At 43.5% G+C, this 144179-nt stretch overlaps 1 protein-coding gene across 1 annotated transcript; it reads left to right on the forward strand.

The window, feature by feature from the left end:
* The first annotated feature begins 60378 nt into the window (after positions 1-60378).
* Positions 60379-120479, forward strand: smad6b (SMAD family member 6b). The gene is made up of 4 exons (XM_052040525.1): positions 60379-61555; positions 64056-64112; positions 65175-65243; positions 119620-120479. The coding sequence occupies exons 1-4, from the start codon at positions 61138-61140 to the stop codon at positions 120156-120158; spliced, it is 1083 nt and encodes a 360-aa protein (XP_051896485.1). The 5' UTR covers positions 60379-61137; the 3' UTR covers positions 120159-120479.
* The last annotated feature ends 23700 nt before the right edge of the window (positions 120480-144179 follow it).

A 144179-nucleotide genomic window follows, 5' to 3' on the forward strand; every position in this document is an offset into this window, starting at 1 on the left:
ACAAAGAAGAGATAATGGTATTTTGGAGAAAGATAGGATATTTACAAGTCAGGACCCAAAAGAAACCTTATAGAGCCAGCTACATTCGGCCTTGGTGGTACAGCTCACAGGTTTGGATGATGTTGCCAAAGAAACTTTGGTGATTAACAGTAGTTTCTTTTGTAAATGACGCAGACTGCAGTCACAGTGCATTGGTGCTGGAGAGAGAGAATATTCAGGGTGATAGACTGAATGTCATTCAAGCAAACTATTTTGTCCTGGATGGTGTCCAGCTTCTAAATCTTGTTGGAAGTGTACATATCCAGGCAAATGGAGAGTATTCTAACATGTTCCTGATGTGCGTCTAGGTGGAAAGGCTTAGAAAGTTACAAGATGAGTCAATTGCTGCAGGATACCCAGCCTCTGAGTTACTCTCATGGCCACAGTATTACTTATGCACCAGTCCTGTTAAATTTCTGGTTAACAATGGGTCTCAGAGTATTGATGGTGGGAAACTCATTGAATATCAAGAGCAGGTGATTAGATTCTAGCTTGTTGGAAATGGTCATTGTCTGGCATGTGATGCAATTGAAATTTCCCTGTCTTCCACAGTCTCAGGCACTAGGAAGACATTTGAACCACTCCACAGTCAGACTGGTCAGAACTGGCAAACTTGGCCAATCCAGTAGTGGAAGCTGGTCAATAAATTAACAACACAGCAACATTGCCTTTACCAAATGAGTTATGGGGGTGGGGGGGGGGAGGTGGGAGGGTTATAAGAGCATATTAAATTGCAAGCATTGAGAAGTCCATCACCAGAAACCTACCCTAACTCTGACCAGAACCTTATAAAATCCCCCCAATATTTTGTGTTGCCTCTTTAAAACAATATACTGCTCAACTTCAGCCTGGGTAACTTTCTTTATGAAAATGCTTATCCTGCTGAACATTTAAAATAAAACTTAAGTGTGTTTTATTTGAAACAAGGTCATGAGAGAAAGCAGGTCTGACGTATGATTTGGGCTTGTTGGGAGAACATAACGTGAAGCTGTGGAGCCAGTTCATGCATCGATGGAGAGAGTAGCTGAGACCAGCTGAAGCAAGGGTCCATATGTTGTTTATCAACTCCTTCATGGTTCTGCATATTTTGTTTTTGTATACTTCATATTTTCAATCTTCACACAATATAATCTTACAGTTCTTTGAGAAATCTCACAGAAATAGTTAATTATCTTTGTTGTCAAAAAATAGAATTTGGATTCACACAGCACGCAGACATAATGTAGCATACATGCTTCGCATGAGCACAGTCAAATATATTAGTGGTAAGCCACAGAGCAAGATACTGGAGCAAATAAACCAGAGGTGGATCAAAAAGGTAGATTTTAATGAGTGCTTTAAAGGAGAGAGAGGTAGGAAGGCGGAGAGACTAAGGGAGGAAATTCCACAGCTTAGAGCCCTGACAGCTCAAGGCACGCTCGGTAAAGGTGAAGTGATTAAACCCAGGGTTAATCAAGAGGCCAGGATTGGAGAAGCACAAATGTCTGAGACTTTTAAAGATTACAGACATGGGAGGGGTGAGAAGAGGATTTTAAAACAAGAATGAGAAAATTACAATTAAGGTAAGATTTCTTTATTAGTCACATGTACATCGAAACACACAGTGAAATGCACCTATGCATAGAATGTTCCTGGGGCAGCCCACAAGTGTCGCCATTGTTACGAACCAGCAACAGAAGAAATACACCAAGTCATGTATCAGTGTTAAAAAATGACTTTATTGATAACTACTTATGATAATAAGAAAAATAAAAGTAAAAATGTTGGAGTGTTAGAAGTAAAAATGTTAAATCTTAAACATTAACCCCAAAACTAAACTCAGTGTGTGTGTGGCAAACTCCCAAACTCCAAGTCCAGGAATAATTCTCTTCAAAGTTCAGTTCAGCAAGCCGTAAGGTGAAACATGAGCAAAGCCTTCTTCAACGACCACCATTGACTGAAGATAAGACGTAGATGTAGAGAGAGAAAATAGAGATTATGAAATCCAAATGTTCCACGATGGAACCCATACTACTCAGTATGATTTGTCTACTCAGCAGTGACCACTCCACCGCATCTGCCTCACCTCGAAAGGCTCTCGGATCGTGGCCATCCACACAAACACCTGTTTCCCTCCACAGGTTAACGACAAAGTGGACTCCACTGCATACTCCAATAATCCATAGGTGGATTTTAGTGACAGACACAGTTACTTTTTTTCATCCATCAATAGAGACTAGCAGGCTGATGTCTCCCTCTCTCTCTTCTCTCCTCCCACTGACTCCGACTGACTGCTTCAAAAACGTCATTTCGTCCTTTATGTTCTGTTGTCGTCAGCATGCCACACACACACACACACACACACACACACACACACACACACACACACACACACACACACACACACACACACACACCACACACACACACACACACAATGCTCTATCTCAGAGGGACATTCACCAATAGTAACCTAGTTCGTAACACCATGCTTCCGGCGCCAACATAGCATGCCCACAACTTCCTAACCCGTACGTCTTTGGAATGTGGGAGGAAACCGGAGCACCCGGAGGAAACCCACACAGACACGGGGAGAACGTACAAACTCCTTACAGACAGAGGCCGGAATTGAACCCGGGTCACTGGCGCTGTAATAGCGTTACGCTAACCGCTATGTTAAGGTCTTGCTTAACTAGAAACCAGTGTAGACCAGCAAACACAAGGGTAATGGTTGGGGGGGGGGGGGGGGCTGGAATGGGTGATGGGTGTGAGTTTAGAAGATAGGGAGTAAGGTTTTTAAATATCCACGTTTACAGGGAATGGAATAAGGTAGGCTGGTAAGGGGCTTTGGATTCAGATGTGCTGCAAGAAGGGATCAGTTAAAGGCAGAGTAGCACAGTAGTTAACTCATTGGATTGGTAACCAGAGACTTGGATTATTGATATGGATACAACATGGTAGCTGGGGAATTTAAATTTAGGTAAAGTAATTCAATAAATCTAGAATAAAAAGCCATCATCAATAATGACAACTATGACCCCAGGCCCATAAGTGTGGCTGCCTCTGAAATAGCTGTCCAGGTTACAATTAGAGATGGACAATAAAATGCTGGTCTTGCCAATGATGTCCACATCCAATGAATAAAAAGCATCCTTACAGAGCAATGGTTAAACATGCAACTTCTCCAGTGACTTATTAATGCCAGTTTGGTGCAGAGCAGCTGTTTTCACAAGGGGATATGATCTGTATCCTCAGGCTTTTGAGGCTAATGAAGCATTTTGAACAAAGAACATAACAGTCACTGTCCTTTAATGTGATGCAATTTGCCTGAGAGATATACTAGGATGCTATGTAAATGCATATTTTTCTTTTGACGTATTGGTTCATGTTCAGAATTTTAGAGATCGTCCCTCAATGTTGTTTTTTTTTGTTCAGTGGTCTCCATCTACTGTTGACTTTACTCTGGCAAAAAAAATCCCTGTTCCTGCAAACATTCCCCTCAGGCATCTGTCATCCAAAAACATCATGAAATTTCCAATGCAAATGAAGCTGAGGTTGCTTATAGCCACTGCTAAAGCTTTTGATTTTAAACTGTGTAGTCTTGATATGTTAGTGTCTGCAGAGCATAACTTTGTGAACAGGGATTTATGGACTGCGAATTGACCTCATCTGTAGTATTCTGTTAAAAGTTTCACATGCTATGAGTCTACCCTGGTTCAATTTTGATCTGGTGGTTCAAAGTCAAAGTTGAGTTTATTGTCATTTACACATGTATGCACTAATACATGTGACTTGATACTAATCAAGTTCCATTAGTCCCACTCCAAAGATGACATGATCATGACTGATGCTCCAATGCATTGCTGAGGGAGTGCTGTACTGTTAGAGGGCCCGGCTTTCAGAAAATAAAACGAGGCTCTGCCTGCTATCTCAATTAGAAATAAAAGATCCCACAGCAATACTTATGAGAATAAAGGAAAGTTTCTCCTTGATGGTCTGATCAGTAATTCTCCTTCAATCAACATCAAAAAATATCAGAAGTTTTTGCTACATTGCTTCAGAATCCAATACGAGCCCAACAGGATCTGACCTTAGTATTGAGTTTGGGATGGGTCAGGTGTGGATTCTGATATTAAAAAAAAATTGGGGTCAGATCACGTCAGGCTATGCCATGCCAGTTAGGTTCATTAAGTTATCTAAGTCATGATGATTTGTTTAACCCCGAAGCAAGTCTACGAGCTCGCTCTCAGAGTGGAGCAGCCTGGACAAGAGTCCAAATAAAGACTTACAGCCATTCTACAAACAAAACTTTGAATTATCAACAGAACAAGGTTAGTTGAAATGGAACAAGGAGTTGTCATCCCGAAAATCCACAAATGATAGATCCTGAAAAAAAAACACATGCACGGCATACTGGCATCATCAGCATGAAACTAAACCAATTGCCATTGTGTAATGGCCAAATACTGATAAGAATTTGGAAGTAGTTCCATGTGCACAATTTGCCAGCCATGCAGACCAAATCACCCAAAACACAAGTATGATCATGAAAATGGTCAACTCAACCATTCCAATGAATCCAAGTAAAATTTTGATGACGATTTTCTCAGCCTCTTCAATGCACACTCAAAGTGGATTGAAGCCAAATATGTAGGTACACGCATGACATCAAGCCATCTCATTGAAGAGTTCTTGCACATCTCTGCAATACACAGAATACTAGAAGAACTAGAGTTCAACAATGGATCACAATTTGCATTACAATTATTTCGGTGATTCAAGCACCGTAGCAACTTCAAACATTCACCGACTCTTCTGAAATATCCTGCCTTCAATGGAGCAGCAGAGGTGTACGGTATTAAGAGAAGCCTTGAAGAAGCAAGCATTCCAAGGGCCCCTCTAGTTTTTGCAATAAATTAACATCTTCTTGTTCAATACTACAAAGTGCCACCCTCTACCACTGATTTCATCACAACAGATCTATTAATGTAAAATAACCTTCGCACATGAATGAGTTTGGTACAGCCCACCTTCAATGAGAGAGTACAGAGACAGCAATTAAATTGAAAGGTGATGGAAAAAAAACAAGAAAAGCGATTTTGGCAAATTGAGAGAGTCAGAGTCACAAAACTGGTGAGCATATACGAGACTCAGAAATGGGAAACATCGTCTCAACGTCCATTCTGTCAATCGTCTTTGAAGCCTTGTTTGTTTCAATAGACTAACGTCTCCATCTTCTAAACTCCAATGAATGTAGGCCCAATCTGCTCAACCTTTCTTCTTATGTCAACACCTTCATCCTGGGAATTAATCCAATGACCCTCTTCTGCGCTGCCACCGATACGAATACATCCTTCTTTAAAAATGGAAACTAAAATTGTACAACTGTTCCGTACAAAACTTACCAACATCCTGTAACATTGTCACAAAGCTCCCTCACTTTATACAACATACCCTTGCATTAAAGGCCAATATTCCATTAGCTTTCTAACTAATTGCTCCATCTGAATACTAACTTCTTGTGCTTGATGTACTAGATTCCTTTACATCACATTTTGCAGTCTCACTCTTTTCAGATAATAATTTGTCTTTCATTCTTCCTTCCAAAATGGATAACTTCACTTCTCCAGCATTATACTCCATTTGCCAGCATCTAGCATGTTTCATCTTCTCCCGACTCTCTCCTCTTAATTTGATTTATTAGCAACTATTTAAATTTATGTCCCTTTATTTTTAGTCACTTCCTCCTCCCATCCCACTACTGCCTCCCACACCATCCAAGGTGGAAGCCTCTTCTTTAAGTCTATCGTATTGGATCTTCTAAGCAAGATCCGTGAGGAAGGTAAGCCCAGACATCATTTCAGAAGCAGGGTCTGGCGAAGAATTGTGTCCCTGGTAGTCAAGCCTGTTGTGTGGCATATGAGAAACAGCTGGAATGGCAACCCCAGTCTGACTTGCCTCCACATCTCTCAAACTCGGCCTCAGCAGCCTTCTCCATAATAAACTCCAGACACTCTAGCCACTGATTTTGCTTTGTGTTTTTTTCCTCTGCTGTTCAGGATACATACTACTCTGCTCATCTCTCCACAGTTTGGGTAATAATCCCCATCACACCCAAAGCTGTTCTTGTGCATCAGTTGGGCAACTGATTCAACAAATTGTACTTGTTCAGTTGGTAATAAAACTATACACGGTATACAGCAATGGATGCATTTGGATCTGCAGAGGTGTTTAGTGTTAAATAGGCCATTAAGCTCATCATGCAATAATTTAGTATATTGGTGGTATGTGCTAATTCAGTCCTTGTTTAATGGGACATGGCTTGGAATTGGCAAAGAGATAATTATGCGGTTGGCTCTTAATTGCCCTGTGAAACATCCTAGCAAACCACCCAGATTAAGGGTAATTAGGGATTGGAAATAAGTGCTGGTCTTGTCAGTGGCACCCAGATCCTAAAAAATCAATAAAATAATGAATTAATGAATGTTTGAGACATTGGGATTTTCCCATAACTTAACAGAATGTACAAATTCCATCATTTTCATTGGCATATGTAGGCTGTCAATGAACTGCAAGTCATATTCTGTGAAGTAGAAGCTAATGGAAAAATTGGCACACCTCTGGATTAGGGTTGCCAACTCTCCAGGATTATCCTGGAGTTTCCAAGTATTCAAGATTAAACTCTTGAACATTGCCAGAAGCAAAAACTGGACAGAAAAATCACAGGGGCATTAGACAAAAACTGTGTTGTTTTCATTTTCTTTGGAAACTTTCACTTTTTTTGGTTATAATGTTGCTGGAGATGGGCAACTCATTAACAGTCAAGGCGAATCCAATTGGGTGGTAAAGCCTGCCTGCATTCCGGTTGGCTTTGGGAAGATGACTGGACCAATGGTAGGAAGGTGGGAGGATTCAAGATGGGAGGTCATGTGATGGATGTTCCCTGGTATATGATCAACAATGTTGGCAACCCCTTATCATGGGGATCCCTTCTGACACAGTGGGACAAAATTTGACTTGGGCAGCATCACAAACCAGGTGAAGTCAGATATTTTGCTAAATATACACATCCTTGGGTATTCAGCACCATTGAGTTCAAGGCATAGTAGACAATGGAATTCCCCTACCCTCCTCCAATAACGGCACCCAAAAGGAATGCAATCAACGTAAAACCACAGGAATATACATCCAGATTGTCGATAAATGCTGAAACAAACATGCCTAAAAACTGGAGAGCATCCATTTTTTTTGTTTTTTTAAACATGGCTACATTTAATGCTAATGCCAATTGGGTCCCCTGCAAATGAAAATCACAAAATTGGCCTAAATCCAGTTTGAAATAGTGTTTGGGTGGTTTTGCTCAGAAACAAACACTAAAGTGGGACTTCATCCAATTTTGCACATCTCCGAAAATTTACTGCACAGCAGTCAGAGAGGATGTGATTTCTTAAAGGCACAGTCCTCATGAAAGCCAAATAGTAATGATACACTTTATAGGTGCCATGGTGGAGAAAGACACTGCACTGGAAGGAGAGGCAGCTTCCATATTCAATCAGGAGAGAGGTCCTGTGCTTCAGGGAAGCAGGAGACCAGCCAGGCTTACCAAAAGAAGAGGCTGGCAGGAGGTGACTACAGCCATCTTCTGCCACATGATGAAACGATGCCAAAAGAAATCTTATGTCCCCTGAAGAATTGTCAAAGCAAGTTCCTGTCCCACCATTTATATGTGGAGTGCAGATCCCCACAGGAGAGTGTATTTAATGTGGTTTAGATTCATTAAGTGGGGTGCCCACTCATCAGGAAATGCAGAGATGTTGAAGCAAGCCATTAAAGTAAATCAAGCAGGTATTTATTCAACTGTGTATCGTAATCAGTGCAGGTAAACTGGCATAGCATGACGTGAGGAGATTTTATGGGTTATTGGTGCACAGCATTGGTGTTAAGGGTTATAACTGTAGAGAAACGCACAGTATCCATTAAGGTATTTTATTTTGCCAGCTTCTTGTGAAATTTGTTATCTTAAAGAACATTTGCCCTAGTGGCGTCATCAAGAACAAGGGGACATAGTTTAAGAATAAAAGGTCACCCATTTCAGACAAAAATAGGAAGGAATTTTCTCAGAAGGGTCAAGAACCTTTGAAATTCAGGGAGTTCCACATGTTCTCCGAGGCCAATACCAGTCTTCTCCTCTCATCTGGGAGACGAGATTGTGGGAGTTGTGTAGGGTTGTATCTTCATCTTTCTCCTGCACACTACTCTTCAGACTTTGTCTCATGACCCACACGTTCCAAGTCTCCCTGCTGCTCTCTGACACTGGTTGCCACCTTCGCTTTACCAGGTTGGGCAGCTCACAGCTGGTGATAATAAAGTTTCCACACCTACATCATGTGTATTGCTGGTTACCCCCAAACTGAACACAGGCAACAGAATCCATCTTCAAGAGACATAGAACATAGAACAGTACAGCACAATACAGGCCCTTCGGCCCACAAAGTTGTGCCGACCTTTAAACCTTGCCTAAGACTATCTAACCCCTTCCACCCACATATCCCTCTATTTTAAATTCCTCCATATGCCTATCTAGTAATCTCTTGAATTTGACCAATGTACCTGCCTCCACCACCGCCCCAGGCAGCGCATTCCATGCCCCAACCACTCTCTGGGTAAAAAACCTTCCTCTGATATCTCCCTTGAACTACCCACCCATTACTTTAAAGCCATGCCTTCTTGTATTGAGTATTGGTGCCCTGGGAAAGAGGCACTGGTGGTCTACTCTATCTATTCCTCTTAATATTTTGTACACCTCTATCATGTCTCCCCTCATCCTCCTTCTCTCCAAAGAGTTAAGCCCTAGCTCCCTTAGTCTCTTCTCACCAATGGCATTTTTCAATACTGTCCTGCTGCTTGTAGAGCTCTCATTGTAGCTGTACTCAGATGCTATAATCAGAGTACATGGGTGTGAGGAGCCAGGGTAGTGGAGGGTAGGCCTTGTCCTGCACAATTCATTCCTCTGGACTGTGCTGAATACTGAATGTGTTTTGCAATGTAGACTTTCTGAACATTAAGGAGTCAAGGGTACCTGCCAAAAATAAGGCATTCACCATCAGGAAATACTTCTTTTGATCCATAAAACACCTGCACATCAAAGAAGTCCAAACCATTCCTTTTTATATAATGCTCCAGGTCATTGAGGGAAGACCTTATGAGCACATGGGTAGTGTCAATGGCTGCAGTGGCAGACCATCAATTCTTGCAAATCCCCGTGCCTAAGACTACCCGTAGCTCACTGAAATTAAAGCAGATGAAATCATTTCTTCAAGCATGCAGTACCTGGGTGACCTCTCCAATGCTGCAGTGCAGAGCAAATTGGGAGATACAGCAGAGAGCTGCTATGGCTGCTTCGAAAGACACCGGGTCAAAGAAGCCAAGAATCAGGGTGACTTTTATGCTGACAGAGACAGAACTCTAGGCATGAAAACAAGCAAAAATTCATCCAGCAGAATGTAGATGGTACACACTGCAGCCAGCATTCACCGGTGGTGGAGGGAATGAATGTTTAGAGTGGTGGATGGGGTGCTAATCAAGCAATTGCTTTGTTCTGGATGATGTCAAGTTGCTTGAGCATTATTGGACCTGCACTCAGCCAACCAAGTGGAAAGTATTCCATCATTCTCTCAATTTGTGCCTTGTAGGTACCGAAAAGGCTTTGATATCTCAGGAGGTAAGTCACTTGCAGCAGGATAACTAGCCTCTGAACTGCTCTTGTAGTCACAATGTAAATGTGATCAATCCAAATGAGTTTCTGGTCAATGATGACAACCCAGGATGTTGTTTGTAGGGGCCTTTGAGATTGTAATGCCATTGAATATCAAAGGTAGATAGATTAATTTTGAACTATACAACCCCACAATCTCTCCAATATCCCATTTTCTCATCTCTGATTTGCTTGGTGGTCCCAGTACATAAACGTTTGCATGCATTCTGAACAGTGTCCCTTTGTGGCACATATCATGATGTTTCCATTATTTCAATTCCCTTTCTTCCACCTTCCCTTTGAGAATTAAAGTAGTTATAGAAGGGTGAGAAGGGACAAGAGCATTTTTTTATTCATCCAGATGGTGGTAGGGGCCTTGACATTACTACCTCAACACATTTAAACAGTATTTGGATGTATAACTGATCCAAGGTTTGGATGAAACTAGGACCTGCAGGACTACAGACCCAGTATTGGAAGGTGAGATTAAGGTGGATAGTTGTTTTTTGACCAGCATGGACAAGATGGGCTGAATGACTTCCTTCTGTATCATATATTTTCTGTGGTTCTATTCTATAATTAGCCTGAACTAGATTCAAATGTGTCCTGAATCTTCTGTGCATTAATATTCCTCCAGGAATGCAGCCTTACTTGGAATACGGCATCAATCTGTAGTTCAGAAGAAAATTTGCAAGTCGATGCTTCATATTAGAGACTGATGTGCCTCGAAGGGCTTGTTTCTCTTCTGGTATGTACCAGTATCCACACCCGTGGCATTGCAAAGTACTCATACTAAAAATATTCTTCCAATCAGCTCATCTTTTCTCAATGAAGTAGACCATTAGTATAGTCAGCTCTAATAATTAGAACTTCAGTTGTTGACCATAATGCGAAACCATGTCCTTGGTTTTCAGTATCTCCACAGAATAGGTCTTCAGGTTCAGCTTGCTTTTAGTTAATAGCATTTATTTACATTTACTACAGTACTAAGCTGCAAGAATGATGGAGTAAGATTTGAAACTGAGTTATAAGGCATAAGGCCTCCTCACAGAGCATGGTTTACATCAATACCTCCTTGGCCAATAGTTCTTAGACCTACCTAACCCAGCAGTTGGGCAGTTGTGAAATTTGTTCCTTTTAAAACATGTTCAGTCACTGGATGCAACCATCACTGGCAAAGCAAGATTTTGTTTTGCTTTCCTAATTACCCATGAGAAGATGACGGTAAGCCACTTTCTTGAACTTCCACAGGTTGTGTGATAAAGGTGCTCCCACAATGTTGTTGGGGAGGGAGTTCCAGGATTTAGACTCAGCAACACAGAAGGAATGATAGTGTATATCCAAATCAGGGTGGTGTGTGACTTAGAGGGAAGATAGAGGCGATGGTGATGTTCCCAAGGGCCCTGGTCCTTTCAGGGTGTTTGCAATGTGGTGTCAAAGCAAGCTTATTGATTTGCTACTGTGCATTTTGAAAATGTTACACATTTCAATCAGGGTGCAGCAGTGGTAGAGGTAGGGAATGCAGGCAGGAAAGTAGAGATTTCATACGAAAACAAAATACTAGAAATCTAAAATTCATCAAAGGTCCAATGAAAGAGCAACAACTTGAAACATTAACTCCCTTTCTCTCCCCACAGATGCTCCCTGACTGACCATTTCCAGTATTTTTGGTTTAGAACAAAGTTATTTCTCAATCCTTCACGCCACTTATCTCTCTGCATTGCAACAGTGGCCAGTCCTCATTGGCCATGAGGTGCTTTGGAAAATCCGAGGAGTCCAGAATCCCATCCTCAGTCACACGTGTTAAATATTTGACAGGGTGATGTCCAGAGGTGGAGTAGTATACATGGACTCCACCACATCAAATGCTTAACACAAGTGGCCAAGGATGAATTTCCATCCCAGTTCTTCCTTTCCTTCAGCTGCTGACAGTTCTACATTTCCGGCAATTGTGTCTTTATTTGATCTGCATCTGTTATTTGGGCATTTCATTCACAAATTGCCAGATAGTTGCGTCATTTGAGAGTTGCTAAGCAACACGAGCCGCAGTGGAGTGTCAGCGGCGGTGGTCACACTCCAAGATAATGTCTTCCACCCAGACAACACTTCACACGATGGCATCAAACATAATATTCGACGACTGCATTTGTGCAATATATTTTAGTGACAGCACTTCATAGCCAATGATGCTCTTTAAGAGAATTGTAATACAGGAAACATAGCAGCAGAGCACAATCTCATAGACATAAATATGGTAATAACTGGATAATCTAATTTTAGTGACATTTTGAGGGATAAATACTACTCAACACATTAAGAAAAGCTCTCCAGCTTTTCTTGAATAGCTCCAGTGAATCTTTTACCCCACCCAAGAAGGCTAGCAAGGCAAAACATCTCATGCAAAAAAACAAAACCTCTGACAGAGTAATCAAAATAAAGGTTTGTATTTCCACAGTCCCTGCCAATGAAATATGTTTTTCCAAGATCAGCCATTGTTGAACCAGATTGGTGTCAGCCTAGATCTTGTTACTTGACATAAACCCACCACTCAGACCAGAATGCTACCAGCTGATCTATTAACCAACAGCTGTGAATAGATCAGAATCAGATTTATTATCACTGACATACAACGTGAAATTTGCTGTTTTGTGGCAGCAGTACAGTGCAAAGACATAAAAGTCTATAAATTACAAAAATAAATAATTAGTGAAAAAAAAGGAACAATGAGGTAGTGTTCACGGACTGTTCAGAACTCTGATGGCGGAGGAGAAGAAATTGTTCCTGAATCATTGAGTGTGGTTCTTCAAGCTCCTGTACTTCCACCCTGATGGTAGTAATGAGAAGAGGGCACGTCCTGGATGGTGAGGGTCCTTAATGATGGATGCCTCCTTCTTGAGGCACCGCCTCTTGTAGATGCCCTCAATGGTGGGGAGGGTTGTTCCCGTGAAGATAACTGGACTCCACTAATATAATTAAGTTCAAGACCCAGAGACAATTTTGCAAAGAAAGGGAGAAGGCGCCAAATCAGTATAGATTTAACAGCTTAGTGCGGAGGATGGTGACTGGAAAGAATGGACCACCCAAGAATATAATGAAGGCAGAAAATGTGGTAAGTAGAAGAGAATTATGGAACTAATGTAAGATTGGGTAATTAAGAGGGATTACTTTTGGGAGGATACACATTCAGATGAGGCATGTCTTATCCATTATCCAATCCTCTTTTCGGGATAGAAATTCATCCTCTGTCATTGGTACTAATCACACTCTATACTACTTTCAACATGCTTACACTGCCTCCAGACGTTATTCTACCAAAGTCTTTTCCTTGGCTTTGATTCCAAGTGAACTGGACACCTCCCAAAAAAGTTGTAGTAAATTGTGAGGAAATTTTGCATGTCTACAGTGCCTTTCACAAGCAATAGTATATTTGAAGTGCAGTCAGTCCTGTAAAATAAAAAATGTGGCAGCCAATCTGCACACAGCAAGATCTTATGAACAGCAATTTAACAATGAAAATCAAAAAACTGCAGTTGCTGAAAATCTGAAATAAAAATCAAAAGTGCTGGATTAGGTAGCTTCAATGGAAAGAGAAACAGAGTTAATACTTCAGTTCAAAGACCCTTCATCAGAACTTGACAATGGCCAATTTGTTTTTAGTGACATTGACTGTGAGTAAAATATTGACCACGACACTGTGCAGAACTCCCTTGCTCTCCAAAACGATTCCTTGTAACTTTTTTGTTCATCTGAGATGGGAAACATCTCGTCTGAAAGGCAGTCATTATCTATGAGAAACTTATATAAGAGTTCTTCCAAATGCATTTTCCAATATTAATCCTCAACAGTGGAAAAAAATATTATAACACTGTTACTTATGGGCGCCTGCTGTGCATAAATTGGCATCCTCGTTTCTACATCACAACAGAGTACACTTCTTTTTTAAAAAAATCACATGCTGTTAACAGCTTTGGAATGTCCTGTGCACAGAAGTATTGTGGAAATAAATGTTTCAGAAGATATCACTGCCAAGTCTGACTCCATCCTCACCTGACACTTCCACACAAGGAAGGTTAAATATTTACTTTGAACAGCTTTTGACCAATAGAAAAATGAAAATAGAGAGACCTGTAATTAATGGATAGGATATCAAACATCACCCGTCATAGACTACAGTTCAATCTAATTTACCTCCTAGTCCCTCCTTCCACCTACACATCTAACAGGAGGATAGTGAAGGGTGGCAATGTTAACAGATTTTGCCTTCCCTTGCAAGTGTACTGAGACTAATTCTGGTATTGTAACTATAGTTATCTAATTGAGCGGTATCGCGATGCTGAATCCACCCAGGAGGCACAATCTTCACCGTTACCCAAAAATCCAAGGAAAATATCAGGAGGAGCATCAACCACTGTAAATAGCCTTTTCCAGCCTCACAAAACTCTGACTTTGTCAACTGCAATGTATTATGAAGAATCCTTCACAAATTATGCTGCCCTTGGAAATTCGTCTCCATCCAGATCTGCTACACAATGATGTGCAAGTCATGATCCTAACCAACAAATCTCACTGCAGACTGGGATCAAATAAGGCTGCTTCATCGTTCCAACTCTCTTTTCTGTCTTCTTCACTGCAAAACTACACCTCCTCACCAAAACTGCACCTCCCACATGAACGGAGCTAATCTAAAGGGCAAACAGAAAATTATTCAGCCATTACCTCTACTCCTGAGTCAAGATCCATGAACCAATCATCAAATCACAATATGCCGACTTCTGAATAAACAGACACTCATAGACTGAATTCCAAATCATCACATCTACTGAAGTGTACAAAAGAATGGGCCGTACACTAAGCATCCAGAAGACAAAAGTCCTCACCGTTCTAGCCAACAATTGCCAACGTCAAGTGAAGTCAAATTTGTTGTCAAATGCACAAGTACGGTGAGGTACAGAGAACACGCAGAATATAAATTATACATATCCAAGACAATGAAGAGAGAGAAAAAAAAGACTGTGCAAAAATGAGACTGCAAACAAAAAGATACAGTCAGAGACACGCCCATGGTAGTGCAAAAGGTGGTCCATTGTGTTCCATTGCTGAGGTGGGGTTAGGGTTAATGCAGGTCAGTTCAAGAACCTGATGTTTGCAGGAAAGCAGCTGTTCCTGAACCTGGTGGTGTGGGACTTCAGGCTTCTGTACCTCCTGCCTGACAGTAGCAGCAAGAAGAGGGCATGACCTGGATGGTGGGGATCCATGATGATAGATGCCACCTTCTTGAGACAGCACCTCCTATAGATGCTGTCAATGGTGGAGAGGGATGTGTCCACTACTCTCTGAAGCCTTTTGCATTCCTGTGCATTGGAATTGTGCCCAGGATATGACACAACCAGTACATTTGTAGAAGTTTGTTAGAGTATTTGACGACAAGCCAAATCTCCTTGACTATGGTCCATGACAAGATCATGGACAACATACATTATTTTCTATACCTAGACAGCCAATTCTCAGCGTGATTTGACATTGATAATGAAATTAACCTCCACCTCCAGTACAACAGCATAGTCTTCATCAATCAGGGAAACAGGAAACCAGATCAAGTTTAAAAACCTGCTATTAGCTTATGGCCTACCAGGCAGTGATGTTTTCTGAACTCCTACTGTGCTTTTAGGAGATATCAAGATCCTTCAGCTGGCATGTCAAAACACTGAAGAAATACCAACAACCTTGTCCTGATAAAACCCTTCAAATCAATTGGAACAATAAATGAACCAACATCAGCATTTGCTCCCAAGCTATCATCCCCAAACCGAGGCTCTGATCATGCTAAACCAGCTCTGGTGGGTATGTCCCATCATCTGCATCCCCAACAACCAGACTCTGGAATCGGGTATCTTATTCAGAGCTCCATCACATGAAGAGTTTTCCAGGAGGTCAGAGAAAATGCTCCAAGGCCGATCGCAAAATCTCCTTTAAAAAGAAGTAACATTCCCATCCCTGTCCCGGGCCCATGAGGCTCCAAATTTAAAAAAGAATTCAGGAAGGCATTAGGAATTTCCTGACTCTGCAACAAGAGTGTGGAAGCTATTCACAAACAGCAGAACCACACAACATCCCAAATAACCCACTCACTCATCATCATGCACCATCAGGCCCACCTTCCCTACCTGTAGTAGAGTCTGCACTCCCTCAATCTCCCAACTCATAATCCACTGAATGCTGAGTGGAAGCAAGTCATCCTTAACCTAAGGGACTGCTTAAGAAGTTGGCTATTGGATTCAACATGGACCTAAAACTAATCTTTTCACCTTCTTCAGCCTAGTCACACATCACCGTTAACAACTTGGGCAACCTTTAATGTGATTTTTTTTTGCCAGACACTCAGCTTAGTTCTGTAGGGTAATAGCTGGTGAAAGAGTTAAGCTGCTCATGTGCTTTTAATGAGGGCAACTCCAGCTCCCTTGCAAGCATCTGATTGTCATTAAGTTCAGTGGCACAGCTATGTCATTAGACCCTAAATGCAGCAAACATTCCTTTCCGTAAAGCCTGACTTTCACCAGGAACGATAATGGTACTTTATTGAAAGAGATATGGTACCTTACCCTTAAAGTGATAAACAGCTTTCCACAATTTTGAATAAATACTTCTGTATTTGAGTAGATGCTTGGGAAAGGTTTTCTGCACATTTGAAATGGCAGTGTTTCAAGTTTGGATTGTGGGAAAGGCGATTAAGTCTTTCTTCATTTGCTGTGACCTTTTTCCTTATCACAATGGCAGAATCTTGGATCATTATTTCCATGCATGCAGGAGCTACATTTTAGGAATAAGAATAAAGGAAAATGGTGCCTTGCAATCCAAAATTCCAAACCAATCAATTGTCAGTAAATAATCGCCTAATGCAAAGCATGATATAGTTCGCAAACAAATGTAGTTTGAAGCCTTCGCAGTAATAGGATAGTGTGGAGCAGATGGGTGAACGTTTACAGACCTTGTGACTCTAGCAGCTGGGAGGTAATGAGGTGTTCAGCTGACCTATTTAAACAACCAATTAGCAGATGCAGCATTTGCCAAAGCAGCCATTAATCAGATGCGTGCCTGCTCTGCATGGCTACAACCTGAGATAAAATTTATAATTGGCCTCAGCGTCCTTGAGCTCAGGAGGTGAAACATTGGTCAATGTTCTGGCTGTTGATCAATAACCAGTGGCTCCAGTGGGAAGTGTGTGTGCTTGTGTATTTTCTGTGACCGTTTGTGCTTGTGTGTGTATGCATGTGCTTGTGCTTCTGCAAATGTGAGTGATGTCTAATTGTGTTTTTCTCATGCATTAGTCTAATTATTTTATATGTATTTGTGTGAGGTGTGTGTATGTTATTTTGTGTGTGACTTGTTTCTGTGTGTGACTGGTATGTTTGTATGTGTGGTTTGTGTTTGTGTTCGTGTGTGTGTGGTATTGGAATTGATTAGTTGGTTTATTATTGTCACTTGTACCGAGGTACAGTGAAAAACTTGTCTTGCATACCGATCGTACAGGTCAATTCATTACGCAGTGCAGTTACATTGGGTTAGTACAGAGTGCATTGAGGTAGTACAGAGTGCATTGAGGTAGTACAGGTAAAAACAATAACAGTACAGAGTAAAGTGTCACAGCTACAAAGAAAGTGCAGTGCAATAAGGTGCAAGGTCACAACAAGGTAGATCATGAAGTCAGGGTCCATCTCATCGTATAAGGGAACCTTTCAATAGTCTTATCACAGTGGGGTAGAATGTATTTGTGCAGGTGCTGCATTTCTGTGTACTTTGTGTGTATGCAGTATGTGCATGTGTGGTATTTGTGTGTGTGTGTGTGTGTGTGTGTTGCATGTTTCTGCACAACATGGGCCTGGTGCTGAGCTGAAGACAACCGACTTTGCCTGTGACTTAAATGTAGAGTCAAGTTACCCACAACCATTTTCAGAGCTGGCTGAGGGAAGGCACTGGAGGTGCTGTAGTGGAGTGAAAAAGTCAATAAACTCCTGAGAAAAGCCATCAGCTTCAAAAGGAGAGCGAGAAAACTGTCAGAGACAGCAAAAAGAGAGGAAAAGAAAACACAAAGCTAGAAGGGAACTTTTTAGTAACCAAAACAAATACATGCACCAAAAAAACTGTCATATGCAGGAGTACAGCAGGTGCATGGGAACACTGAAAGTCGCACATAATCTTGACTTGGAAATATATCACCATTCCTTCATCATCTCTATGTATACACATTGGAACTCTCTCGCCAACAGCATTACAGAAGTACCTTTCACTAGAAGGACTGCAGCAATTCTAGAAAACAGCTCACCACCACCTCTTGAAGAGCAATTAGAGATGGACTATAAACCCTGACCTTTCAAACAACACTCACATCCTAAACATAAATATAAAAAAGAGCCAGGTCTTCTTGAGATTACAGTATTTCTCAAATCTCAGCTGAATTAGGAAATAGTTTGGGGCTTTATCCTTGTAACCACCTACAGGTTGGACCCTCTGCCAGTTGGAGTCTTGTTTTCCACTTCATAATCCTCACTTCAGGTAGATCCTTCCCATGACACCAGACCTCCCAGAACCAGACAGGTTCCAATATTTACATTTAACTATTCTCATTTAATGTTTTTGTTCCATCCCGGCTCCACTCTTCCCTACAATTCCCACAACCTCGTTTCCAAACCCTACACTGCTCAAATTTGACCTTGTGTTTGCTTCCCTTATTCTCTACACCTGCTTTTGTCATCTAGGCCCCAACCTCTGAGAATCTCTCCTCAAATCCTTTGAGGATCAGAGTGGATCTCATGGACAGGATGAAGTTAAGGAGGCAAGCCAGGAAATGGTGTGGGTTCTAGAGAAAGATACAAGTTGAGAGAGGGTTGGATGAAGCAGAGAACACAAGGGAAGGGTGGCCTAATGGGATGGCAAAGGAGGGAAGGAGCAAAGGCAAGCCACCATTCAATTGGATGGCCCCAAACCTTTGTGATCAATGTATCCATCTGTTTTTGGAAATGAGGCTCGAGGAGGCAGGGAAAAGCTGTTATTTTTCAAGATGTTTTGGGATGGAGAAGTTGTGGGTTTGTGTAGGTCTATCATGAGCAGTTTTAGCAAAGGCAAGCAATAGGTCCACAGATGGTCCAGCTATGTCTGCCAATGGAAGGTTAAACTGACTAACCACCAACAACACTCAAATTTAATCCCTCAAATTTAAGAGATGAGGAGCACAACAGGGCTGAGGGAATGATAGTTTTAATGGGCCCAGGGGTGTTGAAGGTAGGGGAACAGATATAATTTAATAATTCAATGGCTACAGTAATATAATGACAAGTTGTGGGTCTGCTCAGGAACTGTATATTTGTAGGTACTGTGTTAAGTGCCTTCACTGAAAGATTTCCCAGAGTGAGATCAGAAAGAAGGGGGAAAGAAATATACAAAGAGACTAATGTAAGGAAATAAGCAGAGATTGTCTTCACAGTGATGGCCTTTTTTCTTTAACCGTCCCTCGGTGTCAAGCATGACTTGTTTCCACTCCAGTTCTCTGGATACTGAGGTGGCTGATGAGGACACAGATTCTGCCACAGACTTGGCAGGGGGTGCTTGACATTTAGTATGGGAACGTCAAAAGTTGTACTAAAATTTTTGTTTGATGACAGAATTTTTTTGCGGAAGTACCAAGAATGGTTGATGACGGCACGAGGCTTGGTGTGATCCACATAGATTTTAGCAAAGAATAGTCTGAGGTAATGCATTTGGGAGGTGCAACAAGGGATTGCAGATGCTGGAATCTCGAGCAACAAACAATCCTGATGCAGGGGTTCAACCTAAAACATCGACAATCCCTTTCCTCCCACAGCTGGTGCTCAACCCACTGAGTTTCTCCAGCAGATTGTTCGCTGCTGTCTATAGATTCTGCAGTAAAAGACCTTACTGCAATTGTACACACGTCAATTGAACACTAACATTCAGATGTAAAAGCCAATTAGGAAGGCAAATGATATCTTGACATTCATTACCAGAGGATTTGAGTACAAGGGTAAAGATGCCTTGCTGCAATTATATAGGATGTTGGTGAATCCATATCTAGAGCACTGTACAATTTTGATCTTCTTGCTTAAGGTATACTTGCCACAGAGGGAATGCAAAGAATATTCACCAGACTTGTTCCTGGGAAGGCAAACTTGCCCTCTGAGGAGAGATTGAGCAGAGTTTAGAAAAATAAAAGATGATCTCATTGAAGCTTGCAAAATTCTTACAGGGTTCAACAGGCTGAATGCAAGAAGGATGCTTCCCTGGCTGATGGGTCTGGAGCTGGAGCTCAGTCCCAGAATAAGGTGTAGGACTGAAATGAGGAATAAAAGAATCAAGGGTAGTAAATCTTTGGAATTTTATACCTTGGAGGGCAGTCATTGAGTTCATTCAAAACAAAGATCAATACATTTCTGGATATTAAGGGAATCAAAGGATATTGGGATAATTAAGGAAAGTGGGGTTGAGGGAAAAGATCTTAATAAAAGGTAGAGAAGGTTCAAAGAGGCAGATGGCCTACTCTTGCAACTAGTTCTTTATGTTTATATGCTTGAAGGGTTGGAAAAAATAGAAGCCCTCATCATATTTAAACTGTACTTGGATGTGTATTGAAGAGTCATAACTTGCAGAGCTTCAGACTTCAGGCTGGAATGTGACCTTCAGCCTTTACAGATATAATGGGCTGAATGACCTTCTTCTCTGTTGTAACTCTCCACGACTGCATGACTTTCACCTGCTGCTCATGAGATTTGTGGTCCTTAGTGCTATCCCAGATAATCCTTTTGCATATTGATTGGTCATAGGGCAGGGATTCCAACTTTTGAAGAAGAATATGAGAAGATTTAAAGCATGACTCTGTTGCCGAGAGGGACAGTGGAGGATGTTTCTTACCTTTATCTGCCCTCAGAAATTTGTCTGCATTTTATTATATAGCATTTTACGTCTTCTATATGATGATATGAAAGCCATAATCCTAAACAGCAGTGCAGACTGGAGGTCAAGCTTGGCTGTGTCATTGCACCAATCTCCTCAATGCTAGAACAATGTGTGAAGGATCTCCTTTATCTAGACATTTGTTCTTTGCTTGTACTTCTGTGAAACCACTTGGGACATATTTTTACAGGAACAGTCCTGATTAAATGACTTTCTTTCTGGCTGTGCTTTGACAAGTAATTTATGGCATCTGGTATGATATTAGATGGAGCCTGATGTTATCCCATTTTTATTGAAGTCTTCTAAACATTGGAAAATTGGTTAAATTTTTTGGCCTTTTGATTGCCTTCTTTTACAGACAATGTAAATGAAGTTTTGGTGCCAGTAAAATTTTGGTGCCAATGATGTAAATAGATTTTTAATGCCAATGAAGTTTTAATGCCAATAAATCTCTATGTTACAGTGTGATGTATTTCTCCATTTCATTGCTCTGTGCCTTGTTTTTGTTCCATTTAGTGTCCTAGTCAGAAAGGACTTGACTTATTGTAACACTTCTTGGGAAACCTCCCAAAGAGTTTTGCATGCACAGCGATTGGCACCATATAGTTGTGATTGTTGCTTGGGTAAGTTTAGGTCATTTATCAAGCCAACTGCCTCCTTATTCTCACTGACCTACATTGGCTCCAGTTAAGCAATGCCTTAATTTCAAAATTCTTGCTCACAGTTCCAATCTCTCCATGATCGCCCTGCTCCCTTTTTTGTAATCTCCTACATTCCTGAAACCCCCAAGATCTTTGCAACCTGTTGATCATCCTCAGCTGTCAATGGTCCACCAAGAGTCTACCAGCAGATGAAGACTGCCTGGGCCACAGGCTCCAGAATTCTCTCCCTAAACCTCTCTGCCTCACAAGCTGTCACTTTTGTGTTTTAAGGTGCTCCTTAAAACCTACCACTTTGTGTGAGCTCTTGGTCATCTGCCCAGATATCTCCTTAAGCAGTTATGGAACCATAGAAACACACAGCAGAGAAACAGGACCTTTCAACCCACCTCATCCGTACTGACCATGATGCCTATCTATGCTAATCCCATTCACCCATCCCTCTACGCCTTTCCCTATCCAAGTACCTGTCCAGACACCTTGTAAACTTTGTAATTGTGTTTGCCTCCACCGCCTCCTCTGGCAGCTCGTTCCAGATATTCACCACCCTCTGTGTGAAAAACGTTCCCCTCAGATCTCCTCTGAGATCAAACTTGGAGTATCGTATGCCGTTCTGGTTACCCAGCTGTAGGAAGGATGGCATTAAGCTGGAAAGGGTGCAGAAAAGATTCACAAGGATATTACTAGGACTAGAGTTATAAGGAGAGACTGGTTAGGCTGAGGCACTTCTTTTCCTGGAGTGATGGAGGCTGTGGGCTGACTAAAAGGTTGCATTCTTTTTCTCAGGTAGGGGAGTCTAAAACTAGAAGGCATAGGTTTAAGGTGAGAGGGGAAAGATTTAAAAAGGACCCGAGGGGCAAGTTTTTCCACACAGAGCGTGATAGGTACATGGAACGAACTACCAGGGGAAGAGGTTGAGGTGGGTACATACAACATTTAAAAGACATTTAGACAGATGTATGGACGGGAAATGTGGGCCAAACACAGGCAAATGAGATGAGCATCCCTTAGCATCCTGGGATAGATCCCATAAAGCCCTGGGGATTTATCCACCCTTATGTGCTCTAATACATCTAAGACTTCCTCCTTCCTGATACAGATGTGCTCCAGAATATCAGCATACTGCTCCCTCACTCTCCAGCCTCCATGTCTTTCTCCCTGGTGAGTCCCAATGAGAAGTGTCACTTAGGATCTTGCTCATATTCCTAGCTCCAGGCATAGATCACCCCTCTAGTCCCTGAAGGGACCTACTCTTTCCATAGCTACCCTGTTTCTAATATACTTATAAAATGTTTTAGGATTCTCCTTAATCCTACTTGCCAAGGTCACTTCATGGTCCCCTTTTGTCCTCCTAATTTCTTTCTTAAGTTTTCTCCTATATCTCCTGCACATCTCAAGTGACATAACACTTCCTTCTTTTCCTTGCTCAAACCTTCAATAACTAGGGTTCCCTAAACTTACCATCTTTGCCTCTTACTCTCACAGGGACATACTGGCTCTGAACTCTTACTAGCTCACTTTTAAACACCTCCCTTTAGCAGCTGCTCCCAATCTACCTCTCCCAGGTACACAATCGAAATCCACCTTGCCCCAGTTTAGGGCCCTACCTCAAGGACCAACTTTATTTTTTGCTATGACTAGCTTGAAGCTTACTGAGGTATAGTCACTGTTCCAAAAGGGTTCCTCCACAGACACTTCAATCACTTGTCAGCTCTCATTCCCCAAGATAAGGTCAAGTACAGCCCCTTCCTGAGTAGGGCTCTGCTTCACCTAAACCCCTTGCACGAAGGCAATCCTGGTCAATCCCCTACTACTATAACCTTATTACTTCTACATCCTTCTGCGATCTGCCTACATATCTGTTCCAATTCCTGCTGACTATTGGGAGGCCTATGGTATAAGTCCATCAAAGAGACCACCCCTTTATTATTCCGAAGTTCTACCTATACAGCCTCATTGGTTCTCTGACAAACTTTGTTAATGCTAGTTTGAAACACACTGTGAGATTTTGCTATGTTGACAGTGCCACATTAGTGGAAGTGGATGTTGTTGCTGCTATTTGAATAAGTCGTCACTTTACCATAATACCTTATGCCAGTTGTGAGGCACAACCAAGGAGTAGAAAATTCAATTTTAATGGTTTGGCAATACATGTAACAACTGCCGTTTGTATTATTATAGATCACATAACGTAATACCATTGTATGCTTATAAAAAAGATCAACATTGCCAAAATGGGAGGAAAAGTTTAGAGCAGACCTGAGTGGGGTTTTCGCAAACAATTAAATATTTTGTTTCTTGATCCTCACAAACAGCAATAAAATAATGACTGGATGATCCATAATAGTAATGTTGGGTGACAGATAAACACTGGATAATCAGGAGTTCTCACCTTGTCTTTTTATGGCTCTATGATCTTTACCATCCACCCGAGATCTGAAAACAACTTATGGGAAAGGTGACACCACCAACAATGCAGCACTCCCCTAGGAGAATTGCCCTGATTCTGTGCTCAAGTCTCTGTTGTGGGTGGCAGTGGTTGTGATGGGAAAGTTAGCTTTTATTTCATGGAAAGAGTTCAGAAGAATGCAGATGAAATTGATGAGGTGTGAGGGAAGAGTCAGGGACTTGAGCATCTATCCATTGTCTGCATAAAGGATTGGGAACCATCATTTATTGCCATAAAATGGCCAGAATGCCCCAGTGCCCAACAACACAGATAGCTCATTTTCAGATCTTTGAATTTATTTCCTAACACATTGTTTCTAATACTTTTCCTATGTCGTACAATCCAGGTCCGATCCAAATGGATCGTCCATGGTCATAGTGAAGATCTCCACTCCAAAAAGGCCACCAACATTTCCTCCTGACAGGGAGCAGAAAGCATGTGACCACGTGGTTTAGCAAGGATTACAGGCTTCCCCACCACAGAGAATGTTCTCTTAGTTCTGCACATCCAAAGGGAACTCACACCCTAAATGTCCAGCTGGTGTGTGACCACACCTAGCACAATATGCAGTCATGATGCCTTCATTCTGCACCAATAGACAGTGGCATCAACACTTGAGTGGACAAACCCTGATTTATTGACTTATCCAACAGACAACACTTCCAATAGGGCAGCACTCCTTCAGTATTGCATTGGAGTGTCAGGCTAAATTTTTGTGTTCAAGTCTCTGAAGTGGGGCTTGAACCACAATTTTCCGACTCAGAGGCAAGAGAGTGCGATCTTCTTAGCAAGGGTTGAAAGTGGACAGAACTATTGTAACAATGCATTGCCTGTTGCATCACGAGGGAAGCTCTAAGCCACGTGATAATCTGCTTGTGAGCAGTAGGAAAAGAGGATTGGGGAGATACAGCCCGTACATTCCCCCCTGCCCCTTCAACTCATGCTGTCCAATATCCCAGTAAAAATCACCCCCAGTTCTCCAGTCCTTACATTCCTTGCCTTCTATCTGTTGCTGATCATCACATTATCTGCAAAAGGGCATCTGAAAATAAACATTCCAAACCAATAAAAGTCGTCAAAACTGAGTAAACCTGTTGCCAAAAAAAAATCAACCTCATCAATTCTTTAAGTGCTCGTCTTCTGAGTGCCTTTACACATGTCCACCCTGCTGCATGACCAGTGGTCAGTCAGCTGTTGATTTGGAGCGGCAGAGACTGCAGATGGCTTTGGAAGACAGCTTCAAGCAACTCTGGGTGCAGAAGGCCCTGCTGCAAACTGCTCCACTGTGAGCAACAGCTGCTTGGGCTGATTGGCAGAGAGGCAATAGCGAGGACACTGTGATCCTGAGAAAGGACAGCCTATTCATTCTGCACAAAAACAACTCCCCAGTAATCCTAATAACTGGTTGGAGGACTGATTGCTCTGGCACCTTGCAACCCCCCTGCAAACACAGGAGTCCAGAACTATGTTGTCACTAGATGCTGGGTGTTATTAGAAGCAAACTCTTGAAGTAGCGGACGATGTTCCCAATGGCTGGGGAGCCCAGAACCAAGGGTCACACCTCAGGATACAGGATGTGCTATTTAGAACCAAGATCAGAAAAAATTTCTTCTAAGTGGATGGTGAACCTGTGGAATTCTTTATAACAGAAGGCAATGGCGGGGTGGGGGCAAGTGATTAAATAAATTCAGGACTAGGGTGGATATACTTCTTAATGCTAAAGAGATCAAGGGATATACAGTGAAGGCGGGGACAGGGTACTGAAATGGATGACCAGCCACAGTAATTTTGATGGTGGATCAGCCATGAGGATCAAATGACCTACTCCTAATTTTCAATATCTATGTCTTATCGGCAATCAGATATTACATTACGATTGGGTCTGCAAGCTTTGGAACTACCCAGTAATTTTGAGCTGGAATGTATGAGCTCCAAGAACTGCACAAAGCTCTACACAAAGCTCATGTTAGAGCACTCCAAACATCTTACCACTGTTAAGTCCAGAAGTACTTCAGGTTTTCCACTGTCTATCCCAATCAGACTTCTTCAATAGAGCCCTATTAAATTCCTCATCTAGTTCTGCTGCAGAAGAATTCATGGGCAATCGTCCTGTCAGAGATGTCAACTATAGAACTAGCTACCCATTTCCTGCCAGCAAATCATATATAATCAGTGGCTCACCAGGTACACAAAACCTCTGCCCCCTGTCCCTGTTGTACCCTCTAAATTATGTCCACGACTATGGATGAGCAGTCCAAGGGTGGAAATAGCAACATTGCAACAGCAGCAACATTGCTGTCAGTGGTCTGAAATGCAGCGTCTCTGGTGTAAATTTAGGACAGTGGAGATTAAGGACATTAGAGACTATCCCAGCATTTATCTATTACTTATATATCAATTCTCAAGCCAGGTTAAAAAGCACTGACTTACTTTTTTCTGTAAAACAGCCTTTATTCGCTCCCCTCCCCTAGACTGTCCATTTGATGACTAGGTTAGTCATACCTCTATGATTATCATATCACATCTTGGGTGCGTCACTTGATGTGCGATGCATATTTCCCTACATACAAGGTGTAGAAGAGGGATACCATCTCCCTAATTCATAGGTGGGGAAAGGAATTTAAAAATAAGTCTCATTCCCTTGGAGGCATAGATTGCTTGACGTGCTAGTGTTTTCCTTTATGTGACTATTGATAGAAGAAGATACAATTATTGCATCAACTTCTGACATTTAGCTTTTGGGCAATGATCTAAGGATTGCAAAATAAGGAAGAAATGTCATAAGGGCTGTTTCAAGCAGACTGTCTTGCGATTTCTGGCTCCATGGAAACTGTAACAGCTTTGATTAACCAATTTCCTTGGAGTTGGGATTTAGTCTAATTAAGGAACAATTACTGAAAGTAGCACAGATTGGATGTTTGGTAAGGAAAGCTTCAACTAGCTAGAGTCTCCAAACAATATTTCATCTTCCCACATGGACAGAGAGCACCTTGCTGGGTAAGGGGTATGCCCACTGCACCGAGGAATTCCAAGGAACAGGGGGCCTCACCTGATTGTTAGGCGATACCAGGCGGAAGACTTTGCAGACCATACAGGGCTGTACAGTTGGTATGAGTACCCTGCTCCATGGTTGCCAAATTTCCAGGAGATTTGGAGTCTCTGGAGTCTCATGAACTGAAAGTTAATGTTCCAGTTGAAGCTGAAGGCAAAAATCCAGGAGTAAAATCACAGGGGATGTTAGAAAAAAAAATTACGGAGGGACGATTTTTGTCATATTTCATGTGTTAAAGATAAGCCCAAAGAGAGGTTCTGAGTTTAAACATCAGATTAGTAAGAGCTTAATGTAAGATGCCATCTCAATGTAGGACTTGAAAGAGCTGGAGGAATGGCTGCCAAGAGGCTAGCTAAACAAGTGATTGGCATTTAAAATGCCTCCTAGCACTCATTCAGGAGGCTGAGTACAATTTTAGTGGATAGCACTTGGTATAATGCCATCTTCGAACAGCGACCAGTTGCTTGGGAGTGATGTCAGTTTCAAGCACTATTTAAAGGAATATTCACTACTTAAAGCAATACTCAACATGTCATGGCCTTTGCTTGTATATCTGTGGAGAGTACTAACACACACGGGGAGATTTTCCAGGACATTTCACTCATACTCAAGCAAAGTTCACTCCAGAAATGTTTGAAATACTTTACCTATAAAGAGGTAAGTGCTGTGTTGATCCACCTCATTGTACACTTTTGGGAGTGCTTGACCAAGCTATCTTCTAAGAGATTCTCCTTTAGTCTGGAAAGAGGGCATGAAGCCAGGCATGGCTGCTACTGTAGAAGGATGGGACAGAAAGCAAGGCGGTACTTTTCCCCCCACGTGGTCTCTGTTCTCCACTGCATCTCTTTCATCAGGGAGGCAGTGGTGTAACAAATAGTGCTGCATCCTCACAGCTCCAGGGAGCCAGATTCAATTCTGATCTTGGGTATTGTCTGCATGGAGGTTGCATGTTCTCCCCATAACCAGATGGATTTCTGCCAAATGCTTTGGTTTCTTCACATGTCCTAAAGACATGGGGCTAATTGGCTACTGTAAATTGCCATTCTATGTAGGGAAGTGTCAAAAGAATTAAAAGGGGAGTTGATGGGGATGTGAGAGAGAAGTTGCAGGGGTAGAGGAAAATAAAGAGGGAATAGTACTGATGAGAATGCACTCCTGAAACGGGCTGCGCCGTTATAAGTAGATTCTAAGTGCCACGTCTGGGATGATGTACTCTCTTCTTCAGCTCGAGCCAAACAGGAACATGCTTTCATGGGCCAGCCAGTGTACTCCAGCAGAGGTCAAGCCCACATCTACCGCTCCATGAAAATTGTGTCTAGTTGGCATTTGCTTCAAACCTGTAAAGACTACAAATTTGGCCTCATAGCTTGTGCTAAGTATGCAATTTACTATTGATTCTGAACTTCAGAAGTTGCATTCAGAGTACAGACATTACTATATCACACATTTAGCTCTGGCAACCAAAGAAGAATTTCCACCCCAGGCATCTGCTTAGCACCACCAGACATGTTCAAATAATAGCAATCAGGACCAAAATTGTACACTAACTCCAGGCTTTCAAACTGACTGGGTTTACTGGCACTGAACACATTTTAAACTTAGACAAAATTAACCTTGCACTTATGTGAACATTCCCCTCATTCTGTTAATTATTTATTAAATAAACTGGAGATGGGAGAACAGGGAGCTCAGGAAAGGTGGCTAGAATAAGGAAACCTTGTGGCTAAAATTTCTGGGAATACTGTCCAGTCAAGTTTGCAACCTTCATGCTGGGTTCAGCAGAGGAGAAAAAAAATCTCCTGAACATTGCTGTCCTGGCCCATGCTCAGAAAGCATACGTTTCGTCGTCAGGGGAGGACGGGGGATGGGCTCTTCTGTGAAGGCCTATGCAGTTAAACAGCTACGTACATGGTACTGCAGGCTGGAGTCTGGAACATCTCCAGAAAGCATTAAGAGGAGGATAATATGGACATTTAAAAATTAATGAATGAAATTGGCTTGAAGAGCCAGAGGCCCCTATGGTCGACAGATGCAGTGGGCACAATGACTGATGGCTTGTTGAGGATACACCAGATTGAGAATACACCAGATTAGACTTTGAACTTTATTCACAGCTCTGATCTGCCTGGCAGCTGCAGGCCTCAGGTATTTTCTCACTGCCAATGTCAATGATATTACTGCAGTGCACTCCAAACTGGAGGCAAAGAGATGGAGATGTAAGGAAGTGAATAGATAGGAACACCAGAAGGAGGAAAGAGACACAGGCTCTGAGCATTGCACAGGGCCTTGGTGAGACTACACCTCAGGAACAGCATACAGCTTTGGTCTCCTTACCCAAGAAAGGATGTGCTTGCCATATAGGAAGTGCAGAGAGTCTGGTTCTAGGGATGGCAGAGTTGCCGCATGAGGATGGATTGAGTAGAATGTCACCATATTCATTAGAGTTTAGATGAAAGGAAATCTCATCAAAACTTACAAAGTTCATAAAGGGCTGTTTCCGCTGACTAAGGCATCTAGGACCAGGGGCTAGGCCCTTTAGGACTGAAATGAGAAGAATTCCAAAGGTAAACCTTTGGAATTCTCCATCCCAGAAGGCTGTGAGCATTAAGGGAATCAAGGGATAGAGGGATCATGTTAGAAAATGACATTGATGTAAAAGATCAGCTTGATGTTTGCAGAGAGGATTCAAAAGGCCAGATTGCCTCCTCCTTATCCAATTACCAAAGGTACTTATGGGAGTGATGCATGGTCAAAGCAGGAAACACCTGGGCCCTGCTCCAAGCAAATTTAAGGAACGTGTCAATGAGATTCCTAAGGAGTTCTTTCCCTCAAGTTCCCACCCTTCTCTACTGGTACTGCTGATGGCATGTGGGATTCTTTGGAAACTTGCTCAGAGGGTTGTACTCTCACCAATGAGTCAGACATTATGATTCAGGTCCTGCTCCAGAGACTACACCACATAGTCTATGCAGATGTCCGGTTGCAGTACGAAGGGTGTGCTCCACTACACAGGGGTGCTGTCTTTTGCTTGAAGCTTATCCAATGGAAAAGGTAGCTGGAAAAGATCCAAAGGCACCTGAAGTAGTTCTTGGAGTTCTTCCTGGATTTATTGCTAATATTTATCCCTCAAACATCAAAAATACATTATGAAAACATTGATGCCATTGTCATATAAGCTTGTTATATAAAAATAGGCTGTTTCCTACATACAAAGGTGACCACACATCACAAAGGGAAATTCACTGGCCATAAACTGTTTTGGGACAATCTGGACATGTGACAATCACTGTAGAAATTGAAATCCTTTTCAAGAAATAATCTAAATTTTGTTTTGTACCTTGTAATCTCCTATATTTTCGAGAATCAATCAGAGGTTGGGGAATGAGGGTTTCCAGTGGGGAGCTTTTGGCAATGGAAGCTCGTGCTGGTAAATTGTGATAAAAGGTGATAAAAGATAATTGGTAGGAAAATCCTGCCATTGTGTCTCCATAGAACACTACAGCACAGTACAGGCCTTCAGCCCACAATGTTATGCCGACGTTTTATCCTGCTCTAGGATCATAGCCCTCCATTTCTCTATCATTCATGTGTCTACCTAAGAGAACTCCATTGGTCAAGGTTCTACACCAGGAAACATACAATTGCAACTCCACCTTTCTGTGACTATAAAATATTATATTTGGGCATTGTGATTAATAATACTGGGATGTTGATCTGGAGCCACGAGTCCCCCACAGATTTCTTGATGAGTGTTTAGCTATGATAGTCATGTTGCAAAGGGAAAAGGCTTCCCTTTAGAAAACACAGACCAGGATCTGAACTGCCTCTAGGGCCTCACTCAAAGTTCTAGAGACAGTGTCCAAGGAGCATTGCCTGAAGTCATTCGTAGGCTGGAGGTAAGGTCACAGTAGCATTGCCCAAGGTTAATCATTCTCAACATGAATGGTCAAAGCAGCAGTGACAAGGTCAGCATTTATTGTCCAACCTTGATGTTCCCCTGAACTCAGTGGCTTATTGGGCCATTTCAGAAGACAGTCAAGCATTGGCCACATTGGAGGGTCTGGAGTCACATACAGGCCAGACTATGCAAGGATAGCAGCTTTCCTTCCTTGAAGGACATTAGGTAAATCAGTGGTTTCAAAGTTACTATTACTAATGGATCCATTTCATTCTAGATTATTACCTGAAATAATTCTACAAGATAGGATTTGAAACCATGTCTGTGGATAAATAATCCTGAAGTAGGAATAAAATTCTCAATTATTTGTACCTTGGTTTTTCCTTAAATTTTTAATTCAGCACTAACCATGTATGGTTCAATACCTCTCAAAGACAGAGTCAGGCAAGGAATAAACAAACATGTTGAAATAGATGAGAAAGATTTTATGGAGATGTCCTTGGAGGCTTTTTGTGTCTGGATCAACAATTCCTACCATAATTAACACCATAAAAGGTTAATTGTTCATCTCTGGAGTTTCCTATCTTGACCTTGCTACCTCTTCACCTCTCCACTTCTCCCTCTCTGACTTTTGATATACTCCTTAAAACTTACCACTTGAACAGGTTTTGTTCACCAGTATTATTTTCAAGCCAGGGCAAACTGCACTTTCTCCAATAACTGAGGTGGGAAATGAAAGTGTCAGTAAACGAAGAAGAAAACTTGTACACTGATCCTTCTGAATTTTTACTCCAGTTGCCTCCTTACATTAATAGATGTCAGATTCTGTGCACTGAAACACTGCTATGTCCAGCATAAGCTGAAGTTATTTTAAAGGCACTCTACAAGTATAACGTTGATGCTGTGAGATCTTGCTCTGAATACAATGGCTGCCATTTCTGCTATTATAACAAAAGCCACTGCTGCAAAGCACGGTACAAGTCCCTCTTTCTCCTCCAGTATATTGGCCACCTTTCCAGTCCTGACTAATACCCCAATAACAAAATTCAATACAGGCTAAGTTCAAGTACTACTAAATCAAGAGTGAGGGAAGTGGAGTACAGAGATCTGAACGGGCTGCATGCTAGAGAGAAGAATTGAGAAAGAATCTGTCTTATTTCACAGGCCCATTAGGAGGAACTGAAAGCAGTCAAGGGAAGCTCTTGTACCCTCCTTATGGAGAAGCAGATGGTTTTCCAGGCCCCACTTAGACAGCCTGGTGCCAGTCAGTATATTGATTTCCTCATTGGACAGGGGTACAGTAGCATAGTGGTTAAGTTAATGTAATAGCATCCAGAGGCCTGGACCATTGAACTGGAATGCAAGTTCAAATCCCAACACAGCAGCTGGAGAATCTAAATACATGTAATTAAATAAATCTGGATTTTTTTTTCAAAGTTAGTATTGGAAGAGTAATAAAGAAACTATTTGATTGTAAAATCCCATCTGGTTCACTAATGTCCCTCAAGGAAGGAAATCTGCAGTCCTTAACCAGTCTGACCTACATGAGACTACACACTAGTCAATGTGGTTGACTCTTAACTATCTTATCAATTCAGGGGAATTAGGGATGGACAATAAAGGCTGACCTTTCCAAAAAAAAGGCCACATCTGTGGCTGACTTGAAAAATAACCAATTTCACTGGGAATTTTCACTTTGGACAGTAAATTTCCTGTGTAATTGTACTCCTGCCCCATTATACAAGTACAAATCCAGTATCAAACACTCCACAAAGTTTTCGCCTAACTTGGTTTGTTCGTAGCAATCAGAATCAGACTAATATGACATGAAATGTGTTGTTTTGCGGCAGCAGAACAGAGCAAAGACATAAAATTACTATAAATTACAAAAATAAATAAATATTGCAAAAAGAGGAATAATGAGGTAGTGTTCATGGGTTCATGGACTGTTCAGAAATCTGATGGCAGAGGGGAAGAAGCTGTTCCTGAATTGTTGAGTGTGGGTCTTCAGGCTCCTGTACCCCCTCCCCGATGGTAGTAACGAGAAGAGGACATGTCCCCGATGGTGAGGATCCATAGTGATGAATGCCACCTTCTTGAGGCACCGCCTCTTGAAGATGTCCTCGATGATGGGGAGATGCCTGTGATGCAGCTGGCTGAGTCTATAACCCTCTGCAGCCTCTTGCAATCCTGCACATTGGAGGATCCACACCAGGCAGCCTTGCAACTAGTCAGAATGCTCTCCACCGTACATCTATAGAAATTTGTAAGAGTCTTTGGTGACGTACTGAATCTCCTGAAACTCCTAATGAAGTAGAGCAGTAGGCATGCCTTCTTCACATTTGTATCAGTGTTGGACCCTGGATAGAAACTTCAAGATGTCGACACTCAGGAACATGTGCTCACCCTCTCCACCGCTGACCCCCTCAATGAGGACTGGTGTGTCCTTCCAACTTCCCCTTTCTGAAGTTCACAATCAATTCCTTGGTCTTGCTGACATCGAGTGCAAGGTTGTTGTTGCGACACCACTCAACCAGCCTACCTCACTCCTGCACGCCTCCTCATAATCATCTGAGATTCTACCAACAACAGTGCTGTCATTGGCGAATTTATAAATGGCACTTGAGCTGTGCCTAGCCACACAATTGTGAGTGTAGAGACAGTAGAGCATTGGGCTAAACACGCATCCTTGACGTGCGCCTGTGTTGATAGTCAGCGAGGAGGAGATGTTATTACTGATCTGCACTGACTGTGGTCTCCTGATAAGAAAGTCAAGGATTCGGTTGCAGAGGGAGGTACAGAGACTTGGGTGTTGAAGCTTGGTGATTCGCACTGAGGGGATGGTGGTGTTGAATGTAGAGCTGTAATCGATAAACAGCAGCCTGACACACATTTTGCTGTTTTCCACAAGCAAACCTGCAACTGATACAATTACATCAAATTTTATGCAAAGTGTGAGTAGGATTGTGTACCGCCCAACCAACAATGTCTCTTTACCCTAGAATAATATTCTAGAGATGATACAAGTTGTCTATCATAGCCTCCTGTTAAGCTTGAATTTTTTGGAACGCAAAGCCACGTCATCTGAGCATGCATCAAAAACAAGTTTTAAAAAAAATATTTATGTATTTTTCCTCACAAATTCCATGAGAGTGACTTTTATTCTGTATCTAAATTTTTGGGTAGTGATTTGTGAATTCTGTAAAGGTAAATTTCCATTATCTGATCAGCCATAACAGAGGTCACCTGTATCACACTGTAGAGAGATCTGGCTAAAACTGGTAGTTACAAAACATCTACTTATGCACACAGGTATTTTATCTGTGAGCAGAGCAGGTAATATTGAGAATCACAGAGAGACAGAGCTGCTGGAACACATGCATCCTGTTTATTCAACTCTAACTATACTGCACACATTACACATATATGTCATACGTTTTCATGCACTACAATGGTGAAGTTTATATGTTGGTGGAATAACTACAGGAAAGCATAAAATTCATAGCAAGTAGCTACATTTCTATAATGCCTTTCAGAATCTCATGACATCCCAAAACTCTTTACAGGCTATGAAAAGCAGTCTATGAATGCAAGTCTTTCTTGCTTTCTTTATACCTGACCTGGGAATGTTTGATTCCTTAAAAGGGAAGATTCCTATTTCCTTTGAAGAATGCAAGAAAGGTTTAAGAAAGAACTGGTCTTCTGTTTTTGAACTGGCCAACCTCAACCCAGTACATGTGCAAGGCTGAAAGTGGAGGGAGTAAGCATGCACTGCCCATCCCCCTACATATCCAGTCAATATTCTTCAGAAGTAAAACAAATCAAAAGAAAATTGCAGATGCTGGAAATCTTAAATAAAAATAGAAATACTATAAATATTCAGCAGATCAGACAGCATCCATGGAAAGAGAAACAGAATTAACATTTCAGAATAATGGCCAAACATTATCAAATGAGGCTACAAGTGTGGACACATGTTCCCTCTGTAAAATTAAAGATGCACTGCTCCAAAAGTTGGCAAATTTAATATCCTGCATGTGCCCTTGTCCTTAATTGCGTTAGAGATGAGGGTATTCTCTGCGGCTAAGCTGTGTGTATGAAACAGGAAAGGGCGAGATACTGATTAGTTACACCTGCAAGATGGAAGGTGCGCCGTTCATTTGGGAAAGTGGTATAGGAAGTGGTTGCCTGAACTAAAGCAGAATAACTTAAGATAGGAAGCGTAAGAAAGGGAAGATAACAAGCAGACTGCTAAAAGAGGAAGGCAGGGTGGTGACGGAAATAGAAAAGCTGACTTAAATGAAGTGGGGGGAATAGAAAGACTTGGCCACCAAATTGTAGGCATTGTTGATGCCAAATTTGTTGTTAGAGAACTGATAGATTGTGTATGAAAGGAAGGTGCAGGGTAGGTTTTACAAGTATCATAAGCCCAAAGTTATGGAAAGTTATGACCCTTGGGAAAAGTCAAAGAACTTGGGACTCTATATGAAATAAGTCAAGGCTGATAGGTCTCTAAAATGATGAGAAGTTGGGGATGGGGGTAGCAGGGTGTCTCAACTGTGTGATAAGAAAGACTGGCGGGGGTTTAAAACTAATGGTATGTCTTTAGGATCGTCACTAATAAATCCACTTGGGAATTCAGGAGAAATTTCTTTCCCCAGACAGTGGTGGGAACGTGGAACTTGCTCCCACAGGGAGTAACTGAGGTGAACAGCCTAGATACACAGACTTCCTGATGGAGGAATACAAAATTATGAGGGGGATAGATAGTGAGAATCTTTTTCCCTTGGTGGATATCTAAGAGCACATAGATTTAAGGTGAGAGGTAGGAAGTTTCATGTGGATCCAAGTGCACTTCTTTTCTACACAAAGAGTTTTTGGAACCTGGAACATGCTGCCTGTGGTGGTGGAAGAGGCAGATTGTCATGGTTCCGAGTGCTGACGCTCGATTCGGCTCCATTGATGGTTGTGCAGCACACGGATTCCATGCACTAATAATTGCATGACAGCACACACCTGAGCCCCATCAGGAGACTAGCATATGAACCCTGGTTTCACTAGCACTAGTTGCCAGAGTATTGGTCAACGTTTGGGTATACTTTGTCTCTGGGCTGCTCAGAGCTGGCAGCTCCAGAGCAGTCCTAGTTTCCATGTTGGGACTCCACCTCAGAGCCCTGAGGCAAGATTCCTTCCGGTTGCCACCTGTGTTTGGTTCTGAGGAAGCATCCCGACTCCATTCTCGTACCAGTGCACTGCATTTGGGTTCTCTGCGAGCTTGATCTTTGCTCGACATTGTGACACAGATAATCTCGCAACATTTCAGAAACATCTATGGACTTATCTATGGAAACAACAGGCTATGGACTTAATCCAGGTAAATGGAATTAGTATAAATGGGTGCAATGGTCAGCATGGTGAGTCAAAGGGGCTGGTTCTGTGCTGTGAAAGGGAGGCAAGGCCTGGATAGAGCACAAATAATGCCACAGACCTGTTGGGCTGAATGGCCTGCTTCAGTGCTGTGAACTTTGATGCAAAGTACTGGACTGGATCAGAAGACAATATAGGGAAAATTACAACACTGGAGTTTAAATGAGGTGGAAGCTAATGCAAGAAGACAAATTTGGAACTCACAACAAGAAAGACAAATTAAGTTTCAACCACAACAGCATCAATAAAATCAGCGTCAGGGATGAGGAAGCGTGTGACGGAGAAAGAGAACCCAAGATTAGTTGGCGACCAGATGAAAGGATTATTCATCAGACACAAAGCTCTTTCTGCTATCTTACTCAGAGTTTACAAGGCAGTATGATGTGATGTGATTTACTGAAGATTATATGCTTGGTATATTTCTGGAAAATATGCCAACATTTTTGCCATGACAATCCAGCAGTAGAGACAGCAACATCCTATCTGGTAGCCTTTACTACTTTGCCAGCTCACAGAACAGAACAACTTAATTACAACTCCCCTTCTAGTTGTTCTTTCTCACTAGATCCATTTAGGTATGTTGCCAACAGTCATGTTTTGAAATAGCACAAAAATCCTTAATGCCTGGTTTCTTGACATCCCACATGGGGTGACCATGTTTAAGTTTCACATACAAATTAAAAGCTGCATTTCTGAAAAGTTTGCAAGTATATTGTATTTATAGGATAATCCAAAGTCAGTCAAATAATATGCTACACCAACAATATGTATCACTTATAGCAACAATGCCTTCAAATATATCCATACCAACTAATCAGGAATACATTATTTGGATAAAAAACACAATGATGCTGGAGGAACTCAGCAGGCTAGGCAGCATCCGTGGAGAAAAGCAGGCAGTCAACATTTCAGGTCAGGACCCTTCTTTGGGACTGAGATAGGAAAAGAGGAAGCCAATATATAGGAGGGAAAAACAGAGCAGTGATAGGTGGACAAAAGAGGGGAGGTGGGGGTGGCACAGGGTTGGTGATAGGTAGATGCAGGCAAGAGGTAGCGAGGCAGGTTGCGGGGGAGGAGGGGAGGGATCATAGGAAGGGGGGGGGGGTTGTGGGATACCTAATGTAGGAGAATTTAACCGTTCATTGTCATTAGGCTGCAAGGTTCCAAGACGGAAAATGAGGTGCTCTTCCTCCAGTTTGTGGCTTGGAATTCTCCTGACAGTGGAGGAGGCCGAGGACTGTCATGTCAGTGATAGAGTGGGAGGGAGAATTGAAGTGACTGGTGACGGGAAGATGCAGGTCGCGGTTACGGACGGAGTGCAGGTGTTCTGCAAAACGGTCACCTAATCTGTGTTTGGTCTCACCAATGTAGAGGAGTGCCACACTTGGAGCTTGGGCCTGCTGAGATTCTCCAGCATCGTGTTCCAGCATCTGCAAGTCCTTTGTTTTTCTTGTATACTGTTTGGAAATGCTCATCATTTTCATTCCCCACCCCCTCCCACAATTATGTGGGGAGCTGGGTAAAATATGAAAGCCCTTGCATTGATATAGCATTCTCAACCTCACAAAAATCCCAAAGCCATTTACAACAATTCAGTGCAAGAAGTTCATCAAGGTAGGTAGGGAGTTGATGTTTTCCATGGTCGAGGGTGCTTAGAACCAGGGGCTATATCCTCATAGTACGGAGCCATCCACTCTGGGCAGAGAGGAGAAGAAATTTAAGCCAGAAGGTGCGAATCTTTGGAATTATCTTCCCAACAGAACTGTGCTCACACACTGAGGGTAAACAAGACAGAGAAAACATTTTTTTTTGGATTTAAGGGATTCGAGGGACATGGGCTCAGTGCAAAAAAATGCCCTGAGGTGAAAGATGATCTCACTGAGTGGCAGTGGAGGTCAAAAGGCCTAATGCAGTTCTTATGTTCTTATATTCTTACCTCTTATTTACTTCAAACATACACACAGCATGGATCTACCATAGCAGACTATCATGGCCCTATACCACAAGCAGACACGTGCGCCAACTATGTTGGACTAGGCCCATGGGGATAAATACAATAGGCACTTTCATAACATCCCCGTAGCCATACTTACAACTAGTAGTGGGGTGGCTCCCACCACCGTGATCGATCTATGAGGTGCCGAGCAATGACCGGGTAACGGCGGAGAACCCGCGCCCGCCCTCCGCATCACAGTGCGCAGGTGCGAAGCTCGGAAGGCACCAACAGACGGATGCTGCCAACCCACGGTTCGTGCTGAATTCCCTGCCAACACTCAGCGGTTGCTATGTGTGTCTTCATCAAGAGACAAACTTTGCATGGGTTTTAACATCTGAACATTTTATCAACCAACACCAGACTGGCTTGTTTTCCCGCTCCTTTTACAGCCACTTCTTGTCCCCCCTGTTACCCCTTGCATTGCCTACTGGGAATTGTAGTTCTTTATTATAACTACATAATAACACTGGCGGCGTCCGGTTTAAAGGCCAGATAAGTTAACAGAGACTTCGTTCCTGCTCTCCTTCACAGAAAAATCCAGGAAACGAACCTTTTTTACGTTCAAGCAAGAGAACAGTGCATATCCTCGCTCGGTCGGGTGGGGAAAAAAACAGCACCTGCGACAGTGTGGTGCCCCCTCAGTGCGGCCTGGACGGTTGACGTGGGGCTTGGAGCAGCATCAGTCCGGCTCTGGGAGAGTGCTAGGCCGTGAGAAGTGGCTTTCCTGCAGCTTCACCATTTAGTGAGGGGCCTTGTTTCCATCCTTACTTGTGTCCATCAAGTGACGTTGAAAATTCCCCAAATGCCGCAGCAAGTAAGTGCGTTTATTCATTCAGCCCCCTCCCTCACCGTCCCCTCTCCCTCCTCACCTAAATATTAAGCAATTGCCACAGAAATATAGGAACACTTTTAGCCTTCTCACAACTCAGAATCCATTGGATTTTCCTGCAAAAAGCTCCTGGTTACACATTACATTTGGAAAATTTCAGTATTTGAAATTCAAGGGAACTTGAGAGCTAAGAGATCTTGTTAAGACTCCTGTAGTGGGAACTGCCGGCACTAACATACTTAACTCAATTTTTACTAGCTGGGTCAGATAACCCAGGTTTACTCTAGGACCTTTAGGTGTGACAGTAAGACTACTATCAGCAAAAAGTATATCTGGAAATGTAAACCAGGTTGTGCTGTGGAGCCCATCTATATCTGTCTGTAAAGCAAGCTGACAGTTTAATATGCAGATACACTGAGGCAGTTTAAAGGAGTCTTTGCAGATTCAGGCAATAAAAGGAACAAGACTTAACTTCCAATAAATTACTTCATTTTGCTTATTCAGAATTTGAAATTTAACCATTTATTACATTGCAACAATCAGCTTGGCTAAACTGTTAATGGTGCTCATTTCTAACTCAGAGGTTATAGTGTCTTTGAACCCTGTATAGCAGCTGAAGCGTATAATCTTAGCTGGAGCTCAGTGGGTAGCACTTGCACCTCTGGATTCAAATCACCTTCCAAACATAAGTACAAAATTGCATTTGTGGATGTGATGTCCTTCAGATCAAACTTAAAATGATGCTGTCTTCGGTAGATGCAAAGATCCCGTAACTTTACCCCATTGCAGACAATATTAACCCTCAACTAATATTACGTAGAACAGCCCAGGCCAGGAACAAACTCTTTGGTAACTTTTACCAGTAAAAGTTTATCTGATGGATAATTGCCAGGGATTTTGGTTAGTTGCTTCAAATATCAATAAATTCTAATTATCCAGATGAACCCCATAAATGACATGAAACAAAAGCTGCTGGTCAGAAGATCAGACAGGAAACTGTGGGGAGGCATAAAACAAAGTAATGTTTCATGTCATCAGGAACAGGAAAAGTTAAATGTCAAACGTGTTTTAATTTGCAGATTGTTATGACAATGACTGAGTCACTAGCGACTGAGAGTTGATAGGTGCAAAAGGTCTTTATTTCATCATGACAAACAGGCATTCTCTTGGAGACACCCTCAGTAGAACCTCCCCAACTTTGAGTATATCAGGTTTTTATACTTTTAAGAACAAAAACAGCAGGTGATTCAATAACATTTCAATAGCTATAATGACATGTACAATGGGAGTACACTGTAGCTGACAAGACACATCTGAATGTTCAAACACCTTTGCTGGGACAAAGTAATTCACAAGAATGGTAGAAAGGCTTCAGAGGACAGAGAGCCCAGACACTCAAAATTAGTGTCGTGAGGGTTGACTTTCTGGGTACACAAATATCCCTGTTGTTGATAGACAGAGCAAATGTACCTTCGACCACACATTTGATGTGGTCTGGAAGCGTCCTTGATCTCAGCCATAATTTAGCCACATAATTTAGCTGAAGGTGTCTGATACAGGCCAATTAACATATACACATTGTCTTACATTTGGCTGATGCATACGAGACTGTCTCATGGTCGTGTCAGTTTGCAAACCATATCTCTTGAGCAGTGTGCTGCTGTGGGCCAGCAGCTCATGCTTTAGACAGTACTGTTTGTTTTACAGAATTATTCTTTCAATTTTCAAAACTGATTACTGCTTCTAATTTATATTTGAATAGGGTTTTTGGAGACAGGTCCTCATTTCTATTAACGCCTATCATCTACATAATTCTACATAGAGCAGGCACGGTAGTGTAGCGGTTAGCGTAACGCTTTACGGCACCAGTGACCCGGGTTTAAATCCGGCCGCTGTCTGTAAGGAGTTAGTACGTTCTCCCCGTGTCTGCGTCGGTTTCCTCCGGGTGCTCCGGTTTCCTCCCACATTCCAAAGTCGTACGGGTTAGGAAGTTGTGGGCGTGCTATGTTGGTGCCGGAAGCGCGGCGACACTTGCGGGCTGCCCCCAGAACACTATGCAAAAGATGCATTTCACTGTGTGTTTCGATGTACATGTGACTAATAAAGAGATCTTATCTTATCCATAACTCCTGAAGGTGTCCCAAATAATTCCTAACACAGATGGGGGGTGGGGGGTAGGAGCTTAAGAAAGAACAAAGACAGTGTCGATGATAGGATGGAAACCAAGAGGGACTGAATAATACATATGGTGGTAGTACCCACTGAAAGAGGCCAAGCAATTACGAAATATTTACCATTCTCTACCCCAACTAAAACACACCAAAGACTCTGCTTCTAATGCCCTTTGAGGAAAGGGTTCCAAATCCTCATGACCTCCTGAGAGAAAAATATCGCTTCAACTTTGTCTTAAATGGACAATCCCTTATTTTAAACAGTTCTAGATTTCTCCCCCGAGAGGAAATGTTCTCTCCACATCCACCCTGTCAAGGACCGTTTAGATCTCCTATGTTTCAGTCGCGTGTCCAACCAAAAGTTTCTCATCAGAGGCAACTGCTTTATAACAAATTCAATGCCTGCTAAAGGATAGTAAAGTAGAAAATGAAGTGAGAGAGTGATACATCTGAATTTTGTTTATTTTTATATGTTTACTTCCTTTTCCTACAGTTTATTTTGAGTGTTTGCCACAGACACCACCTGAAAGGACAGGAGGACAAACTGGACCGACTGGAGCAGGGAAATCCTGTTTCCATGAAATTTGTCATTACGAAGACCTACAGGTTGTATAAATATGTAGACAGAAGAGACTGCAGATAATAGGAGAAAAAAAACAGCTGCTGAAGGGATTCAATGGGTCAGGCAGCATCTGTGGAAGCAAGGGATAGTCAATATTAAGTCCACAGATGTTGCCTGACCCACTTGATTTCCTCCAGCAGCTTGGTTTTTGCATAAATATGTGTTCGGAATGAAGGGACAGCTCCGGGTACTTTCCTATGAATGGTAACTGGACTTCTCTATTCTGGCACACATTCAGAATAGACGAAAGAAAAATAACCCCAATCCCAACAGCATTCACAAGGAATTAATTAAGGTTCAATTAATAGGAGTAACAACAACCTGCATTTATACATTGCCTTTAACACAGTAAACTTTCAATGAAGCTTCTCAAGACAGAATTCGACATTGAGCCATAAAGGGAGATAATATGACCTAAGGCTTGATCAAAGGTTTTAAGGAGTATCTAAAAAGAGAAGAGAAATGCAAGATGAGGAAATTTAGAGCCATGAATGCAGGATTTAGAAACTCAGCACCCAGATTGGTGGCATGATTGAAATTAGAGTCTGAGGAGCTGTGCAGGGCTTCTCCTTCATGTCCTTGGGTTATGTGGGTGACGCAATAAGATATCCAGAAAGTTGCAGAGTAGACAAGCAAACAAAGAGGAATGTGACAGTAATGGCCTGCCTGGCTGCATCAGTCTCAGTGAGGCTCCTCCTGGGCTCAGGAAATGTGACTGCATTGAATGCATGACTTTGGAGATGAGACCACATAATCCAGGCTGACACTAAGACAGCATCATTAAAAAGTACTATCATGTGAATGAGACATTGAACAAAAGTCTTTCCAGATATATATAATAAAGGCAGGAGAATTTATTTTGGGTTTCCAAGGCCAATATATGTCCCTCACCCTAAAATTACTGGGGACATATTATCTGCTCAATATCACATTGCCGTTTGAGGGAGCTTGCTGTGTGCAGTTTTTGTGCTGTATCCAGAAGGGTGAAGTGACAGTGACACCAAAGAAGCATGTGGTTGAGTGGCATCAGGGAGCCCTTGAAAACTGAGGTCAATGGGCATCAAAGGGAAAAGACCAGAGACTGAAGTCGTATCTGGCACAAATGAAGATAACTGTGGTTGTCAGAGGTCATCATCCCAGTGACAGGACATACTGCAGCAGTTCCTCAGGGCAATGTCCTAGACCAACCACCTTCAGCTTATTCATCAGTGACCTTCCTTCCATCATAAAACCAGAAGTAGAGAAGTGGACTGATGATTGCACAATATATTGTTTAACTCCTTAGAAAATGAAACAGTCCACACATGCATGCAGTGGGAACCAGACAACATTCAGGCATGGGCTGGTAAATGGCAGGTGACATTCACATCACCACACATGCTAGGCAATGACCATTTCTAACAAAAGAGAGGTCCAACCATCTCACCTTGATATCAACAAGGTCAGATCAGCTACAATCTTATTGAAAGGCAAAGCAGGCTCAAGGGGCAAAGAGGCTTACTTTCATTTCTAATTCATATGGTTGTACATATTCAGTGCCATTACGAACACCAAGTTACAACATTCTAGGACTCAACATTGACTAGAAACAAGGGGACCAGCCACATAAATACTGCAGAAACAAGAGCAGGTCAAATGATGAATATCCTATGAACACTGCCCTCAACAACGTCATGACAACAACTTTTCGCTCAATGTTAGCAAAACAAAAGATCTGGTCATGACTTCAGGAAGGGGAGTGGTGCACATGCTCCTGTTTACATCAATGGTGCTGAGGTCAAGAGGTTTGAGAGCTTCAAGTTCCTAGGAGTGAACATCACCATAGCCTGTACTGGTCCTACCACGCAGACACCACAGCCGAGAAAGCTTATCAACGGCTCTACTTCCTCAGGAGGGTAAAGTAATTTAGCATGTCCCCTTTATCTCTCACCAATTTTTATCGATGCACCATAGAAAGTATCCTATCTGGATGCATCACGTCTTGGTATGGCAACTGTTCGTGACTGCAAGAAACTGCAGACAGTTGTGGAAACAGCTCTGCACATCACAGAAACCAGCCTCCTCTCCATGAATTCTGTCTGCATTCTCGCCGCTTTGATAAAGCAGCCAGTACAATCAAAGATCTCACCCACCCTGGACATTCTCTCTTCTCCCCCACCCCTCCATCAGGCAGAAAATACAAAAGCCTGAAGCACGTACCACCAGGCTCAAGGGCAGCTTCTATCCCACTGTTAAAAGACTATTGAATGATTCCCTAGTACGATAAGATGGACTCTTGACCTCACAATGTACCTCGTTATGACCTTGCACCTTATTGTCTTCCTGCACTGCATTTTCTCTGTAACTGTAACATTCTATTCTCCATTCTGTTATTGTTTTACCTTATACTACCTCAAGGCACTGCTGTAATGAATTGATCTGTATGAACGGTATGGAAGACAAGTTTTTCACTACCTCAGCGCATGTGACAATACTAAACCAATTTACCTCCTGATATCCAAAAGCTTTTCCACCATTTGCCATGCACGGGTTCAGAATCTGATGAAACACTCTCTGCTTGCTTGGCTGACTGCAGCTAGAACAACTCTCAAAAAAATGACACAGTCCAGGACCAAACAGCCCTTGACTGGCACCCCATCGCCCACCTTAATTGTTCATTCCTTCCACAAGTTCACAATGGCTGTGGTATGTACTGTCTACAAAATGAACAAAGGTTACTTACTCAGACTACTCCAATAGAAACCCCCCAAACGTGGGATCTCTACCATCACAAAGGACAAAGGCAACAAACGTGGGGACATCACTACCTGCAGGTTCCCCGCCAACTCACAAACTGCTCTGACTTGGAAACAGTCCTTCATCATTGGGGGATCTAAATCCTGGAACTCCTTCCCCAGGGACATTTTGAGTGCACTTTTACCAGGAGGACTACAGCGTTTCAACAAGGTAGCTCACTACCACCTTTGCAAGGGCTATTGGGGATGGGCAGTAAATGCTGGGCTTGGCAGTGACACCCAAATCCCAAAAAATGAATAAATAAGAAAATCTTCCAACAAGAACGTCCTTGAATGTAAATATGAATGAGAGGTTATGCAAGGAGTTGTATAAATGCAATCTCTTCTGATGGGGAGGTGCATGGGTACCATCATTCTGTTACAGCCGCCTTACAAACATCTAAATAGACTGGGCTTAATTGAAATCCCCAAAGCACAGAGACTGCAGAGAGTCTCAAAACTGAATAAAACTTTTCCAACTCAGGACATCCCAAAGCATTTCACAGCTAGTGATACTCTATTGTGTGCACAGCAAGATCTCACAAACAGCAATGAAGGAAATGATAGTGTTTGAATGACAAACATTGGCCAGGACATCAGCAGAACACCCCTGATGCTCTTAAAATAAAATATTTTAATCCAGTTGAGAAGGAGGATGGAAAGTCAGCTTAAAACCTCATCAAAGGGAACATCAAGTGTAAAGCAGCACCCACTTGAGAAGCAGCTTACATTAAATGTTCAAACCTGTGGAATGGGACTGAAGCTCACAATTTTCATCCTTAAAGGCAGGTGTGCTGCTGTTTAATCCAAACCAAACATATCAATTCAAAGTTAGCTTCCACGGCCCACACATTCTGACTAAATGAAATACTGCATTGCCTATCACCTAGATTGACAATAGATTCTTCAGTTTTAATGTTAGGAACATAAGAAACAGAGGCAGGTGTAACTCACTTGGCTCCTCAAGCCCGCTCTGCCATTCAGTGAGATCATGGCTGATCCTCGACCAAGGAATTGATCGTGGACTTCAGGAAGTTGGGAGAGCGCACACCAGTCTTCATTGAAGGGTCAGCGGTGGAAAGGGTGAGCAGCTTCAAGTTCCTGGGCATCAACATCTCAGAGGATCTATTTTGGGCTCAACACGAAGAAGGCATGCCAGCGGCTCTACTTCATTAGGAGTTTGAGGAGATTTGCTATGTCACAAGAGATTCTTGCAAATTTCTACAGATGTACAGTGGAGGACATTCTGACTGGTTGCATCACAGCCTGGTATGGAGGCTCCAATGTGCAGGATCGAAAGAAGCTGCAGAGGGTTGTAGATACAGCCAGCCCCATCAGAGGCACAACCCTCCCTGCCACTGAGGACATCTTCAAGCGGCGGTGCCTCAAGAAGAGGGCATCTATTATTAAGGACCCTCACCACCCAGGACATGCTCTCTTCACGTTACTGCCATCGGGGAGGAGATACAGGAGCCTGAAGACCCACACTCAACGTCTCAGGAACAGCTTCTTCCCCTCTGCCATTAGATTTCTGAACAGTCCATGAAACACTACCTCATTATTCCTCTTTTGCACTATTTATTTATTTTTGTAACTTATAGTAATTTTTATGTCTTTATGCCTTGCACTGCACTGCTGCCGCAAAACAACAAATTACATGACATATGTCAGTGACAATAAACCTGATTCTGATTCTGAAATCTATTGACCTCAGCTTTGAATAACTGAGCACCCACAGTCTTCCTGGGCAGAAAATTCCAAAGACTTGGAGCCCCCAGAGTGAAGAAATGTCTCCTTGTCTCAGCCCTCAATGGCTGACCCTGTTATTTCTGACGATGTGATCCTACCTCCTGCAGTCAGTTCATGGTAGACAGACACATGAGCCTATCTTGTTTATCCAAAAGGCATTTAAGTGTCATCCACACTTTAGGCCAAGAGTCACATGTAGGTAAAAACAGTTCAATTAAGGAGATTAGTGGACGGGATGGGTTTATTATATAGACCAACAGTTTTTGCAGTCATCGTGGCGAAAGACTTTTTTAATTCCAGATTATTAAGAGACTCACAGTTGATATGGTAGGATTTGAAGGCAGGTCTCTAAATTACTAGTTCCCTCCTTGGATTACTGGTGCACTAATTTAATTACAGCAACTCCACCTCACTTAAATAAATGGCAGTTTTATTTTTAAGAATTAGAAATTCAAATAGAAACACTGAAAATCCTGCCCCTTTAAGTGGTTCTACCTTGGTTCATGGAATTAAATCAGTTTAATTTCATAATTGTATTGCCAGGACAGGGAACCAATGAAGGCACAGGCAGGGGAAGGTCTGGACCAATCGGTGTATTGGGAGGAAGGTTCTATTAACTCTAAACCAATTATTGAAAAGGTAGGTGGGACAGAAATAGTTACACTCCGGCAGTCAATCTGCACTAGTAGGAGGCAGAAACTTGGAACAACTTGGTATCTTTAACCATTTAATTACATAATTGCATTAAATATTTCAACAAGGCAGGGTTGAAATATTTAATGCAATGGTGCCTTGCTGATAAAGGAAATATGTACAGAGAGTCAGACTTCATGCGAGGAAATAGAACCAGAGCTCACATTTAAGATCAAAGACCCTTCATCAGACCTGAAACATTAACTCTTGTTTCTCTTTCCATAGATACTGCCTAACCTGCAAAGTAATTCCAGCATACTTTGTTATTTTTTTATTTCTGATTTCTTAAGCAGTTTTATGATTTTCATTTTATGTATAAAGATATTTAATTTGACTCCAATAAAATTATTAAATTTCCTTCTTTTCACCAAATCTCATAACTTATTTTCAAGCAGGGAATTAATTGTAGCCCAGTCTGCAGTTATTAACCATTGTAAAAAAATAAAATTAATTTGTTTTAATTTTATTACAACGTTACAGTCTGGATATCATATTTTGTTTACTCAGTGTTTGAAGACGTCACTGGCAAAGTTTCCAGTAATTGTCATATTTTATTGTCATATTGAATTTGCATAGCTCCTTGTTTCATCCATCAGAAGCATTGAAACTTTAATTACTTTGGAATCCAATAACTTCTTGTATAAGAAACATACAGGTTTAACGTGCTGGGGAGTAGGTGCAGAGGAGATGTCAGGGCTAAGTTTTTTACTCAGAGAGTGGTGAGTGCGTGGAATGGGCTGCCACCAACGGTGGTGGAGGCGGATACGATAGGGTCGTTTAAGAGACTTTTGGATAGGTACATGGAGCTTAGAAAAATAGAGGGCTATGGGTAAGCCTAGTAATTTCTAACTTTGTGGGCTGAAGGGCCTGTATTGTGCTGTAGGTTTTCTATGTTCTATTTTTCTATGACAGGCAATTTATGAACACCAAGCCACCATTAGCAGCAATCTGATCATAGCAAAATTACCTGTCTTGGAGATGTTGATCGAGCAGGACACCAAAGAGAAATATTCAGTATAGCACCCTGGTATCCTCAAAATGCAACTTGCAGAACTGATGTGACCTTGGTATAAAGTCTAATCCAGACAGCTTTTCTGACGGGGATGTACTTCTTCCGGATGACACTAAAGTGTCAGCTAGGTATTTAAGCTAAAGCTCCAGGAGTTGGATTTGAACTCCCAACCTTTTGCCTCCAAAGTGCAATTGCTATCCTACAGCTGAATCTATAAAATGAGAATTTGGACCAAGGTTATGGTAAGGACTTGTCTCCTAGAACATTACCAGTGACTTTGCTTTCTTGGTGGATCACGTGCATTGTGGTGAAGTTGAAAACTTCCAGTCCCCCATCAGGGCATACATCAGCACCTCAGTAAATTGGTTTATTATTGTCATATGTACTGAGGGACAGAGAATATATTTGTTTTGCATGCCATCCATTCCAATCATTTCATCACACCAGTAGATTGAGATAGTACAAAGGAAAAGCAATAACAGAATACAGAATAATGTGTTACAGTTACAGAGAAAGTGTAGGCAGACAATAAGGTGCAAGGCCATGACTAGGTAGATTGTGAGGTCAAGAGTCCATCTGATTGTACTAGGGGACTATTCAATAGACTGATAACAGCGGGATAAAAGCTGTCCTTGAGCCTGGCGGTACGTGCTTTCAGGCTTTCGTATTTTCTGCCAAATGAGAGGGGGAAGAAGAGAGAATGTCCGGGGTGGGTGGGGTCTTTGATTATGTTGACTGCTTTACCAAGGCAGCGAGAAGTGTAGACAGAGTGCATGGAGGGGAGGCTGGTTTCCGTGATGTGCAGAGCTGTGTCCACAATTCTCTGCAGTTAAAAAGCTCAAGAATAAAAGGTCTGACCAGAAGCATGTGGAACCAAGGGAGTACAGTAAAATTTACAACTTCTGAAGCCTATTACTCATAGAGGATAGAATCATTACAGCAAGGAAGAGTCTATTTGTTCCATGGAGTCCATGATAGTTACATATGGAGCAATCCAGTCAGTCCCATTCCTCCACTCTATCCTTGTACCCCCACACACTCATCTCCCTCTAGTGCAAATGCAAATTCCTTTCAAAATCATTGATCATCTCCATTTCCACCACACTCCTGGACCATCAGTTGCAGGTCATTACACTCACGGCATAAAAAAGTTCTTCACTGCATCCACCTGACCTCTTGCCCAAAAACTTAAATCTGCGTCAACTTATCCTCATGCTGTCAGCCAGTGGGAGCAGCTTTTCTATGGCTAACCCATTTAACTTATGATCTTATGCACTTCTGTCAAATGGAACTTCAACCTCCTTTACTCCAAGGACAACAGTCTCAGCTTCTTCGACCTGACCTCATCCCTGAAACAATTCTGGTAAATCTCTTCTGCATCCTCTCAAGGACCTACATATTCTTCCCAAAATATAGCAACAAGAATCACTATTCAGGAAAACACTGCAATCACAGGAATGCAGTACCAGTAGAGAAATCCCCCACATGCACAGCAAGGATACATCTCTCAAAGAAACACACCAAGGTTAAGAATTGATCATGGCCTTTGGTGGGCCATTGCTGACTTAATAACCATAATTGCTGGCTGCCACCCATTTAATAACCATAATCCCAAAAGTAATTTATTTTTTCCATTCATTTTTGGGATCTGGCATCACTGGCAAACCCAGCATTTATTACCCATCCTTAATTGCCTTTAAAAAGGTGGTGGTGAGCTGCCCTATTGAACGGCTGCAATCCTTCTGCTGAAGGTACAGCAAATTCCAGGAGTTAGACCCGGCCATGATGAAGTATGAGCAACATATTTTCCAAGTAAGGACGGTGTGCTACTTGGAAGGGAATCTGCAGTTCCTCACACAAAGAGTTTTGATGTGGTAAAGCAATATATAAATGCAGTTGCTTTTGTTCAGTGTGAATGACGAGGATAACATCAGGTAATTACTGGGCTGCAATCAATATTTCGAACGTGTAACCGGAAATGATGCGGCCAGTTCTGAATGTGATGGATATAGAGCATGGGTGAGCAAACAACAAAAGAAAAGTATTTAAAGTTTCATAGGATAAAGGCTTGTTGAATTATAGAGGAAATAAGCAAGCATTAGAGAGAGAGATAGCAAGTGTTACAAATATCACATGCTTCACAGAGGAAAAGTGAGTGTGAATTAGATGTAAATAAGTAAAGAGAGATAACTGAAAATATTATTGAAGGGGAGGTCACAAGTTGGGTTTTAAACAAAAGCAAAACACTGAAGATGCTGGAAATCTGAAACAAAATGTGGAAAATACCAGTATTCTCAGCAGAACAGGACGTGGAGAGGAAAGAACAGAGTTAACATTTCAAATCAATGGCCTTTCATCAGAACTTCAATAAGTTAGAGACAATCAGCTCTTAAGATGAAGAGCAAGTGCATGGAGGAAGAGAGAAGATCTGTGACAGAAAGCATGACAGGAGAGTTTAAGGGTTAATAATGAAAGAGAAGGGGCCTGATAATGGGAAAAGTAAGGGGACATAAAATGACTTCAGAGGAGGCAATGATAGATGCAGTAGAATAATTATCTGAAATTGTTAGAAGAAGACCTTTGCCAATGCCATAAATCTGAAATAAAAGTCCTGTTTTGGAATTGGTTTATTATTGTCACAGTGAATATGTACAGTGAAGTCTTGCATACTGTTCATTCAGATCAATTCATTACACAGTGCATCAAGGTAGTACAAGGCAAAACAATAACGGAATGCAGAGTAAAGTGTAACAAGTACAGCCACAGCTACAGTGCAGTGCAGCTAGACAATAAGGTGCAAGGTCATAACAAGGTAGATTGTGAGGTCAAGAGCCCATCTTGTCGTACTAGGGAACCCTTCAATAGTCTTATAACAGTGGGATAGAAGCCGTCCTTGATACATGTTTTCAGGCTTTTGTATCTTCTGCCCCAAGGGAGGGTGGGTGGGGTCTTTGATTATGTTGGCTGCTTTACCAAGGCAGCGAGAGGTATAGACAGTCCATGGAGGGGAGGCTGGTTTCCGTGATGTGCTGACCTGTCTCCACAATTCTCTGTAGTTTCTTGCGGTCACAGGTAGAGCAGTTGCCATACTGAGCCGTGATGCATCTGGATAGAATGCTTTCTATGGTGCATCGATAAAAATTTGTGAGGATTGACGGGGACCTGCCAAATTCTTTTAGCCTCCTGAGGACGTAGAGGCGCTGGTGAGCTTTCTTGGCCATGGCATCTACATGGTTGGACCAGAACAGGCTATTGGTTATGTTCACACCTAGGAACTTGAAGCTCTCAACCCTCTCGACCTCAGCACCGTTGATGTAGACAGGAGCATGTGCACTGCCCCCTTCCTGAAAGTCAATGACCTGCTATTTTGTTTTGCTGACATTGAGGGAAAGGTTGTTGTCATGACACCAGGTCACTAAGCTCTCACTCTCATGTCACTAAGTTTCTCTGAAATCGCTGAACATAATAGCCTAGAAGGCTGTGATGTGCCCAGTTGGAAAATGTAGTGCTTTTCTCAAGACTGAACTTCATTGAAAAGTGGGAGTGTGATGAAAAAGTAAGTTGGAAATAGAAGCTCAGGGTCAGGTGGACTGAACAGTGGTGTTCCACAAAGTGGCCATCCCATTGTTGGGGGTGAATACAGTACACTAATTGGAAGAAGTACAAGTTATTTGCTGGTTCACTTGGAAAGAGTGTCTGGGGCACTGGACATGGGGGAGAGAGGATGTGAAAGAGTAAGTGTTTTATCTTCTGCAATTACATGGGAAGAGATGGAGAGGGACAAGTTTAACTACTGCCTCCTGAGGAGTGGACCTTTCAGACTGCTGAAAGGGGAAGGGGGGGGGTGGTGGGAGAAGATGTGGTATCATGTGGGAGGTGTTGGAAATGACAGAGAATGAGTTGTTGAATGTGAGGGCTGGTGGTGGAGATGGAATCCTATCCTTGTTCTGGGAGTGAGGAAAAAAGGTGGGCACAAAAACTTACATAGTGAGTTCTTAGAACTATCACCCCAAGTTTCCCGTCCAAGCTGCGCAGTGTCCCAGTGTCCCACTCTATATATAATATAGGGCCAATCTTTAAACCTTGCCTAAGACTATCTAACCCCTTCCTCCCACATATCCCTCTATTTTAAATTCCTCCATATGCTTATCTAGTAATCTCTTGAATTTGACCAATGTACCTGCCTCCACCACCGCCCCAGGCAGCGCATTCCACGCCCCAACCACTCTCTGGATAAAAAACCTTCGTCTGATATCTCCCTTGAACTTCCCACCCACTACTTTAAAGCCATGTCTTCTTGTACTGAGCATTGGTGCCCTGGGAAAGAGGCGCTGGCTGTCCACTCTATCTATTCCTCTTAATATTTTGTACACCTCTATCATGTCTCCTCTCATCCTCCTTCTCGCCAAAGAGTAAAGCCCTAGCTCCCTTAGTCTCTCCTCATAATGCATACTCTCTAAACCAGGCAGTACATATATATGTACTGTATATATCTCCATCACTTCATCATTGCTGGGTCAATATATCAAATTTTCTACTTAACAAACACAGATAACAGCAGTTAAAGATGATCGCTCAGCTCCACCTTCTCAAGAGCAATTAGCTAAGGGCAGTAAACTTGGCCTTGTCAAAGACACTCAGAACTGAAAGCAGGGAGAGAAGAAGCAGGATAAAAGGATTGAAGGAGCAAGCTCCAATGAAAAGAACTAAGAAGCTCAAGGCTCAATCACTGATACTGGTATGATTGCACAGAATATATCTCAGGAACCAAGGGAAGAGTTTAAAGAAGAAGGGTAATGAATGGAAGAAAAGCCCATAAATATGTTGCTTAGAGCATCTTAATTATATTTATGTTTATTATATAATGAGGATATTACACTAACGTAGATGTCTGAGTCACGTTTTACTGTAATATTAGGATAAAAACTGTAGGTTGACTCTAGGAGGCTAAGGTTCATTGGAACTTTCATCAACTCAATGGCTAATGTTACAAAACTAATTTATAAATTTCCTCATACTTTTTTTATTTTGGTGTTAGTCATCCATAAACATTCATTATGCAGATATTTCTAGTCAGTAATCAACTCCTTGATATCAGATCCACATGACATTAAATTGAAAGGAGGGTCCATTGTTAGAAAAATGCCCAGTCATCCCATCTCCTGTAGCAGCCTACCATCCATTTAGTTTCCACATAAAACCAAAGTTTGTGTCAACTACAGATTTTTAATTATTTACCAGACAAATGGGAACTGGGTGTTGCAGTGGTTTAGGTGGCCTTTCATCTTTGTACCCAAGTTCAAATCCAACACAATTCACAGGATTAAAGTCTCTTCCATTTGTAGCAAAATGAATTCAGGCAGACGCAACTCATCTTAGCTCTTAGCAAGAGAACAGTTGTCACTAGTTCAGCATCAGCTAGTTATGAAGTGACAGTTTTAATCCAGAAATCCAGATGGTGACTGTTGTGAGAAACTGATTAAAATGTTCTGGTGCAGTGGGACATGCTTGCCTGAGACAAGGGATATAGGGGATTTCTCTGCATCTTTCACTTCCACTTCCAGAAAAAATTGAGCAACTTGTGCCTGCATACGGCAAAACTGGGACACCATCTGATAAATGGCAAATAAAATTCACACCTTCTAAGTGCTAGGTAATGACCACCTCAACAAGCGTGTGCCTATCCATTTCCTCTTGACACTTAACTACATTGCTATCACACCCCACCCCTCACCTCTTCCATCCCATCACCAACATCCTGGGGAGTTCATCATCAAGCAGAAACTTAACTAAACTACCCACATAAATGCTGTAACTGCAAGCACAGGTATGTGGTGGGGACTCTGCAGCTACTGACTATCCAGAGCACTTCCACCACCTACTAGACACAAGTCAGAAGTGTGAAGCAATGCTGTCCGTCGATCTGGATCAGTGCATTCACTGTTCAAGACTGAAGCACACAACACCATGGCTGATTACTATCACACCCACCACCTTAACCATCACGGAGACACAAGAAACTGCAGATGCTGGAATCTGGAGAAACACACAAGATGCCGGAGGAACTCAGCGGATCGAGCAACATCTATAGAGGGAAACGGAGAGTCAACATTTCGGAGTCCAGGTGAAGGGTCTTGACCCGAAACGTGGACTATCCATTTCTCTCCATTGATGCTGCCTGAAATGCTGAGTTCCTCTAGCATCTTGTATGTTGCTACCTTAAACTTCATATCTCCCCACCACCAGCATAACAGGGATACAGCTGCTATCTGCCATCACTCAAGACATTTCTTAATCATACCTCCCTCACCTAGAAAAACAAGGGAAGCAAGCACATAGAATTCCACTATCTCAAAGTCCTCCTTCAAGCCACACACAATGAATTGGAAATACATTCCCTTTTCTGTCCTTGTTACTGGGTCTAAATCTTGGAACTCCTTACCCAAGAATACTAAGAGTATTTTAATCAAGTGATCTGCAGTGGTTCAAGAAGGAGTGTCACAATCAGTTTCTCAAGTGCAATTCAAGATGGGCAATGAATGCTGGTCTTGTCAGTGATCCCCACATCTCCTAAGCAGAAAAATATCTACCTTAGTTTCTGCGAACAAGTGAGTACTTTTATGCTGACACAGGGTGGAATTGTAAATGTTTGAAATTTGCACTGGGTGGAGCTCAGATACACTTTGGAGAGGTCAAGTCTGAAATAAGTAATGTCAATGATTATGTTTCAAAACAGACAGTGTGACCAAAGGCAAACCAAAGAGGAAGACTTTGCTCTTGAACATGTGCAGCTTGAGCAAGTTCTGGTTTATCTAGAAAGAAGAAGTTACATGAGTACATCCAGAATTACATCTAGAGTTCTAAGGCTTCTAGACATCCTAAAGTGCTTTCAACCAATTAAATCATTTGGAAGTCTAATCACAGGTATAATGTAGGATCTTCCAGACTGGGATTTGAACCATTAGCCTACTGATTCTGGCTTCAGTGGGCTACTAAATGAACCATAAGAAATTGATGAAGCAATCTGATAATACATTGGTGATCAGGATATTCCTGGGAAACACTACCCATCCGATCTTGAATCTCTGGTTCATTATGTAGCTCTGGGAACTTCAATGCAGTCTCCAGATCAGCGCAGGGAGAACAATCTCAGGATCAACCAACCTTCACTGCCCTGTTGTCAGTTGTGCCATAGCGATCATGCAGGAATAAAGGTACAATTTATATGGAGCCTTGGTGAGACCACACTTGGGGTACTGTACGAATATGGACTCCACACCTAAAAAAGGATATATTTAACTTAGAGGGAGTCCAGCAAAGATTCACTTGACTGATTCCAGGGATGGTGAGTTTGCTGTATGAGGAGTGATTTTGTAGTCTAGACTTATATTCTTTAGAGTAGAGAAGAATAAGGAATGAATTAATTAAAACTTACAGAATTCTTATCAGGCTTGACAGGCTGGATGTAGGGAGCATGTTTCCCCTGGCTGAGACGTCTAGAACCAGGGGTCATACTCTCAAATAAAGGGTAAGTTGTTTAGAACTGATGAGCAGAAATTTCTTCACACAGACGGTGGAGAATCTTTGGAATTCTCTTGCTGGAGGGCTGTGGAGGCTCAGTCACTGAATTAGTGTAAAACAAGGATTGATAGATTTCTGTATGTTAAGGGAATCAACTGATATGGGGATCGTGCAGAAAACGGTGTTCAGATAGAAGATCGCTCATGATCTTGATGAATGTCAGAGCAGCTCAAAAAGCCAAATCCCCCAATTCTGCTCATTTTTTACATTTCTTGTGCAAGTCAACTTCATGTCCCTGGATGATATTTTGATAGAAAGCAGGTGAGCAAAATAAAAGAGATGGTTCTTCCCAAGTAACTGGATGGATTCAGGTGAGAGAACCATTGCTTGAGAGTTGCTGGCTGCATTTGGACAAGTGAGAATGGTACCATAAGTGACAAGTGAGAGTGGTTCTGCAAAGATTATGACCTGGCCTTGGAGTGGTCCTGCCAGGAATCATCAGTATACAGGTATAAAGATGCAATTATATAGGGCCTTGGTGAGACTGCACTTGGAGCATTGGTACAGGTTTGGACTCCGTACTTAAAAAGGATAAATGACATAGGGAGTGCATCGAAGATTTACTAGACTAGTTAAAAGAATGGAAAGTTTCCCGTATGGGAAGCGATCGAGTAGTCTAGACCTATATTCTTTCGAGTATAGAAAAATGAGAAATGAGCTCATTGAAACCTACAAAATTCTTATAGGACATGACAGGCTGGATGCAGGGAGGAGAATAAGAAATTTAAAATTAATCTGCAGAACGATTATGTCACTTACCAAGTAGTCATTCTTCGGAACAGATTCCCTACCAGGTGGTGGAAATAGTTAATATTGATTCATTTGGAGGCAAATTAGATAGATTCCTCTCAGAAGGTAACATGTTGGGAAATAGTGCATTAGTGAGTAAGACATAAAATGATGGTGGGAGTAATGTGAAAAACTGGGATTGGTATGGTGCCAAAACTCTCCACAACCATCAATCCGTGATGTCACTGAATTAAAGATTCGTAAAAAAAAATCTGTGGCACAGAAGGAGGACGTTCAACCCAATGTCATGGTTCCGAGTGCTGGTCCTCGATTCGGCTCCATTGATGGTGCCTCGTTGTGCAGCACATGGATTGCATGCACTACTAATCACACAACGACTCACACCTGAGCCCCATCAGGAGACTAGCGTAAGAACACTGGTTTCGCTAGCACTGGTTGCCAGAGTATTGGTCAATCTTTGGGTATACTTTGCCTCCTGGCTGCTTAGAGCTGGCAACTCTAGAACAGTCCTGGTTTCGCTGTTTTTCCTAGGATATCCTGTTTCCGTGTTGGGACGCTGCCTCAGAGCCCTGAGGCAAGATTCCTCCTGGTTGCTGCCTGTGTTTGATTCCAAGGAAGCATTCTGACTCCAGTCTCGTACTGGTGCGCTGCACTTGGGTTCTCTGTGATCCTTCTCTTCACTTGACATTGTGACACCCATCATAGAACATAGAGCAGCACAGCACAGGAACAGACCCTTCTTGTTCTTCATCAGACCCATCATGTCCATCTCAGCCCAAAATAACTTTCCAGGTTGATCACAATTCCCAACTTTCCATCATCTTGCAGGCTGTGACTCTATGTTAAATGTGATGAAGGTTCTCCCTCCACCTTCCTTTTAGGCAGTCAGTTCTCTACCACAAAACTTCTGTGGTGAAGGACTTTTTCCCTCTTTTCTTCTGCTAATTATCTTAAACCTACATCCCTAGTTACTGACCTCTTTTCCAAGAGAAATAGGTTCCTCCTGCTCATCCTGTCTGAGCCACTGATAATTTTAGACGCCACAAGTAAACCGCCCTTTATGATTCCAAGAAAAAACAACTCAGTCTAGCCAATCTCTCCTCATAACTATAATTCTCCAGCTCTGGCAACATCCTTGTAAAGCCCTTCTGCATCCTCTCTAGTGCTATCACATCCTTTCTGTAGTGTGATGACCAGAACTGTATACAGTGCAGTACACTAGATGTAGCCTAATAATGTTTTAAGCTGTTCCAGCATGATCTCAAACCAGTATATTCTACAACTTGGTCAACAAAATTAAATATGTTTTATCCTTCTTATTCTACCACTTTATCAACCTATCCTGCTGCCTTCAGAAACGTAGGTTTACACTCCCATAGCCCCTCTATTCCACTACATCCGTTACATTTTAACATGGGAGGTTTCAAGGGACAATTAAGTAGCGACTGGCAAGACCACTTCCCAGTAGGTGTGGCAAAATGTATCCACTATCTATTACCATTTTGTTACTTAAATATTTTGCCATTCAGCAACTTGGTTTTATTACATTGTTGCAACTTTAATTATGTGCCAATTTCCTCCTTTAAGACACTGCTCATAACCCGCAAACCTTCTGCTCCAACCAAGCTTTTGGTCACCTGTCATGATGTCTCCCTCTTTGGCTCACTGTTAATTTTTTTTCTCTGATAAGGCTCCTGGGAAGTGCCTGGGGTTATTTTGCTAAATAAATCTGAGTGGCTGCCTTTGTTGATGATGATTATCCATCCACCACTTTTCTGCAAAAGTGTAATTAACTTCTTTACTGGAAAGGATTTTAAATTGGTGACTTGAATGCATGGAAATATGGTATATTTCCCTTATAATATTGTGTCAGATTCATATCTATTTAGAATGAACAAACTAACCATTTATTAAAAAGGGAGGGGATGTCAGAAAATAATTTCATCAATTTTGTTTAAGGCATCCAAAATGGTTGTCTTGATAACTGCAGTAAAACTGAGATAAAGATGAGGAACTTCTCAAGTTTGCTTCTCAGCACATTATGGAAACCAGCCTCCCCTCCATGGACTTTGTCTATACTTCTCGCTGCCTCGGTAAAGCAGCCAGCATAATCAAAGACCCCACCCACACCAGACATTCTCTCTTCTCTCCCGTCCCATCGAGCAGAAGGTACAAAAGTCTGAAAGCACGTACCACCAGGCTCAAGGACAGCTTCTATCCAGTTGTTACAAGACTTTTGAACGGTTCCCTGGTACGATAAAATGGACTCTTGACCTCACAATCTACCTCGTTATGGTCTTGCATCTTAATGTCTGCCTGCACTGCACTTTCTCTGTAGCTCTTACACTTTATTCTGCATTCTGTTATTGTTTTACCCTGTACTACCTCGTTGCACTGTGTAATAAATTGATCTGTATGAACGGTATGCAAGACAAACTTTTCATGTACCTCAGTACATGTGACAATAATAAACCAATTCCAATTTGCCCCACCACTTCTTAGCTAAGAAGAAAGTGTTGGGTAGGGTTCCCAAATTTGCTTTATTGTATTCCTGAAGATTTCGTAATTCCTTGTCACACCTCAGAGTACTCCACCTTGGCACCTCGGTTCTCTCTCAGCCTGATGAGCCATTGATTTAGAGCTGAGGTCTACCAGCACTTCAACACTGCTCCTGAGATTTGAGTACAAGAGTCTAGTGCAGTACATAGGGAGTGCCCCACTGTCAGGTGTGCTGCCTTCTGACTGAAACATTATTCTGTCAATGAACTGAATGCCCTACTCTTGCCCCTACCTTCTTCTGTTCTGTAATTTCCCTCAGTGGGGCATTAAAAGATCTGTTGGCCCTATTTCAAAGGGGAGGTATCTCCAGTCCAAAATTTACCTTACAATCAGCATTACCAAACAGATTTTTCCACTAGGTCATGGACCTGAAAGGGCTTACATACGATGGGCGTTTGTCGGCTCTTGGACTATACTCACTGGAGTACAGAAGAATGAGAGGGGACCTCATAGAAACATTTCGAATGTTGAAAGGACTGGACAGAGTGGATGTGGCTGAGCTGTTTTCCTTGGCGGGTGAGGCCAGGACTAGAGGGCACAGTCTTAGAATTAGAGGGTACCCATTTAGAACAGAAATGAGAAGACATTTCTTTAGCCAGAGGGTTGTGGATTTGTGGAATTCGTTGCCATATACAGCTGTGGAGGCCCGATCATTGGGGGTGTTTAAGTAAGAGATTGATAGGTATCTAATTAGTCAAGGTATCAAGGGATATGGGGAAAAGTCCAGGAATTGGGGCTAGATGGGAATAGTTTAGCTCATGGTGAGGTAGCAGACTCGATGGGCCGAATGGCCTACTTCTGCTCCTTTGTCTTGTGATCTTGTGAAACGTTAATTGTTTCCCTCTCCATAGATACTGCCTGACCTGCTGAGTATCTCCAGTATGTCTGTTTCTGTCTCACAATATAGATTATTAATGCATTATCGCATTCCCAAATTCCATACTACAATAGTGACTACGCTTCAAAAATAAGGTATTGCGAGCTTTGGGATGTGCAAGCCATAAACCCAATGTTTTAATGGACTGGACCAAGGCGGACCGAAGCGGAGCGTCCGGGGTTGGAACCTCGGCGCTTTAGGGCAGTCAGCGTGTCGGTGAAAACCCGATCCTCCGGTCTAACTGGAGGGGAAGGACAGGCCGGAATCCTGTTTAATAAGCACTTTGCAGCTCACTTGCTTTGCATAATCATTTATGCAAGCAAAAAAATGTGGTCGACTCCACAGAAATGCTTGCAATAAAACCTCTGGTGCGCGAAGAGTTAAGAAACTGGAAACCTTGTTTGCGCAACAATCAGGACAGATCTGAGCCGCGCCAAAATGTCTAGACTACCACATGATTGCAGACAGCCAATGGCTGAGATGTAACCTAGGAGGCCCAATGTGTTGTAAAGAGAGAGAGTGAGAGAGAAAATCCACACAGTGCAGTCTAACTGTCCGTACAGGGTGCACGGAACGGACCCAAAGATTCTACTCCACAACTCACTCCTGTCTGTGTTTGATTTTTTTTAAAACTTGGGATTATTGTATACGTCTGTAACTGGCACATTGCACTGGTGGTCTGCAGTGTGCATTGCTGGAAAGAATCGAAATTACTCAAGATCTCGCTTGCAATTTATTTGGATCTATTACAGAGGAGGCAAAAAGCATTTCACTCCATTTGAAGACTGCAGCTTTAACGAAGAAAAAGCAAGAGGTGTTTTGTTTTTGAGGGAGGGGAACTGGGCCAGTATATTGAATAAGAAATTGCAAATCCCACAGAGGAAAATCTTTTTTTGATATATTTCTGCCCTTTCTTCGTACATTGCGTTTGTGGATGTGATAGTTTGTTGCATTTTTTTTGCATTGGTTATTGTTGCAGTTTTTATTTTGCATTGGTTACTGTTGTAGTGTTTTTACTCCAGTACCCTTTGCACAGTACCCTTTTATAGCCGAATGTTGCAGATTGGTAAACTGTGTAGGTGTGATCTGGTCCCGGAGCTCCCTGGCTGTGCTGGTGCACGGCTCTCTCCCCGGCTTGATGCCGTCTGATCTCCCTTTATAAAAATCCCCTTCCCTCTTTCCCCCTCCCACCCCCTCCTCCAAGGAAAGGCGATAGCGAGAAGGGAGGAAAAAAGGACAAGGTTGCATTCTGAAGCTGCGGGGTTACAAATTGCACTCCCCGGCTATCGCGATTATAATCGTCGCATGTTCAGATCCAAACGCTCGGGCCTTGTACGGCGACTTTGGAGAAGCCGGGTAACGGGGAGCAATGGGCAAGAGACGGAGGATTGGAGCGACCCGGCCGGATCGTTAAACGAGCTCAAGTCAGTAACGCACTCGCTGCTGAAGAGGCTGAAGGAGAAGCCCTTGGAACTGCTGTCTCAGGCGGTGGAGAGCAGAGGGGGACTGCACACCGCTTGTGTCCTAATGGCTAGGAACGAAGTTAGGGTTGGCAAGCAGACCTTGGCCCCTCAGCTCTTGCTGTGCAGACTTTTCAGGTGGCCTGACCTCAAGCAGCTCTTCGAACTCAAGAGGCTTTATCCTTGCGAGGGTTTTTCCAGGAGCGCGGACCACACTACTGTTTGCTGCAACCCCTATCACTTCAGCCGGCTCTACGGCCCAGGTGAACTTCTTTTCTCTTGTTCTTCACCCCATCCCCCTCTCTAGTTCACACACGTTTAAAATCCCCGAGAGAACCATCAGCTTTGTGCATTTGCATTCGTGTTAAGCTCCCCCTTTTTCAGATGGGAGAGGGCGGTGTGTTGCTGGGTGCCTCGCTAGCCTCGGGGTTTCAGGGTTTTGTTTTGGCTGTGCACGCACTTCAGGTTAAACATCTATAAAACCTATCTGGGGTTACATATGAAAGGCTCTCACCTGAACCCCGAGAACCAGGTTTTGGGAGGCCACGTGATCATCTCTGTACCTGGGCACCCGTCTATTTTTAGCACATGGCACTTAATCTCAGTTAGCCCGCCACAAATATCACATTTTTCTTTGACTCCGAGCCTGCAATTTAACGTAAATTATGGGTCAATATATTAAACATCCTCCGAAAAATGCTTTAATCTGTATAAAATACACAATAGTAAGTCTCAAGGTTCATCTTTTCTATAGTTCACTTTGTGGAGTCTAAATTCACAATGCAAAACAAAAAGTTAGGAAATCTGCAGTTTATTCACAATGTGCAGATTTTCGGAATGTGCATTTATAAATAGATTTGGTTTTAATAATTTAAATAACAGAAATAAATGGAAATTTATCTCGTTTATAGACCCGGCTATATTTCATTCATGAGAGCTGAGGGTTTCATTCATTACATTAGAGATGTACATTTCAAGCCATTTGTAAATTGGTTGTCTGTCTCACTCATTCATAAGGTTTCAACAGATATATCCCAGACGGGTAATGACAGGGCTGGGGAACAGGTGAAACTTGATGTCCTTGGTCTAGATTAGAGGGGTTTTGGGAGGAGGGGGGAGAAAGACAGATATTTTGACACTGGGCAACCTATGAAGATCTGATCACTCTTGGTGATTGGAATGAAACGGGGGATGCGATCCCAGGCTATTTAATGCACTTTTTAGTGATTTTTTTTTTCCCCCCAGCAACCAACATTAAGACTGAAACCATGAAACTGTCAACAGCATGTCTTAATAAATAAATGTTTTAAAAAAATTTCCCAGCAGACGGGATCTGGTGGGCTACCTAATTTAATCTATGTCAACGCCTCGTGAGGACCAGGCGTTGGGTTTGTAGAGGTTTTCACAACACTGGATTAGAGTTCGGTTTAGGTTTCAAACTTTTTTGCTGTACCTTTTATTTGTTGCATATGTGGAAAGATATTTTTATTTTTGTGGGCACCACAATATCCAATAACCTGGATGAAATTTGATCTGAGTAAAAAAAAATGAATATATTTGCTTAGTTTAGAATTTAATTACTGGCCATTTCATTGTTTAGGTCACGGTTTTACAGAAGGAGTCCTGGTTCTCATCCCTCTTAATAATATTACAAAATAAATGTAATTTTCACAGTGCAAGTTTCCATAATTGCAATTCTCGAGGACATTAAGGGCTTTGAGGAACTAAGGTATGCATACCAACTAATCTGAGCATTGCCCATTCAAAATTGTACCATCACTGAACTCCAGCCTGGAGACTCCATAGTTGACAGGAGACGTGTGGGGTTGGGAGGGGGGCATAATCTATTCACAGGTTTCAAAAAAAAATCGAAGTGCTTCTCTAATGTTAAACAGCAACTAAATCCCGGAATGCCAGTTGGGCCTTATGATGTTACTGGGGAAGTTGATAGTGAGAATTTATTTTAAAAAATCATGAGTATGTTAAATTTTGGCCCAGTATAAAGGAAGCAGTGTCTCTTTAAAAAAAAACAACCTTGTCTCAAATTCTGTTGCATTTTTACAAATAGCTAAGAGTTGCTGGTGCGTGACCCGACAACTTTTTAATGTCACCGATGCAAACTATCTGGCAGCCTGGATTGTGTTGTTAGAAGAATCTGCCAGTTTTAGGTCTTTGCTCTCGCCTCACGTACACACAGCTTTGGGAAGAGTCGATCATTTGGTTGGCAGGTTTTGCTTTGTTTCGCCCGAGATCCACTTGCAGAGAGAATTGTTGATTCCTTGCAAGTCTGGGAGAACTGGCGAGTGTATTTCACCTGGCCGCGCCCTTTCACGTGGTGCTCCTGAAACTCCCTTTTCAGGAATTCCCGACTGTTCCAAAAACGGTTTATTTAAAACTCCTAATCGTGCAGACTGCACCAAAGTTCCAGCGAACGTGACTGAAAGATTTCCTCTCACTATGTCCTTGTGGGAGGAGATCAGATCTGGAATCATCCCTTTGAAATGAGATCGATTTCAACTCGTGTTTTTTTTTCTCTTTTTTTTTCCCCCCTAAGAAGTTCCAAAGCTATTTAGGTGAAGGAGTGGCAATAATATGCAGTTTGCATATGCCTGGCGCCAGCCTGGCTCCGCGTTCATCTGACGACTGAATCTGGGCAATTACTGCATGCTCTCTCTCCACATTTAAACCTTCACCAACACGCAGGCAGGATTTTTTTTTCTCTTCACTTTTTCTTTCTGTTAATTGCTATGTCCTCATTTTCAGATTCTCCACCTCCTCCTTACTCCAGATTCTCTCCAAATGACGAGGAAAAGCCATTGGGTAAGTTTTTGTTTATAAAATTATAACTTTTGAAGAGTTGATATTAGTTTGCAAGGAAGTGGATGTAACAGTTAACACAGCAGTAATATCATGCAAATCTCTAAATGAACACAAAATGTTTTCTGACTAAATACTTTAAATATATTGTATGAAGTTAAGGATTTGTCTTTGCCAGTGGGCACCTGCCATCTCAGAACCGGTGGTTTTGGGAAGGCTGCTGGATTTACAAAGACTTTGTTTTCAGTTGTTTTTAAAACAAGGGTTTTGTTGTTATAGCAGTAATTTGGCTTGGAAGGATCTTAATTGGAATTATATAAAGCAACTATGCATTGCCCAGTTCAGCTGGCCCTTTACCCTGACTGAGAGGAAGCCTGTAGCTATCAGGAGAGCTTGTGAATTCTGCTGCTATTTTGCATGGTGGTTTGCCAAACATTGAAGCTTCAGTGAGGCTGGCTGTGGTTGCGAGTGTGTGGTGCTGGGGTTGCAAGTGATCAATCAGCAGCCAAGCTTCAGTTTGGCCTGGATTAAACTCTTCTACTATTTCCATAATGAAAACATTTCCCAATTTAAATGGTGTTTAAAGCAAATCAATTGTGCAAAAACTTTCAATGAACATTTTAAAAAAAACACTTGAAGGAGAGTACTACTCAGAATACGGGGATATTTCCCAATATATTCTGATCCCTGCATGAGTCACATGGCAGCGGGGAGGACTATAACTCCTTAGAGATTTGGGCCTTTTGGTGCCACTTTGATGGCTTGGATCATTGAAGTTTTGTGGATTTTTCTGTAGTTTTGCTCAATCCCCATTCGGTCTGACTACCATTAATGTCTGAAACTTTGTAAATATCATGTGCTGTATGTGCGGGCTTCTACACCTTGGTTCCCACTGAAAATGTAACATGTTTGAGTAAGGGGATTTAGCCTGTTTTCCATTCTGGTGCAGATGCTCTACAATATTGTGTGTTTGAAGAGGGGCAGTACTGTGGAGATCTGTCCTTTACAATACTGTAGATACTTTTAATGGGCACATCTTTAAAACTCTAATTTTTATTCCATTAGAATGCACAGTGTCCTACACTGAAACAGAAGCCACCAATTCCCCAAATATCACACCTGGAGATTTCTCAGGTAAGCTGGCAGTTTGTCTTTCATTCGCCAATGTGGTGTGAAAATTGTATTAATGGAGTAGGTGTTGAGAAACCCAAATTAAGATTGGTACGGTTGGCAATATAGTAACTACAGTACACAGTCTATTTTTGAATCTCCTTTTTAAATGCTTTGTTAATAAATCCTTCATGAGATTTCACTTGGTATTGAGTATATGATGGGCTGACAGGCTGTTGACCACTTAGTGTCAGCTTGTGCTGATGTTGCATGGAGTCACTTGGATCCTCCTGGTATTGTGTTATTTTGTATGTGGTGAATTTCCTGCTTTATGCTTGAAAGGGTGTCGTCCGTATGAAACTTTTATGGTTGTATATTAACCTAATGCATCAGAGCGTACTGCCATCATTCTGGGTTCTTTTGCCGACCACTGACTTTCGCCAATTTTTCTTTGGTGGCCGAGAAGTGATACTGCATGCCGTGCCTTCCAGGAGAAGTGTGCCAATGGAAAAGGCAGGCTGTGGTTGACTACTTGGGCAGGTTGCCACAAAGAGGAGGACAAGTCATTTGGGGAAGGAGTTCTTCCTGCCAAAAATCTGAGCACTGTTTTTTATATTAATTAAAATGAGGGGATGGAGTTTGAGTGGTAATGAGTTTTTTGATAATCTCCCAGCTGGCTATGAGAGGAACCAAACGTGAGACATGTACTAAAGCTGTAACAGCAGAGTGGAGAAGTAAACCTCTCCTTCTGGGGCCTGCAGTTTCATCGTGGCAGTTGCACCCATGTTGAAATTGATCAGAGGAATTCCATTCCTTGACTGACTAAATTAGTTTAAACAAAAACAAGAAAGTGCTGTAAACTCAGCAGGCCAGGCAATATCTGTGGAGATGGAAATAGAGTTAAGGTTTCAGATCATTGACCTTTCAAGTATTTTGCTTTGGTATTTTTGGCTAAATTGGCAGTCAAATATTTTGTTATTCTGCATTCACTAGTAATTAGAAGTAAAATATTTTCTTTCTAGTGGGGGATGAAATTTTTCTTCATAAATGTATATAGCTAGTCCATTTGGAAAAAGTGGCATACTACGGAACTTTGAGGAGAAGGCCTCTGCTTTTGTGTTGAGAAATCTGGGTGTTCTCATAAAGAAACAAAAAGTTAGCATGCTGTTACAGCAAGTAATTAGGAAAGCAAATGAAATGTTGGCCTTTATTACAAGAGCCACAGAATACAAAATTAACAAACTCTTGTTGGAACTGTGCAGGACTTTTGAGTGCACACCTGGAGCACTACATGTAGTTTGGGTCTCTTTATTTGAGGGGGGATATCCTTGCCTCTGAGGCAGTCCAGCAAATGTTCACAAGATCACAAGACAAAGGAGCAGAAGTAGGCCATTCGGCCTGTTGAGTCTGCTCTGTCACTTCACCATGAGCTATACTATTCTTGCATCTAGCCCCAGTTCCTGGCCTTTTTCCCCATATCCCTTGATACCCTGACTAATTAGCTACCTATCATTCTCCTCCTCAAACACCCCCAATGATCAGGCCTCCACAGTTGTATGTGGCAATGAATTCCATCAATCCACAACCCTCTGGTTAAAGAAATTTCTCCTCATCTCTGTTCTAAATGGGTACCCTCTAATTCTAAGACTGTGCCCTCTAGTCCTGGACTCACCCACCAAGGGAAACAACTTAGCCACATCTGCTCTGTCCAGTCCTTTCAACATTCAGTGTTTCTGTGAGGTCCCCTCTCATTCTTCTATGTTCAGTAGGTTTATTCTGGGATGAAGAGATTGTCATGTGAAGAAGGATTAGGCTTGTACTTTGAAGATATTGTGAGAGGTGATTCCAGTGGAGCATATTAAGGTTCTGAGGAAGGTTGATGTGGATGCAGTGAGGATATTCCAGAACTAGGGGGCGTAGTCTCACGAAAAGAGGCCACCCGTGGGATGGAAAGGAGAAGGAAGTTCCCCTCTGAGTGTCATGAATCTTTGGAATTCTCTACCCAGAGAGCTATGGAGGCTGAATCATTGAATAGGGAGAGACCTTTGGTCCATAGGGAGGGTCAAGTATTATGGAGAGCAGTTGGAGCTAAGATTAGATCAGCCATGATCTTATTGAATGGCAGAGTAGACTGGGAGAGATGCTAAATGGTCTACTCTGGCTCCCAGCTGCTGTATTTTTATTTGCTGAGCAGTTGGAGCATCGCTACCCCAGGGATAATTTGCTGGAATAAAAATTTTGCCAAGGTACCTAGTCCAGATTACAGTCCAGTGTAGTGACTGCTGCTGGAAGGTGTGTGTGGACTTATGGCTGGATGTCAGATCAATGCTTCGCTTGGCTGTGACACCCTCCTGATGAATTGCTGCCAAACCTCAACGGAAAACAGCCACTTGGCTGAGCTTACAGTAGGACCTCTGGTGCCATTGGAACCATAGTGTGGCCTGAGCTGGCACATTGCAAATACGAGGGTGAGAGAGGGAGGCTCTGTGCCCTGTGCTGTGAACACACTCTGCTTCACTTGGTTTCACCACTGCAACAGCAATTAACGTTTAGGTGGCAACCTTGACACCACAGAGGCATTCGCAGATAAAATTTGATGCTGAGCCAAATGGGGAGATATTGGGACAGTGGCTAATAACCTGGTCATTTTAATAAGAGAAAGGAGGATGGTGGACCAAAGGAGGAAATTTCTGAGCTTAGTGCCTTGAAGGCACAGTCGCCAGTGGTAAAGGATAAATATCAGAGATGCATGGTAAGGTGCTGATGGAATTGCTCTGCAAAGAACATCAATCATATGCACTGTAATGATTCTGTGGTCACTGTGATCTTGAGTTCACCCATCCAAGTCCTGGATGCTGCCGTTGGCAGGTGCTGTGGTACTGTCTTTTGCCATTGAGTGGTAGTGGGATCAGCAATTGCAGAGAGCCTGCAATTGCTGATCCAACTACCATTCAATGGCAAAAAGCAAACCTCAGGTGCTGGAAATCTGAAGCAAAAACAAAAGTTGGAAATACTCAGAAGGTCAGGTAGCTTCCATGATGCTGCCTGGCCTGCTAAGTGTTTCCATCATCTTCGGTCCTTTGTTGCAACAAGTAAGCATGTTGTTTGGTTGCATTTCCTTGGTTTTGTGGCTACACTGGACATCCTTGGTATCTGAACCCATGCTTTGCCTGTGCTGACATGTGTTTGAGGGGAATGTGGCGCATTCTTGGCCTGTAACTTTGTGCGTTACTTGGTTTTCATATCCAGGCTGGTGTAGAGGTGTGGGCACTTTCTGTGATGATTGGAACATGGGAGGAAAACGACTCCGTACAATGGTCGAGGATGGCCACAGCCCAGCTCTGGCCCAATTTGCTTGTCCTTGGAATGTGTGCACCCATCCAACAAGCTGTCAGTCGTCACGAAAGTTGGCCTGTCATTTTCCCCATGTGTTGATTATTAATGATAATTGAAAAGCCAGGCAAATCTTCAGCAAAACAGCAACGCATTTCGAAAATGATTTCCTCACCTTTTGGCCTCGTGCTGCATCGTTGGCTCCATGTTAATCTTGGGGACTGGTCTAGCATTAATATAAGCCAGGCACCTGGTGGTCCTTTCAGGCAATTGTACCCATGAGGGATCACCATCAGATACAGTCATAGATGTACAGCACGGAAACAGGCCCTTCAGCCCAACTTGTCCATTTTGACCAAGATGCCTTCCTGAGCTGGCCTTGTTTGTTTGCATTTGGCCCATATCCCTCTAAACCTTTCCTGTCCATGAACCTGTCCAAATGTCCAAGCTTGCTCCACAAGCGTACGGCCTATGGCAGGAGCTAATAAGTGGTGACACGAACTGAGATTTTTCCCTCTTGCCCATCACTCCACTCCATCGCCCTAATACTTCATCTTAATTCTACAACTGACCTTGTATAAACCCTAGAACTCCTGTTGGACTGGGAATCGAATCTCACTCCTAGCTAGTACCACGTGATGCAGTGTTGTCTCCTGACCCTAGTTTGTCCCTTTATTGGCAGCACAAGAAAACAACATTGCGTATCCACCCCTGTGGATAATAGGGAATTGTATCTTGCGCCATGGCCCTGAGCCACGTGGTCCAGAAGATTCCAGGTACGGTACTGTAGCAGTCCTCGGCTGGCTCCTCATTGAGGCAGCTCTGTTGTCAGTGACGTCTATGGGATTAGAGGGAGGGGCCCAATCCAAGGCCCTTTTCCTGTCCCAGTCCCAACTTGATGACCCTGCCTTCACTTCCTGCAGCTTGGCAATCCTCCAGTTGTGGCTCCTTGCAGGACTCAAGTTTTTCCCACTCATCTGTCGCCCTGTCTTTTCTGATTTACTTGGATTCTCTATCCAGAAGCCTCCTGATTACTTTTATTAAATATTTTCATTTCATGTTTCCAAAGCCTGCTTTGGCCTTGCGCCCTCCCTTCTGTTAACCTCCTCCAGCTCTACTCTGCACTGCTCTATATCGATCCTTGCATATTCTCAATTGTAAGCACATTGTTCGGTTACCTGGGCCACAGCTCTGGAATTCCCTCCCTAAACCCCTCTGCCTTGCTTTCCCCTTAAAAGCAAAGGCTTTGACCAAACCTTTGGTCAATTGTCCTAATTGTCCTTGCATACATCAACATCAGATTTTATCCAATAATGATTAGCTGTATTGTTATCATAAAGATGCAATATAAATAAGTTGGTGAAGATTGCATACTAGGTTCTGGTGAAGACGAGGAGCCCGATGAATTGTATACCCACTGTGGCAGAGCACCTACAGGGATTGCCATCAGATAGTCATAGAATTTTGCAGCATGAAAGCAGGCCCTTCAGCCCAACTCATCCATGCTGACCAAGGTGCCTTCCTGAGTTAGTCCCATTTCTCACACCCTCTACCTAGCTCCACAAATTGACATAAGGACTAGGCAGTGGATGCATGTTGATGCCCTTGGGTGTAAAGTTGGTGAAAAAGCTGATCAGAAGTTCCCAACCCGGAGAGCATTTTTTTTGTTTCATTAACCACATACAGATGTAACCACTTGCTTTGAAATAAATTAGCAAGTGTCCCTGCCAGTGAGTTTTGGTATTGGGACAGGAGTCGGCCAATTCAACAAATGCTAATAAAATATCTGTTTGCCCAATTCTTTCCTTGATCTTTCAGCCAAGTTTAGTTATAAACCTTTGCAGAGGGAGAGGTGCAAAGAAGGACAAAATCCTTTTGGAGCCGGCCATAATTAGAATCATTTTCTATTTGCAATTGTATTGCAGCTGAACAGCACAACTTTTTCTTACATTTTGGTCCTTTGAACTCAAGTCTTTTTTTTGTGTTTTTCTTTCTGTTATTAGTCTATCCAGGCCATGTAGAATTTATTACATTTCACAGACTGGGAAATAGCATGTGACTTGTTATCTGCTGTGATCTTGAGAGAAAATTTGGGAGGTTTTCCGTAATGGCAATGTTTAACAAAAACAATATACCGATTAAAATGGAGTGCAGTCTCCATGAAATCGGATACTTGTCTCCCAACCGTGCAAGTTCGGATACTGAAACTGCTAACAGCAAGACTGGGTGATTGATGCTCTCCCAACAGACAGTCCTAGTGCACAGGATGGGAGTTTGAGTTCTCAAACTGACCCGTTCTGTGCATTAAGCCAAGGTTCAGTTTAACTCTTCGTGGGACATGGGTGATAGCTTGTGTATGATTATTCATTCTCTCTGTCTCCTCCTCCCCCCTCCCCCCCACCATTTCTCTTCATTTGTTCTTTCTTTCCCTCTGTTCCTTCGCCCTGTCTATCTCTGTCACTCTCTCCCTCTTGTGTGTTTCTGCCTCTCGCTCTCTCCTGTGTGTTTCACACTCTCTCCCTCCTGTCTGTGCATGGCTTTTGCTGTCTGTTCTTCTTTGTTTCCCACTGTTTGTCTACCCCTTTCCACCCTGTACCGCCACCCAGAGTCTTCAGATGAAGAGTGCTATTTTCGTGAAGCTATTCTCCACTCAAGTGCAAATTTTTTTATAGGTGTTGTGCACTGTGAATTTGAAATTCTGTTTGCTCAACTGAGATGTGGTGCAGGGCTGGGGAGAGTTGTGAGCTGGTGTCAAATCTTCAGAAGTGTTGAGTATTTTGGGTGGCTTCTGCACTGTGTCCAATTGCTGAAGGCAACCCTGCAATATTGGACATCCAATGTCTTGTTGATTCCGAGTACTCTTCCATAATGCAGTGAAATATATCTGCGTTTTCATTAAAATATTTCACTGTTTGAAAGGAAACCGGCGAAGCTATCCAATTCCACATTTCCTGCCCCCTCACACATTGAGATTGCACATTGATGTTCTGCCTGCTTGCCTTTCCTGACCCAGTGTTGAATCCTGTGGGATGGGAGGGTGTTGGCCTGTACTGAGGCATACACCAGTATGGTACCAAACTATCCCCACCTGTCAATTTAAATCAAAAGTCTTAAAAATTAAACTATCTTCAATAAATTGTCCTTTAATTTAATAAATTGTCAAATATATTGTTTCATAAGTTAACCCTTGGAGATCTGGCAATATTCAGTTAAATCTGAGCTGTTCCCTTTCCAAAGTTTATACCTTCCTAAAGTGCAGCAGCCAGAACTGTACAGTGGTCCATCCAGAACTTCACCTGAATCCACTTTAAGTTCCACCCCCATACTTTTAAAAAGGTTAGTGTTAAACTAGCACCTTTAGTTTTTGTTGTATCTGTGCCAATGGCCCCTCACTTATTAAAGGTATTAATTTCTGGAACCCTCCCCATGCATCAGAGTTTATTTACATCCAGGCTTCTGAGACCTGGACTGCCTACAAGTCTACATCTCAAGGGACTGGGAAAATGCCACCAACACAGCTTCTGAAAAATCCTCCCAAATTACTGGAAAGACAAGCGAACAACTTAAGTTCCTCTCTCAGGCCAACATCTTTATTATCGAGTCCCCAGTCACAGACAGTAGGCCACGTCACACAGGCTGTGTCGTTTTCGTGCCCAGCACCAGATTCCTGAAACAAAAACCACTATTCCCAGCCCTGTCATCAGAAGGGATTACCAGGCGTGCAGAGAAAAAGATTCAAGGATGAGCTCGCTGACTCCTGGGAATCCCTGGCCCATGACCGCTCAACGTGGCAAAGGAGCATTCAGTAGGATATTGAGAAACTCAAGGCCATGCATTGGGATATGAGAGGAGGGAGTTCAGCACCTCAGAAACTATTTAGCTCCCAACGCCTCGGCCACCAGCTGCCTCATCTGTGGAAGAATCTGCAGTTCCCACATTGGCCTCATTGGTCATCCCAGAGCCACAAAACCAGAGTGGAAGCAAGTCATCCCTGATCCCAGTCGAATTCTGCTCCTTTTTTTATTGTACAAACATTTATTTGCTAAAAGCACTACAAAGGGACATCCAGTGCCAAACTACTACAACTAATACAAAAAAGAAAAACTATGCAAACTACAGAATGACAGCAATAATGCTAACTAACAACCGCTAAATGCACCCGCAACACTCCAGATAAGAATCACATTTTCCCTGTCTGCAACACACGCGATCCCCTGAGGGGCCCACCGATCGCGGAACTCAACCAGGGTGCCCGTGGATGCTGCGTGCTCCCTCTAATTTTGCCCCTAGTGCACCAACACCAGTTGTACTGTCTACAGGACTCATTAAATGATGCGCACCAGCTGGAACCTTGACTTTCACCTTGCTTCCTGCTCAGTAACTGAGCGCTTGGAAGGTGTAACTCAGCAGCTGCACCAGCAAGTTGGGATTTTCCCAGAGGGCATGAGGGAATACTGCCTCAGCAGTAACTCCAACCAGAAATCACCTTGTTCTTTCTGATTCAGTCTTGCACAGAACAGTGCATCGCGGAACTGGGCATCATGGGATGAGATGGGGTGGGGGAGGAGGAGAAGGAGAAGTGCAGCAAAGTGTGTGACTGGAGTGGCTGACTTGACTCTTGACACTTAGAATCTGATTCGGGATACATCAGGCCAGATCAGGCTTTTCATTTGGGAAGGCCTCTAAGATAAATGCAAATACTGGTTTAAATACATATTTATCATCTTTTTATAAATACTTGTGTCTGAAAGTAGAAATAATTATTTGCAAATTTAAAAGAAGACTATTAATATGTTCAATTATAGAAACAAAAATGAGAGCAGTGTAGGAATGAAAAGCAAAAAACTGCAGATGCTGGAGACCTGAATTAGTGCAGGAATGTCCCAACAGAGCAAGCACAAACAAAGAAGCTTGTTTACCTCATCTATTTTAGGTGTTTCTGATTATGCTGTTTTCCACAGAAACGGCAAACAACACTAGTTTACACCTTCCTGGGGCCTCTCCCTCCATCTCTTTGAGTTGCAGCCTCCTATATCTTGCCCATCCTCCTTTTTCCAATTCCTCATCACTGGCATCTGCCCCAGCTCGCGCGCGCGCGCGCGCGCTCTCTCTCTCTCTCTCTCTCTCTCTCTCTCTCTCTCTCTCTCTCTCTCTCTCTCTCTCTCTCTCTCTCTCTCTCTCTCTCTCTCTCTCTCTCTCTCTCTCTCTCTCTCTCTCTCTCTCTCTCTCTCTCTCTCTCTCTCTCTCTCTCTCTCTCTCTCTCCTCCCTCTCTCCTCTCCCTCTCTCCTCTCCCTCTCTCCTCTCTCTCTCTCCTCTCTCTCTCTCCTCACTCTCTCTCTCTCTCTCCTCACTCTCTCTCTCTCTCTCCTCACTCTCTCTCTCTCTCCACTCTCTCTCTCTCTCTCCTCACTCTCTCTCTCTCTCTCCTCACTCTCTCTCTCTCTCTCCTCACTCTCTCTCTCTCTCTCCTCACTCTCTCTCTCTCTCTCCTCACTCTCTCTCTCTCTCTCCTCACTCTCTCTCTCTCTCTCCTCACTCTCTCTCTCTCTCTCCTCACTCTCTCTCTCTCTCTCCTCACTCTCTCTCTCTCTCTCCTCACTCTCTCTCTCTCTCTCCTCACTCTCTCTCTCTCTCTCCTCTCTCTCTCTCTCCTCACTCTCTCTCTCTCCTCACTCTCTCTCTCTCGCGCTCTTGTTTGATAGATAATATCAGAACTGTGAGCTCTGTGCAGACTGGGATCTAGGGCGCGTGAGTTATTATGCGATGTTATCAGCAGAGGCCTTTTGACTCTTTGCCCGTGGCGTGCTTCAAAGGAGAAGCTTGAGTTTGTGCTGTGATTTACGCTAACCACTTGAGCTAATCCATCATAGTAACCTCTATGAGGCACACCAGTAAACTGGAGCCAGTTAGGGTAATGGTTATTGAATTCATTCATGAAAACCATTTCTACAAAGATTAGATCTCAATGTTTTTTTCCATCCTGAACTGGTTTGCGAGCTTTTTTCTTTTTAGTTGATGAATTCCTTAACAGCCTCCACTAAAATACTTCCCCTGAAGAGAACAGTCCCTCCCTAATCCCAGTGGTAAACCTTCATGTATACACTGAAGAGTTTGTTCCCATGTGGATGCAATCAGGTGTCAATGGTATATTACCACACTTTCACTTTCTTTTAAATCCACTTTTCTAATATCTATTTATGAATAAACTAATCCTTACACCATGGCCTCCCCACTCCCTCAGTTTCCCTTCTTGGAAGCACCAACACTTTCTTGGTTGGGAATATTCTCGCTCTCTCTCGTTCCTCATCTGAGACTTTACAGTAGTGGTAGAATATTGAACACCCGTGGATATCAGCAATGAACCTCCTATTCATCCAAATCAGCCATGTGACTTTCTAACAGGGAGGAGACTGTTCAGCTCATCAACAGGGTTCAGCCACAACCTCGCTGAATGGTGGAACAATATCTTAACCTCATTCCTCTCCTTGACCCCTGCCCCATAAATTGATTAATGACATAAAATCAGAGATGAATCAAGCTGGCACCTATCTGCTTAGCTTGTGGAACTGAGGTTCAGACATGCCAGCTTCTCTGTGATACACAGAGTATGGCTCACAGTTCAATGAGGCCTTTGGTACAGTAAAATGGCCAGTGGAGCCTCACCTTGGAGGCAAAACCAAATATCGTGAGCCACATTGGGAGGTTTTGCGGCGTGTTCAAAAGCTCGGTGAAGGAGGTCATTTTTAAGGGATGACTGAAAGAGCAGCAGAGGTTTAGGGAGGGAAATCTACAGCTGAGGGCTCAGGCAGCTGAGGGCTTGAGTGCAGTAGTGGTGCAATTAAATGTCCCCTTGACCTAAACTCTCCAACCATTAGATAAGCTATCAATTTTCTGCCTTTCAAGGATTCCAGTTTTGGTAATAATCCAGTCCTTGGAACCCTGGTGAATCTCCTGATTCAATCGATAGGCAACGGGAGGCAGGGTGCTGGCTGATGTCTACCGCTGTATCGATATCTGTGGGCATTACATTTGATATTGGTTCCCTGAATGATGACTGCAGCCAAACCTCATGCCATGTAGCAGAATTTTCTCAGTTGTAGCTGCCTTTACCATGAAGTCTAGGTTATAATCAGTAGATTTAGCTTTGCTTCAAATAGAAGGGCGATGTCTTTTTTTTCCTGAACGTCAGGGGAGGTGGGGAGAGGTAAACAGATGTAATCAACCATTCCGCTGCTGTAGATGTATAAATGTAGATAGAGTCCTATCCGGACTACTGGTGGCTCGTGCTGAGGACTTGAAACATTTAGAAGCAGTAGGGCCAACTTTGTGATTCCTCCAGAGGAGATGGCCAGGAGTTTGGCTTCAGTGGGAGTAGAGAAGTTGAATTGGAAGATGAAGGAAGACTGAAATTGGGGACAAGTCTCAAGCAGCCTTTTTCTCTGTCAAGATCTCAGCTTCAGAACTCTGTGTCTCTTGACTTTGGTCTTTCCCCTACAGGCTGTAGGCATTCAAAATCTGATCCATAAAGTCATGAGTTCTTGCCCCTCCTCTGGTTGGTAGCGGGTATTGTTGGTCTTGGTTCCACACATAGGCCACATCACAAAACTGAGGAAGAATAGGCACACTTGATGCTTCGCAGACTGGAGCTTGGATGTTGCAGCAGCACATGAGAGCAGGCTAATGCTGATCTCAAGTCAAGTTTTCAGCATCCAAGATCTATGATAATTAGTAATCCTTAAGCACTTGGTTCCCAGTTCTCTGCATAGCACAGTTCAGTTTTGGTGGGAAGGTTATTGGATAAGTATTACAAAGCCAATCCACCCTCTGAAGGTTTGGTACAATATTAGAGTTTGTGCAAATATCTGGAAGAGCCACAGCAGTTGGTGGGAGTGGCATGATGAAGGGGAAAGACAATATTGTTGACACAACTACTCGGTGGTTAGAACAAAGGACAGTACAGCGTAGGAACAGGCCCTTCTACCCACCATGTCTTTGCCGACCATGATACCAATTGAAACTAATCCCCTCTGCCTGAACAGTCTCTATATCCCTCCATTCCCTGCCTGTTTGTGTGCTTGTCTAAATGTCTCTTAAACGTTGCTATCATACCTGCTTCACCAGCTCCCCTGGCAACAGATTGCAGGCACCTACTGCTCTGTGTGTGTTTTTTAAAAAAAACTTGCCTCGTAAATCTCATTTAAACTTTTTCCCCCTCCCCCCTCACTTTAAAGGTATGCCCTCTACTGCTGAGCCTTTTGGAGCCCTCCACCTTTCTTCCTGTTTCCAAGAAACAAGATCGTATGTAGCGAGTCCTTTTCAATACTTTCCAGTATGTAGGTCATTGGTTGACCACGTGTGACTGGGTTGTCCGAGCTCATTGGCAGTGTTGGTGATGAGCTTGATCGTGGTGTTCCACGTAAGCAGCAGGAGCCCAGGTTAATGTGTGTCACAAGGAGTCTTGTCTGGATCATTTAATGAGCTCGGGAACCTAAAGATAAGATGCACAAATGTTGAAGAGGCAGCTAGACTAACCTGGACTGTTCTTGGAAAGCACTGTCACAGGCTCAATAGGCCAAATAAACTCCTGGGGAACAGGGCACGTTTTAATGAGGTGAATTCTAAGTAAGTACAGTCTGAAACCATTACTTTGCTCTTCAGTCTCCCTCTCCCTCCTCTTTTCTGTCTCTCTTTTTAATACATCCCTTTTATCAGCTCCATAACTGAGCTTTCAGCTGCCTGTAAAAATAATTTCTTTTATGATTTGGTGGCAGATTTTGTTCAATGCTCCTCAGAGGTGTCCTGGGATATTTTATTAGATCAGAGGCATTGATATAAATACATATTGTTATTGGAACATAAAACTCTTGTTAAGTGCCTGTTATATCTAACAACATGAACTGCGCGTGATAACATTTCAGGTAACTGTTCTCGCTGTGCCAGACCATTGCAAAGTTTTCCCCTTTGTATGAACCCCTCTAAATTGGTTGCCTCATTATAGGAAGGATGTGGAAGCTTTAGAGAGGGTGCAGAGGAGATTTACCAGGATGCTGCCTGGATTGGAGAGCATGTCTTATGAGGATAGGTTGAGTGAGCTTGGACTTTTTTCTTGGGAGAGAAGGAGGATGAGAGGTGGCTTGATAGAGGTGTAGATGATAAGAGGCATAGATCGAGTGGACAGTCGGAGACTTTTTGCCAGTGTAACAATGGCTAACACGAGGGGACATAATTTTAAGGCGATTGGAGGAAGGTATAAGGGGATGTCAGGGGTAAGTTTTTTACACCGAGAGTGGTGGGTGCGTGGAACGCACTGCCAGCAGAGGTTGTGGGGGCAGATACATTAGGGACATTTAAGAGACTCTTAGATAGACACATGAATGATAGAGAAATGGGGGGGCTATGTAGGATTGAAGGGCTAAATAGATCTTAGAGCAGGATAAAATATCGGCACAACATTGTGGGCCAAAGGGCCTGTACTGTGCTGTAATGTTCAATGTAAAATGAACCTGTCTAATAGGAAGAGTAAATCCAAAATAGTTTCAAAAGTTGAACCAGGAAAGTAGGAATAAACAATGCTAATTTAATGAGAACTAAGTTCAAGGCAGTTATCAGAAAGAACCCTTTTACTTGAAAGAATAAGAAATGTTTGAAATAATCTGCCAGGATAGTTGGAGAAATCTTGCTTTTGGAATTTTCTGAAATGTTAAATATGGGCATTTTAGGCTGGTGGGTTAGCACCACTTCAATGGGCTGAATGGACTGGCCTCCCCAATAACATTATTTGTGTTTCATGTTCACTCTGCTTCTTGGAATGTTTTTCTATGCATTATGTTAATGAGGGAGCAGGAAAGAGAGCGCGAGAGAGAAGTCAATGTCAGCTGCTCAGAATTAATATTGTGGTCTCCTCCCTGTCTGCAGGCAACTCGCCCAACACAATTATACATTGCAATGGAGCGTATTTTTTTAAAGTAGTAAATCTTAAAACTAAGCACCCCAGGCACAATTAAACACAGCTGCTTACAGCCCTTCAATGGAGTTAGTTTCCCAGAAACGCCCAGTGTAACCTATCACTGCGTGGTTTTTTAAAAAGAATTACACGTTTTTATTTGTTATGCTGACCAAAGTAGAGGATATCCATGGATGGGACGGTCACATTCTGGGCTCTGTGTAAGATTAACACACTCTAAGGGCAGGCATGGAACAGGTTGCTGCCCCTGCCTCGTCTAACTGCCCTTCCCTTGTCTAACCTCCCCTCCCCTCGTCCACCACACCACCCTAAATTGGTTCCCTTGGGGCAATGTTCCATTCTTTTCAACCATCCTGTGGTCCCTTAGAGGCCACGAGGATTAGACTCTGGTATATTCCCTATAACGTTTCAATGGCCCATCGTGCTTGGGTATGGATAGCTTGGAGTATGGGAAACCCACAGTGGCTGGATCTCTGATCAATTGTGGGGAGTCGTATGAGGGTTACAATTGACTTTTCATTTTGTTTGCTATTTTCTTTACATAATTGTTGGTTTTACACTTAACCAATGCTGAATTGGGATTTAAAAAGGCAATTCATACAGCTTTTAGGCAATCTTGGCTGACTTAAAAAAAAGTGTCCTGATTTAACCTGATTGGCCGCACCTAAAAATCGCTGTAAAACATTGAAATTCAAGTGACCAAATGTCCAACATGCTCCTCCAGAAAATTGCATATCAAATGAGTACCAGACTGGGTTAACTAGTTTACTTTCTCTACCACAGCCTCTATCTGCTGCCTCTTAGTCCATTACCGTTAACTATTCTAAAGTAGTTGTGCCTCTAAAGCAGAGCTTAGAATACTTGACAGAACCTAGTTCAAATTGGAAGTGAAAATAGAAGTGCTGGAGCTAAACTCTACTCAGCAATTTTGGCTGCCCAAAAAAGTGTTCAGTATACTGATTTTAGCGTTTTATCTGCAAGTGCCTGCAATGCTGGTTAGCATGGGCACGTGTTGCCTGCCTGCGACGAGATTCTATGGGCAGTACCATTTGTGGTGATGATTGGGGTTAGGTCAACTAGTCAGGTAGGGTTTTAATTTTATACCCAAGGCAGATCTCCATTCTGAGGAACCATAATCTTGACAAGTCACCACTGTGGGAGGTTCTCACTTGGAGCAATGTAATTACTTGTCACATTTATTTTATTATTTGGCGAAAGGGTAGGATGAGATGAATTGGGTGATTGCTTATGTCATTGTCTGAACATGCTCCTCGTTGGTTTTCAACCCTACAGTAACTTGCAGTGAGTATATCCATTCTGTACAGATCTTCCCAGGTCTCTAGAGACAATAAGGTGGCACGGTTCCTGTGCACTGTTTGTAATCTGGACAATTCACAAATCGGAAGTGTGAATGTGAACCAAGTTCCCACACGACAGAAGATACCTGCAACCCCACAGCAGCCAGCAAATCCATCTGCTGATCTCTTAAATGCTCGTCGGTATGTACGTGTTGTACATAAGTTGGGTGTTCGTGAGCAGGGGAGGACCTGAGGTGCACTGGAGGCATAATCCTAATATCAGTGGGATAGGATGTGGGGATGAAAAGTGGGTTGTTGGAGGAGCAGAGCAATTGAACTGTGATTGCCTGACTGGTCTTCCTTATCGCTGATCGGTTTCTCCATCCGGAGGAGTTGGAAATCTTGTGGAAGAGAATAGGTTAGAGGAAAAGAGGGGGGGAATGGGATTCACATACAACCTGCTGGAGGAGCTCAGCGGGTCGAGCAGCATCTGTGGGAGGAAAGGAATTATCAACGTTTCGGGTCACAATCCTGCATCGGGACTGAGAGTGGAGAGGCGAGATGGCCAGTATAGAGAGGGGAAAGGGGTGGCAAGAAAGGAATCCAAGGCGATTGGTGGACTGAGGAGGGGTAGGTAGGACTGAGTAGAGGACAGAGGATGACAGGCAGGAAGAGGAAGGGGATGGCTTGGCTGGGTGCTAGCACAATCCAGGTGGGTTAAGTGCTTTCATTTAATGATATGTAAGTGATTGCTGTTTGTATGATCTTTGTGTAAATTCATTTGCTGCATTACAACAGCGACTATACTTGATTAATACCCTCATCAGCTCTAAGATGCTGAGATTTTGTATGAATGCAAATATATTGCAGTTTTAAGGAGCCATATGGCCTACTTCTGTTCTATTTTCATCCTCATGATGGGCTGAATGACCTTCTGTGCCTCAACTATTCTATGACGCTATAAGTCTTTGTAACTATTTAGTATTTGGGGGGGACAGTTGGTAACTGCTTACTGATCACACGCAGGCTGCTGGTAATGGGATCACAAAATGTTCACTAGCTGTAACTCTCCTTCACTCTAGAGCATAAAAAGAGAGTCTTTAGCTATAAGCAGCCCAAGAGCAGCCCATTTGTGTTGATACCTAAAGTGGCCTGTTAATTGGCTGCTGTTAGGTATAGCGGCATGCTGTAGTCTATTAACTTACTCACAGTGGCTTTGTTTACTTTGATGCATCTTGTGTGGAGAGTGACCCCACCCCCTCGCCCTTCTTTCAGTTCTTTGAACCCTGCAGTGGTAGGGAGCCTGCCGTGTTACTTGCTGAATGCCAGGGCCATTTTAAGTTGAGCAGACCCGTAACAACAGAAATTGCTAACAGCTGGCCCCTTTTAAAATGTTTTTCCTCTTTTTTTCACCCTCACCCCACCCTTACCTGCAAATAGCTCGATGGAACTGTGTTAGGGAGGGGGAAGCCTGGCAAGGGCTTATCGATCTGTGATGCTTTCTATACTGCCAATCATGGGTCAGTCTCCCCAGGGTTCTGTTGCTTCCAACTCTAGTTTTTTTTAATCTACTGTCTGATAGACTTGAACAGTGTCTCCCAGGCGAGCTGGATTGATCAAGGTAAGGGATGTGGGGAAAAATAAAGGCTTGAGTACTTCCACTATGGTGCCTTGCACTCTCTGAATTGGTTGTGAATTGTTTACTTGGGGGAAGTATGGGCCTCAATCAGGTTTCCTGCTTTGTTACGGCTATTGTTCCAGGCGTGTGATAGCTCCAAGTTACTGTGGTTCATGTTTGATCCTTGAAGATTTTAGTTTTGCCTTTTTTTTTGTGGTCATTTATTCTGACTTTTTGCCATCTCACCAAGGCCCCTCTAACGAACCACAGTAAGCAGCAGGACTTGGGCTACCTGCACACATTCGGTTATCCGCTGGTAAGCTGTTCAACTGCATTGAGTTGTTTGATCGGGCCTTTAGACCTGTGCTCCCTTTACCGCTGGTTCTACTCCTGCTGAGGCTGAAGAAGGGAACTGCAGCTGGCTGTCTCTCCCAGTTGTCAGATGGGTTGACTGAGCAGAAATTTCCTCCAGCTAAAATTTGGGAAGTTAAACCATTGACTTTGGACCCCATCACACTGTTGCCTGGCCACTGATTTCATCCCTGTCCCTGCCAGCTATCTGAAATTGAACCAGACTGACACACTTGATTTCAATCCGGATGCATCATGGTTTGGTCTGGTAACTGCTCTGCCCGAGACAGCAAGAAACTGCAGAGAGTTGTGGATGCGGCTCAGCACATCACGGAAACCAGCCTCCCTTCCATGTCTACACTTCTGGCTGCCTCAGTAAACCAGCCAACGTAAAGACCCACTTACCCCAGACATTCTCTCTCCTCCCCCCTCCCATCGGACAGAAGATACAAAAGCCTGAAAGCACGTACCAGCAGGTTCGAGGACCGCTTCTATCCTGCTGTTATAAGACTATTGAACAGTCCCCAGCACAATAAGATGGACTCTTGGCCTCACAATCTACCTCATTATGGCCTTGCACATTATTGTCTGCCTGCACTGCATTTTTTCTGTAACTGTAACATATATTCTGCATTGTGTTACTGTTCTTCCCTTGTACTACCTCCGTGTACAAAGTTTTTCACTGTACCTCGTACATGTGACAATAATAAATCAACTTACCAATCAAACATGGCCTAATCCTATGTTCAGCTGCCTAAAATTCCCTCCTTAAGCCTTTCCACCTCTCGTCTCCTTTAATATGCTTTTTAAACCCTACCTCTTTGTCCAAGCTTATGGTCTTTTGCCTGTGTGTAACTGGGCATGAAATATTCATTTGATATTTGCTCCTGTGTTCAAATATTTTTTTGCTATATGAATGCAAATTATTGATGTTATGAATTAGCTCAGCTTCCCGCTCCTCGTCCCTGTTGATCTATCTGACCAGAAGAGTGTGGATCTAGAAATGGCACAGTTCATTTGGAGGCAACTTTCTCTCTGCGTGCCCCTTAGTTAAGTGTAAAGGAGCAATAGACAAATCATCTGACTGTCAATTCACCCTTTCCCTCCCTCAGAAATTGTGGAATGAAATCGCCATTCATTACATTCTCTGAGTAGGTTACAGAAGACGGCTCGTAACGTGTCCTGCGCCAGGGTTAATGTCAGCCAGAATAGAAAGTGCACACAACAGGAATGGCTGAGGACTGTATCCCTTGATCCAATTACTATTAAAAGGTTATTCATAATTAAAGACTGGGAATAACAAGAACCTTTTGTTTGGAAGAGTTGAAGCAAGGAAACGTTGAACCTAATTACCCAAAGATATATTTAAAAATGGACTTTCACTTTGTGGTTCTGACTTTTCTTTGGACCTTGATGTGGCAGTGATTTGGTTTGGATTTTTCTCTTCCCCGAGCCCCTCACACCCCAATCTTTCAATTGAACGTGCCCAATTTGTCTCTAATATTGTGTTTGCACCTCTAGTATAAGCAGTTCACTGACTGCGGAACAAGAACCCTTCACTACCTGGAGACAGTGCATGAAAGTGTCTTGGATCTTCTCCTCCAGCCAGCTCTTTTGGATTGTTTTACTTTAATGAGTTTTGGCAGCATTATTGAAAATATTGTGATAGGTTTGCTGATTAACCTTTGTTGGATTACATTCCAAAATATTAGAGGCCAAGATATTTCTGAAAGTTGCTGTTCCTCTAAGGTTCCTCTTCCTTGACCCTTGTTTCATTTTTCCTTTCCTCCCCCTTCACTTGTCTTTTGCTCTCTATTTACTTCTCTATTCTGCCTTCTCGCAGAGTAAAATAGGCCAAACCATGTGCCTGTGTTGGCACACAGTTTAACGATTGGTACCAGTTTGTGGGTTGTATTTCAGCATAAATAAAAGCAGAATATGCTAGAAATATTCGACAGGTTAGGCAGTATCTGTGGGGAGAGAAACAAGGTTAAAGTTTTAGGTCAACAAACTTCTGCTGAGGAGTAGCAACTTGGACAGACAGTCCCAGCAATACACCTTAAGCCACCTCTAGGAAGTCTTTGTTGCCCAGATAGGACATTAGTGAGTTTGGGGCAGATAAACTGAAATATAATCGAAAAGGAAAATGCTGCAGATGTTGGAACTCTGAAATAAAAAGCTGAAACGTTAAATCTGTTTCTCTTTCCACAGACCCTGCCTAACCTGCTGAGTATCGCTAGCATTTTCTGTTTTTATTTCTGATTTTTAACATGTGCAGTAGTTTTATTCTATTGTATTTCAGCTTAGCTGGACATGGAAGATCTGAAAGTCACAACAGTGTCCTTCCTAGACGACAGTGACTCTCTAGAGAGATGATTTGAGATGTATTGCTGAGTCTGTTTGTCTAAGTGCCTGCTCCTTATCAAACCAGAGTCGTAGAGTCATTGTCTATGAGTCTTGTGCCTCTTGGTACTGGTGGGAGATTATTAACAAAGTTAGCCCTAATGAGGTGTTTTTGTTTTGTTTATTGAGAGTTATTAAGGTCAGTGTATTTGGTACCAGGTCAATTCAATAATGTAACAACTTCAAATGAAGTTGTGTGTTTATACAGTGCGTTAAAGTATAAGCTATAATGTGATGGTTCACATTGTGGACATTGCTGGTAGAAACTGCAGATTGGTTTTCAGATAGAACAATCCTACAAAGAGGAATATCTGTTTGTTTTACTTTTTAGTAGCATTAGCCAAGGGCTGAATATCAGCAAAGATGATGTGAGGTCTGTGGAATCTTTGACATCTCATTTATATGAAAAAATAGCAAGTCATTCAGTCAATCGAATTCATTCTGAGTCTTGGAGCATTCCTATCAGTCCCATATCCTTGTATACACCATTATTTCCCTCTTATCTATTATCTTTCGCATGCCCATCGACTTGCCCTGATTCTCCTGCCATCCACCTACACTAAGGGAAAATTACATTAGCCATTTAACCTACCTTTGGTGTGTGGGAGGAAACCAGAGCATCTGGGAAAACCTGTGTGGTCAAGGAGAGAACGTGCAAGCTCCACATAAACAGCACCTGAAGTCATGGTCCCCTAAGAAGTGAGGGAGCATCACTACATGCTGTGCTATAGGGCATGTGACTGAACCATTGCAGCCGTTGGCTGGGATCTGCACCGCTACTAATGTGGCACTCCTGAAGTACTGCACTGGTATGCCAGCCTAGCATATGAGCTCTTGATTGAGGTCGGAGAATTGGATTTTATTTTTTATTTACCTCTTTTTGCAGCATAGTTTAAAAAAAAGTTCTTCAAAGACTTCCCAAATATCCTCAAACTACTTGGAACCAACTGCTTCACATGCTTTGCTATGTTCAAGAAAAATCCCAATAAAGTTTTGTTGGAAAAAATCCAGATCCACTTTAGTAGTTAAAGAGTAAGGAGAAACATTGTTTTTACACAGTGAGCTGTTGTGATTTGGAATGCTGTGCATGAGAGGGCAGTGGAAGCGAGTTCAATAATAACCTCTCAAAGGGAATTGGATAACTACTTAAAAAGGAAGTAGTTGCTGGGCTATGGGATGAGCAGGAAAGCGGGATTAATTGGATAGTCCATCCAAAGGCCAAATAGCCGCCTTTGGTCTATAATGAAGCGGCATGGTTACCATGGTAATGGGCCATAGTTACTGAATAATATCAGGCGTGTTTCTCCCCCAAGTGGAATAATATAGCTGAATAGTTTATATGTATTAAAAGGAAAGGTAGAGTACAGAAGGTCACAAGGTAGGAGGGCATAAACACTGACATGGACCAGATGGGCAGAATGGCCTTTTTGCGTTGTGTATACCTCAGAGGGCAGACGCTACCAAATTGATTTGTGTTCCATCAGGGGAGCTCTGTACGTGAGGGGTTAATTGAATGGAAAATGGGCCACTGTCCAGGTTTATGAAATTCTGGAGCCTCGGCAGGGGAAGAACTTCATAATGATTAACTGGCCCATTTTTAGTTGTGTGCTGGCACTGCTGAGCTCCCACAGCTAAAGCCATGAAGTGGTTTCAGCTGAATAGTGGAGTGTCTGGCTCCATTTCAGCTGCTACTGGAGGTGCTTAGAAGTCCTGTTCTATGAAGGATGGACCGGCAGCTGAAGAGTGCCGTTGACCATCCTCCAAGGCCATATGGAGCCCTCCCTCCCTGCTCCTTGGTGTAAATGCTGGCCGAAGCCACATACACACATGCTGGTCCAGAAACAGAAACGGCTGAGTATTCTAAATGCTGAACATTGCCAGCCCAATTGTTGCAAGGGCCTCAGCTGGGAGATGGTCTTTCTAGGAAATAATCCAGGAAAATTTTCCAAATTGAAGTTCTGGAAATATTTCTCACAGTATAGAAGAATAAATTGTCCTTATCCTTGTCCTATTCTGATGGCACTTGATTCCTATTGGGGTAAAACTCCAAAGGATTTGCAATCGCCCAAGGACCCAATCTTCATCTGCCAACCTTGTACTGGGGCAGAGGATGATTCTTCACAGAAGGTAGCACAACTGGGTTCCCTTTTAGTTATTAGGTTTCCCCTGTTTGCGCCTCTTAGATTGTAAGGGTTATGCAATGTGGGTGGGAATAGTCCTGTGGGAGGTGAGCTGTAGGCAAGGAATTATGTACAGCATGGTGGGACCACTGCCCTATTTTCCTGCTGGTTAGTTTCATCTGTCCATGTGTGCACGTGCTCTCTTCACCCTCCCCCTTCTCTCCTATCTTTCTCTTCTCCCCGCCACTTTGAACGTCTGGCATCATCTTCCAGAGCCAGCCATAGAATATAGACTGGCAAATTAACAAACCTATAAAATGAATTGTTTTATTGATGCAAGGGGAGGAAAAAAATTTATATAGACATCGTGGTACTCAAGACTGTGTGCATGCAGTACCAGATGGGCTTTGGCTGCTGTGAGTGATCCAGCTAGCCCCCACCTCCAAGGATAGAGAGGCATTGATAAGAACTCAGGGTGGCAGAGTTGCTCACTGTTATAATACTTAAAATAGGAAGAGATGTGGGAGGAAGGGGTTAAGTTTAAGAATTCTTTATTAGTTGCATGTACATCGAAACACAGTGAAATGCATCTTTTGCATAGAGTGTTCTGAGGGCAGCCCGCAAGGGTCGCCACGCTGCTGGCGCCAACCTAGCATGTCCACAGCTTCCTAACCCGTACGTCTTTGGCACGTGGGTGGAAACCAGGGCACCCGGAGGAAACCCACGCAGACACGGGGAAAACGTACAAACTCCTTACAGATAGTCTTAGATGAGGTTTAAAGGTCGGCACAACATTGTGGGCCGAAGGGCCTGTATTGTGCTGTACTGTTCTATGATTCTATGATAAATCCCTCCTGTCACAGGTTGTGCTGTAGTGCAGGTATCCCTGGATTGCTCACCTACAGCTGCCATCAATCAGATTTCCTATACGTCTTCATTTCTCATGTAGGTCAGGATCAAGACCGTCAGCAGGCTGTCTGGTAATCCCCTTTCCTCATGTTAATGGATAGCTATGTTTCCTTGGCATCAGGGAAGGGTGTGCATTAAGAGCAGGGTTTCTTTCTTCCCCAATACCATTCCTTGACACTCACACTGAATTATTTTATGGGTGCAGTTACTATTGGTTGATTAGAGGTTGTCATTGTTAGGGGAAGCAGTCACCTGGAGCATTTTTGAGACCCTCAACCTCTCCAAGACCCTGACCACTGGCCTCCAGATCACTGCATCTACATGGACTATACAATGGTCCTACAACCCCCATTCTGTCTGCATCTTCTAATCCCACTTCTCAACCATCTATCTGGACATCCCAAAGTCCTTTGTAGCCAATGATGTATAGTTACTGTTGTAATGAGGGAAACATGGCAGTCAATTTGGGCACAGTACATTCCTGATGGCCAGCAAGCTCAGGTCAAAATCTGAAGGGTAAATATCAACCAGGACACAGTTTCAGCATGGCACTTCTGTGGGGTTGCATATTCCAGCATGAAGACTGTACAGAACCAGCCTAAGCAAGGTCCCAGCAGAAATAGGTCTGTGCTGTGGTTCCAAAGGTGATGGAGGTTGGACAGGATTCCCCACTCTAATTCCTGTTCTCTTTCTTTTGTTACAGCATGGAAGGCCATTTGGTTCATTGAGTGTGTGCTGCTTCCATGTAAGACTGAGGCCCATTCCCCCACCTTTCCCAATTGTCATGTAGTTTCTTTCCTTCCAGATACTTATCCAGCTCCATTTTGGACCCTAAAATTGAATCTCCTTAACTAATGCCGTCTGCGGTGCTTTCTTGACCCTAATGTACATAAAAATAAAAATTGGCATAATAGAGCATGGACAAAGAACTTAGAGCCCACCACACCCACACTGACAATCAAGCACACGTCTACACTAATCCAATCTTTACACCACCCCCCATCCCCCCCCCACCCCCTCACATCTCCATCAACTCTTCCCCCGACCCCTCACCCATCTCCACTAGTATAGTTTGAAGCAGCCAATTAACTACCACCAGCACATCTTTGGGATGTGGTAGGAAACCGATGCAGTCACTGGGAGAACACACGAACTCCACACAGGTAGCGCCCGAGGGCGGGGTCAAATCCGGGTCCCTGGACCTCCAAGGCAGCATCGTGAGCTCCTGCCACCTTTGTGTTTTCACCAACCACTTTCATTCCATGTTCACTTGTCCTCAACCCTTCCACCAGTTGGAACTCCCTCTCTGTTTTAAGGGCCAGGCAAATGCTGCCAAGCTTCGGTGAGTGAGAGGCACAGATCCTAGTTGGGCGCACAGTGGGTTTGGACGACTATTATTACATTAGAGACTGTGCTCACACACTCTGAAGGAGCACAAGGACAAGTGGACAACAGGAGCACTTGGAGAATATATGAGGAACAGAGTGGGACTGTACACAGTCACCTGTGATTCAGTTGGTTTTGCCCTCGCCCAGTGCCAGAAGTTGTGGTATCAGAGGTGCCACCTTCAGAAGAGATACTAAACTGAGGGGCCTCTCTCTCGGACGTAGGTAAAAGACCCCAAGGCACAGTTTTGAAAGGAATTATTTTTATTCAAACAAATCATTTGAACAAGACGACTGGGCCAGTATATGTGGGATCTTGCTGTGCATTTCCACTACTAAGTTTTCTACGTTGCAGTAGTGACTGCACTTCGTTGCCTGTGAAGAGTGGTGGGTGCCCTGTGGTTGTGAGAGGTGCAGTGGGAACATCTGCACCTTCAGTCACTGGGTTTGGTTCTGGTGCAGCGAGCCTGCCTGTGGTTTGACTCTGGTGCCTGTTTATAACATTCCTACAAAAGCAGACGGCAACTTGCAGTTTGGGAACCTGTCTCTGAACTCGAGTGATCAAAAGTCACATTGTTCCCGTGGCGGCTGTGAGCCTCCAGAGCTCGGTGGAGCTGCTGGAGTTCAGCGACCCGCTCTTCCAGTCACAAGGCTTCCAAGAACGCATTGCCCCAGCACAGCCAATCAGGAAGGCCTCCAGATCGCTGCCATCTACCAAACCAGCTGAGCTGGAGCACAGTGGGAATAGGCTGTGTGTGTGTGTGCTGTGGTCGTGCAGATCCTTGCCTGACAAGCTGATGGGAATTGGGCACTAGTCCCACTGATTTCCATCCTCTTTTTCCCTAGTGGAAAGAGGCCATTCAGATTCATGCCAGCTCTATATCAGAAGTCCAACTCCCACCACAAATCCTGCCAATTCTTTCCTTTCAAATAGTTACCCAACTCCTTCTGGACCTGCTTCTACTATCTGCCTGGCTGTGTATTCCATACCCCAACCATTCACTCCATAAAATAAAACATTATTTTGGTGGTTTTGCCAGTTATCTTCATTCTATGTCCCCTAGTTCTTGACCCCTCCACCTACAGGAACAGTTTCTTGAAACTTTAATACCCCTGTCAGATCCCCACACAATCTGTTGCTAGGAGAACAACTTGAGTTTCTCCGGTCCATCCACACAACTAAAGTCCCTCATCCCTGGAATCATTTTGGTAAACCTTTCTGCATTCTTTCTAAAGCCTTCACACCTTTCCTAAAGTGTGGCATACTGAACTGGATGCAGTATTCCAGTTGTAGCCAACCCAGTGATGTATGCCAGCCTTTATCATCATGGCAATCCTGGTCTCACCCTATCACAGCTGTTTCGTTTATCCATCCCTGCTCCCTCCCCCTCTGCCACTTAAAACTAACCTGTTTTCTTTCTTTCCTGGTTCTGATCAAGCGTCTTCAGTCTGAAATGTTAACAGTTTCTCTTTCCACAGATGCTGATTTACCTACTGAGTGATTCCAGCATTATTTTGCTGTATTGTCGGTGTTTGACAAAGATTCATCATGATTTCCTTGCTTTTATTTATTTAGTCCGGACTCCCATGGACTTTTTTTTAACCACTTTCTCAACCTGTCCTTTCAACAAACTATGCACACACCACTGGACCACTCAGTTCTTGTGCTCCTTTTAGAATTGTGCCCTCGAGTTTAGATACCCTATTTCTGAGCAAATTTAACAGTCATACTTCTGAGCTATAAGTTTCTTTCATCCATCTGTTTTTACTGCAGAATACCTGCATGTAGATATTGAGGAGTGGAAGGTATCAGGGTTTGCTGTGATATCTCCCTTTGCTGAAAAGAAGAGTTATTTATTCAGCCCCTCTGGACTTCCCAAAACTCCTTATAGCAGTGAACTACTTTTAAAATGTAGTAATGTAGGAAAGATAGTAGCATCAGTGTACAGTGAGATCCTACACACTCTTACATGATGAGTACCAGCTTAGTTATTAGCACTGTTACCACTTAAGGAGATATTAGGTGAATGACCAACAACTGGGCTTGATAAGTAATGAGAAATGTTTTAAAGAGAGGTGGAGAGATTTGGAGAGGAACTTCCAGTGCTTTGGGCCCATGTAGCTGAAGGTACGGCTGTCAACAATGGAACGATGGAAACTGACGCCTATTTAAGAGGCCAGAATCGGAGGAGGGCAGCGATCTTCAGAAGGTTGAAGGGCTGGAGGAGGTTACAGATGGGAAATTGTGGTACCACAAAGGGATTGCAGAACAAGGGTGAGAATTTATAATGGGTCACAGTGAATTCTAACTTGGCACAGTGTCTACTTCAACAGAAGCTTTTGAGACAGGAGGTAACAGGAGTTCAAGATAACTGTACTTACTGAGTCCGTTTAGGCAGACCTCTGTAAAGTACCATCCCAGTTTACCTTCAGACAGTGTGTCATCAGTATTTCACATACATAGCAGCATCAGGCCCACTGATAATGGGTCAAAGTAGAAGGCAACCAATAAAAACAGGAGAAAATGTTTAGCTCACAAGCAGAGTTGCTGTTTGTTTTGATTAATGGGTGTCTTATGGCATTGCTCCCAGTGTATGGGTGACCACGACACTAACATAGCCCCATGACGTCCCTACACCAAATGTTCATAATAAGGACAGCCAGCTGCCACACAGCCTTATTTCTTTCTCTCCCTCTCATACTGTCTGAATGCCACAACTTCCAGAGAAAGGTGAACCTCCTCCAGCCCAGAGGTGAAACAATGGACGTGATTGGTTGACTCTGCAAGTAAGCCCCTCCATCTGCTGTATCAGAGTTTCTGGGCATCTTGTGCTTGCAGTTAAAAGCTCTTTTATCCCTTCATTACTCTTTCCCTCTTTTACTTCTGTTTAATTTCCTCCGTTGCTTGCTGCAAACCTGGGCAACTGTTTGACTGTAGCATCATCACAGCTGAGCATTCCCCTGAAATCAGAAGAACTTTGGGGTTGATCTCTTCCAACACCACAACCATCCACTTAGCCAACATGTGCCCCACCACCACTATGTAAATCCTAGGACAGAAGTTGCAATTTTCTATATGTAATTTTAATGGACAGCAAATCGTATTTGTGCTGAGTTGGAGGGGTCCAGCCTCCAAAGGAACACTACTTCTTTAGTGCCAGAGCAATGTTATAATGTTAATTCCATCTTCCTTAAAATATCTTCCAAAGTAACATCATTGTGTGATGATAGCTGGATGGTGCAGTCAGTCCCTTGTGGACAGGGAGACCATGCATCCTGTGCTTACACTCGGTTGGTGCGTGCGTTCAGAGACCTCTGGGAATGGGGGCTTTTCCCAGAACCAGCTCTCCCTATGTTTCTGGGCAAACAACTGGTCCCAGGACCAGCCCCCACACTCTTTTCCCCTCGCTCTCCACCCCCGAACCCAATGTTCCTGGGTGGACATTGGTCACAGTGGCGACTCCCCCTCAGTGTTTCTTAGCGGGCACTGGTCCCCAGGACCACGGTGAAAGAGCCCAATTGCCTGGCAGGCGCTGCTCTGTGCTTGGCTCTCTGGTACCTGATGGTTTCTTCCAGCCCTGTTATTTAAGGAATCATGGACAATGCAGATAAGTTGCTGACCCAGATGTCTTGCTCCATTGCAAAAGGCAGTTGTTCACTAGACAGGATCCAATAAGCTTAAGACACTGGCTTACAAGTTAAAGGCAGTGACCATTCAATGGAAAGTTTGTTCTGAGTTTTTATGCATTTTTGTGACGTGGGTGTCATTGGTTGTTGACACTTTTTGCCTTTGAGCTGAGAGGCTGCCTGGGTCATTTTGGTTGCCGGCATTGCATTCGTACATAAGGATGGGCAGTAGTTCTCCCCACCTCTCCCAGGAGCTTCCAGGAGGCAGAGACCAACTGCAGTTACTGAGCCACACCTCTCAGCTGGAGGCAGGTGGTTCTGATAGGCTGAGGATGGCTTGGGAGCTCTCCCCAGTGTCCTGTCACAACGTCCCTCATCTCCAAAACAATCTGGTCCTTTTCTGTTTGTGGGATCTTGCTGTGTGCAAGTTAGCTGCCAAATTTCCTTCAAACCTGACTACACTTCATTGGCTGTGAGGCGTTCTGCGGTGCCCAAGTGAAAGTTGTTAAAGAAATGCAATCTTCCTTTCTGTCTTTCCCTGTTCTCTCTCTCCGACACTCGTCCTGTTCTTCCCCGTCTCAAAGTGTGTGTAAGGGATGGCAGGGATCACAGCAGAACCTTTTCTTACCACAGAAGGAAGGCCCACATATTTACAGTGAGCTGTGGTAACGCAGAATGAAGAATAACGCACAGAGCCGTGTATAGGAATCTATTGCCACTACAGTGATTTCCCAACCTACTCCACCCCATTTTGGGAGAAGCCTTGTTTTTGTTTTGTTTTCCCATTTCGTACTTGTGGCTGGTTTCTAAACGGTTGATCTTTTGTTCCTGAGAAATCTAATGCCATAAAACAAAATCAATCTGTTGAACTTTGCACTCATCCAGAGTCAGCAAAGAGTAGCAATTAATACCAGTTGAGCACAGGTTTTTAAGATTATATAAGGGTTTGGTGAGATAGATCTGGAGAGGATGTTTTCGACACGTGGAGGAGTTCAAAAGCATAGCCTTCTAACATCAACTTTTATAATGTGTAGGCATTTAAGTGACAGCCATGTTGCTGGGGCATGAGCAGCAAACAACATGCTGCAGGAACTCAGCAAGTCAGGCAGCACCCGTGGAGGGGAACAGACAGTCGACGTTTTGGGTCAAGGTCCTTCATCTAGACTAGGGCTTGATTCACATGTAGGCCAGACTGGGTAAGGATGGCAGATCTCTTATCCTGAAGGGCATTGGTGGACCAGGTGGGTTTTTAAGACAATCTGGTAGTTTCACAGTTACTGAGGTTTACCTTTTATTCCAGATTTATTTAATAATTTGAATTTAAATTCCCCATCTGCCATGTTGGGATTGGAGTGTCACATTGTTCAGTGGTCCAAGTCTTTGCAACAGGTCCAGTAATGCTGTTCTCACTTAATTTAAAGCTGCATAAACACATGATGGAGAAAGGGGTCGTAGGAGTGTGTGATGGGATTAGATGGAGCTACTTGGTCCATCGCCCTGTTCCTGCACTGCAAGAAAGAATTTGTAGACAGCAGGATTGGGACCATCTGCTCGGTGACAGATGAACCCTACTGCTGGGTCCTGGAACATTTGATTCTCAGCAATGACACTGGCTGGTGAATGCATAGGATAGAGCAGTAAACCTCTAAGAATTACTGTAAGATTGTTGCTACCCATTCCTCATGTAACTGGGCTTGACAGTGCCAACGTTAATGGCTTCCTCTTTCTTTTCGTTCTCTTTGACCCGACAGCCCAGCCAAACAGCAGAAAAAAGGCTTACCACGGCCTTAATGAACTCTTTGGGAGCTGTATTTATTGTGCTGTAGTGAGCCTGGAGTTCAGTGTGCTTTGTATAAACTGCTCTGGGTCTCCGTTAGTGGCTGTTTCTTTTCAGTCAGAGGCCCACTCTGTCAGGGTCATGACACTTGACCTTTTGGAGAAAGCCATGTCATCCTGTTTGAAAAATGGGGAGCATTCTTCTCTCCCTCTCTCGCACCCCCTATCTCTCGCACCCCTCCTCGTATTCTCCCCTCTCTCCCCCCCCCCCACCACCCCCCAATCTTGCTTTCTCTCATCCCTTCAATTAGGACTTTGTCACAGAGGTTTCTCTAACCTCGTGCTGTTGGCCCCCAAGGAAGTGGTTGTTATGTTTTCATTCCAGAAGACTGTAGTGGGGTAGCTGTTTCTTTGCAAGTTGATGTTCTTGTGACAGAAAGTCAGAACAGCCCATTGTAAACTCCAATTTCCAAGTAAACTGGGTGGAGGGAGCTGTTGGACTGTCGTTGCTATGGTGGCCCTCCCAGATCAACACGCAGAGTTCCCAGCAGCTTGTAATTGAAGATGACAACAGTAACTCGGTGAAATGCAGACTTTTTCCCATTTGGTTTCTTGTGGATTTCAGCCATGAGAACATCTTTGCCGACTGTATAATTTGGGCTCTGTGGTCATCTTGAAAGGATGGAAAGGTTATAATTTTCATTGTTAAAACCTGACTTACATTTTCAGCTACTGAGTAGGACATCAGAATGTCAAATTAGGGCCTAGTTTACTAGCTTGCCTTTGGATTTCAACTACTTCTGTACTTTTTGTCCGATTTCTCTCACTTAATTAGTTCCTGTTGTGGATGCCTTCAGATGGTCCTACCAGGGGAATGCCTTCAGAAGGGCCTGTGCTCCTTTGTCTAACTTGTGCCCTTCAGACAGCCCAACAGATGTTGGCTTTGAAGGTGATGGCGCGAGTGCTTCAACTCAGTAGCATCATGCAGAGTGCGAGGTGCCCATTTTACCTCCAGTTGTGTCTACCTCAGTGAGTTCCTTCATACTTTGGCAGTGTTGAGGATTTGGAAAGGGAAAATCTCCCGTGGCATTACTCGCTATGAGAGAGTGAACGGACTATTTGATAATAACATTTATTAAGAGAATTAAGTGCAGACTACACATAGACTCTTTTCCCAAAATAGCCACTTTTCCTGTGGAAATGAGTTCGATGTATGTTTTCCCTGTGTGAATTTGCTTTAAGGCATAATTTTTTTTTTTGAAGACCCTTAGCTCGATCCTTTTTCCAGAGTTAGCTGACCTGTGATATTCAATCAAAAAAACCGCAGGTGCTGGAAATTTGAAATAACAACACAAAGTACCGGAAACACTCAGCAAGTCAGGCAGCACCTTTAGAAAAAAACAGCTAACGTTCTCGGACCCTTCGTCAAAACTGGGAAAGAGAGAAAAGAGACTTAGTTTTCAGTAGAATGTAAAGTGGGGGAGGGATGAGTAGAACAAAAGCGAGTCCAAGTGGCTTAATGGGTGCAGGTAAAGGCACATTATGCTGCTTTGCCTATTTAATATATTGTTAAAAGCAAAACTGTGGAACATACCCACCAGGCCACACTATATGATAGAATAAACCTAATCAGATCTAAAATGATGACTGGTAGAAATGGCCAGTTCTGACACAGACAGAAAGAAAGTTGCATGAAGACGGAGAATTCAATATTGAGTCCAGGATTTCTTGCTGTCCGTGGCCCCTTCCCGGAGAGGTGGCTGTTTATGGGCTTTGGGGCTTTGAGACCAGATTGAGCCTAGTTCCGATGCCCTTTGTGACTGACACACTCACCTGAAGAATGGGTGCTTTGTGCAGGGAGAACTGAGGTACCACAGGGGGCTGCTGGTATTAGTGAAATATGAGCAGCACTTTTGGGGATGGAAGAAAGTTGGAGGGGGTGGGGAATGAAATATCTCATTAAAAAACAAGTTGATTTGTATTTTCATTGGGTCTACCAACAGCCGTAACCTTAAGGGAATGGCTAACAGTGAGTGCAGTGTTTCATCAGGAAATAATCACATATCGTCAAAGGACCTTTTCACAAGGTGTTCTTCCATGGTTCACCTCTGGTACTTCTGTAGAAGCTGTAATATCGTTGCATCTTTCAGCTTCAATGTCTAAGAACATTTGAAATAGAAACGGGAGAAATGACACATCCCCTCTCAAGCCTTCTGTGCCATTCATTATCACAACTGATCCTGTGCCTTTTCTACTGCCTTGCCTGAATCCAGATCTCACGATTGCCTTGGCACCCAATATTTTGTCCATCTCTGCCTTGAATCTATGACTCTGCTTGCACAGCACTTTGAGTTCCAAAATTCCAATCCTTATCCAAAGAAGTTTCTTCCCACCTCTATCCTCTAGTTTGACCCCTTATTCTGAGATGGGGCTCCTGGTTGCAGACACTTCATTGAGAGGAAATGGCATCAATCCTATCAGTCTCTCTCAGAATTCTACATGATGAGATCACCCATTCTTCTAAGTTGCAGAGAGTATTTGCTAATCATGCTTAGTCTCCCGTCTGTGGACAAACTCAGGGTCCTTTCTGAGACGACCAGAGGAGTCCATTGAAAACTGTTTGAATTAAGAGTGCATTTGGATGAGGCGGACATGAATTCCAACATGGGTCTGTGACTTTCAGGTGGGTGTCCCTGTCAAACAGGCTGAGTTACCAACACTACGTGTTGACAGATTTTATTGCAGAGATGGTGTGTAGTTCCTGACAGAGCACTGGTGACCCATGTTTCATAGGTTAATTTTTTTTTGGATGTCCACTTCATCAGGGAACCTGGAAGAATGAACTGTTGCCCAGTACTCTGTTTGACATTTGGATCTGGAGTTGGTGAGCGGAGCAGGGCATCTTTCAAGTGAAGATCATAGAGTGATATTTTGTGGAACCCACCTGTGTGCCAGCCTTTCCAAGGGCTGTTTGTGCTTGAGAAGTGAACTGTGCCAGTTTTGCGCACATAATGCCAGCTGAGTGGTGAACAGTTTCATCTACAGGCACAGCATGTGCTGTGTGATAGGGCATGAATATTGGTGGGCAGGATCTGAGCCCTTGGACAAGTTGGCACTTGGCCTTCCTGTAACACCGAGTGGGTCCATGAAATTTGCATCAGTGGACCTGTGGTGTAGTGGTTAGTGCTGCCAGCTCTCAGCCTGAGTGAACGCGAGTTCAGTGCTGACTCTGAGTGCTGTCTTTGGAGTTTGCAGGTTCTCCTTGTGACCACGTGGGTTCCTTCCAGGCGTTTTGCTTTCTTCACACATTCCCAACAAGTGTTGGTCGGTCGATAGGCAGCTGTAACTTACCCCTACTGTAGATAGATGATAGGAGAATCGGGCAGTTGGCGGGCTTGTGAGGGAATAGGTTATGGGAAAGTGGGGTGCTGAGATGGATGGGAATGCTCTGAAAGCTGGCCGTAGACCTGACGGGTCAAATGCATCCTTCTATAGAATAAGAACAAATGAGAAATATGGGTGTTCATATCTCCTGCTTCCCTCTTCGGTCAGAAGTTTCCATTCCCAGTTCGTAATAAGATCTTTATTAGTCTCATGTACATCGAAACACACAGTGAAATGCATCTTTTGCGTAGAGTGTTCTGGGGGCAGCCTGCAAGTGTCGCCAAAAAAAGCAGCAAAAAAACTATTTAAACCATGTTTTTCACAGTCGAAGATGAATGTATCCACCAATGCACCTTAGTAAAATTAGTGTGGCAGCATTAAGACTTTTTAAAAATAGTAAATTTATAAACTGCCATAATTTCTCTCCTGGGAAGTAATAAATGACTAAGATAATCCCTAAACTAAGGGAAACTCGCATTGTTTGGACCTGTAGAGAGATTTAATTAGAAGCCTTGACTGCAAAGCTAACCCCAGGTCGAAAAGTAGCCAAAACCTTCAGAGGCTGAGGAATTCCAGGAATTTTCATTATTTTCAGTGGGAATTTGATAGGCCTGAGTTACAGAGAAGAGTTAATGCTGCATTAAAAAGCGTTTATGTATGCACATGCATATCATCACACCAGCGTTGCTGTTCTACACTCTGAATTCAAACTCATGCCATGAATCCTCATCATGGAAGGCACAGGCAGCCCTTTGGAAAGACCCAAAATCTGTCTATGGAGATCACTGTGGTATTAATGAGGACCTGCTTAATCACTGTCATTCTGCCATTGCTGGGGCTAGGGATCCTTGTTGTGTGCTGATTGGCTGTTCTTTCCACAGTATAACAGTGACTACAATTCAAAAGTATTTAATCAGCCGTAAAGCACTCTGGAGATGTGTTCATTTACCTGGTGTGGTTGTTCATCCATTTATCACAAGAAACAGAAATTGGAAAAGAGTTGTCTTGCACGTTATAAATGATTTGGGGTCAATTTTAATCATCTGTGCTTCCGACCACCCGGACTGAAGGATGGGAATTGGGATGGAGTTGGTTTATCTTTCTTGCTCTTGCTGTATGCCTGGCATTCAACAGGCGAGGCCTTGTGTAAGGTTTTGTTCTCAATGCAACATAATGGAAGAGTTACAGTGGTAATTTCAGACTTGAGGATGACAGGTGTCATAGTTGCTGATGGGGCTCTAAGAATAGCAACCTTCCAATTTGTATTTTATACATTATTTTAACGTTCCATATTTAACCATGTGCCCCTGACCTACACTAAACTCCAGACTGATAAGGTCCCCAATGGAAAATGTATCAGCTATGTGCAGTGATCCCTCCATGTCTTGCGCCTCCTGTACTCTCTCCGTAATCTTCTCCAGACCTTAAAAAGACATTTCCCTGCAATATTCTATTTGAGCCTCCTGTGTATTCTTGATTTTTGTTTTCATTGCTCCAACTTCATCTTCCCAAGCTTTGGAATTCCCTCCTTAAGTCTCTCTGCCTTAAACTAATCTGCTCCTTCAAAACCTTGCAGTTTGTTGGGACTTCTAGTCATCAGTCCTTTTACGTCCTAATGCGGATGGATACCAAGTTCTGCCAGAAGACTTCTGTGAATTACTTGATTTTTGTTTGCTGCATTAAAGAGCACTGTATAAATGTGTTTTTCTTTTACTGGATCAATTATTTGTGCAACTTGTTTATGATGGGCTTTGAGGATACGGACTTGGTGATCTGACTGTCCTCCTCGTTGAGCTGATAAGGTAGCTGCAGGAAGTGGTATTCCTTGGTTTGGAAATGCTCTGTGTCTTCGAGGTTAACTCATAATGAGGACTGGACCAAGCCCATCATAAGGTCCATGAAGAGATAAAGTGAAAAAGGGGGAGCTGCAAGTGTCAAAGGAAAAAAGAGTTGGAGTCTGTTGAGGGTTGAGTGGTAGGAGCAGTATAGAACTGAGTGATTTATCAAGCTGAAGTACTCTGTTGAGGGACTTGTATATTCTTGGCTTCTATTAAGATCACTCACAGCGAAGTGCCCTGAACTCAAAGGACAATTCTGGCACACAGAGTTGGAAAAAGTACACAGGAATTAAAATTTACAAGATTTTTTTTTGAAAAAGAAAGTCTCCTCCAGCCAAAAAACATAGAATTTGAAAAAAAAATCAACAAAAAAAATGTATTTAAACTGGATATTTGGGCATAATTGAAAAAGTCTGGATTGAGACGAGCTGCTTCCTCTTGCAGGTTTAGCCTACTGGGAGCCGGATTCTGCCCTGAGCCGTATCCTTTGTGGAGATGGATTGGGGAGAATTGAGCTTGCATCTCCTTGGTTAGAATCTCTTGGGATGGCTCTGTTGTGCAAGAGCCATTCCCCTTCAGGGAGCTTCATTTTGGAAAAGAAATGTAGCACGGATTAAATTTTTATGAAGGGGAAATGCTCTGCCTATTTTTATTACTTGGTTCATTTTCTCCATTGGGTGAGCCCAGGCTTGATCAATACTGCATGAACCAGCATTAAGGTTACCAGTGCCCTGTCTCCCCAGGCTCTGCTCCACAGCACCCAGTGGACGGCTTTCTTACTCAGTCAGGAGCTCGTGGGCTCTGAATATGCCAGTACAAAATGTCCAAGCATGGTACTGTCAAAAGTGATGCCTTTTGTATGAGATGCAACTGAGGTTCCTCCTCACCTACCAGAGGTACCATGCCAGCTAGACCAAGAAATTCCAGGCAGAAGGAAAATGAGAGGGGGGCTTAGTTGAGGTGGGGGAGGGGAAGATAAACTATACACCATGAGCTCTTAAGGTTGAGTGAAAGTGAGGGAGCACTTGAATAGGCAAGGCATTAGAAGGACGTGGACCTAATGCAGGCAAATGGGATTGGCGTAGATAGGCAGAAAGGTCAGTATGGTGTGGGTCAAAGGGCCCATTTCTGTGTTGTAAAGGCAATCAAAGGGAAAGAAATGCAACCCAGAATCAACAGAGAAAGGCTGATTGTACCAGGAGTAGTTGGAGAAAAGATAACCAGGGCCTTTGCAAACATCACTGGGGAGAAAAAAAATTATCTGTTGATCATCACATGGCTCTGTGGGATCTTGCTGTGCAGGGTTTTGTGTTTCCCCACAATGATGAAGCAACTGCACTTTAAGGGTACTTCATTGACTGAAGGACTTCATGGCACCCTGGGGTCGTGAAGGGTGTGATAGAAATGCAGAGTCTGTTCTCGGGGATGGAGGGTCTGCTCTTGTTCTAAGGGGAGTGTGGCTCACCTCTGCAGTCAGTGATTGCAGAGCAGAACAGGATTCACCCTTGCTGAAGCCAGGACTGAGGAAGTTCTGTCCTGATCAGTACAGATTGCACTGGAATGTGTGGGGGTGGTAGGGAAGAGGCTGGCACTTGCATGGGCAGAACACTGGGCTTTATCAGTGATGTGTGATCTCTGATTGTGGTAGCCTGCACAAATACTGGAGAACAATAATACACAGCTTCCCTGATCATGCCCCTGGCCAGTATTTATTTCTCAGGCAGCTCTAACACTGATGACCTGGTTGTGATCACGTTGCTGCCTGTGGGAGCTTGCTGTGCAGAATTTGGCTATTGCATTTCCAGTATAACATCAGTGAGCACAGTTCAAAAAGTTTTCCACTATCGGTGAAGGTCTTTAGGATATCCTGATGTGAGAGGCGCTAGAGAAATGCACGTCTTGGTCCATCTGTCTCTTCCCACCCTCCTCTTCTCCTGACTCTCTCTCTCCTTTTTTTCTCTCTTTTACTCTCTCAATCCCCCTCTGCCTGGAATTCCTTGTTTCAGTGTGTATTGCAGGCAGGCTGCATCTAAGGAGCAGCACTCTGGAGTGAATGCCACCTTGCAGAAGCAAGGCTTGTCTTGACTGCATCAGGAAGGGGTAGCATCACTGCCTGGTACGGAGGCTCCAATGCACAGGATTGCAAGAGGCTGCAGAGGGTTGTAGACTCGGCCAGCTCCATCACGGGCGCAACCATCCCCACTATTAAGAACATCTTCAAGAGGCGGTGCCTCAAGAAGGTAGCATCTATCACTAAGGACCCTCGCCATCTGGGACATGCCCTCTTCTTGGAGGAGGTACAGGAGCCTGAAGACCCCCCACTCAACAATTTAGGAACAGCTTCTTCCCCTCTGCCATCAGATTTCTGAACAGTCCATAAACCCATGAACACTACTTTGTTGTTCCTTTTTTTGTACTATTTACTTATTTTGTAATTTATAGTAATTTTATGTCTTTGCACTGTACTACTGCCGCAAAACAACACATTTCACAACATATATGTCAGCGATAATAAATCTGATTCTGAACTGTTGGTTCTGCTTGAAACCCTGTGGCTCTCGTGAGGCACCCTGGGATGGAGGCAGGGTTGGGTAGGGGGAGAACCAGCCTGTTTCCTCTAGAGCAGGGGTGGGAGGTGGGATCGCTGCAACATATTCAAAAGTTTCTGATTGAGTGATCATCCATCAAACCTGAAATTTCCTGTTTTGGATGTTCACTATAGCCTTCCAGGAACCTTCCCAAAAATGGTGAAATTACTGAGGTGGAAACTTGTAATTGGTATATTCATTTTTTGGAGGCATTGAAGGAGGTTCAACAAATAAAACTCTTGATAAAGGAGGACAGGGTGTGAAGGAGAAAGCAGAGAGCCACTTGCCTCTCTAGGCTTGTTATTAGCTGCCTGCCTCCAGAGATGTAACCTGACTCCCTGCTCAGCCTACACTGAGATAAGAAGGGAGGAGGGTGTGCAGTTGGGCTTTAGGAAAGAAGCAACAGACACCCGGGCCTCTGTGGGGGTGGGGACGGGGCTACTTCAAGAATTTTTTTCCCCTGTGTGAAAACAAGAACATTCCTTCAGAGCCTTTCACCAATGGGGGGACATCCCACGAAGCATTTTCTCAGCGGTGTGTAGCTGCTATTGTGGGGCAAAAACATCAGAAATGGATGAGAGAGTGGGCTGTAAAGTCCCTCATGCCTGCTGCACCACGAGATAAGATCATGGCTGATCTTTTACTTTAGCACCATTTCATGCACTAACACCATATCCCTCAATTCCCTTAATATCTAAGGGTCCAAGCATTGTGTCAGCATGTCAAGATCCCACAGGTGGCGGTGTGATGATCCAGTAGCCTATTGGTTGAGGGATAAACATCAGTCAGTGCAGGCAGTATGCAGTTTGCATAAATGTTGTACTCAAGAGCTTGTGCAAGTAATGTACAGATACAATATACAGGACAGTGATGTTGGACCATTTGATGGATCTACACTTCATTATTATTTTTGATTAAGTCTCAGGCTTTGTCCATGCACGATCTGGCATATAAACTTGCCCATCTGAGTTTGGTATTCCAAGATGTGGAATGTCCTTGGAGAAAGAAGCGCACCTTCAAATTTAAACAACCTCTTTTCCTTTCGTGAGTTATTTTACAGAAAGAGGAACATGGGAGTTGCTGCCTGAGATTTCCCGAGCTTTTCAGTTGAGTTCCAGGCCCTATAGTGCCACTAGATCAGCCATTGTTTCTGTGTGACAGTGCAGGGGTTGTCAGTAATCTTTTCCTAGTTTGGAAGTCATTAACCTGAAACATTGACTCTGTTTCACTCTCCACGGATGCAGCTTGGACTGCTGAGTATTTCCAGCATTCCTGTTTTTATTTCTGTCAGTACTCTCATTAGCCCCACTTCCACACAGGGAGACCTTTGAGTAAGAATCCAAAGTAGGGGCCCCTTTACAGAGCTAGAACTAGGAATTGACTGGTCTGTGCAGCCTGCCAGCACACCACTATGGCACCCACTGAGATCCTGGCTTGTGCCTGCTCCTTTTTTTTTCCCCCATCACCCTTTTAGAACTGTACAGCACAGAAACAGGCCCTTCGGCCCAATTCGTCCAAGCCAATAGTGATGCCCGTCCACGCTAATCTCACTTCCCCATATTAGGCATACATCCCTCTGCTTTCCTATCCAAGTACCTGTCCAAGTGTCTTTTAAATGCTGTAATTGTACCTGCCTCTACCATTTCCTCTGGTAGCTCGTTCCATATATCCACCACTCCCCTGTGTGGAAAATCTTGCCCCTTGCATCTACTTGAAATTTCTCCTCTCTCACATTAAACCCAAGCCTCTAGTTTTAGACTCTCCAACCCTAGGAAAAAGGCTCTGACCATCCACCCTGTCTCTGCCCCTCATAATTTTATAAACCTCAATGAGGTCACCCCTCAGCATCCCACATTCCAGTGAGAATCAGTCCAATCTCTCCTTGTAACTACAGCCCTCCATTCCAGGCAACATACTGGTGAAGCTCTTCTGCGCTCTATTGCTACTTCATTCTTCCCGTACTGTGGTGACCAGAATATTCCAAGTGCAGCCTGACCTATGTTTTGTACAGCTGCAATGTAACATCTCAACTCTTGTACTCAGTACATCAACTTATGAAGGCAAGCATGCCAAGATGTGAACTTGCACCCCAACATCCCTCAGTACATCAACATTCCTGAGGTCCCTGCCATTTGGTAATTGGTTTATTATTGTCACATGTACCTAGACACAGTGAAAAGCTTTCATTTGCATGCCATCCAGACAGATCGTTCCACACATACAAGTACAGAATTTGAACCTGCCTCACTTGGAACACGGTTACACAGACGTCCTCTGATTTCCCCGTTGCTGGTAGGTGAACATGATTCTTGAGGGTCAACCCCCTTCCGATGTAAACTTGAGTTCATTCAAAGCTGCTGTCTGCACCTCAAATTGCCAGCCCTTCCAGTTCAACAGCCTTCCCCCCCCCCCCAACCCACCGCCTCCCCAGCCCCAAAAGTGCCTTTTGTGTTTTTTTTAAAGATCCCATTCATGTTTTCAAATCTCACTGTAGTTTGGCCCCTCCCCATCTCTGCAGCTCCCTAAAGATATATAACATGGAGTCCAGTTCTGGCATCTCCACCCTGGTCAATAATGATCCCTTAACTAATATCACTACAACTAAACTGATAGTTCTTGCATTGCTGATTATTGGATCTTGCTATGTGGCAATGTGCTGCTGTTTTTCCTATATAAAGGCAGTGCAAGACTTAGTATAAATGCAAGATCTTTGTTTCAGAGACTTTACCAGTCAGAAGTTTCCTGTGGGTTTTCAAGTACAGGGCACCTTTTTTTCTCCCCAACTTTAATCAGATCCACCCAAATATTTGTGGGTTTTTGTTCCTCTTTTCTTGGTCCTTCTTATTTTTAGAAGTAATTATTTTGAAATACACATCTAATTTTTTTTAAACAGCTTTAAATTTGCTCGGTCTGTTGGTCTGCCTGCCAGTGAACACAGTTCTTGCAAAGGGGAAATGCTGACTGCTTGAAACAGCCCCATATATAAACAAGGGCTCTGTTTCAGTGCGTTTGTCTGGCTGATAAGTTGGCTTTCGATGGGAGAGATAGCAGTGTCGCCAGGCTAAATGTTGCTGTTATAAGTTCTCGTTGTCTCTGTAATAATAGTTGTTTTAAAGTGCTGGAATTGTACCACTTCCTCCAAACAGGGAAGACAGTGGGAGCCATTATATTAAACCTCTCTAATTCCGAGTCAAAATATTGATCAGGCTTCAGTGGCACACCATTGGGCCATGAGTTTAAATGGTGCATTTTCTTCTCAATTTATCTGGCAGAGTGTTGTTCTACATTCAAAGCTTTCGGGGCCCCTCCCCCGCTGTCTCCATAATGGCATCACCTAATTGCTTCAGGCAAAAGCTAATAGTTGGCTACAGATGAGACAGTGCAGGCCCCTTGTATTGGGGCTGGCTGAGGGAGCTTGCGTCTTCAGGGGCAAGACAATCTGCTGCTTGAGTCCTGTCTTTCTGAGGTTTTGTTTGAAAGTATGTCTGAAAATTTTGAAGGTAAAAGGATCGGGATGGTTGCATTTCAGCAAAGCATTGCTGGAAAACTCGCAAGATGTGTTTGGGGGAGGCAGAACACAATCTCCAATTTACTGCCTAATAGTTTCCTTAAGGCACCATCTCTTTATTACCAACTCCTTCTCTCTCCCCTTTCACCTCTACCTCCTGCCTGCTAATCCATATTGTCCCCGTTTTCTCTCTCATTCATTCAGGCATTCTCTGCATTTTATCAGACAACCTTTTATCAAAGTCTCTCTCTCTGTCTCTGTCTGTCTGTCTCCCTGTCTCTCTCTCTCTCTCCCCACCCCCTCTTTCCCTCCCTCCCCCCATTCTCTCTCCCCTCCCCTCTCTCTTCTTCCCCCCCCCACCTCTATTTTTGCTGAATTTTCATCCATAGTTCTTTCCTCTCATTTAACACTTTCAGTTCACTTATCTCCCAGTGTGTAATCACTGACTCAGAGCTAGGACTTTAGGTCCATGCCTGGACTCGCTAAGTCTGTCTGCACACACATTTTAACTGTTTCAGTGCTACAACAGTCCTGTGATTAAAAAAGGGAGTTGGCCAGTCGGCCCTAAAGCCATTCAATTAGAACATGACTGATCTGGTCTTAACTCCATTTCAATGCCATGTGTCTGCACCTGTAATTTTTAAGTTTTCACTTGACTTCCAACTTTTGAGGAACAGATTCCCAGATTTTCACTCACCTGTGTCTGACCAAGTGTTTCCTCATATCCCGCTGAAGTCTGGCTCTGATGTTCCTTGGGTAGAGCCCATAGCATCGGGAGTGATATATGAACATGAATAGAAGATATGCAAACTAAAAGAAATCAGAGAGTTGGGATAAGTGGGTTATTTTCAGGTTGACAACAGTAACTTCGGGGATATTGCAGGGGTCAGGCCTCTACCAATGACCTGGTTGAAGGGGGAATGAGTGTATTGTAGCCAAATTTGCTGACGGTACAAGATGGATAGGAAAGCAAATTGTGAGAAGGTTGCAAAGAATTACTAAGGGATAGAAAGAGGACATGCAAATGGGAAAAAGTCTAGCAGGTAGAGAATAATGTTGGGAATTGTGAGGTCCCATACTGGCAAGAAATAGAGAAAAGCAAAAATGTATTTAAATGGAGAGAGACCACACAACACAGATGCAGAGGAGGGATTTGGGTGTCCCTGTACAACAACACTGGCAGTTAGTATGTGGGTACAGCAAATAATTAGGAAGACCAATGGAATGTTGGCCTTTATTGTGAAGAAGATTGAGTATAAAAGTAGCAACGTTTTACTACAATTGTACAGTGTTGGTGAGACCACACCTGGAATACTGTGGGAAATTTTTTTTATTTCCATATTTAAGGAGGCAGTTCAGAGAAGGTTCACAAGATCGATCCTGAACAAATATTTGTCCATGGGGTATTCAGAACTTGCGTGGCCTAGTTTCAGAATAAGTGGTCACCCATTTAAGACAGCTGAGGAGGAATTTAATCTCTTAAAGGTTTGGGAACCTTTGGAATTCTCTTCCCCCAGAGAGCTGTGGAGGCTTATCTATTGAATATATTCAAGAGCAAGACAGAGATGTTTGAACTGTAGGAGAGTCAACGGTCATGGGAAATGGAGGAGAATGGAGCTGAGATCAAGATCAAACTAGCCATGATCTTATTGAGCAAGCCTGAAGGACCTTACGGCCAAGCCTTGCTCCAATTTTTTCATGCTCTTACTTTGCCGTAGACTCTCAATCCCACTCCACCCTGAGGAAATATTGTTTTCTCCTCTATCCTCATAATTCTTTTAACCATCTTAAAACAATGACATTTGTAGTCAAGGGAATACATGGCCTTGTCCTCATAATTTAATCCTGGACTAAACATCACTCCTGCTTTGTGAAACTTGAATAAATTGGGTGTCAGAGCCCTGAAGTGTGACATCCATTGGTGTTCTATCAGGATGAGATTGCAGTTTGTGGAGCCCAGGCCAAGTATTGATCAAAGCAAGGGATTATCCTCTTGAGATGTGTAGTGTATTTGGAGGTGGACTGTGAACTAGACTTTTTAGAGGTGGTAGGTACAATCCATCATAATTTCTAGGAGGCACTAAGAACTTCAGGAGTTCATTGCAGATTAACAACGAATGTTCTTGCATCATATGTGTAATGATCATGGCATCATTTATACTTGTGATTCACTTACATGCAAATATACAAGAATGTGTACCTTTTTCTCCCCCATAACACATCCGTTGAGCAAGTGTTTAGTGATTTACAAAATCCAAATACTGCAGGTGCTAAAAAGTGAAATAAAACTTGAAATGCTGGTAAAACTCGGATCAGGAAACATCTGTGGAAAGAGGAACAGAGTCAACATTTCAAGTTGATGACTATTCACCAAATGGGTAAATACTGGTAGGTAATGCGACCAAAAATAAAGAAACAAAAATGAGTCTAGAGGAAGAACCAAGGGGAATAGCAGAATCAGTGAGGACACAAGATTCTGCAGATGCTCAAATCTGGAGCAACACACAAACTGCTGGAGGAACTCAGTGGGTCAGGCAACATCCGTGGAGGAAAATAGACAGTCAATGTTTCAGGTTGAGACCCTTCATCTGGACTCGTGATGCAATGCTGCCTAACCCACTGAATTCCTCCCACTTTTTGTGTGTTTTAGCAGAATCAGTGTCTGAAATGTTTCTGTTCATCAGATCCTGAAGAGTGTAATGTACCGTTCTGCTCTTGTCATTTGGTCTCTCCTGCTTTCATCCTATCACTGGCCTTGCCTTTTATTCCTTCCTCTACTTTCCATCTTCGTCTGCACTTTAAAACGTGCCATGTCTCTCACACTTTCCAGTACTGATGAGAATTGTTGACCTGAAGGTTAACACTTTTTCTCTGTCCACATGCACTACCTAACTTGCTGAGCATTCACAGCATGCTCTATCTGGTGATTTAGTTGCGTGTTGAGTTGAGTGGGTCATTGCCTGCGAGGCAGGGAAGAACAGAGGGAGATGGCAAAATACAAATGTTCTTTCAGAAAGCATTCATTGGTACTTGGGAAGTCATGATCCCACACTCCATGTTGCACATGAGCCTCTCCCTGTTTCATCTCGACTTGTCGTACTCTTCGAAACCTTCTCCCTCATGTTTCCTACAACAATTGTGTTTCACGTATTGTACAATACTTGGAGAATTTTGAACCAATGTAGGTGGGAAAGAACTGTCTATCTTTCTTATGTAGCTTTCCCTTAAGTGAACTTTAACTATCTGTGCACAAAATGGTCATTTCTATTTGAACTGTTTTAAAATTCAATTGGAGAGAGCATAGAACAATACAGCACAGGAGCAGGCCCTTCAGCCCACGATGTCTGCACTAAACATGAAGCCAAACTAAATCTCTTCTGCCTGTACGTGATCCATATCCCTCCTGCATAGCTGCAGAGAGTTGTGGATGCAGCCCAGGGCATCACGGACACCAGCCTCCCCTCCTTGGACTCTGTCTTTACCTCTCATTGTCTTGATGTAGCAGCCAGCATAATCAAAGACCCCACCCACCCAGGACATTCTCTCTTCTCTCCTCTTCCATCAGGTAGAAGATACAGGAGCCTGAGGGCACGTACCACCAGACTTAAGGACAGCTTCTACCCCACTGTGATAAGACTATTGGACGGTTCCCTTATACAATGAGATGGACTCTGACCTCACAATCTACCTTGTTGTGACCTTGCACCTTATTGCACTGCACTTTCTCTGTAGCTGTGACACTTTGCTCTGTACTGTTATTGTTTTTACCTGTACTACTTCAATGCACTCTGTACTAACTCAATGTAACTGCACTGTGTAATGAATTGACCTGTACAATCGGTTTGTAAGACAAGCTTTTCACTGTACCTCGGTACAAGTGACAATAATAAACCAATACCAATAAAATACCAATACCATTCCCTGCATATTCGTGTGTCTAACAGCTTCAAATGTCACTGTCGCATCTGCTTCCTCCACTACCCCAGCAGCCCGCTCCAGGCACCCACCACTCTGTGTATATGTGTGGGAAAAAAAAACTTGCTCTGCACATCTCCTTTAAACTTTCGCCCTCTCGCCTCTAGTACTGAGGTGTAAACACATCTGTGAGGTGCTCGGAATGGGAGTGATTTCATGGCAATGTGGTTAGAACAGATTTGATGGTCTGTTCTGGGATACAGTGACATAGTGGTTAAATTAATGGATTATAATCCTGGTTTATTGATAAACTGGGTTCAAATCCCACCACATAATTAAATAAATCTGAAATTAAAAAGCAAACTCTAGTAATGGTGACCATGACTCATTTAAAAACCCAACTGGTTCAATATTGTTCTCTGGGAAAGGAAATCTGCTTTTCTAAACCTGTCTGGTCTGTGCGTAACTTTAGAAGCAGTATAGTTGACTCTTAAATTACTCTCTAAAAGCATCCAGAAAGTTGTTCGTTCAAGGGCCAGTTATGGAGGGCTGATCTTGTCAATGAGGTCCACGTTTTGTGGACAAGTAAGTAATGTTTTTTTTAAAAAAAATTGTGATCTGGGCAAAACACAAAAGCAACCAGTGTGCTGCAGCACCCAGCCACCCAAGGGCCCAAGTGTTTTCGGAGCAGTCAGATCCAGAATGCATGTTAAAAGCTTGGTTACTGTAATGGGAAAGATGGTAAGCCAGAGGTTTGGGCTTTAGCTTTCCTTTCTTGGCATCCATCCCTGAATATCAATAAGCATTCAGTCAGGCCTCTGGATAGCAGCTGTTAGACGTGGGCACCCAGGGGCTCAGATCACAGTATTGCTGAGGATGAGTAGCAGTGTAGGAGGTGCCACTGCTACAGCTCTTGACATCCCAAAGCAGAGATCTAATTAGAAAGCACAGAAAGAATCCACGAGCTGTAACATTAAAATGAACATTGAATTTTCAGAATCAGGTCTATTATCACTGACATATGACGTGAAATTTGTTGTTTTGCGGCAGCAGTACAGTGCAAGATGTAAAAATTACAATAAGTTACAAAAATAAATAAGTAGTGCAAAAGAGGAATAACGAGGTAGTGTTCATGGGTTCGTGGACTATTCAGAAATCTGATGAAGAAGGGGAAGAAACTGTTCCTGAAATGTTGAGTGTGTGTTAAAAATGCTGTTGATTGAAGGATAGTTCTTGCCCCAGATTTTGAGGATAATTCCCTAGTTTGTCTTTGTAGTAGTGCTGTGGGATCATTTTAGAGCCTCCTTGGAGGGCAGGCACTGGCTCAGTTTTAACATCCCATTTGCAGTGCAGCACTCCCTCAGGATTGTCAACCTAGATTATTTACTCAAATCTTTAAATTTAGGACCTTCTGAGGCTGACCGGGAATTCCATCCATTGCTGACACAGGTTTGATTTAACAAGCATCCGTCTCCCCTTCCTTTGGCATGATCATACCAGGTACCTTGATGGTTTTGGGGGAATTTAAGCACTCATTGCACAAGAATTTGCTCTCTAAGCGTCTCCTCTCTCTCCTCAAACTCTGTGTCCCAGTGTTTTGTCCTGTAGCTTTGTGTGGAGGGTGGTTAGGGTTTTGTTAATGGCTCCTTTAAAGTGCATTTAGATGTCTTGCCACATTAAAAGTGCTATTTATATACAAGGTGCTCCTTAAAGAAAAAGAATTTTTTTTTATCTGTTGCATGTATTCAAACTTCTGTATGATTTGGGAGTAGTCACTAAATGTTAAACCCTGAGTTACAACCTACAGGCACCACCTGCTCAGTTTGTGCACTTATTTGGGCTGGTGGCTATTACTAGGGCTAGTCTGACTGACTTCCAGCTCCCGACTGATGCTTAGAAATTCCTGGGTCCAGTTATCAGTTGATGGAAGTACTGAAGCAAGGAACGTTGAACTCTCGTCAATCAGCAGTCACATAACTGTTGGGGAATCCAGTCACAGATAAGGAGGGGTCAGAGGAATGAAGCCATCCAGACCCCAGGGCACCAGCCAGTGAGACAGCTGCAGTCGTCTTCAAAGTTTCCCATTCTGGCTATCTGATAACTTGTGCTTATTAAGTGCTTGGTTTCTGGTTTGTTATTTGCATAGCTTGGTTTTTAGTACATAAAAATATGCTGAATTGTTGAACGTGAGCAGCTCAACAATAGACTGTTTTGTTTCTGAAGACACCGTGGGATAGATCTTGACATGGGATGGGTAGAGGTGGGGAATGGGAGCGGGGGAAGGTGGAGAGATCACCCTGTGTTGACATCACTACACAATGGTTGCTAAGGCATTTACTCTCCGGTGTTTCTCCCCCATTCCAAGAAGAAAAGGTCACATGTGGTGGGTCCCTTTTCAATGCTTTCCAGTGAGTAGGTCATTCAATGTCTCTTCGGTGGATCCAAAGAAGAGCTCTGTTGAGGTGTTCAGTATAAACATCAATAGCCAGGCTAAGCTGCCTCAGGGGCATCTTGTCTATTGCCTTTTAATTAGCTTGGGTACAGGGAAATAACACAAATATTAGGAGGAGAACCAGAGAAAAGCAGCAGGCCTAACTACAGTGCTCTGGAAGAGCTGGTGTAGGCTTGAAGGGCTATGGACCCTGATGCTCTGATTCTCATTCGTTGATTCAACACACTCTTTCCAGCAAGAATCTCTGTTCAGCTGGCAAAAGCAGAGAAGTCCAGGCTATGTCTGCATGGTAGGCTTCTTCAGAAGGTTAGAGGCCAAGGGATCCAGGGAAGCTTGGCCGTGTGGATTAAAAATTGGCTTGCCTGTAGAAAGCAGAGGGTTGTGGTGGAGGGAGTGCATTCGGATTGGAGGGCTGTGACTAGTGGTGTCCCGCAGGGATCGGTTCTGGGACCTTTACTTTTTGTGATATTTATTAATGACTTAGATGAGGGGGTGGAAGGCTGGGTTAGCAAGTTTGCAGATGACACAAAGATCGGTGGTGTTGTGGATAGTGTGGAGGGCTGTCGAAGCTTGCAGAGGGATATTGATAGGATGCAGAGCTGGGCTGACAAGTGGCAGATGGAGTTCAATCCAGAGAAGTGTGAGGTAGTACACTTTGTAAGGACAAACTCCAAGGCGGAGTACAAGGTAAATGGCAGGATTCTGGGCAGTGTAGAGGAGCAGAGGGATCTGGGGGTTCATATCCACAGATCACTGAAAGTTGCCTTGCAGGTGGATAGGGTAGTTAAGAAAGCTTATGGAATGTTAGCTTTCATAAATTGGGGGATCGAGTTTAAGAGCTGCAAAGTGATGATGCAGCTTTACAAAACTCTGGTTAGGCCACACTTAAGAGTACTGTGTCCAGTTCTGGTCACCTCATTATAGGAAGGATGTGGAGGCGTTGGAAAGGGCACAGAGGAGATTTACCAGGATGCTGCCTGGATTAGAGAGTGTGGATTATGAGGAGAGACTAAAGGAGCTAGGGCTGTTCTCATTGGAGAGAAGGAGGATGAGGGGAGACATGATAGAGGTATACAAGATATTGAGAGGAATAGATGGAGTGGACAGCCAGCGCCTCTTTGCCAGGGCGCCAATGCTCAAAACGAGGACGTGGCTTTAAGGTATTGGGTGGGAAGTTCAAGGGTGATGTCAGAGGGAGGTTTTTCACCCAGAGAGTGGTTGGTGCATGGAATGTGCTGCCTGGGGTAGTGGTGGAGGCTGATACATTGGACAAGTTCAAGAGATTGTTAGATAAGCATATGGAGGAATTTAAGATAGAGGGATATGTGGGAGGAAGGGGTTAGGTAGTCTTAGGTGTGGTTTGAAGGGCAGCACAACCTGGTGGGCCGAAGGGCCTGTATTGTGCCGTATTGTTCTATGGTTCTATTAATTCCATCATCCAAGATTCCTACTGGGAAGAGTGCGTTGAATCATAGAATGTTCTAACACAGAAAGAGGTGATTTGGCCCTTTCTTCTCCAGCTCTTCTGAGAGCCGTCCCAATGTCAATTGTTCATTTCCCTCCACAGATGCTGCCTGACCTGCAGAGTTCCTCCAGCATTTTGTGTGTGTTGCTCCAGATTTCTAGCATCTGTGGTCTCCTTTGTGTCTAAATCCTGTGCATGTTTTCCCCTTCCTATCTCTGTAGATTACTCCCATTCAAATGTTTATCCCTTTCCTTTGAGATAATGCATTCGAGATCACAACAATTTGCCATGGTATCAAGAAAGCCTCCTCCTCTCCCTTCTGTCTCCTTCGCCAATTACCTTAACTCTGTCCCCGTTGATTACCAACCCTCCTGCAGTGCTCCAGTGTGAGGTGAATCCAGCTCACCAGTTGTAGGCTGTCCCACAGTAAAATAATCCACCAGTGCCTGCTGTTTAGGACCACAGTGGGCCAATGGCAGGGACCTGCTCCTGGAGAAACGTTCCACTGTAGGAGTTCCCCACACCAAACATTGCTTCCAGATTCAGAGCAGACAATGCAGAATAAACAACAAAAAAATCTGCTGACTTCTATTGAGGGTAGTTGAGGACTTCTGTTGAGGGTGGTAGTGGGTTAGCGGATACTGGGTGCTCCATTTTTATTTATTAAGAGATAACAAGGCCAGCATTTATTGCCTATCCCTAATTAACCTAAGGAGGTAAAGGTGAACTGCCTTCTGGGACTGTTGCAGTCCTTCTGGTATAGGTGCTCTCATAGTGCTGTTGGGTTGAGAGTTCCAGAATTTAGACGTACCTCAGATGAGGCACCAGCAATATATTTCCAAATCAGGATGGTGTGCAACTTGAGGAGACTGGAGAGCTTGCAGGGAATGGTGTTCCCCGTGCCTTTTCATCTTGACCTCCTTGATGTAGCTGTTGTGGATTTGGGAGGTATTTAAGGGTTAACTACAACAGAAGAGAGCAGAGCATGTACTTTTTTAAACTCCTTCGTTAATGAAACTTGGAAACAATTTTAAAGAGCCATGAGAAGAAAGGCTTGCTTCAGAGCAGGCCATAAAATTCTCCAGAGCTCGTTTCCCCTTGCCCCCTGCCAAGCTCTCGTCCATCTACCCTCTCAGGAAGAAGAGGAGAGTTACTTCTGCAGACCTGGTGGTATGTAGCTGCTAACGTGGGTTATTCAGATAGGGTGGCTGTTCTGGGCCAGTGGGTTCTGGGTACTGTGGGTGTATGACGTGGAGAGATTCACAGTTTGTGTTCAACACATCAACACTATTTGCTTTGATGGAGAATTGTGGTCATGGCGAAAGGTGATGGTCAAGGTTTGACATGGGAGGTGAAAGGAGAGGATGGAAGGTCTTAGAGATGGACGGGGTGAAGGATTGAGAGAAGGGGGAGTGCACTGTCATGGCAAGAAGCACATCAGGGAGGCAGTTCCACTCAAAAACAGGAGGCTGGCTTTAGACCCATCATAGCAGCGTGTGTATTGAAGGGAAATAATGGCATCACCGCAGTGTGAGTTAATCAGAGCTGATGGCATGAGGAGAGGGAGGTCGAGAGGGCACTGTCTGCTGATAAGTTGTCAGAGAGCTGAACACAGCCTCGGAGACATGCCGGCTCAGAACTCCCTCCCCCACCCCTGTCTTACTGCTCACGGCTGATGCCCAGATACAGCCTGTGGGACATAACTCGTGTGTGTGTGTGTGTGTGTGTGTGTGTATACAGACAGTTTAAGCAAGTCAATGCAGCTCTGTGTGCTTAGTCTGCTTTTAAGTGACTTGGTGGGTGTGTGATGGGGGGAGTGGGATATATCTGTGGCGGCTTGATTCTCATTAATTACATGCTTTACACAGTGTTTAACAGCCTCTCCAGAACCTGGCTTTAGTTGAATGCTTACAGTCCTTAATATTTTTCCCTGCAGTGTTCTGCTGCATCTTTGCAATAACTGTAAAGCCCTGCCTAGGAGCTGCAACTTGAGTGGGATTCAGAGTCCTTGGGGAGATGAGGGTGGGATGGTTTCTTTGTTACTGAGTAGTTTTAATGGTTCGGTTCGTTTCACTTTTGAGTTGGGAGTTATTGGGGTGGAGTCAAGGCCCTCTCCCCCAAGGATATGAGAGCATCTTACAGGCTGCTTTTATCGTACTACTAGGGGAAGGATGGGGTTTTTAGATGGCATATTGAACCAATACCCCTCTGTCTATTCCAGTGGTCCCAGTGCACTGATGAAGAAGCAGTGAGTTATCTGAATGTCTGGGGCAAGATTCCTCACTGAACCAGCTTTTTTAGTTGTTTTTGGATCTTGTGCACTGAAGGGTTTTTAGTATTTGCTTTGAAAACAGCTCATTGTGTTGTACTTAAAATAACCTGTGATATTCCTGAAAGACAGGCTGGGTAATGCACTGTTGATAAAACCTTGACTAGATAATATGGCTAATAGTTGGGCTGTGTCTGGAGGAAGTAAATAGACGCACAAAATCTCTCCTTCATAGTTCAGTGACTTTAATCTCCTGTCTTTGTTGAGAACAAGGCATAAAATAATTGCCTCAGCCTGCTTAGAGTGGGCATTGCAATGCTAGCAGGTCTACCTGGTGTACTGAGATGTGTACTTGGCACAAGGTAACATCCTATACCCATTTATAGAGCAAATATAGGCAGGTACAGTAGTGTAGTGGTTAGCGTAACGCTATTACAGCGCCAGCAACCCGGGTTCAATTCCCGCCGCTGTCTGTGAGGGGTTTGTATGTTCTCCCTGTGTCTGCGTGGGTTTCCTCTGGGTGCTCCGGTTTCCTCCCACATTCCAAAGACCTACGGGTTAGGAAGTTGTGGGCATGCTATGTTGGTGCCGGAAGCGTGGCGACACTTGTGGGCTGCCCCCAGAACACTCAACACAAAAGATGCATTTCACTGTGTGTTTCGATGTACATGTGACTAATAAAGATACCTTATCTATCTTATAAATAATGTGTCCTCAACCAATTGGCCTTAAGGACTCGATCTGAACCAGGACCTGTTCAACTTGCCCATATCAGCAACTATGACATCTAATGGGCTGTCCAGGGATTGGAACTCAGAAGGCCATTCAGCCCTTCGAACCTATTGAATAAGATCGTGGCTGCATAAGTCCATGATGCTTCATTGTGGCAAAAAAACTTCCCAAGAGTGGATCAGCCTTGCAAACATGTAAGAGGTGAACTCTTCTGTATTAACTCATCCAGAGTTTGGGGTACCAGTCCTCTGTACCTCATGCAGTCATGCTTGTTCTGTATTTGGGGCAGTGCAGTGCTACCAGAACTCTGTACTTCATGCAGTCATTGCCTGTTCCATGGAGCCTTTTGGGCTTGGGAGCTGGCAATCCATACCTGGGGAGTGCATAGCCAAGGTTAAATGAAGAAAGTGTTGGATTCCTGGCATAGACTGGATATTGCAAATGGCTTCTCCCTGTGCTATTTAATTCTGTTATTCTAACTTCCTTCTCTTTCATGTATGCAAAAGGAACTAAAATAGTAAAGGTATCTGTGAAAAGAAGAGATTGTAGTTGGAAGGTTTGTAGTCACTTAGTTTATGATATCAATTCATATTGTGAGCTCAAGATCAACTAGCATTTGAGTTTTAATTGTAGAGCATATTAATGTCAAAGTTACTCCAGTGTCGTCACAAGGCCAAGTCAATCGATATAAAAGCAATATAGGAGAAACCACATTTAATCAAATACACATTAATATAGAATACATTTCTTGTAAAGCATTGTTAACTTGTCAACCCTACATCTAGTGACTCCCAGATTCTGCTGCAGATGCCGATGAAATCTGTAGTCTTTTCAGTGGGATCACTGTAAGTGCTACTGATCTCATCATAAAACCATATTTCAATACAAAGTCTGGTGGTGCATTGGAGGAAGAGAGACGGATGAGGGATTCACCCAAGTGATGTGGGTGTCCAAGTGCCACTTGCGTTTAGTTCGCTGGGGAACAGGCACAGATCCTGGATCAATCACTTCTGATGTCCATTCTGTGTTCTGAGTTTGCACTGTGGGGCAGGTTTGGAGAAAAACACAGCCTTCATTCACATGCTGGGATTTTACAGGATCACTCCAGTTGAAGTCCAAAGAGCCTTAGTGTAGCTGTAAGATAAGGGAGCTGGTCCATTCAGTGCTCGGATGGGTTGCAAAGTTATGGTCTAGTAGTTCATACAACCATAGCTAAAGATGAAACATCAAAGCAAACTAATTAGTCCCTCAAATCTGCTCTGCCTGAGGCTGAACTTTGACTGCATATTACTCATTTCAGTTAATATTGTTGGTTAATAAATGGCTCTGTGATTTCTTCTTAACCATAGCAAGCACCATCTTCTGATTGAAGGCATTCCAGAATGTTGGGTGACAACATATGAGAACTTTCTTCGATCAGAGGATGGTGAACCAAGCAGCCATGAAGGCTCAGTCATTGTATTCAGTCAGAACACAGATTGATAGATTCTGACTATTAAGGGAATAAAGACTATGGAGATGGTGCTGGAAACTGGCAGTGAAGTAGATCAGCCAGGATTTTAATGAATGGTGGCCCAGACTCAGAGGGCCGTAAGAACCACTCCTACTACTTTTTCTTGCAGTCTTATACACAGAGGGCATATGTGTTGATTACTCATCTGTGGGAATGTAGAGGCAAAACCCAGCCCTCCCAATAGATGATATTTGATGAATCTTTTCAAGTCTACAAACACCTTGCATTTCTGGAGATGCAGTCCCATCTGCAGCAAAGAACTTATTTCCTCCAAACGTGACACGGTTGCGATAGTCAAGAATGGGATGCAACACAAGCTTTGCAATTCATTGAAAGATGTTAGTAAATTGCCCAAGTCGGTTGAAACTGTTTCATTTGTTTAGCAGTGAATAGATACACAATGTTGGTTGAATCGGGAGACTTCAGAGTTTCACTCCACAGCACCACACCCTGACCACAATCTGTAAATGCACGTTACAGCCCAACTGTTTACATACAGAGTTTTCATTCTAAGTGTTTGCAGCAGACAGTTCCAACATTGGTCAGAATCTGACAACAGGTGAAGAAGCGGTAATGTAGTTGGCAGCTATGAGTGTTGAATGTTGTCCTACAAGCTTATATATGAATGGAATTGACAGCTATTTGGAAATAAGTAATATTATTTATATAAATGTACAATTACACTGCCCCAGTTGAATAGCAAAGCTGAGTATGATGAATTGAATTAAAGGAGAGACTGTGTAGTTTTGTTCACAGCTTCCAGATGTCCCCAAGTGCTTTTCTGTCAGTGAAGTGTAGTCACTTCTGTAATTCAGGAAATGCAGCAGCCAATCAACACGGGAAACTCCTGCAAACAGCTGTGTGATAATAGCCAACTGATCTGCTTGAGAATGACGGAGGGAGGATAGATGTTAGTCAGGACACTGGAGATTCCTCCACTAGGACGATCACCCGGGGTGGGGAGAGAACTGTCAAGCCTCTCATCTGAAAGGTAGCACCTTCACTATGCAGCGCTCCCTTGATACTGCACTGGGAGTGTCGACCTGGATTCCCATTCAAGTCTGTGGAGGGAATCTTGAGCTCAGTTGTGATTCAGTCCCGAGTAGTACCAACTGAGACACAGAAGACAAGGCCCTTTTTTGTGTCCATTTCATTGAAATATTACAGCATGGGAGTAAACCATTCAGCCCTAAGTCAATTTAACATTGTACATAGCAGTGGTTCTGTGATGGTCTGTCCATTTCCAACACCTTCCACCGACTCAATCCAACGTACCCGAGCCTGAGGTTACACAGCTCAGTAAACTTCCTCCACACTAGTATGAGTGAACAGAATCCTCAGTTGGGCTACTAGCTATTGCTCATAGTACATGTGAAGTGGAGCTCTGCTAGAACACTGGTGTTGGATTGGCAGTAGTGTAGCAGGGAAGGCCAGTGTTGAAGGAACAAGTGCTTTATTCCACCACAGCTCGGGTGGAGGCTCTCACCTCCTGAAATGGAAGGTTGTGTGTTCAAGTTCTACTCCAGAGGCTTGATCACAAAGTTCTCGGCTTGAGTTAAGGTGACAATACTGAAGTGTTTGAGATACTGTATTTTGGATAAAGTGTTAAACAGAGGTTCTGGCTGAATTCTCAGGGAAATATAAAACATCCTTCAGCAATATTTCATAGCAGAACAGGGTTATCCTTCCTGTCCTGGCCAGTATTTATCCCTCGATCATCAGCAGTCCTTATCATGTTGCTGTTAATGAAGAGCTTGCTGCCCTAATTGGCTGATATGTTTCCTTAATTATAACTACCTTTCAAATACATCATCACTTGCAAAAAACTGAAAGGGATGTTAAAGGCAATATAGAAATACAAGTTTGCTTTTGGTTACCAAGTTGACATTGAGTCACTTGCGTAGATAATGTGACCTTCGATGCCCTGATGTCTTTCTTCTTTTCTTTGTAGATGCCAGCCTCTCACCTGACACAATGAAGCAGAGCCACTGGTGTATTGTGGCTTACTGGGAGCACCGGACCAGGGTTGGACGCCTCTACACAGTTTATGAACAGTCTGTCAGTATATTCTATGACCTACCTCATGGGAACGGCTTCTGCCTCGGACACTTGGCCCTGGATAACAGGAGTGAGACAGTCAAAAGGACTCGAAGTAAAATTGGCTATGGGATCTTGCTGAGCAAAGAGCCGGATGGGGTGTGGGCCTACAATCGGAGCGAGCATCCCATCTTTGTCAATTCCCCAACGCTGGACATTCCCAATTCTCGGACTCTAATTGTTCGGAAAGTAATGCCAGGATACTCAATAAAAGTTTTTGACTATGAAAAATCTTGCCTTTTGCAGCAAGCTTCAGATACTGACTATGCAGATGGGCCTTATGACCCAAACAGTGTTCGAATCAGCTTTGCAAAAGGCTGGGGTCCTTGCTATTCAAGACAGTTCATAACATCTTGTCCCTGCTGGCTGGAAATAATGCTTAACAACAGATAACAGTCAACCTCCAGGAATGAAATCCTATATTAAAGAAAGACCAGACTATTCCAAATATCATTTACCTAGATTTAATATAAAGTTTTATATATTATATGAATTATATATTATACTTGTAAATATGGAGTCATTTTTACATTGTAATTATTTATGTATGGTGCAATGTGTATGAATACAGAACACAACAGGAAAATGCACTTTGGTTTATATATACTTATTCAACACCAGATAAATTATACACCAAAAATAGGAGGGAAGCCTAGGTTTGGTGTATAGTTCTGCCGTACTATTAGTACCAAGACAAAAAAGCTAACATACCAGTAAAACAACAAGATAAGTCACTTGTTGATAATAAAGTATTTGCATTATAAATGGGTTGTATCGAGTCTTTATACAAGGTCACATATATCACACTACTCTGAAGAAGCTAAGATAGATGCTTCAGTTCACAGTGGTTCTGTTCCAGTTGGAATATTGTGCCCAGTTCTGGCCACTGGACATTGGGAAGGATGTCACAGTTGCAGAAGAGATTCACCAGATGGGTTCCAGGGATGAGGGATCATGGATACTTGGCCAAATTGGACCAGATGTGCTTGTTGAAGGTTCAAAGGAGATTTAATAGACCTGTTCAAAATCAGCGTCTAGGCGAGGTAAATAAAAAAAAACTTCCATTTGGCAGAACCAGGGGGACACAGATTGAAGTAATTTTGTGAGTTTCTTGCACAGCAAGTTGTTCTGATCTGGAAGGATGGCAGAAGCAGGTTCAACAGGAATTTTAATATGGAATTGGGTAAGTATGTGAAAAGGAAAAGTTTCAGGGGTGTGAGGGGCAAACGGGGAGTGGTCAGCTTTCTCGAAGGGCCAGCACAGGAACAAATGGCCTCCTGCTGTAAAATTCTTCTTTAAAGAAAAATGCGGACTGCACTGCTGCCCTTTGGCATTTTCATGCAAATAAAATAGCTAAGTATGAAATGACCAAGATCAATATACAGCATTGGCCATGGCTGGTTAAAGCAAAAGCTTCATCTTTCATTGACTTTGTTGTAACTGTCCAAATGATGGTTTACAGCACCTCAGACCACAGTGCGTCTGATGGCAGGAGGGAGATATTAGTGATAATTAGAAGGAAATGGCGTTAGTTATGTTCGGTGTGTTACACACAGTAAAGGTCTGAATAGGTATAGGTAACATGAACAGGGAGGATAATCGGTCACCAGCCCATTCTGGTGCTATGATCCACTCAGACACAAATCTATAAATATTACTATTCCAGGATTGCTGATGTACACTGAGTTATGTTTACAACTATATTGAAGGATTACACATGAGCTTGGTATGGGTAAATAAGCCAACATTTCCACTTCTAGTTGCTAGCTCTTCCTGCTAAAGTACATCCGTGAATACGGACTGCTGCCAAACGTTGGGCTGAGCAATGACGCCCACTTCTCCAATCACCATCACTAAATAATCAGGTGGTTTAGGTCCAGCCTGTCGATCACTGTGTGGGTAAGATGTTGGCCAGCTGATGTGTATGTGGGTCTGTATTGCAAAGAGAGAAACTCTTCTGCTGAAGGGCAGGGAAAAAGGGAGAAACCAATTGTAGCTTCAGTTGATATCAAGGGGGCTGGGTTAGCAACATAGCTCTGAATGCCACCTGCTCTTCTGTCCGGATGTTTTTAATGTACTGCAGAAAGGAAAATTAACAAGGCTTAATGCTGGCTTGGTAATCACTACTACACTGTGCTGGGGTAAAGAAGTGGAAAAGGTGGATAGAAACATTGTGATATCTCAGTTGTGAGTCTTCCTCTTCAGGGTCACCCCTTTATGTCCACATTACAAAATAGATGTAGCTGAAGTGAACTATTTCCACTCTTCTCCATCTGCCTATCAGCCCTCCTCACCTGGTTCAACCTATTGCTTGCCAGCTCTTGCTTCACCCCTCACCTCACCTCTTTATACTGGCCATCTCCCCTCTATCTTTGTCCAGATGAAGGGTGTCAACCCAAAATGTCGACTGTCCATTTCCCTCCCCTGATGCTACCTGACCAGCAGAATTCCTCCAGCAGATTGTTTTTTACTCCAGATTCTAGCATGTGCAGTCTCTTGTGTCTCCATGTAACCCCCTTAAATGTAAGAAAGTTACTTCACGGTCCATGTTTTTTAACTTATGAGAAAGAGCCTTCAGTCCTTGCATCACAGCATCCAGCTGCTGGTGTCAGTGACTGCAGAGTTTTTGTTTACACTGTATATCAGGAAGTCCATTGCATGTGTTGATCAATCTTTCTGTTAAGAATTTCCTGTCATCAGTCCTTAACTTGCTGGCTGCTCCACTGAACCAGTGGTCTGTGTCTCCGTACCACAGTTTAATTTGAAGTCCTGTTCCAGATTTACTGTCTGCGCTGTCATGGGTTATTACGGTTCACTTTGGCCACAGGGTTCCCTTGCTCTTACTTGGCACAGACCCAATGAAGGTGAAATAAAGGGAGGCAGTGAACAAGGTCCATTCAGAGAATTCTGCGCCCATCTTTCTGAAAACAATGGCCAATATTTCATATTATGAATAGATGTCCAACTGCCTTCTGAAACAAAAGTTTAAATTTATTACAACAGGAGAGAACGAGGTTTGTATTCTGCACATTGCTTACAGAAGTAAGCTGTTTGCTTTTAGAATAATAAATATCAGCTTACAACAGGAATAGGAAGAGACGAGAAGAACAACCCCTCCATTGACTGATCTCTAACCTATCTCAATAAATCTATCTCTTCCCCCTTTTTCTCAGTAGCTTTGGTTAACAAAAATCTCTTTTATCAATTTCAAATTTAGAATCAACAGGTGTCATTTGAAGAAGGGATTCTCAAATTTCTACCATTCCCTACCTGTAGAGGTTTTTCCTAACTTCACTAATAAAGCCCTGGCTTTATTTTTAGATACTGCCTCCTGCAATGCAAATGGTTCCTCTTCATCCATCCCATCAATTCCTCCTGAAAACTTTGGTCAAATCAATCATTAACCACCGAAATTCCAGGGAACGCTACCCTTGTTGGAGTCACATTTCGTTTGATTGCAGTTCTGTTGATGGCCACGGCCTCTTTCGGTGGCCATTGCGCAGGTGTCAATGTTAGCAGTTAATGAGCTCGTGTCAGCCCAGCTGATGATGTTGAGGTTATCACTGCAGAAGAAAGAGTGAAGTGAGAGATTTGTTACTGTAGTGGCAGATTGGACCATTGATCCAGAGACTGAAATTTGAATCCGAGCAATGCAGCCAGGCATTTAATTATATAAACCTGGAATGACAATTATTCTTGGTGACAGTGATAACTGATGTTGTAAAAACCCATCTGGTTCACTCATGTTTTTCAGGTGAGTTGCCTTTAAGTCCAGTCCCTGACAATGTAGTTGACTCTTACCAGCCTCTGTTCAGGGCAGTTAGAATGGACAATAAATGATGGCATTGCCGGAAATGTCCGCATCCTGTGAACAAACAGTTAAAATGTGAGAAAGAAGTTTGCAGTTGGAATATTTATTGGATCTTGACATAAGTAGGATCCCACAAGCGAAGACTGTGAAGGTTGGACTACTTAAAAATTAGGAAGGGAGGTAAGTTTAGAGGTGCAACTACCATCGTACTGGCAATAAAAGAGAACAATTGTAGAGAGGGAGGCTGCCAGTGAGAGAGGGTTCAATTCTCAGATGATGTCAGTTTTGAAGAGAAATATGTCCTTGAGAAAGTTACCCAGACCAGTGTGCAGTATCAACAATGTTCAAAAAACTATATGGTATTAAACCGTCCCCAGGTTTGTGACTGCATAGCCCATCAAATTTTGATTGTTATGAAAACGTTCAAAATAATTTGTCACAGAAAGAGATGGATAGATTTGATTTTGTAAATTAGACACTGGCTTTCCAGGGCAAAGGGACACATCTCCAAAGTGTAAAGGAGCTTTGAGGGGACTTACATGGTTTGTCATACAAGTCGGTGCACTTAAATGTGCATCTACAATGCATAGGCAGCTTTAGAGACCATTGTCTTCATGGGTGAAGGGATGTGTGTTATATTGCCTACACACTTTTGAAATAGAGGCTCTGAAAGGCAGAAAAGTCCAACAATTGGGCTATTTTAATATCTCACCTGAGTCAGTGGACCTGCATCAATGTCAGTCTGGTGCTATAAAGAAGCAGCAAGGTTCAAGCTCCTGCTGAGTTGATCTTGGCCAGGAAAGGGGCTGGGTTATGGAGAGTGAGGGAAGGGGTCGTGTGAGAGTAGACGCTATTGTTTATCTCAGCCAGGGGAAGATCGTACTGACTCTCAGTGAGTGCTGCTCAGAAGTGAATGTAACAAGGGGAGACACGAGAGATTCTGCAGATGCTGGGATTTGGAACAACACACAAAATGCTGGAGGAACTCAGCAGGTCAGGCAGTGTCTATGGAGGGAAATAAACAGTCAACATTTTGGGCCAAGACCCTTCATCAGGACTGGAAAGGAAGAGGGCAGAAGCCAGAATAAAAAGGTAAGGGGAGGGGGAGGAGCACAAGCTGGCAGGTGATAGGTGTTTATTTCCCTCCATAGATGCTGAGTTCCTCCGGCATTTTGTGTGTGTTGTAACAAGGGGAGAGGAAGTTTTGGAGATTTCCTTCCTCACCCCAACTTTTCCTGAGTCAAAGAAAGCTTACTCACTTCAAAAGGGCCACAGGTTTACAGACAAAAATGATTCTTCCCAAGAATTTGTAATCAGTCCTTCAAGTGCTGTGTTTGTCACTGGCAATGCCAGCATTTATTGAACATTCCCAATTGCTTCTGAACTGAGGAGGGAGATAAGAGTCAACCACGGTGGCTCTGGACTCACTTGTAGGCTGGACTGGAAGAGGATGGTAGATTTTCTTCTCTAGAAGGCTTTGGTGAACCAGGTGAATTTAAATTCCCCATGGTGAGATTTGAACTCATATCTCTCGATCAATGGTCCAGAACTCTGCCTGTAAGGCCAGGAAAGTAACAACTATGCTGTCATATCCTTCTGAATACAAATGTAGGGAATTGTACCAGAAATAAGGGATTATCTCCCTAAAATAAGGGTTCATTCCCCAGAAACAAGAGATTATCTCTCAAATATAAAGGATCATATTCCAGAAGTAAGTAAGAACCTCCCAGGCACAAGGAGCCATTTCTCAGAAATACTGTCCCAGAAAAAGCAGCAGACCACTTAAACAAGTAATTTAAAACTCGAGGCTGAAGGTATGCTGCTAAAGGGTATTAAGCAATGTGAAGGGTAGATGCAGGGTGTTAGGGTGCAGGACAGCGTTGACGTAACTGGGTGGCAGGAACTAGCTTGAGGTGCTGTTCCTGTAAGGAATCATCACCCTCTCCCACCCATTCAAGACGCGGAGGAGACAGACAGCAGGATAAGAACGCACTCCATTCAAAATCTCTGAGCGTGAAGTCAATCAAAGGTCAACCTCGAAAAGAGCATTGGTATTTTGTTTAAACTCAGGAAAACTAGATTGCTTCCTGTTTACAGAGTAATTAGGTCATAAGAGCAAATAGCAACTAAATAAAACTGGTCTCAAGTAAAGACGCCTGGTTTGGGGGAAAACACTTTTGTACTGTTGATTCTGTTCTATGCATTTAACCTCTACTCATCTCCCCCCTCCCAACGTTGGTCCACCCCACCATCTTCCCATTCACCCCATCCCTCCTCTCACATCACCACCTCCCCCCTCTTCCCTTTGCCAAATTTCCCTCCCTCATCCCCTCCCCTCCTCGCTCCCCCTCTCTCAAATCCCCTCCACTGACCTATCCCCCCTCCCAATCCCCCTCCCCTCTCAAATACCCTCCTAATCCCCCTCCCCTCTCAAATACCCTCCCCTAATCCCCCTCCCCTCTCAAATACCCTACCCCTCCCCAAATCCCCTTACCTACTCCCTCTCTCTGTCCAGCTTCAATAATATTATTCACACTTCAGCCTGAGCTCTGCAGCCTGACTCCTGGGGTATTTTGACAAGGCACTGAACTGTGGCATGCACTGTCCTTGAACTGCAGACTGGAGAGGAGTTAATAAAGACAAGGGCTATTGCACCTTGGGGGAAACGAGAGTGGAGCAGACAGCTGACAAATCAGAGGGACACAAGCCCAGAATATCATGTCTGCACCTTGTAAAAGTCTCACTGTTAGAATCTGAAACTGTTGACTGTTCCTCATTCAATGTCTTTTAAAGACGACACTGTCCATGCAATAGAAGATAAATAGCACCAAGGGAATGTCTTTTGCCGTGTGACAGCAACATGTGTGAGACCTGCCACAACTTTCACATGTTCCTGTCTCACTGGAGGGTGGTTCTGTGGCTCGGGGTTATCCACCACCACCTTCCCCGAGGGAGCTGAATCTTTGCCAGTGAGTGCATGTATTTGAGAGAGAGAGAGAGTGAGAGTGTGTGCGTGTGTTTGTATATGTGTGTGCATGTGTGTGTATATATATAGTGTGTAGCTATTGCTAATCTGTGTGCATACAGTATGTGCCTGTGTATATCTGTCAGCGTATTAGTGAACATGTGTGCGTGTGTGCATGTCAGTGTATATATGTGTGTCTATACAAGTACATACATGTTAGTTTGCATGTATGTGTTTGAGTGTGGGTATGTAAACGTTCATGTGTGTGTGAGAGATCCAGACATCCTATGTTAGCAAGCTATTCAACCACAGATCGTTATAGCCAATCCCACATTTACTCATAAAACAGCTAGATACACAACCCCTCGTACAGGAGTCACTTGATAATGTCCCCTGGCTGTTTCTCTTCCTCTTTGGTCTTGGTACATTTCAGTCTCTCATCCCCTCCACCTCCCTCTCTTTTTTAAGATCCTTCTTAATACCAACAAAGCTTTTAGTCACATTCTCAAACACCTCTGTGGCTCAGTCAGATTTTGTGAATTGCCTTAAAATGTTAAAGGTGCTGTGTTGCTGGGTACTGATGTAATGGTGCCAGTGAGCAGAACAGCTTGATGCTCTCACCTACCTGCTTATCATTCTGCAAATTGACAAGAGGACAAAGAAGTCAGTTAAAAGGGAAGACTGGACTGGCCTTGTATAGACACACATATATACACACTCTGACATGCACACACGCACACATGCTCACTGATACGCTGACAGACATACACAGGCAGAACCCAGCAGAGAGCCAGTGCTTCTTCAGGGACCACACTGTTGTATTGTAAACTATATTTTCTCAAGCTTTTCCATGAAGACAGAGCCACTTTAAGAAAGCTCTAATTCACTCATCCGCACCTGATAATTATTTAAGCTATCACTTTGAGTTCCGTGTTTAATGTGATTAATTAAAATAGATTCAAGCTCAGCATAATATTTCAAACATGAGCTGCTATTCTGGGCTCTTACCCTCACATGAGATAACTACAAAGAGCATTCTTTTTCAGATACACAAGATTAATCCTGATTTACCAATATGGGGTGTAATTTGACTTCGGCACAACAGAGCAACTGCTTTTGTGCTTCGTTGGTGGTCTGTGGACCTCTGCCTGCTTACTTATCATTCACTTGGAAGTGATCTTAGTAACATTGCAAGACTTTGAATCACTTGCACAAGGAAAGGCACATACAGCAAAGGCCAGAAAGTTGTGTAGAGTCAACCATGACTTGGTAGGTAGCATTCTCACCCAGGAAGACTAGGGGTTCGAGTCCTGATTCAGAAACATGTGTACAAGAATCTAGACTGCCAAATCAATAGAGTACTGAGGGGGCACCTCATTGCCCTGTGAGATAGTAAACCAAGGCTCCATCTACTGTCTCAATTGATGTAAAAGAACCCAGAGAAAAAGAACATGGGAGTTTTCCCTGGTGACCTGGCCAATATTTTTCCCTCAGTCACCATCACTGAAAAATACATTGTCCGGCCATTACTGCAATGCTGTTGTGGGATCTTGCTGTGCAAAAATCTTGCACAGAAGCTGCATTTCCTGCACTTCAACTGAGACTACACTTCAATGGTACATCACTGAACGTAAAGCACTTTGCGACATCTGAAAGGCGCTACAGAAATGTAACTCTTTCTTTCTGTAGGTCGACTGACAGACCTCCAAGGTATTGTTTGTTGGCAACACACAAACAGCTATTAACATGGACTGTACCTTTAAGGGCACTGTTCTGAATGGATAAAACCAGGTAATTGGATTGTCAGTAAAATCATTGATTCATTGTTTGCAGGTGGTGAAATAGTACTAAATAAACGATTGGAATGTGCAGTTAAGAGTGTGATCTATAATTATCTAAGGTTATGTTGGAGTAATATTTGGGCTTGTTGAGGCTACATCAGTTTTGGTCACATCATTATATGAAGAACTACTGGAGGCAGTCGAAGGAGATGGTCAGAGAGGTTGTTTGAGCATATTGTTTGGGATATTCTGGAGAAGTGGAGGACACACGAGAGGCTGGGTGTTAGATAAAGGTTTTTACGGTGTGGACAACAGGTATTCAGAAAGTCAAAAGCAAAAGATGCTAGAAATCTTAAATAGAAATCAAAATAATAGGCAGGTCATGTAGAGAGAGACTATGGTGAACAGGCCAGATCAGGTTGAACCTGGTCAAATCCCCAAACCCCTGGACAAGCATGGCACGGTAGGCAGGCACAGTAGTGTAGCAGTTAGTGTAATGCTTTACAGCGCCAGCAACCCGGGTTCAATTCCAGCTGCTGTCTGTAATGAGTTTGTATGTTCTCCCCGTGTCTGCGTGGGTTTCCTCCGGGTGCTCCGGTTTCCTCCCACGTTCCAAAGACATACGGGTTAGGAAGTTGTGGGCATACTATGGTGGCGACACTTGTGGGCTGCCCCCAGAGCACTCTACGCAGAAGATGCATTTCACTGTGTGTTTCCATGTACATGCGACTAATAAAGATATCTTATCAATCCCTGGAATGGCATTAACCTTTTGCAGCCTCCAGGTCTAATTGAGCCACAGGCCTTTCTGCTGTGTCCATCCCATGAGGTGAAGCAGCCTGCAAAGGACAGCTAGTCCTCAAGTGGCAGATCCTGAGGAACCACCCTGGTGATGTGCTAACAATTTGTGCACAATCTTTTCAGTGAGGAGTTAAACCAAGGCCTTGGCTGGTGCCTCAGGTAAGTATGAAAGGTCCCATAGCACCATTCTAAAAGAAGGTCAGTGTTTTCCTTTGTGACATGGCCAATATTCTCCTACCAGTCACCAGCACTGAAAAACACCATTATCTGTTTAATATTGCACACCTTAGAAGCAGTTGAAATAGATTAACATAATTTTTAAAAATAATAACATAGAGTCATAAAGTAATACAGCACGGAAACAGGCCCTTCGGCCCAACTCATCCATACTAACTAAGGTGCCCACCTAAGCTAGTTCCATTTGGCCTATATCCCTCTAAACCTTTCTTATCCGTGTTTTTTTTAAATGTGCAATTTACTTAAAGGCAATGTTACCTGATATTAATAGATTAAAAATATTAATTTAAAGAAGGAAAAATATCGAATTGCTTACTTCCATCCCAGGTCACTGCCCCTAATTAAATGAAAGGGGCTTCACCGGGCAACTATCTGCTGTGGATGGTTTCCATTGAACTCTCCGAGTTCACTGCAGGATAAACAAACCACCGTCAGTGTCCTCTCCTGGTCAACACCTCCAGCACTGAGTTTTAATTACACTCAGTCAGTTCCACTAACTTCTGAAACTATCTATTTCAGGCTCTGTCATGGGAAGAGGTTACAGGCAGTTGGAGAAGCAATTCCTGGATGTGGTCAAAGCCTCACTGAAGAAGTGTAATCTTCCTAATGACTCCTGGGAATCTCTGGCTCATGACCACTTGGAGAGAAGGAGGATTCAGGGTGGTATGGGTCGGGAGCATGCAGGAACCCAGCATAAATGGTGGAAGTGGTGCACCCTCTCTCAATCTACCAACACTATTTTTCATTCTGTTTTCTTCTTACTACCTCAATATAATTATGTATGGCATGATCTATCTGAATGGTGTGCCAAACAAAAACTTTTTACTGTATCTCGATATGCGGCAATAATAAACCAATAAGAAATCAATACCCTACCTGTCCACCTCTCCCGTCTGTGATAGAGTCTGTGGATCGCTCATTAGCCTCATCAGTCACCATAAAGCACAAAGAAAACCACTGAGACTAGCTTTGTGGAAGACAAAGGATAAATGGACTCTCTGTCAATATTCAAGAAGACGTTAGGTTCCTTTACTGCCTAAACAGGCCTCAATTCTCCAGCCATTTGCACACATGCCTCAAAGCATGTGCTGCATGCCACTGGACATCACTGTGCATGCTCAGTGTCCTCCATGTGTAAGGTCCCTTTGGAACATCCAGAGGTTGTGAAAGGTGCTGCAGAAATCCAGATCTCTCCTATGTTTTCCTCTTATAACTTATTCACCTGCCTATTAGCCAGACAGTGTGCATCAGCAGGTTGTACAACCTCATGGGGATACAACCCTGATATTTACTCACTTGCATTGCAGAAACAGTTGTAACTGCACAGGAATTGATTGCAGGAACATTGCATGGTTTCTTCTTCTTCCTCTTAAACATTCCCTCAGAGTCAAGGATGACTCCAGTTCTGTTGGTGCAAGGTGTCTGAATAGTGTGGGAGTCCAAGATGCCAAGATGGAGCAGAGGGCGCATTGTTTTGGAGATTCTGTCCTCCTCCTGCCGATCCCGTTTTGTTTTATTGTCCTCCTGTCAAAGAGCCTCCAGGTGCTTAATTCCTCACCAGATGCTCAACCTCTATTTTGAGCGGTCATGGGCCTAGGGGATTCCCACAACTCCACGGGGATTCTGCATTTTTTTAAGGAGACTATGAGAATGTCCTTGAAGTGTTTTCTCCGTCTTCTGGGAAATCTCTTCCTGTGACAGAACTTGAAGTAGAGTGTGAGCGATGTGGCTGGTTGGTTGTGATCGGGGTCTTGATGCTGGGGACATTGGTGTGGGAGAGGATGTTTCATGTCTCCTGTCAATGGACTTGGAGGGTTTTGTGGAGAAGACATTGGTGGTACCTCTCCTGTGCTTTGAGTGGTTTGCTGTTGATTGCCCATGTCTCCAGAAGGGTAGGGATCACTGCTGCACTGTGGACCATGCGATTGATGCCAAGTCTTGGTCTTTGGCCATTCCTTTCCTCAGTCAACCAAAGGCTATGGTGGTAAATGTCATCACCAATGTCTGACTTCACTATGAGATATAGAAAAAGTCAAAGTTTATTATCATCTGCACAAGTTCATGTGTGCACAGGTGCAATGAAAAACTTACTTGTAGCAGCATCATATAAGCAGCATTCACAAGAAGAACATAAATTAAACATAAATTATACACAATTTTTACAAAAACTAACACAATTAGAACAAAAAATAGTCCATATTAGTGCAAAGTGATCAAAGTAGTCAAGTTGATCCAGTTCAAGTTTATTGTTGTCATAGACATACATACACAGGGTATAAATGCCTGCGGTGGCACAGTACATGGCAAGACAAGGAGAAACATAAGTTAACATTAACAAATAACATAAATTATACATAGCTTGCACAGGAGCAAAATTAAACAATGAAAATAGTAGAAGATTGAGAGAGAGAGAAAATAGTCCGAGACAGTGTTGGGGTTTGTCCAAGAACTTGATGGCAAGTGGGGAAGAAGCTGTTGTTGAACCGTGAGGTGTGGGTCTTCAGGCTCCTGTACCTCCTGCCTGATGGCAGCATCGAGAAGAGGGCATGGCCCAGATGTGGGGTCCCTGATGATGGATGTCACCTTCATGAGACGTCGTCTCTTGTAGATGTCCTCGATGGTAGGGAGAGCTGTGCCCGTGATGGACACAATGGCACAGCAATGGGATCGGGTGTGTGGTGGACCCAGCGTTGATTATTGTGGCTTGCAGGTCTGATTCACCCTGGCTGATTGACCCCTTCCTGTGAATGAGCCAAGCATCTTCCTAGTCAGTAAAATAATACACACACACACACACACAAACTCATAGACATAGACTCAGACACGTGCCGCATTTTTCCACCAGCCAATTGAGAACCTTCATAGTTTGAGACAGAAATATCAAAGTCGAGCTTATTGTCACATGCTCAAGTACATAGAGTCATAGAGCAATACAGGACGGATACAGGCCCTTCGGCCCATGCCAACCATGTTGTCCACAGAGCTAATCCCAATTTCCTGTGTTTGGCCCATATGCCTCTGAGCCCCACCCCTCCAAGTGCTTCTTAAATGATCAGAATCAGGTTTACTATCACTGACATTTGTTATTTTGCAGCAGCAGTACAGTGCAAGACAAATTACTATAAGTTACTGAAAAAAAAACATTAAATAGTTCAAAAGAATAATAATGCGGTAGGGTTCATGGGTTCATGGGTTCATGGATCATTCAGAAATCTGATGGCGGAGGGGAAGAAGCTGTTTCTGAAGCATTGAGTGTGGGTCTTCAGGCTCCTGTACCTCCTCCCCGATAGTAGTAATGAGAAGAGGGCGTGTCCTGGGTGGTGAGGGTCCTTAATGATGGATGCCACCTTCTTGAGGCACCGCCTCTTGAAGATGTCCTCGATGGTGGGGAGGGTTGTTCCCGTGATGGAGCTGGCTGAGTCTACAACCCTCTGCAGCCCCTTTCAATCCTGCACATTGGAGCCTCCGTACCAGGCCGTGATGCAACCAGTCAGAATGCTCTCCACCGTACATCTGTAGAAATTTGTAAGAGCCTTTGGTGACGTACTGAATCTCCTCAAACTCCTAATGAAGTAGAGCCACTGACATAATTATATCAATGTGTTGGGCCCAGGATAGATCCTCTGAGATGTTGATGTCCAGGGACTTGAAGCTTCTCACCCTTTCCACCGCTGACCCCTCAATGAGGACTGGTGTGTGTCCTCCTGACTTCCCCTTCCTGAAGTCCACAATCAATTCCTTGATCTTGCTGATGTAGAGTGTGAGGTTGTTGTTGCGACACCACTCAAACAGCCGATCTATCTCACTCCTGTACACCTCCTCGTCGCCATCTGAGATTCTACCAACAACAGTGGTGTCATCAGCAAACTTATAGATGGCTTTTGAACTGTGCCTAGCCACACAGTCGTGAGTGTAGAGAGAGTAGAGCAGTGGGCTAAGCACGCATCCTTGAGGTGCGCCTGTGTTGATTGTCAGCGAGGAGGAGATGTTACTACCGATCTGCACTGACTGTGGTCTCCCAATAAAGAAGTCAAGGATCCAGTTACAGAGGGAGGTACAGAGGCCCAGATTTTGAAGCTTGTTGATTAATATTGAGGGGATGATGGTGTTGAACGCCAAGCTGTAATCGATGAACACCAGCCTGACTTATGTATTGCTGTTGTCTAGGTGCTCCAAAGCCAAGTGAAGAACCAGTGAGATTGCATCCGCTGTAGACCTGTTGTGACTAGAGGCAAATTGCAGCAGGCAAGTTATAAATTGTACTGTTGTACCTGCCTATATGTGTGCACAGGTGCTACGAAAAACTTACTTGCAGCAGCATCACAGGTACATAGCATCATGTAAGCAGCATTCACAAGAAAAACATAAATTATACACAATTTTGTACAAGAAAGGGCGCAATTAGAACAAAAAAAAGTCAGTTTTAGTGAAAAGTGATCATAATGTTGCTAAACAGTCGTGGTTAGAAGCACATTGCAGAAAGCTGTGTGATGGGGAGGCCATTCACAGAACACTACAAGAAGCTATAATACGATTCTGTCCATGCCTGACATTCTGGAATTTGTGCTTCAGGTCCCTAGTCTGGGAAACCTTTGCACAGTTAGGTGGGCCCTCATGTAACAATCTGCCTTTCTCTTTGTTTACTCCGGTAATGCTGTGTAAATGACAGGATAAAAGGGCTGGATTTCATGCTATTTTATTGACAACAAAAGCCCAGGCATTTTGTTTTCTTTACCAGGTATTTAGGACCCACTCCAGCTCAGGTATGTGCAAAACTAAACAGAACTGACAGCGTCCTGTTAAAAATTACTCTGCACCGGGCTAATATTCAACTGTGGGTCATGTCTACTCTGATGGCGTCACTGGAGAGCTGGCCCAGGGTTTAAATTTAGTGACATCACTACCTTCCCAGGATGGGCTTCCATGCTGCTTGTCCTCTCCCATGTTGTTCAGCTTCATGGAAGCCTGGCAAGACAGGAGACCACTTGGCCCATCACACTTCTGCCACCTTATTCACTATTCCCTGAATGCATGTAACAGGAAGAATGTGTGTTGTTATAGTACCTTTCAGGATCCAAACTTCTCATAGAACTTCACAGACAGTGAAACACTTCTGAAGCCTAGTCTCTGTTTAATCCAGTTTGTGTATAGCAAGATCCTTTGGTAATTAGTTTATTATTGTTATGTGTACCAAAATACAGTGAAAAACTTCTGTTTGCATGCCATCCAGACAGATCATTCCATACATCAAGGAAAAAGTACAAAAAGGAAAAACAGAATGCAGAATGTACTGTTGCAGTTACAGAGAAAGTGCAGTGCAGGCAGACAAATAAAGTGCAAGGGCCATGACAGGGTAGACTGGGAGATCAAGAATTTATCCTTAGCGTATGGGAGGTCCATTCAAGAGTCTGATAACACTGGGATAGAAGCTGTGCTTGAGCCCAGTGGTATGTGTTCGCGAGCTTTTGTATCTTTTGCTCGATGGCAGTGGGGAGAAGAGAGAATATCTGGGGTGGGAGAGGTCAGTCAGAATGCTCTCCACTGCACATCTGTAGAAATTTGCAAGAGTCTTTGGTGACAGACCAAATCTCCTCAAGCTCCTAACGAAGTAGAGCCACTGGCGTGCTTTCTTCATGATTGCATCAATGTGTTGGGCCCAGGATAGATCATCTGAGATGTTGACATCCAGGAACTTGAAGCTGCTCACCCTTTCCACTACTGACCCCTCAATGAGGACTGGTGTGTGTTCTCCCGACTTCCCCTTCCTGAAGTCCACAATCAGTTCCTTGGTCTTGCTGATGTCGAATGCAAGGTTGTTGTTGCGACACCACTCAAACAGCCAATCTATCTCACTCCTGTACACCCTCTCATCACCATCTGAGATTCTACCAATCAACAGTAGTGTCACTGGGGACATGTCAAATTTCCTTAACTTTCTGAGGAACTAGAGACACTGGTTGCTTTCTTGGCCATAGTGTCAATGTGACTGGACCAGTCCCACACCCAGGGCAAAATATTGGCCAGATTTCTGGAGGGGAGGGGGGTTCCCCTGTGTTCAACAACACAGTATATCCTGCTCTCAGAAACAGTTACTGACCAGTCGATGCAGAGTGAAGTGTTGGTAGATATTGGTGATGGTGCTGTTCACCAGCAACTTAGAGGACAGGCAGGACCTTGGTTGAATTAGCATCAGAAAGGCAGCACCTTCCTCCTCTCCCCCTCCCTGCCCTCCCCCTCTCAATGCAGCCATGAGGGAGGTAATTGTGCAAGAACCTGGACTGAGGTATTAAGTCATCGACACAAAACCATGAGTGCGACCACAGAGCCCAACCAATACTTACACTTACCCTTGCCCACATTTTGCCACCTCATGACCTACAGACGCTAATTCTCATGAGAGGATAGTCCCACAGTCTCTTAGCCGCTCTCGGTGCATGAGCCAGACCTGTAACATCCTGCAGGAAATTGGGAATGTGATTGTGGCCGGTTATCTCCCCTGCTTCAGAACCCACTTGTTGTTAGAAGATAAGGTTGAGGGTCTGACCGTTCCGATGTTCTCCCTCCCACTCCAATCTGCTCTCCAGCCTGAGGTAGTCCTTAGTCCTGGGTCTGGGCAAGCCTGAGACTTTTCAAAATGCAGACAACAGAATCTAAACCACTGAGTGTACTATTGCCCAACTCTACAACATTCCTTTCCACTTCCTTTCCTGAGTGGGCTCCTATACTGTGCTGCTGGATCTTCCTATGGTTCATATCCATGCTGGCACCAAGGACTCCCTACCTGTCAGCAAGGTTTCCTACATCTGCCGACCTCACAGTCACGTTCTTCCGTCCCCGAACGCCGCTCCTATGCAGACCACTCCCTAAGTTACGGAGTGTGACTGCCTCCTCGATCAAGCTGCCGGGTGTGTTTCCCCTTCCCTGATTCACTGTAATATCAGCAGCTCAGACTTCGGCTCAGCAACTCTGAGGCAAACTTCCTCAAAATTTAGATACTTAGATGTGGTCTTGGGATCGGTCTGATCACAACCAGTTCCCACATGTTGTCTTTGCATAAACATAATTTCAGGATTCAGAAGACATGTGCCTAGAAAATGGATTTTCTTTGGTGCATTGGGAGGAGTGTGTGGGTGATGGGCAGATGTCCGTGTAGAGTGTAAATGCCCAGTCAGATGATCCTCAAAAATGGGGACAGGTAAAAAATCCAGTGAAAGGGTCATCAGGGTGATTTTCACTCCGAATCAGACAGTAAAGCTTAACCTTCATGGTTCCCAGTGGTAGCTGTCACATCGTTGCCTGGATGCCCATGAGCTAACAGTTAACACTGCTCACACTAACAGTGGCAGCAGTACAACAGGAGAAACTGGGAGGATTAGTAAACGTGGAGCTCTCCTGTGAGTCTGGGCACCCACCAGACCTTAGTGCAGCTCAATTCAAAGTGCAAATTAGAGGAACATCACTTCATATTCCGCCTGGGTCGTGTGCAACCTGGTGGCATGAGCACTGAATTCTCCAGCTTCCAGTAATTGTCCTTTTTCTCTCTCCAGCTGGTCCCCATCACCCTGTCTCTTTCCCCTCCCCAGCCCTCTCCATCTGCCTATCACCCCCCCCCCCACTTCACCTGGATCCACCTATCACCCTCCCCCCACATCACCTGGATCCACCTATCACCTGCCAGCTCTTGCATTCCCCTTCCTTCAACCTTTTTATAATAGCTACCTCCCTTCCACCTTTCAGCCCAGATGAAGGGCCTTGACCTGAAGTATCAACTGTCCATTTTCCTCCACAGATGCTGTCTGACCTACTGAGTTCCTCCAGCATTTTGTGTGTTGCTCCAGATTCCAGCAGCTGCGGTCTCTTGCATCTTCATAGTACAGGGATTCTGCAACCTTTGACAGTGCTGCTTACAGGCAAAAGTAGAGCATAAGATACTGATCCCAGCAGAGGCTGTGGACAAACATTGATGTTCCAGCGACAGTCCTTTAATCAACATCTTTTTGCCAGTGCTATGGGGTTTGCCCCCTATTTTACTGTGAGTGATAAACGCAGGTTGTAGGTAGCACCTTGCCAGCCACTTTACACTGGTAAATGTGCAAAGCCCATCAAATGATGTCATTACATGCCCAGGAATGCCAAGACCAATATCTCAATAATTGCTAATCAACTTAGAAATAATTGCTTGCATGACCTAACATGAGCAAGACAGTTTTCATGCCCAAATCGAACTTATGTGTGCAAATGGGTCCCATTTCTAGATGTCAGAATTTTACATAGCATCTCCTACATTAATCTCAGTTAAAGCTTGTACTTTCCTGTCTCTGGAGTTAGAGAGGCCTGCCACTAATTACCTCTTAGAATGATAGGCGGTATTAGCTGTCAGTGAGACATGACCGTGTTGGCCCTGCTGGTTGGCAGAGCCAAGTTTTAAACAAGCATTGTCTGCCTTAAGAGGTTTTTTTAGCTTCTTTTCCATTTACAGCCACAGTCAGATGGAATGCATGCTTGGGAAACAAGCAGATACCTGTCTTACAAAGCAAATTAAGCTTATGGCTCGGACCAACATATTCCTTAAAGGAGAACTGGGTCGGAATGCTGGAGTTGAATCATTACAGGAAATATTCTTACAGATTGGTTTCTTTGCTGGTTTTAAAGCATCTCGAAAGTTCACAGGAAACCACAGACCTCAATAACATTATGCTTCCCAATGTATGTAGCAGGAATATAACTCGGAATGCTCTAGCCCATAAACTTCCAATGAATCCTTGTAAGTAAAGCAAGAAATTACAAAGAATAACTTGCATTTATATAGCACCACGAATCATCCCAACATGTAACACAGAAATGTTTCCAAATATTGGTAAAGGTTGACCTTGCAAGCTGCATTCATCCCCTGACCCTGAATAATATATATATAAAAATTCATCAACGGCTTCATAAATCAAGAGTGCAAGGCATTGGAGGAGGACTGACCGTCACATAGAAAGCAAAGAGTTGAAACAAATGAGTCTGGAGAGATTTCGCCAGTGGAGTGGTTCTCGGTCCTCAAATTTACATTAATGACCTGGTGGAGGGAACGGAATACAGGGTTTCCAAGTTTGCCGATGATACGAAAATAGGAGGAGGGGCATGTTGTGATGAGGACATTGTGATTCTGTGACAGAATATGGATGGATTGAGTGATTAGGTGAAAATCTGGCAAGTGGAGTTTAATTTGGGGAAGTGTGAGGTCATGTACTTCGGTAAGAGGAATCAGAAGGTGGGTTATTACCTAAGCGGAGAGAGACTGCAAATGAGTGAGGTTCAGAGGGATCGAGGTGTTCTAGTGCATGAACCACAAGAAGTAGGCAAACAGCACATTGGTCTTTATTGCGAATGGGTTGGAGTTTAAGAATTAAGAGGTTTTATTACAGTTGTACAAGGTGTTGGTGAGGCCACATCTGGAGTACCGTGCACAGTTTTGGTCCCTTTATCTAGAAAAGAATAGAGAAGCATTGGAGACTCATCAGGGTAATTCCTGGGATGCGAGGATTGTCCTATCATGCGTGACCAGATTGTTTGGGTCTCTCTTCCTTGAAAAAAGAGGGATGACTTTATTCAAACATATAAGATCCTAAAGGGGTTTGACAGGGTTGAGATGTTATCACTAATGGGTGAGTCACAAACAAAGGGACATAGTTACACAGAGCCAGTCATTTGAAACTGAGGTGTGGAGAAATTCCTTCTCTCAGAGAGTAGTGAACCTCTGGAATTCTCTGCCACCGAGGGTAGTGGAGGCCGGATCATTAGATATATTAAAGGTGGGGACACATAAATGTTTAAAAGATCAGGGAATTGAGGGCTGTGTAGAACAGGCAAGAAGGGAGTTGATGCCAGCATAGATCAGCCGTAGTCATAGTGAATGACAGGGCAGACTTGAAGAACCTGGTGACTGACTCCTGCTCCTATTTTCTTCTAGTCTTGCTCCACTCAAGCCCCTGCTTCAAACAGACACCCCACAACTCCCACCAATTACCTTGCTTGCCTGCTGAGATCAAATCCCCGACAGCCAGTCCATTCCTTCCCACTCCCTCCCTTACCCTGGAGACCCCACTGGGTGACAGATTTTTGACTACAAGTTTAGGCAACGCCCATTTGGTAACTTTGGACGCTTCAGAAATTTGCAGAGGCAACGCATGAGTAATGCACTGCTGAAATGCTCATCTCCAACATCCATTTGGATGCATTAAAATTTTTAGGCCATGACTCGGTCATTATTGCATTGCCGTTCGTTGGATCTTGCTATGTAAAAATCAGCTGCAGGTTTCCCCACGACATAACAGTGACTGACTTCAAACATTGTCATTGGCTGCTGAGCACTTTGGAAATGCCCTGAGATCACGAAGGGCAGATTGTTTCTTTATGTCTAAATTTGTGAATGTCTAGTCTTCAGCCACTAATTCCTGGCAGGAACGTTGTTTCTCTCTGGCTGAAGAAAAGAAAGAGTGCTGTGGAGGTGAAGGATTTGAAGTGTGCTAACAGCAGAAAAACTTCATTTCAAGGAATTCTGTCGACTTAATAAAGGACTTTCACAGTTGCTATGAATTCTGGGGTAGCCTTTCCTCCATAGCCACGACTTTTCTCTCACTTTCCAATGGGGGAACAGTAGAAAACACATCTGTAAACTCCAAAGCCTGAGTGAATCTCATAAAGAAAGAAAAGAGGCGTGGGGGGCTTGAGGGAAAGAGTTGGAAAATAATACATAAAGGGAAGGGAAGAATTTGTGTCTGGAAACTTGACATCATTTGCATTTTAAGCCACAATTGTATTTTAGCAAGAAATGACATCTTGGCTACACTCATTGAAGACTTCATACCTGGAATTTATTCAATCCTGATAGCTCAGATCCTTTGCAAAATATTCACTGACCTTTAAGCCCCAAATATCAGCAATCTAAAAGGCAGCCGACTCATGTACATACACATACACGTCTCGGGTGAGAGACGTTTGTTGGCTGGGCATCAAGATTGATGTGTAGATAAGTCGATTATAAGAAAACCTGAATTTCTGCTCTTGAACAATCATCACAAGTTATTTTTGTTTGCTGGTGGCATTGAATTGGCTTCAACTTGACAAGAGATGAGGAAGATCACAGCTTTTAAATGGGAGCCCACTCAGTCATTATGTGCTGAGGTGACCCTTCTATTAGCACTCTTAGTGCTGCTTTGTTTCCAACATTACAACACTGACTAGACTTCAAAAGTACTTCATTGGCTTGATGTAGCTTGGGGTTTCCTGAAGGCTTCCTAGAAGTGAAATCTTTCTTCCTCAGTCATTCACACATCTGGGTTATACAGAATGCAACCATAACAGTTAACATAAAATAACATTGGCTTTTTATTCTGTGTATAATTACACAATGAGGCACATGTGCATGTTGAATCTACTTCCAAAATCAAGTTCCATTGATGTCACTGGAAACAAATTTCAGAAGTGGAAATTTCAGAGAGCTGTATGTTACAACGTTGTCGGGCACAGTCAGCTCATACAGTCAAGGACAAATTTTGGATCGTACTGGGCATACATTGGTAAAAATCCAAAGTTGAATCCAGCCATCTTGTTCCTCTGTTCAAGAATACTTTTTGGGGGCATTGTTCTATTTTGATTGAAGCATTTTCAAGCTGTTTACATAATTGCCCTGGCCACCAGGATCAAAAGCCTAATTCCTGAATCCTTCCTGGTAATTGTGAAGCAACACACAAGACGCTGGAGGGACTCAGCGAGTCGGGCAGCATCTATGGAAAGAAATGGACGGTCGACGTTTCAGGTCGAGACCCTTCATCTGGACTTAAGGAGTAGAGGGGAGGTAGCCAGTGTGAAGAGGGAAGGATTGGGAAGAGCTGGTGGGTGATGGGTGGATCCAGGTGAGGAGGGGGGTGATAGGCAGATGGAGGAGGGGAGAGTGGGAATAGCACCAGAAGCTGGGAGGTGATAGGGCTGAAGATGGTGGAGTCTGACGGGAGGGGAAGGTGGAGCATGGAATCGAGCGAGGGAGGTGGGGAGGGCAGATGGGAACAGTGGGGCGAGGGGACCTAGTGGGAGGGGGGTGTGGGTGATGGACAGATGGGGTGGGTGGAGGAGGGGAAAGAAACATTTTCAGCCCTTTGCTGCTTCTACCTAACACATGTTGAGATATGGGCAGCAAGGAAGGGTTTTAGTTCAGTGAGGGTGCCAAGGGATAGGGCAACTTAGAAAGTACTGTGTCTGGAGGGGTAACTGAGGATGGTAATGCATTGGTGCTAGGAGCATTATAATCTGCCCCAGTGCAGGAGAACAAAGATAATAATCACTCTCTGGAATCGGAGTGAGTGCAGTGGCGGGTAGGATTCAGCACGCCACCATTCAATACCCTCCTGATGCTGTCTCTCAAGCTTGTGCATGACGAACAGCTTGGAAGGAACCTGGAGCTATCCATATCCTTCCAGTGTGAGACGAACTGGGAGGGAGGAAGACTCAGTGAATGACTGTATTGACCATGCCTCTCATTTACCACGGTTTGGTTCTGCTCCCTCGCTGGTGTGTTTCCCACACTGCAGCATTGACTGCATTTTGTAAATACTTTGGCTGCAAAATGTTTTTGGACGTCCTGAGATTGTGATTATTTCAATAGAAATAAAAGTCTTCCTTTTCTCCTTGCAAGAAGAGAGGGATTTAAAGTAACGGAAGAAAATAATCTTTCCAAAGATGACATTAAATCCAGAGTTTTGGAAGTTGCCATGGTGAAGGATTGTTCCTTTCATGCCTGTGTTATTAAAACAATCATTTTTAAACTCAGCAAATTTAACCACTGTTTCCTGTTAAACAATTGTTTACAAAGGAAGGAAGGATAAATAGTGTGACAAGACAAATACAGCCCCTGCCAAGATCGTTGGCCCATGCGCACTGAGGTCCTCGATGTTCCTGACACTTGATGCTCCAGGCTTGTCAGTGTGGACCACACAACCTAGCTCATTGGCTGCCTTCTCCAGAAACATCTCCCTGTCCAACTTGGCTCCCGTTGTTGGCTCTGAGCCTTGCCAAGTCTGCAGTGAGAACAACAAGCAACGAAAAAAACACAGCGTCTCTCAATATGCAGACACTCTGCAGCCAGACATCAGAGCTGTTTCTCTCCTTTGACATATTGGTGCAATTTGATTTGAAAGAGAATTTATTTGGCTTGGGGGGAATGTGGGGGATGGTGGGAGAGGGTGTGGGGTTGGTACTGGGGCATCGTGGGGTTTGGTGGGGGTCAGCGATGGGTGGTGGGGTGGGGAATGGTGGAGGATTGGGGTTTGGTAGGGGTAATGATTGAGGTTAGAGGGTAGATGGTGGGGGGTAGGGGTGGGGAGGGGGAGGTGGGAGGGTTGGGGAGTGGTGGGGGTTGGTGGGGGGATTAGTGGGTGGATTGTGGGGAGTGATGGGGAGGGTGAATTTGGGGGGGAATATTGGGGTGGTGGGGGAGGGGTAATTTGAGGTGGTGGTGAGATGGTGGTGGAGGGATTGGGGAATGGTGGGGGTTGGCGGGGTTAGTGGAGGGATGATGACTTGTGGAAAATGACAACGGGACCTTTTTCATTTTCCTGAGAAAGCGACAGTCTTTGGTTTAACATCACATCCCAACGACTCCACCTCCAACTGTGCAGTACTCCCTCAGTACAGCACTGCAGTGTCAGCCCAGATTTTCATGCTCACCTCTACCTGGATTAGGAGTTGAACACACAACTTGGTGACTCAGAGGTGAGCATGCTGCCTACTGAACCATGGCTGACACCAGGACAGCATTGGTGATGCCGTTTGACCAAATTTCAGGAAATATCCAATGAGACCTTTTCTCTTCACAATGGCCGGGGCGATATGTGGATGGATACATTGATTGTGGGAGGGGGAAGTCATGTGATTAAACCTCCAGGAATGCACTGACAAATGATGAAGTCCTGATGGTGACTCCATTGTGTCATCGATGATATCCCTATTGTTGTGACCTTGGGTTGCAAGCCGCGAATGACGTTGATGGTCAAGTGTACAGGACAAGAGTCCAACTTCATTAAGGATTGGGTCAGATGGAGACACAAGTGACCACAGATGCTGGAAATCTGGAGCAACACAGAAGAAGCTGGAGGAACTCAGCGGGTCAGGCAGCATCTGTGGAGGGAAATGGACAGTCGACGTTTCGGGTCGAGACCCTTCATCAGTCCTAATGTAGGGTCTAGACCGGAAACATTGACTGTCCATTTCCCTCCATAGATTGCTGCCTGACCCGCTGAGTTCCTCCAGCTTCTCATGTGTTGGGTCAGATGGAGGAGGAAGGGATGGAGGGACAAGGATCTGCGTGGAGGTGCTGGCCTCAGACCTCAGCACTTGGGAAGCTGACATGTCAGTTGAGGTGAAGGTAGAGCAACCAATAAACTATGTGAAAGAGAGTGGTTGATGAGGCATAAAATCCACAGACTCTGGGCTTGTATCCACAAGGAATTTTTATGCATTCAGCTGCTGGTTGAGAGTTTAGTTTGCTGCACCTTACACGCAATACAGTGTAATCAATAGTCAACAAACCCACTCAAACAAATATTGATGCAGTAGGGAGATAGATGCAATCTATTTATATGTGGGAACACTCAGCATTAACCTTCACTGTGCCTTTGTTGAATAAAATAAAAACTTGTTTGTTTCTCTTTGTCCTTTAAGACACACAAAAAACCCCACAGAAACCTGAACAAATATTATTTATTTCTCTCCCTTATTGAGTTGATGTTCTTCAGGTAAATCCTGTAGGATAATCTGTCACATCAACAACACTGTACATG

The sequence above is a fragment of the Pristis pectinata genome, chromosome 28 (genome assembly GCF_009764475.1).
Source record: "Pristis pectinata isolate sPriPec2 chromosome 28, sPriPec2.1.pri, whole genome shotgun sequence".
Classification (NCBI taxonomy): Eukaryota; Metazoa; Chordata; class Chondrichthyes; order Rhinopristiformes; family Pristidae; genus Pristis; species Pristis pectinata.

Bases quoted from the DNA above. Each gene is read 5' to 3' on its own strand.
- smad6b (XM_052040525.1), top strand. From the start codon at position 61,138: ATGTTCAGATCCAAACGCTCGGGCCTTGTACGGCGACTTTGGAGAAGC. The intron at 61,556-64,055 runs GTGAACTTCTTT...CCTCATTTTCAG, and splicing joins CAGCCGGCTCTACGGCCCAG to ATTCTCCACCTCCTCCTTAC. The intron at 65,244-119,619 runs GTAAGCTGGCAG...TTTTCTTTGTAG, and splicing joins CACACCTGGAGATTTCTCAG to ATGCCAGCCTCTCACCTGAC.